The sequence below is a fragment of the Haliotis rubra genome, unplaced genomic scaffold (assembly GCF_003918875.1).
Source record: "Haliotis rubra isolate DU_JTF1 unplaced genomic scaffold, ASM391887v1 Scf353, whole genome shotgun sequence".
Lineage (NCBI taxonomy): Eukaryota > Metazoa > Mollusca > Gastropoda > Lepetellida > Haliotidae > Haliotis > Haliotis rubra.
The window spans coordinates 591499-735677 of record NW_025767028.1 but is presented as its reverse complement, the minus strand read 5'-3'; the positions used below and the strand labels follow the sequence as shown (position 1 = coordinate 735677).

The 144179-nt window shown below is 42.7% G+C and overlaps 2 protein-coding genes across 2 annotated transcripts; one reads left to right on the top strand and one right to left on the bottom strand.

The window, feature by feature from the left end:
• The first annotated feature begins 39106 nt into the window (after nt 1-39106).
• LOC124285139 (interleukin enhancer-binding factor 2-like) lies at nt 39107-61896 on the top strand. Its single transcript, XM_046721302.1, has 15 exons — nt 39107-39203; nt 43847-43924; nt 45221-45263; nt 46627-46683; nt 47693-47821; nt 49018-49120; nt 50605-50670; nt 51036-51152; nt 51395-51462; nt 51777-51881; nt 54931-54992; nt 57955-58084; nt 58680-58767; nt 59007-59154; nt 60691-61896. Exons 1-14 carry the CDS (start codon nt 39199-39201, stop codon nt 59150-59152), a joined length of 1197 nt encoding a protein of 398 aa, XP_046577258.1. The 5' UTR covers nt 39107-39198; the 3' UTR covers nt 59153-59154; nt 60691-61896.
• Nucleotides 61897-70845: 8949 nt separating this feature from the next.
• On the bottom strand, nt 70846-143976 carry LOC124285133 (aminopeptidase N-like). The gene is given in 23 exon segments (XM_046721290.1): nt 70846-72092; nt 72095-72197; nt 73906-73987; nt 75215-75355; nt 80449-80616; nt 81206-81316; nt 82210-82286; nt 83335-83482; nt 84358-84413; nt 85466-85614; nt 93300-93400; nt 94402-94580; nt 96050-96115; nt 96410-96475; nt 97187-97321; nt 98119-98232; nt 99230-99384; nt 99649-99769; nt 102246-102363; nt 102855-103010; nt 103723-103763; nt 103765-104183; nt 143412-143976. Coding segments are annotated over 23 exon segments (3087 nt in total). The 5' UTR covers nt 143743-143976; the 3' UTR covers nt 70846-72042.
• Nucleotides 143977-144179: the final 203 nt, after the last annotated feature.

Here is a 144179-nt window from a genome sequence, read left to right as displayed (position 1 = left end):
CATCGACTCCATCAGTAGGAGTCTTTTCCACCCCTGGGGACATTGTGACTGCACAAAGAGTATCTCTGAAAGCTGCTCATGTTAACAAACTTGTCTTTTTGAAGAAAAAACTTATGATTGATGATTCTTAAATGTCATGTTGAAGTTTTGACTAAGTGAGTTCTGTTAAAGTTTTTCTGCTTTGACATAATGCTGAAAACATTGTGAACTTATTGAAAATGTTTTCCAACTTAGTTTTGATTTGTTACATTTGTCATATGAGAATTAATTAGCTTACAAAGTTAAGTTGTAATTTGATTTGGTTTATTTTTCTGAACTTTTCAGCTAAATTCCAATTGATTTTGTAATTTGACCAGTCAAACAATGTCCTCTTGCAAATATACGTTAATTCACATTCAATACCCAAAAGAAGGTTTCATTTTTTTCCTATGATCTTATTCTTATTTTATGATTTCCATTCAACTGTAATTTTTCAGACTATTTATCTGATATATTTGAAGAAAGTGCTTCATTTCTGTATCCAGTATTTGTAGGTTTGTACTGTTTAAGGGTTTATTCTTTCAAAATGTGCTCAGCTGCTATCGGTGTTACATGAACAAAGGAGTTGGTGTATAAGTCAAAGGGTGTTAACATGTTTTCAACATGGGGGCTCTGCATCAGATGCAGCTTAGAGGCTTATTTATGGGATACAATGGTTCATCACGTTGATATGCAAACCGCTTTTAAACAATGATGTTGTACTTATTTTCCGCCATTTAGCGATGCATGATATCACCGCGATATCATTGTCAAACATAAAAAGGTCCGGTTGAAGTAACGCATCAGCGCGATTGTATTCATTGATTGTTTTACGCCTCGTTTCTTCATGATAAGCGATTTCATCATCAACGAGCTAAGGCTTTCGTGGTGGCGTGCAAAATAGAAACATTGTGTTATTCGGCAATGATCAATTGCTGTAAAAAAAGTACTACGATGATCATACGCAATTGGGATCAATGCTATGGAGTTCGTGCAGCAGTATTCATGTACATGCGGCATGTTGAATGCTAATCTCGATCCCCTGTCCGAAACGTGTCAGTTATGGGGTTCGTATTTAATTGATCAATTACTCGATCATCAATTATCCCCGCTAAAAATAGGATTTCTTCCCTCGATTCAATTAATTCCACGAGCGGGTTACGAAGAACGACAAGACATTATTTCGCGGAATCAAAGAAAAATTGTTGAAAAAACACCTAAAATGTATCACTGCCCCAGTTGTCATGCTCGAGAATGTGTGTATCGCGAAGTTCAAACGCGGTCTTTAAACGAGCCCGCTACTATTTTTTGTACGTGTAAAAACTGCGGACAGGACTTTAAGGTTCAAGGAACACATTAGTCAATCAGGACATTTTGTTTTAGGTTATGTTCACATCTACAAAGCAGTTGAATCTTTTATGGTATCTTTGTTCTGAGTCAGGAAGGTCTGAATGATTTGTTGTCGGCCTTGTTCTATGAGCTTTGTTTTCTCATATATGCCAGCGGTTTTCCGAGTTTTGGTTCGAATCTCTTCTTTCATTCGGTGGTATTTCGCGATTTCTGACATCACCAACCGGTTAATTTTGCTATCGGTGATTGCGGTTGAAATATGATCGTCAATCGTGTTTAGCTTGGTTTGGGCCAGAACCCTGATCTCGTCGTGTTTTAAGGCCTTCCGTTGCAGATGACACCGAATGATTTTCAGGGTTACTCCCGCCAGCACCGGTACCACGGTGGCTGTTTCCAACCCGAGGACGACGGGTGCGGCCACGATGGTGGATAACAAGCTGACGCCTGCAATGACCAATCCCATGCCAGCTACCACGAGAGATGTGTCCACGCCGTCGATGACATTGACGGTTCAAAGGAATTTTGGGGGCAATCTGAGTCCCACGTCGCGTTCTCGCTCCAGTTGGCGTTTGATTTCGCTGATTTGCCACATCCGAAATCCCTCCATGGTTTGGAACGTTTGAGCCACTTTCATCCATGGCCAGATACAATCCCATCTGGAGTATATGACGAGTTTAGGTAATTAGCTTCAATTGGTCCGCCGTCAATATTCGATGAATTTACTTTAAGCTGATGAGGTGCATGTGCTCGGATAAATGTATGTAGTCAAGTAAAATGAGAGGCTCTAAGAAAACCATGACCCCCTCGAGGCTTGTGGTGGGGCCTCTTCCTGGTTGTATATAAATACGACAACGTTTATAGTTTATAGGATGATATTGATGATCCAGTTCAATTCAACGATGACTCCTCGACGTTCCTACACATTGTTTTGCAAGTGCAGGACGTACAAGGCGGCTTTTATCCCGGGTTCATCGAATCCTTGTGTGTCCATGAGATCGGAAAACGCGATGGTGACGCTTTGATTTGGGGTTGACATGGCGCCCATGGTTATTAGGGAATAGCCTTCAATTGATTCTCTGATAATTTCTCGAGCGAAAACTTTAAGCTGATGAGATGGATTGTTGGAGTTAGAAAATCTTCGTGAGCGTGATTTTATTATCCAAGATAATCGTGACGTCTTTCTGTATATAAATGGAGCACACATGATTTTGATGTTTTCGTGGCCAACGGAGGTTTACTCCTGTTATAATTTCAATATTTTGGGTGGGTGATGCCTCCCCGAGAAAGACTTTGATATAGAGCATTGAATTGGTTGGAATCCCTTCTAAGACATCGGACACCTCTTCAAAGTCAAGCACCAACTGTAAACTAATATTTCGACTATCCGGTCAACTCACTAGCAAATGACCCGTTTTATTCAGGATGAGGTTCACGAGCACACTCCTTCGTTGCAAGGGGACGTAAGCTGCAATGAGAATCCCCTTATTGAGGACTTTCATTAAATAATGATCCTTCGACTCCACAAATACGTAGGGCAAAACGAGGGTAATGCCGAGTAGCCAGTCGATTTGTGAGGAGATCAACGTCCATTGGTTATCATCGGTAATGACAAACTGGTACAATGTGTTTTTTAAGAGACCTCGGGTCTCGACATTGTCTTAATCGCCTAGATTGCCATCGAATCCCAAGACCATCACAAATTTGTTATTGTTGTTGAGAACGAGATTGTACTGGATGTTTTTCCTGAGTCCTCCGGTGATGACATTGTCTTAATCTGCTAGGTTTCCACCATCGCGGACTTCCTCTCGCCTGTAAGTGTTGTTTCTTAATTCTAAGGCCTATACCTTGCCTTCGACTCCGGGGTTGTCAAAGCCGCGTGTGTCCCCGAGGTCAGAGATCGCTAGGTTGGCGCATTGTCTTATTCACATGATCGTTCCTGGACCCAAAGCATGAGTCATCGTTGTTTGATGTGCAACGTGGCGCTAAGATAACCAATATGCATTGGTTTATGTTTTATGTCTAAAACAGATAGTTTGAGCTCCACGATGTTGCCCCGGGTTGCCTTTTTGTACTGCAAGGTCGAAAATGATTCCATTCTACCATCGATGCACTTTTCCATTTTGACGGGCACGGCTCTCAGCAGCGTGGAAGGGCGTTCACCTTAAATGTTGTCTGCCATGGGAATAGCCTTCAATAGGAATAGCCTTAGCGTGCCATTCGATTCGTTGAGTTTGAGGCTAGCTCCCATGGGTTTGAAAATTTCATCATTCAACATACAAGCGCTGTAATAACTGTAGGACAAATCGTGGCGTTTGCGATCGATGAATGGCCTGGTGTTCAGTTGACGTTGACTGATGTTCGTCCATCGCAGGTAATAGGTGAGATCGCAGAGCGCGAGTTCAAGGTGTCCAGACGTGTAACCGATCGCGTGCTGCAGTAAAACGGGCTCGCCGTTCGTGATTCCCGGGAGCATGACGTACATTTTACACATATACGAGGCACTGCGGTATACTTTCAATGTGGCTACACCCAAGTACAAGCTGGGAGTGATTTATTCTAAAAGCGATAATATAAGCGCTCATGATTTCACGCAGATGAAGATCATGGTGAATGAGGAGAATGGTTCCCACTTTCGAACTCGGTTTTTGATGTATTTAAACAATATAGGCTTTCGGTTATGAATGTCGATGCAGTACATGCTTGGTTTTAGTCATCGTCCGTACCATCTGCTTGTTCTAGTTTGGTTGTCTCATGTCATAATCATGTCTAACCCCGACGAAAAAATGTTCGTCAACGACGCGTATCACCCCGCCGTGGTCAGCAGACTGGCCATAGGCTACGCTCAATTGAGCAAAATGATCACCAAACAACTGGCACCGAAACTCAACCTGCAAGACATGGGCATGCTCGTGCTAGACGTGAGACTGGCAATGGCCACCAAAGAGAGGCTCGTCAAGCAAGGCATCATTCCGGAAAACATATTAAAGTAAGGAGTCATGATATGATATATAAAAAGTGGCCACGATCGCGATGATGGTTGGCGGGGCATTTATCAACGCCCTGGCCTTTCTGGGGAGCAATTATCTCTTTTCCCAATTACGTAAATCCAAGCAAATCGAAGCAGACGGAAACGTCAAAATTTGGCCGTGGAGCAGTATATTCCGTGAGAGCTGGCTTATTTCCAGTAGCTATTAATAAGAATAGACCTTTGAACTCCCCGTGAAAACGGCCGGGCTTAAGTTCATGGCTTCGACAATACACACACCCATTTCCTACTGGACCCGATTTATAAACTAAACCATTTAAGCCATCAACGTATTCGGCCACGAAGGCAATACGACCATCATAAGTATCTGAATCAGCTCCATGCCCGATGATGTCGACGCAGAATCAATTTATCTATGACCGAAAAAGACGGTAAAGTATCACCATGATTTTATTTTGAAAGTCTGAGCAGACTGTTGTCGCTGCGATCAATCGTAGACGGACAGAGAAAGTAACATTTCTGTAAGCGATGTCTGCATAGCTTCACACGAGCCAACCTGCTGGAAGCGCACCGGGAGGATTGCCGAGGCGTGGGAGAGACGGTGATCCGAATCGACATGACTCGAGAACATGAAAACATCTTAAAATTCATCAACCACAAACATCAAATGCCGGTGCCTTACTTCATCTACACCGATTTCGAAGCGCTCATCAAACGGGTCGACCACATCGTGCCATCCCCGGAAAAACGTTTTACGTACAAAACGCAAGAACACCGAGCCTGCGGGTTTGGGTACATGGTCGTTCGATGCGACGGTGAAACGGAGACTCCCGTGATTTACCAAGGTCCTGATGCGGCCAAAACGTTTCTCACCTTCTTACAACGCGAAGAGAAAAACATCAGGGAAGCTTTGTCGGACCCTACCGCCCGTGGATATGACGCCGGAGGATAAACTCGCTTACAAAAAGCGTTGCTATGTGTGCGACCAACCACTGAATGGGGGATGTCATGAGAGATCATTGTCACATCACCGGCCGGTACCGAGGTGCTGCACACAACGCGTGCAACTTAAAACTTAGAATCGATCCCCCAAAAATCAACATCCCCGTGGTCTTCCACAATTTGAGAGGGTACCAGTTCACTCTATCATGCAGGCCATCTTGAATATAGATGGCGATATCAAGTGCATCCCCTAACAACATGGAGAAATACATTTCCTTCTCGCTCAGCGGTCTGAGGTTCATCGCCAGTGCTTGGTTCCTCCTGTCGTTGCTCGATAGTTTGGTCAAGGCCAATGATACCTTCGCCATCACCCATCGATTCACCGATGAGGCGACTCGACCTCTACTGCTCAAAAAGGGCGGGTACCCTTACGAGTACATTGACGATTGGCCCAAGTTTGACGAGACCCAACTACCTCCCATCGACCGATTTTACAGCAACTTGACCGAATCCCATATCTCCCAGGACGATTATGACCACGCTCAGAACGTGTGGAACAAACTGGGTTGCGAGAATGTGGGCGACTACCACGACCTGTACTTGAAAACGGACGTGTTGCTGCTGGTCGACGTGTTCAAGACCTTCAGAACGACGTGTTTGAAACAGTATCCACTCGACACTGCCTGGTACTACACCAGCCCTGGTCTCTCGTGGGATGCACTCTTCAAGAAAATCAAAGTCAAACTGGGATTGCTCACGGATTGCGACATGCACCTGTTCATCGAGAAAGGCATGCGGGGTGGGATTTCCATGGTCTCCAAACGCCATGCGAAAGCCAACAACCGATACGTGGAAGGCTACTCGAACAAGCCCGACAATCACCTCCTGTATCTCGACGCCAACAACCTGTATGTCTGGGCAATGAGCCAGTCTCTACCTACGGGCGGTTTCTAGTGGTTAGACGATGAGATCTATATCATGAGCATCGCGCTGGATTCGAACAAAGGCTACATCCTCGAAGTGGATCTGGAGTATCTCACGGCATTGCACGCTGCTCACAACAGCTATCCGCTGGCTCCCGAATGACTGATGATGAACCGAGACTGGATGTCGGACTATCAACTAACGTTGCTCGGGAAAAATAAACTGACCAACGTGGAAAAACTCGTCCTGAACTTGATGCTCAAGACCAAGTACGTGGTGCACTATCTGAATCTGCAACTGTACTTGTCGCTGGGCATGAAAAATAAAAATACATCGGGTGCTGCAATTCGATCAAAGTCCATGGATGGAACCTTACATTCGATTGAACTGCAAAACATGCCACCAGCGACTTCGAGAAAAACCTCTACAAACTGATGAACAATTCCGTGTTCGGTAAAACCATGGAAAACTTGAGAAAACGGATGACGGTCAAACTCGTGCGATATCAGGAGGAAGAAAAGCTCAGGAAACTCATAGCCAGCCGGGCCTTCAACCGGAGCAAGCTATTCGATAATGACTTGGCGGCACTGCACATGAACAAAAGCCACATCAAGCACAACCGACCCGTCTACGGGGGATGAGCATTCTCGACCTCTCCTAACACTTGATGTACGATTTCTACTACAACCGACTCAAACCACAGTATGGTGATCAATGCGAGCTGCTGTATGTACACAGACACTGATTCCTTGTTGCTGAATATACGCACCGAGGACGTGTACGAGGACATGGCGAAACACAGCCACTTGTACAATACCAGCGATTACACCCCCCATCCCACCCCACCCCGACCACACCCTACACAGCACGAACAATAAAAAGGTCCTCGGTAAGATGAAGGACGAATGCACGGGAACACCCATCGCGGAATACATCGGATTGAGGCCCAAGATGTAATCCATCCTGAAAGCCAACACCGGTGAGATCCGAAAGGCGAAAGGGGTCAAGAAATACGTGGTGAAACAACACATCAAACACACCCTCTTCAAACAGGCTCTCTTTGATAAACGCACGTTCAAACACCCCATGAACGCATTGAGAAGCGACAAACACACCATCTGCGGCATCACTCTCAACAAGACATCGCTGTCACCCATGGATACCAAATGATGGATTGCTAACGATCTGTCTGTCTACTCCTCGACGCGTTGGGAGTTTCCGAGACCGCCAATAAAGGAAACTCCACTTAATGTGTCGACGTCTAGACAGACTATTGAATGGATGATAGCGTGTATACATCATGGAGAAGGTTTACTACAGCCCCCGGGGTTACTGGAAAGGTGTGGGCGCCATCCCGAAGCTAGCCAAAGCCGAGGATACCGCCAAAGCTTGGCTTAAAAAACAAACCACCTGGCAAGTGTACCTGCCGGCTCCCCGATACATCTCGAGAAGAAAGTTTGACATTTCCATACCCAATCATACCCATCAAGCCGACCTCCTGTTTCTCCCGCACGACAGGGTGAGAAACAAAACGTACAAGCACGCCCTGACCATCGTGGACGTTGCTATTCACTACAAGGAAGCCGAGCAGTTAATGACCAAAGATTCAAGTCAAGTCGCTAAGGCCTTAGAACGTATCTACAAACGCAGTCACTTGACCTGGCCGACCGAATTACAAGTTCGATCCAGGACGCGAGTTCATGGGAGCTGTGTCGCAGCTGTTATCGAAGCATAAAGTATAGGTGAGACGAAGCTGGCCGGAGCTCACCGAAGCCAAGCCATCGTCCAAAGATTCAACAGAACTTTAACCGAGGGTTTGTTCGGACATCATTATGCCCGAGAGATGGTCAACCCAGAAAAACGATCAACATTATGGGTCGTGCACTTACCGCGAGTGGTGTCGCCGATCAACAACAAAGTCACTCGACTCCCCGATAAAAGACCCGTCGAAGCCAATCGAATGAAATCCGTGACGACCGAATCGGTTGCGCCATCGCATCACGGCCAAGAAAAAAAAATACCAGACTGGGTCATTGTGAGGTATCTGTACCAGCCCGGTGAACTCGAGGGAGGGGACAAACATCGCGCCACAGACCCCGTATGGTCCATGAAAACGTACCACATCGACATAGTGGACATCAAAGATGACGAACCGAATTTGTATTACTTGCAAGATGGACCGTGTAGGGGATTCGTCTGAGAGGAATTACAAAACGTCCCTCATGACACAGTATTGCCCCCTTATTAAGGATTCATCTTATGTTTCTCATACATGTGGAGATTGGTCGAGAAACGGTTGTTCAGACGCGTCGGGGTGGACGTCCATGGCCTCGATATTTACGCTGCCCTGCATCAAGTCATAAGTCGAGGGAAATTCACCAGCCTGTACGATAGTTTAGGTCTTGTGGGCACCGAACCGTTACAATGCCTCATGGAATTCATGGCAGACCCACTGCATAAAGTCGTCGCCGAATATTTACATTTAAATCCAATCCAAACTCCGTTGCTAAGCTCGGTCGCTGGAGGCACATCGGAGGATGCCTCTCGCTACACCTGCGCTACTTTTTAAGGGGGCTGGGGGGCTTAGATCCCATAAATAAGCCTCTAAGCCGCATCTGATGCAGAACCCCCATTGTACTACTACTCTGTGAACTGTAGAATACTTATATTACTATAAGAATACTTACTTAGAATAGAATGTCTTCAAGAAATTGAAATATGTTTTAGTTGTTTGACAAATAATACCATTTATTAACAACGATGAACGATGCCTTAGCTTTGTTAAGAGAGAGAACAAAGATAAGATAAAATTTAGAAAGCAGATTTTTGGAGTGTTTGTCAGTGATTCTGAATTCTGATATAAATTTCATTGACCTGTATGTGAAACCAGTGGAGTAGAAACACAACTTCCCAAGAGTTTCAAATTAATTTTAACAGCGTTTTACCTGTCTGTAAATGTGACACGGGTTCTGCTTTAAAATCAATAAAGTTTCAGTCATTTTATCTATCCTATCTGTTCTGTTTTTAGAATCGCCACCATTACATCCTGATGATGATCGTCTCGCAGGTTCCTTGCCAATATTTTCATGATATATCATCTCGCCTCATTTAACTTACATTGGAATATATCGTCTCGCCTCTTAGGCCACGACACATAGCTCTAACCACATCTGCAAGAGCATATTGTCATAGGTCTTACTAAAGTAGTTCATTTGATCGTGTAGTCTCTATATGGGTTTGTTTCACATTGAGAGTTGTAATGTTAATAGCAAAATGACTGTACTCAGAAATTTCTGATTCCTGTGATTATATTCTCATGTCTACATTCACATCTCTAAATCAAATGATGTGTATCTTTAATGCGGTAGATGTAGCTGAAGACTCTCAGTTGCATGTGCTGTAATACATGACGTTTCTAAACATACATAGATGGATATTGTACATGTATTTTGCTCAAGAACGTATTTCGGTGTATTGGCCATACTGATGGGTGAGAAATATCTCCTGCTATGAAACGTGTGCTGTATAATATGGAACTGTATTACCTACGAGGGCGAACATATCGGGGTTCATTATTTTCAAACAATGCCCTAGGACAAAATATCACTTTGTCATGGTGACGTGACGTCATGAACAATGCTATGATGTCACGTTTCATCTGTGACGTTGCGTTCTACTTACTGCGACGACGGGTAGACAGCCTATGTTTGAAGGTAGATTTGGGTTATTTTCCACCTTTGACGACTTCGGTAATAAACATAATATTATATTCGTGCCCACATCATACTATGTTTACGATACTCGTGCCTAAATATCGGCATATCCCTCGCACTCGCTCGGGAAATACCAACATTTAGGCACTCGTGTCGTAAACATAGTATGACATGGGCACTATCCTCTATATCTTTCAGACAAGGATGCTATTGTTATAATAGAGAAGGAGAAGCGGGAGGTCCTTAAGGAACTGCTGGAAGTGGACAAGAAGAGATTACTCATTGAGCAGCAGAAGTTGGTCAACATCACCTCTTTGTAGACTGGCCACTCTGAACTCAATCTGCCCACACACCACCCACCCACATCCCCACACCCCACACCCCACACCCTACACCCTACCACCACCACCCACCCACCAATTATTCGGTTTATTTAAGAGATGATGCATTTGCATAACAATAAAACATCAGGCTGTTTTGTAGCTGTTGTTATCATGTATCATTAGTTTGTTCAATGGCACAATGATCAAGAAAAACAGCTTGCCAGCTTGTTGAACTGAGAGACCATCTGTCTGTCTGTCTGTCTGTCTGTCTTGTCATATCTATCATACCTATCCATCTATCTACCTATCTTTATTTTATATTTTATCTTACTGTATGTGTAATAGCAACCCTCTTTGGGACCTCATGACAAAACCCATATTGGGCCTTGCGTTATGATTGGTCACTGTCAAGGTCATTAATGGAGTAAACACTGTGTGTATCCTTTGAAGTGTCACCAAGTAATTTCCCATCACGTTTGTATACGGCTAATATATGTATGTTATGAGTACAACGAAAAGAGGGACGTTTTGGGGCTATTGTAGTTTATTTCTAAGTAGCGTTACGTACCTTAGCTCTCCGTCACAGACCGCTTGAATGTTTACGGCAGGGAAACCCTTCCTGGTTTACGGCATGGAAACCCTTCCTACATACGTAAACCGCTGCCTCGTCTTCGCTGGGTCGCGTAATAGGTATAAGAGTTCCATCAATACAACCAAGCACCTTTGGAAATCTACCAATGTTATAAAATGATCCCTTGGTGCCTCGTTGGTCAGATGCTGCCATTGGGAATGATATTAGTTCCAGGTGTGTCACGATAGCGTCGTGTGTGCGGGTAGACAGTAGACGGGAATACCCCATGCAAGTCCGCTAGTTAATGAAAAACGATCCGTTACCATAACATCTGAGGGCAATTGAAGCCTGTTTCCGGCTACAATGCATGAGAACACTCCGTTTGGGAAATAAGATATGGTGATACTGAGTTCATAAGCTCAAACATGGCATGATGTGGTAGACGGTATCGCCGTACGATGCTGTCATCACCCAGCGTATGGAGAACTCGAGTTTGGTCTTGAAACGCCTTCGTCGTGGCCGTGGTGAATCTTCTTTAAATAAGCCAAGCAAGAAATATGCCACCATCTTCATGCTCAAGTTACGACTGACTGACTGAGTTTGGTTTTACGCCGCTTTTAGCAATATTCCAGCAACATGACGGCGGGGGACACCAGAAATGGGCTCAAGTTACGACAGAAATGTTTGATTTACGACAGACGCTGGCCGTCCTTAAGATTGTTCTTTGTGGAGTCGCTTAAGATTTCTGTCATAAAAGTTACGGCAGGTTTTACGATGTTCGGGTCGCTACGAACGCTTCGTGGATCAGAACCCTGGACAAACAGAGTTAGTTTCTTCATCGAACACAAGGTGAGTTGACCACGGTCGCTGACGGTGTAATCTTTGCTGAAACAGTTGTTGACGCCATTTAACGGACTGGTACATGCTTGGAAGATAGGTCTGGTTGGGACTTGTGATCTTGGATGTCTCTTGCCTTTCCGGACTTCCTAAATCACAAGTCAGTTGGTTTGAATCCCGTACACTCATCAACCGACTATTGGGATCAACAATAGTTGAACCTCGTCTTCTGTATTTACTCGGTCTCAATATATATATCCTTAATGTTCACGCAATCAATCGCATGACAGACACAATATTTCTATGAATGCTAAACGAACATTCCAAAGTCCCAGCATGGTTTGAAAAAAAACCCACACACACATACACACACACACGCGCACACACACACACACACACACATACAAATATTTTATAAAGAGTTTTTTATCAATGTAATTGCTCCAAATTGCTAACCTTTATCCATGTGCAGAGGTGAATAGGTGCGTCTTGAGAGTTCGATTTCGGAACGAAGTATGGCTGGTAGATTGTTCCAGAGGAAGGTTCCTGACCTAGAGAATGACTTGTGCCCATATGACATTTTGTTCTGTAAACTGTCATGGCCTCATTTCTCAGTTAGCATGTACCATCGAGCGTCAGTAAGAGAACGTACTTCTGGAGCAGATACACTGTAACTACGGGTATGTCGAACTGTGATTGTTATGTCGAACTGTGACTCATGCAGTATCTTGTAGACGCTCATCACAGTGCAGTGTCTCGGGGAAGCTCATCACAGTGCAGTGTCTCGGGAAAGCTCATCACAGTGCAGTGTCTCGGGGAAGCTCATCACAGTGCAGTGTCTCGGGGAAGCTCATCACAGTGCAGTGTCTCGGGAAAGCTCATCACAGTGCAGTGTCTCGGGGAAGCTCATCACAGTGCAGTGTCTCGGGGAAGCTCATCACAGTGCAATGAAATCAAGCGTAAGTCAGTCGTTCGTTGTGCTATAGTATCCAAGTGATCAAAACATGGTCGTATTTCCTACTAAGAAAATTGACGAAATTGCCAAATCCAAACAAAAATAAGGCACAAAATGAATATGATTCTCTGAATTTTGTGTCAATCCCATATACGTAGTCTAAAACATTTTCAATCCAGACAATTTCAAACAAAATTAGAGTTCAAAACGCGTTTGAATTATCGGACAAAGATTTAAACTTTGTATAGAGTAGTTAGTTGTTTCCATTCGGTTGTTTCTGAACCCGAAGGCCTACAGGTGACCTCTCAGTCACCGACAGTAATCATCGTAATGGGGAATAACAGAAAATCATAAGCTGACTTCTTGACGTTTGAAATGGTGTTGCCATAGATGTAAAAATGCACTCATTTCCATGTACATTCCACGGGATCGGGTGGTCAAACAAGCTGACTTGGTTAACACATGTCATGGTATCCCAATTGCGTAGATCGATGCTCATGTTGTTGATCGTTGGATTGTCTGGTCCAGACTCGATTACTACAGACCGCCGCCGCAGTTGGAAACAAACTTTGAGTGAATGAGTTGGGTTTCACGCCGCTTTCAGCAATATCAAGACTTGGGACACCAGAAATGTGCTTCACACAATGTAACCATGTGGGGAATCGAACCCCGGTCTGAAGGGACGAGCGAACGCTTCAACCACTAGACTAACCCACCTCCCCTGGAGGCCAAACTCTTTCAATCATTTTCACAGACTGCCTGTAGGTAACGTTGTATCCCTTCAGGTATTCGTCATCGTCTAATGTTTGGGTTACGCTGTTCGCGGCGGTCACGGCAGCCCCGTTTCGCCGAAACGTAGTGAAGCGGAGACAAAACCGGATGGAATGAACAAACGTGACAGGCCGTTACTGCCGTGGATGTTCAAATATTTGCCATTGCAGTCACGGTACTAATGAGTACCTGTATGCCGAATAAAACGGGGAGAACGCAACAAAACGCGACAGCACGTAATAGGCCGTAACATAACTTGTAGACGGAACGTAGTAGGATGGGAGATATGTGTGTTCCCCGGCATTTGCACGGTCGTTTCACGTTTTGTCACGTTCGGCCACGTTTGTTGGCGTTTTGTTATGGTTGTTTTTCATCCTTGCTGCCCGTTTTGTCCCTGTTCTCACGGCAAGCATGGTTGTATGGTAGTCCATTCGTCCCGTTCTATTACGACGCACCCAGGCGTGTGACGGTTTACAGGGCCAGCGAGGTAAGGCACGTTGCGTTCTACTACGGTCTGATTCGGCGCATAACCGAGCATAACCGTGTGTTTAATCGCATACATGCGTTAGTTTAGTGTCTCTGCATAAAGTGCGCAAGGTGACGACCCTGTAGTCGCTATCAGCATCAGGGGGGTCACTGTTTCCGGCTGGCTGTAAACAGACACCACGCAGCAAGGAACACCCACTAGTACAACAAATACAGTCAGCATATACCCATCCTGCATCCGTGGTTTGTATCCGAATGCAACACGTGATGCAAAATATCAGGTTACCAAACGGAGGCTATTTACAGTCAGTGTTTTACAGTGCTATACATTTACACCTGTGGTATATTTTGGTGTGCATTTAAGCGAGAGTTGGTGAATTTCGCTTACCATACCAAGGATCACATTTGCAAATCATGTAATGTTGTCAAGTGATATCCCTCACTCACTCACTCACCTGAATCTTTCAGTCATGACTTGTATGTGTGTTAAAAATTCAGATTATTCACCATCCCGTCGATGCTGAAGCATTAAATCAACGACGTTTTGTAAACATGCTGCACAATTACTACCTTATGACACCCTTCTGACTGCCTTGTGTGAACTCGTGAAGGTCGGGGTTAGCATTAGCCTTCAGCAACCCATGTTAAGTGTAAGAGGCAACTAACGGAATCGGGTGGTCATCGTAACCCAATTGTGTAGATTTATTTCAATACTGTTATGCACATGTATGGATCCACCAAACAGTTGGAGATCCTAATATGTTCTTAAAGCTATTCAGAAAACGCTGTAGAGATATATATTACCAAGAATGGTCATCCGATATTGCAAGCTCCAAATATTTGAATGCATATTCACTATTTAACATGACATTGTCCATGACACATATTTAAAAGTATTATCCTCCATGCAACTCCGCAGATCTCTTACAAAATTTAGATGCGGCATCAGTAAACTGAATGTACAAACATATAGAAGATCCAAAGATGATATCAGTTCTGCCATGTGCGCCCATTGCGCCAATATTGTCCAGGACGAGTACCATGTTCTATTACAATGCCCTGTTTATTCTGATTTACGCATCATGTATATACCCCAATATTATAATAATAATAATAATAGGCCATTTATATAGCGCCTTTCCACGTCACAGCGATATGCTCAAAGCGCTTCCTGAGCTCAAGTTAAAACTATATACAGTTGGCAGGTACGGATGATTGGAAGTCACTTGTAGCGAAGAAACAGATGAGTCTTTAGTCGTGTTTTGAATGTACTTAGGGAAGGAGATGATTTTAACTCGATAGGGAGAGAGTTCCACAGAGAAGCTGCTGCATATGAAAAGGTCCTTGAGCCAAATGATTTTAGATTGTAGCTCGGGACAGCAAGTAACAGTTGTTGTGATGAGCGCAGAGTTCTTTCTGGAGAGTAATGTGTCAGAAGGTCTTGAAGGTAGGAAGGTCCTGAGTTGTAGAAAGACTGGTAGGTGAGGCAGAGAATCTTGAAATCAATCCTTTCACGAATACGGAGCCAGTGTAGAGAGTTTAGGATGGGAGAGATGTGACAGCGAGGACTGGTGAGAGTGATGATGCGTGCAGCTTTGTTCTGGATTTTCTGAATATTATTGTGTAAATCCCAACCTACAAAAGTTTGTAAATTTACTTAACACCCAAAATGCAATTGTTATTTTACGCCTAGCCATATTTGTAAACAAAATCCATAACGTTTTATGATGTTTATAAATGCCAGTGTACTACTCATGCCAGCGCTCCAAAGAACATGATGTAATAATGTCACTGTACTTTTGGCCTCATGGCCACTCTAAGAAGTAAATCTGTCTCTCTGTGTCTGTCTGTAACCCAATTGTGTAGATCGATGCTCATGCTGTTGATCACTGGATTTCCTGGACCAGACTAGGTTATTTACTGCACCGTGTATATATGCAGCGTGTGGAACATAATTGCGATCCCACTGACTTGGTTGTCTGGATGCAGTCGTCTTAAAAGTGAACAGAGTGTTTCCTGTTTCCTGCCCGCCCCCGTCACTCCACTAAGTTCTGGAGGATTGGGGAGCCTGCATATCCTCAGCAACGTTCGTGGTGGGCCTGACGTGGTGGAGAAGTCCTATTGGCTGTCTGGTCTTCGTGTAGAGGGGACAAGGGTATCTGAACAAACCAAACTGACTGTGCCAGGACAACCATACCTCTCTCTGCTGGGTACTATTTTATTCTATAAACCGGAAATACCTGCCCGGGTAGATTGCACGCTTTCAGTCTCTCACGATTGAGTCACCAACACAGTGACGAATCAGAATGATCGACAAAAGGCAAGACGGCAAGCTTTCCTGCCCCATTGGTGGGACATGCAGCAAGCTCATTCAATGGCAGGTCATTGGTAAAAACATATATTCATTTGGACACTTGGTATAAGGGGGACTAGGGAAATCAGGCTTGTAATTGTATGTGGCCACACCCGGAACTTTTGTCAACACGCCCAAGACGGAACCCCTGCAATCCCCAATCCCAGATTTTCGAATCTCTCTTAGCGCAAAGATAGTCGTAAGTTAATGTTAATGTATGGCACTTACGAATATCTTAGCGCTAAGAGAGCTTCAAAAATCTAGACCTAGGTCCCGAATACTCACGAACCAACCAACCAAGCAGCCCCCGACCAAGGGTTCCAACACGCTTGCCAAGTCATGATAGTACCAGATATTTTACCTTAGCCAAAGGTCAAGTTGTTGTATCCCTGACAAGGTGGGAGTGAATCATATTATACCATTATGAATCGCGTTGTGCCATATATTGAAAGCTTCCGATAAAGAGAACGGACGAGTAAAGTGTTATATGAAATCCAATCCCCTTGTTTAGCTACTTGCTCCGTTATGAAACAGATGTAATAGCATTAACTAACTTGACGATTTGATCATTTCTGATTATAATACTGATCTGATGCGTCGTTAAACAACAAACAAACAAACAAACAATCAGACAGACAGACAAACAGACAGACAGACAGACAAACACACAGACAAACGAACTAACAAACAGACAGACAGACAGACTACTACTTCTACTACTACTACTACTACTACTACTACTACTACTACTACTGCTGCTACTGCTGCTACTACTACTACTGCTACTACTGTCCCTAGTATGATGATCTACCTCCAGTTGCTGGAGATCTATAGCTCATTTTTACAACGTGTTGTTGTTTACTAATCTATTCTTTTAAATGCTATCAACTAGTTACTCTAAGTAAATCTTCTGGCCATCGCTGACAGTTTTCTTAATCCTAATATATTAACTATTTATATTCAAATTCTCGTCACGATATGGCTGAAACATTGCCGATGTGACGTTAAATTTTAACTCACTCACTCACTACTACTGTGGCGGTGGTATATGTCTGAATTGTACACATTTTTATATTTATAATGTAATGAAATACTGCATTAACTTTTATTGTGATGTTCATAATATAATCTTGTATAGCTTATCTACTTAGTTCTTGGTTAACTTGTCTTTCATTCAGCCTGAATATTATTGGACTGCCTTTGGATAGCTGTGGGGTAAGATTGTACAGCTTGGGTCACTCCTTTCTTAAATACAGCTTACACCTGATTGGCCTTGTATAACGTACTAATGCTCAGCACTTCACCAGTGAGTGAGTTTAGTTTTACGCCGCACTCAGCAATATTCCAGCTATATGGTGGCTACAGGTATGTACTTGTATATAGTACTTAATCAGTAATAGTGAAATGGTGTTTTAATATGATCTATATAATCAATACAGACATAACCAAAATGTGATTTAACTATAACAGTAAGTCTAAAGACCTCAATTCACACAAACGTCATGTTTTCTCTTTCCTATTCATGTCTTTGGGACTGAGCGAGCAAGCATAGTCTTTTTATCATATATGTGTTTGTTTTTATTTATGTTGGTTAGATATCTTTTGAAGGTTTCATATGTATGTTGTGGGTCATGTATAGTATGTTACCCAGTATGTCTGCCATAGCTTGTTTCAGGCAGTGAGTTTCAGGCGTCATTCGCAGTTATACATAGAGTTTCAGGCAGTGTCACGCCGTCATTCCAGTTATACATAGTGTTTCAGGCAGTGTCACGCCGTCATTCCAGTTATACATAGTGTTTCAGGCAGTGTCACGCCGTCATTCCAGTTATACATATAGTTTCAGGCAGTGTCACGCCGTCATTCCAGTTATACATATAGTTTCAGGCAGTGTCACGCCGTCATTCCAGTTATACATAGTGTTTCAGGCAGTGTCACGCCGTCATTCCAGTTATACATAGTGTTTCAGGCAGTGTCACGCCGTCATTCCAGTTATACATAGTGTTTCAGGCAGTGTCACGCCGTCATTCCAGTTATACATATAGTGTTTCAGGCAGTGTCACGCCGTCATTCCAGTTATACATAGTGTTTCAGGCAGTGTCACGCCGTCATTCCAGTTATACATAGTGTTTCAGGCAGTGTCACGCCGTCATTCCAGTTATACATAGTGTTTCAGGCAGTGTCACGCCGTCATTCCAGTTATACATAGTGTTTCAGGCAGTGTCACGCCGTCATTCCAGTTATACATAGTAGTTTCAGGCAGTGTCACGCCGTCATTCCAGTTATACATAGTGTTTCAGGCAGTGTCACGCCGTCATTCCAGTTATACATAGTGTTTCAGGCGGTGTCACGCCGTCATTTCCAGTTATACATAGTGTTTTCAGGCAGTGTCACGCCGTCATTCCAGTTATACATAGTAGTTTCAGGCAGTGTCACGCCGTTATATTCCAGTTCCAGGCAGTGTCACGCCGCTATTCCAGTTATACATATAGTTTCAGGCAGTGTCACGCCGTCATTCCAGTTATACATAGTGTTTCAGGCAGTGTCACGCCGTCATTTCAGTTATACATATAGTGTTTCAGGCAGTGTCACGCCGTCATTCCAGTTATACATACGCCGTGTTTCAGGCAGTGTCACGCCGTCATTCCAGTTATACATAGTGTTTCAGGCAGTGTCACGCCGTCATTCCAGTTATACATATATAGTTTCAGGCAGTGTCACGCCGTCATTCCAGTTATACATATAGTTTCTTACAGGCAGTGTCACGCCGTCATTCCAGTTATACATAGTGTTTCAGGCAGTGTCACGCCGTCATTCCAGTTATACATAGTGTTTCAGGCAGTGTCACGCCGTCATTCAGTTTACATAGAGTTAGGCAGTGTCACGCCGTATGTTATGTGTTCTGACAGGCAGTGTCACGCCGTCATTCCAGTTATACATAGTGTTTCAGGCAGTGTCACGCCGTCATTCCAGTTATACATAGAGTTTCACATAGTGTCACGCCGTCATTTCAGTTATACATATAGTTTCAGGCAGTGTCACGCCGTCATTTCAGTTATACATAGTGTTTCAGGCAGTGTCACGCCGTCATTTCAGTTATACATAGTGTTTCAGGCAGTGTCACGCCGTCATGTTTCAGTTATACATATAGTTTCAGAGAGTGTCACTCCGTCATTTTAGTTACATATATAGTTTCAGGCAGTGTCACGCCATCATTCCAGTTATACATAGTGTTTCAGGCAGTGTCACGCCGTCATTTCCAGTTATACATAGTGTTTCAGGCAGTGTCACGCCGTCATTCCAGTTATTATAATCACATACAGTTTCATATAGGTTCAGGAACGATCTCACGCCGTCATTTCAATTGCATTTTCAGACGGTTTGATATCTGCATTGCAAAGAAAACATATATTTTATCTGGCGGCGAATACATTTATATCAAAGGGAATTCACACTGATCACAGCAACAAACAATATGACGTCACTGGGAAGAACTCAATGCAGCCGTGTCACCAGCACATACAATTTGGATTATGTTGGGGTCAGTCAGTATCGATACAACGATGATGCTGAAATAGGCTATTCTTGGAGAAACTATCTACAAAATTGCCTCGTTGATCATTTTATTAACACAGTCTTTTCGATTCTGCGAAGGCGTAACCTGTTAGTGTTTTAGTCGTAACAAATCGTAACACAATTATTAACGATCCCATCCATGTTCCATCATCCTAGCCACTGCCAATTGTGCCTCCACCGACCGTAACAACAGCCTCATATCCTGAACAGCAATATTTCCCTTTACGCCAAGCCTTTTCTGCATTGCTGAAAGACCTAAATGAAGCTAGTCTAGAGTTCCTATAGTTCTGAATCTACCTTCCCGTTGGGACCGCTTTTTTTTTTTTTTTTTTCTATAAAAATTATATATATTCAGAGACTATAATATAGAGAGATCAGTTCGAAAGGCATTCCACCCTGTTCACCGTGACAAAGAGATGATGAAATGTGACACGCTCTCATTCGTGTCTCACAATATGCGGTAATGCATTACTGGTTCTACCTGTCTGCCCGGTGTTGCTACACCGCTCCAAACACATGTGAATATTTCCCAGAATGATCTACGTTAAGGAATGCATGTGAAACTAAAACTGGCAAAGGCTACACATGACCAACTGTGCACATCAATGAGCATTTTTGGAAGAAATAATCGACTGAAAGAGTCATTACAGTGACGGACGACCGTGTCTGGTATTTTGTAAATATTACAATGATTTCAAGTCACGTGACGACATGTGCACTAGACAACACGTTCTGTTGAATGTGTGTCTATTATCATTCAGTGACATCTAAAGTTTTTAAAAAACGTCTTTCCTAAGGAATACTGTTGTCACCGTTGCGGGTCGTAGTCACCTTTTGTTACAAAGCACCAAGCATGTCTGCTGACGAACGTTGATGCATTTTCAGGGTTGATGTCGTGGGGCTTTCTAAAGTAGATCGAGGTCGATGTCCTGGCTGATTTGCTGAATCAGCCAGGACATCGACCTGTGGAGGATCTTTGAATTGCCAAGTTGCTAAATAGCGGTTCTGTTACATCAGAGAGGCATGGGTTCAATTCCTGACATGAGAGTCTGCGAGCCCAAGTGTCTTTAACCCCCCACCACCCACCCCCTCACTTTTGAGTGAGTGAGTAAGTTAAAATCGTATGTTTCATGGGTAATATTTCAGCCTTATCGTGTCTGAAACAAGTTCTAAATGCAGGATAAACACATTTAAATTGTTTTTAAAATGTCGACACATGACAGTATAAACAACTCGATTATCACTGTAGCAGAAACTAAAACTATCAGTGTATCAGCATGTCACTTTGGAATAGTTTCGAAAGCAGTGAAAAACGACCTCATTACTACTACTACTACTACTACTACTACTACTACTACTACTATTACTACTACTACTACTACTACTACTACTACTGCTGGACCGTCTCCGTGGTGTAGTGGTTAGAGCGTCCGCCCGGACTGCGGAAGGTCGCGGGTTCGATCCCCGACCGCGTCATACCAAAAGACGTTAAAATATGGTACTTGTTGGTCCCTGCCTCGCGCTCGGCATTAATGGGTACAACAAGGACTGGTCGGCTCGGAGTCAGTATAATGTGTCTGAGTGGGGTATTCATGCTTCACTGAGGCATGGTATCTCAGTGGGCTAGCACTATAAGTCTGGGCTAGTACAAGCAGCCACACATACACATACACACGCATGCACGTCATCATATGAGCGAAATATTCTCAAGCACGACGTAAAACCCAATTCCACCATCACCACCACCACCACTACTACTACTACTACTACTACTACTACTATTACTACTACTACTACTACTACTACTACTACTACTATTACTACTACTACTATTACTACTACTACCACTACCACTACTACTACTACTACTACTACCACTACCACTACTACTACTACTACTATTATTACTGCTACCACTACTACTACTACTACTACTACTACTGTAACTACTACTACCACTACTACCACTACTACTACTACTACTTCTTACTACCAATACCACTGCACTACTACTACTACCATTACTACCACTACTTCACTCACTAACTAATACTATTACTTATTACTACTACCACTACCACTACTACTACTAATACTACTACTACCACTACCACTACCACTACCACTACTACCACTACTACTACTACTACCACTATTACTACTACTACTACCAAAACTACTACTACCACTACTACCACTACCACTACTACTACTACTACTACTACCAGTACTACCACTACCAGTACTACTACCACTACCACCACTACCACTACTACTACCCCTACTACCACAACTACTACTACTACTACCACTACTACTACTACTACTGCCACTACCAGTACTACCACTACCACTACTACTACTACCACCACTACTACTCCTACTACTACTACTACTACTACCACCACTACTACTACTACTACCACTATTACTACTACCGAAGTACTACTACCTACCTCCACCACTACTACCACACCACCACTGGCTACTAACCCTACGCACCAATAAACCTACTACTACTACTACCACTACTACTACTACTATTACTATTACTACTACTACTACCACTACTACTACCACTACTACTACTACTACCACAACTACTACCACTACTACTACTACTATTACTACTACCACCACTACGACTACCACTACTTCTACTACAACCACTACTACCACTACCACTACTACTACTACTATTACTACTACTATTACTAGGGTTATTGATAAAGCGCCTGTTTCCACGCACTTGTGCATGCTCAAGGCACTAACACATTATTATCCCGGATAACCCAGGCTGGCTGTGAGGCGCTAGAAGGATAACAGTCATATGACTTATGTCACCGGGTACCCATTCACTGCTGGGTGACCATAGATAGTAAATGTTGTGCATGTCAGTCGCATTTAACAATTGAAATGAATCGATGTTCTCATTGTAGATAAGTTTTCAGATGTTTGTGACTTGTGCCCATAAACAGTATTTTCGTAGCACCCATTATACATGCCTTTTCTTTTCCTTTGTTCGTTACTTCATTTACCACAACGGCATGTATGTAACTACAATTTTCTTTAGGTTATTTGTTACAGGGGCGGTGGGGTAGCCTAGTGGTTAAAGCGTTCGCTCGTCTCGCCGAAGACCCGGGTTCGATTCCCCACGTGGGTACAATGTGTTAAGCCCATTTCTGGTGTCCCCCGCCGTGATATTGCTTGAATATTGCTAAAAGCGGCGTAAAACTAAACTCACTCACTCACTCACTCATTATTTGCTACAGAAACACTTCAGGCTAACGAGTTACACTAGTAGTGTTGGGGGATGTGTCAAAAGTAATCCTCAAACAACAAATACTGAAACCACTGAGTGTTCTGTCATTATTAGAAGGTTTCAAGTATAGTGCGGCATATTCAGTAGAAATGTGTCACGACTGTAGATATTATAGATATTATTGAGGTAAGTATTTTAACAGTGTAACACTACAAGTGCGACAATGCGACATTTCAGCAAACAAACTATACAATATGATCAACATTTCAGCAAACAAACTACATAACATAATGAACATTTCAACAAAGCGCGTCAACGCAACATTTCAGCAAATTGTCCCACTGTCGCATTGTCCCATTGTTGCATTGTCGCATTGTTGCATTGTCCCATTGTTGCGTTTGTAGCAAATACGCCATGATATATAAAAAAACTAAAATATCAACAAACGCCTTCTCGCGTTATACATATTTAGACTCATATATTCTGGTTCAAATCCACAAATTCATGCACAAGATTACCAATAATCAATAATGATATTCCTTGTCACAGTAAATGTTGCCTCTAAATAATGACATGATAGTATACTTGAAAACATGGACATGGGTCGGTGTGGTTGAAGGGAACACCCAATGTAATGAGGATACGATAAATAAGGTATAAAAGACTTGACATTGCCGCATTTTATCGATTCGATTCGATTAATTCTGATACTCTTTGCTTGTTTTTACGGGCATTGTATAAGTAATACAAATTGAGTATTAATAAGGCTTTTTTAGACAAAGCGCGAACATAACAATCTAAGTGAATGAGGCGCATGTTTTGATAGGGCGTAGAATGACATGCTACTACCTCTGAGGAAGAGCACGTACACACGCAGACAAACGCGAGCGCGCACGCACGCACGCACGCACGCACGCACACGCACGCACACACACACACCAAATTACACTCGCATATTTTGTACACATGTATCAAATGACGACAGTGAGAGACGCACGACAGATCATATTCATACTGCTCAGTGCGGGTAAACCTAAGGCACAAATGTCAGACCATAATAAAACACAAACATGCAATGACAGGTCAGTTGATACATGTCTGTAATACATATATACAATGTCAGGTCAGTTGATACATGTCTATACTACATATATACAATATCAGGTCAGTTGATACATGTCTGTACTACATATATACAATGTCAGGTCAGTTGATACATGTCTGTACTACATATATACAATGTCAGGTCAGTTGATACATGTCTATACTACATATATACAATGTCAGGTCAGTTGATACATGTCTATACTACATATATACATTGTCAGGTCAGTTGATACATGTCTGTACTACATATATACAATATCAGTTGATACATGTCTATACTACATATATACAATGTCCAGTCAGTTGCCTCTACATAGTCTGTACTACATATATACAATGTCAAGTCACAGTAATGATACATTGTTCTGTACTACATATTTAAAATGTGAAGTCAGTTGATACATGTCTATACTCATATAAAATGTCAAGTCAGTTGATACACGTCTATACTACATATATACAATGTCGTCAGTTTTCGACGGATACATGTCTGTACTGACAATATATACAATGTCAAGTCGTTGATACACGTCTATACCACATATATAAATGTCAAGTCAGTTGATACATGTCTATATACTACATATATAAAATGTCAAGTCAGTTGATACACGTGACTATACTACATATATACAATGTCAAGTCAGTTGATAGAATGTCTGTACTACATATATACAATGTCAAGTCAGTTGATACACGTCTATACCACATATATAAAATGTCAAGTCAGTTGATACATGTCTATACTACATATATACAATGTCAAGTCAGTTGATACATGTCTGTACTACATATATACAATGTCAGGTCAGTTGAAACATGTCTGTACTACATATATACAATGTCAGTTGATACATGTCTATACTACATATATACAATGTCAAGTCAGTTGATATATGTCTGTACTACATATATACAATGTCAAGTCAGTTGAAACATGTCTGTACTACATATATACAACGTCAGTTGATACATGTCTATACTACATATATAAAATGTCAAGTCAGTTGATACATGTCTGTACTACATATATACAATGTCAGTTGATACATGTCTGTACTACATATATAAAATGTCAAGTCAGTTGATACATGTCTATACTACATATATAAAATGTCAAGTCAGTTGATACACGTCTATACTACATATATACAATGTCAAGTCAGTTGATACATGTCTGTACTACATATATACAATGTCAAGTCAGTTGATACACGTCTATACCACATATATAAAATGTCAAGTCAGTTGATACATGTCTATACTACATATATACAATATCAGGTCAGTTGATACATGTCTGTACTACATATATACAATATCAGGTCAGTTGATACACGTCTATACTACATATATACAATGTCAAGTCAGTTGATACATGTCTGTACTACATATATACAATGTCAAGTCAGTTGATACACGTCTATACCACATATATAAAATGTCAAGTCAGTTGATACATGTCTATACTACATATATAAAATGTCAAGTCAGTTGATACACGTCTATACTACATATATACAATGTCAAGTCAGTTGATACATGTCTGTACTACATATATACAATGTCAAGTCAGTTGATACACGTCTATACTACATATATACAATGTCAAGTCAGTTGATACATGTCTATACTACATATATACAATGTCAAGTCAGTTGATACATGTCTGTACTACATATATACAATGTCAGGTCAGTTGAAACATGTCTGTACTACATATATACAATGTCAGTTGATACATGTCTATACTACATATATACAATGTCAAGTCAGTTGATATATGACTGTACTACATATATACAATGTCAAGTCAGTTGAAACATGTCTGTACTACATATATACAACGTCAGTTGATACATGTCTATACTACATATATAAAATGTCAAGTCAGTTGATACATGTCTGTACTACATATATACAATGTCAGTCGATACATGTCTATACTACATATATACAATGTGAAGTCAGTTGAAACATGTCTGTACTACATATATACAACGTCAGTTGATACATGTCTATACTACATATATAAAATGTCAAGTCAGTTGATACATGTCTGTACTACATATATACAATCAGGTCAGTTGATACATGTCTATACTACATATATACAATGTCAAGTCAGTTGATACATGTCTGTACTACATATATACAATGTCAAGTCAGTTGAAACATGTCTGTACTACATATATACAATGTCAGTTGATACATGTCTATACTACATATATACAATGTCCAGTCAGTTGATGCACGTCTATACTACATATATAAAATGTCAGTTAACCTCCCTATTATATGTAGTAAATGGCAACAAATGTTCTTAACTGACTTAAACTGGAAGGACATATTTAGTCTTCCTAAACAATGTTGTAGAGATATCAAGCTACAAGATTTCCAATATAGATTTTTGCATCGCATTATATACACCAAAAAGGAATTATTTAAGATGAAGCTGATCGACAATAGTACTTGTCAAAGATGTAACAATGAAAACGAATCGATTGTGCACGTATATTTTGAATGTTCACAGGTTAGTCATTTCTGGTACAATCTGGAACAATTTTTGAGACAACACCTGTGTTATGAGATTCAGCTTAATCTTAAATCCATCCTCTTTGGTATCCAGGGACCGCAAACTTCAAACTGGTGAACCACATTCTTTGGCCGGAAAAGATATATATACATAAGTTGTATTAGAAATGAATCTCTATCTTTCAAATCTTTTACTGCTATCTTGAAAGATATTTTTCAAGTTGAGAGATATGTTGCTAGAATAAAAAACCAACTAAAAGAATGTATGAGTAAATGGCTACCACTACTCACAATATGGACCGATGTGTCATGACTCTTCAACAAGCTTAAAGTAGAATTTTGAGATCGTGAATTACAATATGTGTCAATCCACGGATGGGAAAAGATATACATATTTAATGCATAAGCTGTATTAAAAATTTAATATTGACCCTAAAATCCTCCATCGCTTCTTTGAAAGATATGTTGCCAAAATGAAAAACCAGCCAGACGAATGTGGAGTAAACGGGCGCCCTTTACACAACATGGTCTGATGTGTTATGACTCTTCAATGTATAAAACTTATGATCTTTGTGCAGTAATACTGGAATGTAGCTACTCATGCTTGAAGAATGATGTGTTATGAACTGTCAACATGTATAAGCTTGTATTAGACATGACATCTGTAAAATGACGTACCTACTGATGTGAATAAAAAATGTGGAAGAAAAATGTCAGTTAATACATGTCTATACTACATAAATACAATGTCAAGTCGGGTGATACATGTCTGTACTACATATATACAATGTCCAGTCAGATGGTACATGTCTGTACTGCATATATACAATGTCAGTTGATACATGTCTATACTACATATATACAATGTCCAGTCAGTTGATATATGTCTGTACTACATGTATACAATGTCCAGTCAGATGGTACATGCCAATACTACGTTGTATATGTATACAACGTCAAGTCAATTGATACATGTTTATACCACATATGTATAATGTCAAGTCAGTTGATACAAGTCTGTACTACATATATACAATGTCCAATCAGTTGATACATGTCTATACTACATATATACAATGTAAAGTCAGTTGATACACGTCTATACTACATATATACAATGTCAGTTGATACATGTCTACACTACATGTATACAACGTCAAGTCAGATGGTACATGCCAATACTGTATGTATACAACGTCAAGTCAATTGATACATGTTTATACCACATATGTATAATGTCAAGTCAGTTGATACATGCCAGTATCACATATATACAAGGTGCAATCTTTGTCAACTTACAATTTCAGCCTGTTACGTTAGTTGATTGACGCCGTCAGCTCAAATGACGTAAGTGATGAACATGGGTCTGTGTTTTATATCAAGGTGTAACCATTCAGGCGCATAGTAACTACTTCCAAGGGAAATTTCCATCATTAATGCTGATTCGGCAGCATATACATTATTCCCTAACTCCAGGAGGAGATGTAAGGGGGGCCGGGGAGAAGGGCTGCATTAGAGCGTCGGGTTTTCTTCGCTTGAGCACGTTAGCTCAAACAGTTACACTTTTTATTCAAGCTCAACTCAGATGTCGGATTGCTATAAATGGACTTGGGGGCTATTTTTTCGGGTTCTGAATACAACCACACACTATAATTTTATACGGTTTGTATTTTTGCTATTCGTTAAAGGAAACCCCAGGGTCGACCACAGAATACAGACTACAGAATTACACGTCTACTAAGGCACTTGACAGAGGCAATGATCGTGACTGCTTTTGTGCAGATACGCGGTCTCGAACTAACTGTTACCACTGGTTACAATATTTGGTGCAACGACCTCCAAGATGGGTGCACCTGGCTGCAGTGACCTCCAAGATAGGAAACCTCTTGATGCAACGACCTCCAAAATGTGCCCGTCTTGATTCAGTTACTACCAGGATGGGCGCATCTTGATTCAGTTACCACCAGGATGGGCGCATCTTGATTCAGTTACCACCAGGATGGGTGCATCTTGATTCAGTTACCACCAGGATGGGCGCATCTTGATTCAGTTACCACCAGGATGGGTGCATCTTGATTCAGTTACCACCAGGATGGGCGCATCTTGATTCAGTTACCACCAGGATGGGCGCATCTTGGCGCATCTTACCACCAGGATGCCGTGTCACATGGGGCTTGATTCAACCAGGATATGTCCAGTTACCACAAAGACTGGCGCATCTTGATGCTTCACTGGTTGTATTGTGGACAACGCTGGTTGTATTGGGACAACGGTTAGATCCTGGTTAGATCCGGCACAGGTGACAGGTACAGTGGGGATACTGGACATCTCTCCATGCCGCGATCCTCTGTTTCTTCACTTACAATATCTTGTATCCAGGTCATCAGTGGCACAATCGGACCCTGATTCTTGCAACACAACGATCACATTACAGGTGACAAGTACTAACGACACGTCAGGGCCATTTCACAACCAATGAAATGACAAGACGTCGATACTAGCCACTAAGAAAGCTGCTATCTAGCACAACAAAGAAGAGGCTCTTTTATGACAAAGCAGTTGTTTGACAACGCTATACAACTGTGTACCGAAACGTTGTTATGATAGAAAACGCAGGCACAACACAAAAACGCAGGTATTCGCCCGAGACGACCATAGGGCCCGTGCTACTTCCGCTACCAGATTTCCTGTGACAAGCGAATGCTCATCAACCAGTTCTGGTTCCAAATTGCGCGACCACCAAATATTACTTCACTAGACCGGACCAAGTGTACTACCACGTTTGGCTATCACAGCTGTTGACAGTCGTAATAGTTGGTAAATTTCGGGACGATAAGATCGGAAAATTATTTTTCTATCAGGACTATCGGTTCCTTGCTGACAACCGACAACTATGAGACAATTCGAAAAGGTATGACGATTTCTCCTTACCTATAACATATTTTTGACAACCAGTGCAGTTCTATCGCCAAACATATTTCAGTATACCGGACAGTGTTTGTCAGAGAATATATTTGGGGAAAATCAATGATATGGTAAACGTGAAATGCATCTGAGTAAACTGTATTTATTGAATTCTTAAAACAATTGATTAATATGCTGTTATTAATATAACAGTCATGTGTTACCAGCTTTATCAAGTTGATCTTTTCATTTTGGCCACCGTGACTCTGTCATCTCCATTTTCAATTAAAACATGTAAGTTCCAAATTAGAATATGTTTGTTTAATTTGTTATTATTTTCTAAATGTATTATTATGCTGCAACATATTTTCAGTAGCTGTATTTCTATGTGACTAAATATAATAAATGGAGACAATTGGCTTTATGCAATGTAGAATGCATGTGCATAAATACTTGTGTTATTAACATAAATAGTTTGTAAATATACACCTTTGATAGGCTTCGTACATAATTATATTCTCTTCTAAAACTAAAGGATGACTGTATGCAAGTTCAAGTGACAGAATGACTCAAAGATACAAGACATAAATTGTTTGTTACATTGAAAATTTCAAAGAAAATGTATAGTAAACTTTAGTTTGGATAGATGACAGGGATGACAGAGAATGTCAAATTGTTTTTCTTTGTCGAGCTGTCAATATATAGACCCCGAAACTAATTTAACATAATAGAAACATAAAAATATGTGAAACTTTCCCATTTATTTATTCTCACAAACCAATGAACACTGTCAGATATTCAGAACAAAAATGTCAAAACCCTCACCCATATGAATATTTATCATGAAACAATTATTTATCAAATTATGTAAACAGTATTATAGTCCAGTGATAACTAAAAACTGGTTGTTTCACAAAATTACTTTGACACTTTGTACTTCTTGTCTTGTATACAGTTGTTCAGTGAACCATGTACTGTGATATTCAGTACATGAATGTTATTCGCTTCTTGGTTATGCAGGGGTGAGGTTCTGTGCAGTAAGCAAAAGAAAGCACACAACACCTTCAAGTCACAAGTTGCCAAAATGTAAAACTAAATACGCTAAAATTTGGAGTAATCACTCAAAGATATTTCCTTTATTATAAAAGCTACTGACCAATACATGAGAAAAAACTAAATGTGTATAAATACTATGCCATGACTGTATATTCTACATATTCTGGCTGATAGCAACGTGAGTAGGATTACTTGTTATGAAATGTATGTATAGTGTTTTTCACTTATATATTCCAAATATTCTGCCAATAAGGCCAAGTTTGGTAACTGACATTTCATATTTTCAACTATAGAGCTGGACCAATATGCTTTAAGACAATGGAAAGGAATAACGTGTACTGGTTATTGTGCTATGAACAAGTGTTATTGCAACAAAAGCCTAATTTCACGTAGAAATACATGTCTATGCCAGTCACTAATGTAAATGTTCATTGGTAAGCATGTTTTTTCAAAACTGGGGCAGTGGGGTAGCCTAGTGGTTAAATCATTGACTTGTCACACTGAAGGCGCGGGTTCAAATCCCAACATGGGTACAAAGTGTGAAGCCCATTTCTGCTGTCCCCGCCATGATGTTGCTGGAATATTGCTAAAAGCGGCGTAAAACCCAACTCACTCATTCATTCACTTGAAAACCTCTGATATATACATGTACACTGAAAATCAATTCTCATGCATTCATTGTTATATATTTAATGTCAAATCAATATCACAGCTACAATCAGAAATCTACCAAACCATTTAATTTGTGTTTGCTTTATCCACACTTAAAAGCAATAAACAAATATCAACTATTCAGTAATTGAATACAATCTGAAAAGAAATACTGAAACAGTATGAACTGGAATATTTTCATGGTCACTCATCTAAATTCTCACTGAATTATCTGAGAGTCACAAGATGTCACAAGAAGTTCCACAACACCTTGCAGATGATAAGCATTTACTGTTACTCTTAAATATGGTTTATAACTGTACATACCACAGTTGCTGTTCCTTCATTGGCAATGTATTGCTTGACCGCCAGATCTGTTTCAGTTTGTGTTGCTCTTGATGCCAATGGTAATTGTGGTAAAACATCCATTTTTCCCTCTTGCTCCTGTTAAACATGTGAATCTGTTCCAACTGCAAAAAATACATAACAAATGTGAGACCAAGTATGATATACTTCTAAAATGTAAACAACAACAATATATCATTGATAAATTAAGCATGTGGATGTTATGTTTAACTGAACATGCTACACAAAAAACAAATGCAAAATAGGGTTGTAATAATCAAGCTCATATTACAGAATACTTTTGTGAGAGACACTTATTAAGAGCTATGAACATAAATCAATGTGTGAAAATTGTCATCATAATTTACACGCAAATAACTTACATTTGATTCATTACATTTATTATTTTTTCAGAATTGAACTTGGAATTTCATTGCATATAAAGTTATCTTCGGGATAATTCCAAAAGGCAAGATACTTTATACGATATTTATTAACACACTCCCCTATAACATGTTGTTTTGTTGTTGTTTTTTGCACATCATGAATAGTTTATTATATATATTGACAAAAAAATTCACAAATCAAAATAACTCATGTTTTGGGGGGTTTCTTTCGTCCCCATCTCCTTTGGTCCAAACAAATATGTTTGTGAGGTTCCAAATAACTTTACGTTGCTTAATACTGGAGAGTGGTCAGGATAAACTTAACCGTTATTTGCCATGATGAATAACCTAAGTGATAATAAACGTTACAACTGCAACATCCTATGATCCTACTATTAAAAAAACAAATGCAATCAAACGATTCACCGATCTGCCACATGTCCACTCCTGGCTTACTGTCCGTGTCATGATTAAACCATTAATGAAAACAAAGAAATAGATGTAAAACTTACCTCGACTAATGAATAGGTCAGTCTGAAGACGACACTTTGACACATATGCAGCTGATTTGATGGATTTACACGTGCTATTCATGCAACCCAGTCTATTACATGTCACAGTTTAATGTTCAGTGACGAGTCACGTGTTGTGCTTGTCCGGGTAGGCAGGAGATACTCGTCGTAACACAGTAGAACATCTATACTCTCTTTTCGGTTTATCAATAACAGGAAATCGGTCAAGTCCTCTACATATATCTGTTATAAAGATGCAATCAAAGCATTCGATCGCGTCAATAGATACTGCTTATGGTATAAACTACTGACACTCGGAATTCGTGCTGAATATTTCTTAGCTGTGAAGGCGTTATATACTCAGCAGCAAAAAATAACGTCAGTACGAATTCAAAATTAGATAGGCACTGTTATCAAATCATTACAGAAATGGACATAATAAGCGGATCAAAACCATTTTTTGTATACAATATCTTGACACATCAATGAATAACTCACTACAAGACATTAGGTGAACGTTTGCAGTCCATTCAGACTCTTGACTTCAGTATCTAGTGTGACCACCACGAGCGGCAATAACTGCAGCACAGCTTCAATGCATGGAGTGCACCAATCGATTGATGAAGGCCTTTGGCACCCGGAACCACACTCTGAAAAAGGCCTGGCGCAAAATAAATCGGCCGTGTTCGGCATTGGTATGACATTATTCAGTCTTCTCTGAATTTCATCCCAAAGATTTTCAATTGGGTTTAAATCAGGACTAAGGGCTGACCACTGCATAATGTTGACACCATTCTGCTGTAGGAAGTCCCTGTAGCTCTGGCTGTATGGGCCCGGGCGTTATCATGCTGGGAAATGTTGTTCCGGTGACGTGCGAAATGTGGTATGACGTGGGATCTGTCGTATTGTGTCGGTTTTGTCTTCTTATGGTAACCCTTGGTCTGCCAGTACGGGGGTGATCATTTGTGGTGTTGGTGGCCCGGAAACGTTGCTGCAGCCGGTAGGTGGTCCGAACGTTGACCTGGAAGTGACTGGCAACGGCTTGTGCAGTGTGGCCAGCTTCAAGTCTTCCTAGCGCCTGGTTCCTCTGAGCAGTCGTGAGTCGCGGCATCCTGCTGACATTGTAATGTGAATGTTTCAACCAGGTTTGGGGGTGCATCTTATAGGGCTGGTCCTTGTGAACCGGTCGCATTAATGGAAATAAGCTCATCAGATATCCACGTCCTAAGACTCCGCTCCACCTGCGTGTAAGTTTTGCCAGAGCCATTGTGTTGAAGACCAGATTCACTTTTTGACTGAATGTGAATTTTGTTCCGATTGCTCCAGTTGGCCTCTTCAGCTGATTCCAATATCTGTAAAACAATACCTAAAGAACAGAATTAGTGTAGCTACCTAAATCATACATATACTTCACTGGTGTATGCATGTGTTTTATCTACTTAATGCTCGATTTAAAAACCTCACGCTATCGCGTTCGGTTTTAAATTACATTTAGCGGTCTTAAATCAACGACAAGGGACCGCAAAATTGAAAACACAGTAGCTTTATCTTAATTCTAGCACAACTGAGAAGCGTTTTAAAACTGGACTCTTTGGCGCGCAAGAACACGTGGCGTGATGTGGCCTTTCCTGTCCAATAGTTCAATCTTTACGCCGCCACACTTCTAATCTTATGCCCTTTACGCACATCAGTTTAAGGTGCAGGGCCAATCTGTGGTGTCCCTAATAGTAGTCGAGTAATACTGACTGCAGCCGCCTGCAATACTGCCAAGATTAGCGATCAATGGGTGAGTGAATGAATTTTAGTTTTAGCAATATTTCAGCAATATTGGGGAGGGGGACACCAGAAATGGGCTTCACACATTGTGTCCATGTGGGGAGTCGAACCCGGATCAGCGGCGTGACGAGCTAACGCTTTAACCACAGGACTACCCCACCGTCCCCCATATATATAGAAAGCGGGGGCTATGACTGTCCACTGGACGGTGTCATCTAAACAAACACCATATTCCAGATTATCAGCATTCATAATAATAGTAATAATAATAATTATTTTCTGTCCCTTTTTTGACAGCAACGTGATTGGCAAGATTCAGGAAAAACATGATAAATATGCGGACCTCGCCTTTGAAATGTCTCGCTTGCATCCCAAGTACACTGTCGTCAGGCTCCCCATTGTTCTCGGTGCCCTTGGTTTGGTACCTCCTGATCTCTTGGTGCAGATCAGAAGAGTGCCCGGGTTCTCCACCGGGAGTACAGCCCTTCTGACACTCTAGGTAATGCAGAAGGCTGAAGTGTTGGGGAGCCTTCATATTCTCCGGAAGGTCCTTGGGAGGTTCGACTAGGCAGCGTTTCTTGGGAAAAGTCCCATTCGCTGTCTTGGCTGCGTGTAGAGGGGGCAAGGGTCCTGAGCTGATGATGAGCCTTACCAGTGAGACTGTGCCAGGATCACTCGAGCCCTCTCTGCTGCATTTTCATCTTGAATCTGTAAAACATAATAAGAGTACTTACGCCTCATCCACACCACTCAGGGACATGCTCTAAGCGCATAACATACAGGTTCCATGTACAGGAAAGTTGGCGTTCACAGATATTTCTTGAAGAGATGAGTTTTGAGCTTGGACTTAAAGACTGGCAGTGATGGAGAGGTATTAAGATCTGATGGTAGAGAGTTCCAGAGAGTGACAGCAGCATTAGAAAATGAATTTGCACCAAAGGTTTTGAGTGTACACACGGGTACAACTAGCAAGAGTTGATCACTGGAGCGGAGAGATCTGTCCCGTTTGTCCAGTGTTATCAAGTCCTGGAGGTATGCTGGGCCAATGTTAGTAATAGACTGATAAACAAGGGAGAGCAGTTTAAATTGAATCCTCTCGCGGATCCGGAGCCAATGAAGAGAATTGAGAGCTGGCGTAATATGTGAGCGTAGCTTTGTCCTTGTGACGATGCGAGCAGCCTGATTCTGTATTTTCTGGAGGCGCTGTAATTGTTCATCAGAGATACCAATTAGTAAACTGTTACAGTAGTCCAAGCGTGATAGAACTAGAGATCGAACGAGGGTGGTCGTTGCTTCCATAGTTAAAATGTTGCGTATGGAACCAATATTTCCGAGATGGAAGGGACATATTTTGCATAAGTGGTTGATATGACTTTTCATAGTTAGACTTGAGTCCCAATAAACACCAAGATTTCTTACAGAGGGAGAGAAAGGGATTGAGGCTTGTCCAATGGAAATGGAAGGAAGCTGACACTGTCTTTGACGTGGAGCAATAGTGATGGTTTCTGTTTTACTATCGTTTAAGACCAGTTTGTTGTTAGTCATCCAGGACTTGACATCATTGAGACACGACTCCATGTTATCCTTGGCCTTCTGCTGACTGTCTGGACTTGGTTTAAAGCTGTCCATCAATTGGGAGTCATCAGCATAAAAGTCACGCCCAATGTCTGTTTATTCTTGGTATATGTTTCCAGCGGCCAGTCTCTATCGGTAAATTATGGTTCGATGTCCGAAATGACATAATGGGCCGAGAGACGTATACAGGTAATAGAAGGTATTTTTCAAACGACGGCAGATCTTTGCAGTATATATAATTACCCTTTGAACTTACATGAATATCTTCCCTCCATTTCAACCATCTTTAAGAGACTGGCCATTGTTTACAAACACAACTAGGGTTTTCAAATACATAAGTTAAACCACAACTGTTTAAAATACTTTTAATGTGAGATATCCATACGTTATTATTACGGAGATTAAGATAGTTGTCTATTTGAAGAGTTGAAGGACACGCGGTGATAACCTATACGGGGAAGATGCAGTTTCTGAATTATGCCAAAACGTGATCATCCTTTTAGCGATTATAATGTTCACAGGGAAACGACCCAGTTCGCCATAAACCATAAAGTTTGGGGTTGATAATCGTAGGCCTGTAGCAAACTTAAGGAATTTAAGATGAAACTCTTCAATATTTACAGTATTTTCATACCCCCACATTTTGCTCCCATATAAGGCAATAGGTAGTATTAAAATATCGAACAGATGAATCACAGTATCGAGTGCCAAACAGAAGTTATTTTATTTCTTCAGTAATGCAAACATGGCTTTCATAGAGCTAGACAGTAAATCATTGATTGCGAAATTAAATCTCCTTTTGCGGTGAAAGTTGATGCCAAGGTACGTATAATTATTTACAATTTCAATTGGTTTAGAGTCAAACTGAAAAGATAGTTTAGATTTATTACCAACACCCCCTCAAAATATAATAATCTTAGTTTTTGCTATGCTTACACGGAGTTTCCATGTATCACAATATGTTTTGAATACATCAAGGGAATTCTGACGTTGTTTCTGGGTTTCGCCAAGAAGTATCACATTATGGATGAACAACTTCTTTATTCAGATGATGCGACGTTTCGATACAGATTCTTGTTTCATTGTCAAGCTAGTATGAGTAAGGTAAAAAACAGAATAATATATAAACAGTACATACTTAACTAAAACAACAAGGACATTGATTGGGATGTACAATGACGATGTGATGACAAGGCGTTACATGTAGAAGCCAGTATCAAGGCAGTAACGAGGATTACAAGTAGAAGCCAGTATCAAGGCAGTAACAAGGATTACAAGTAGAAGCCAGTATCAAGGCAGTAACAAGGATTACAAGTAGAAGCCGGTATCAAGTCAGTAACAAGGGGTTACAATAGAAGCTAGTATCAAGGCAGTAACAAGGGGTTACATGTAGAAGCCAATATCAAGGCAGTAACAAGGATTACAAGTAGAAGCCAGTATCAAGGCAGTAACAAGGGGTTACAAGTAGAAGACAGTATCAAGGCAGTAACAAGGGGTTACAAGTAGAAGCCAGTATCAAGGCAGTAACAAGGATTACAAGTAGAAGACAGTATCAAGGCAGTAACAAGGGATTACAAGTAGAAGCCGGTATCAAGGCAGTAGAAGCCAGTATCAAGGCAGTAGAAGCCAGTATCAAGGCAGTAGAAACCAGTATCAAGGCAGTAACAAGGGATTACAAGTAGAAGCCAGTAGGGGGGTACAGACATGTTTGTACAAGTAAATAAAACCAGTTAGGGTTGGTTGATGAGTTCATCGTACTTCCCTACTTCTAAATAATGCCATTCAAAGAAGAAGTATCGCACCATCCGCATACAACATAATAATGAATTTGATACACATGTACACAAACTCATCACACCCACCACTGACGTCGACGCCCTTACAACCTTTGCTCTCAATAAAAACATCCAAGTCATTGAGAAAATTCGAAAATAATCATGGTGAGAGATTTCCCCCTTGTCGGATACCAGAATAACTAAAGAAGAAATTGGATATTTGGTTGTCAACCATAACACAAGATTTTATATTACTATGCATACTTTGAATTAATTTGAAGAATCTACCCTCTATGTTGTATGATAATACTTTGATAACAACTAATAATTGTAACTGGCCGGTAAGAGGTCGGATCAGCAGTCACCTTTTTTTCTTATATATTGGTCGAATCACTCCGGTCAACCATGAATCAGGGATAACACCATGCATCTGATAAAATCAGATCAAAAACGAAACATAAAACTCGCCAAGGATATAAAATGAATCAAGCAAATAGTCATTTTCAATCAAATCAAGGCCTGAAGATTTGTTACGCTTCAGATGCGAAATAGCTGAACGTATTTCTTCTAATGTAATATCTCTATTAGGCATAGAGTTATTATATGAACCTCACGAGATCTTCCTCGACATCATCATTGCCGCCAACATATGAATCGTTTAAAGATTTTAAAAGATCATGAAATATTTCTAGTTTCTGGGTTTGAGAATTATCATCATTTAACTTGAGACTTTTCCAAAACTATTTAGGCGAATGCTTGAATTTATTACGTAGCATAGTGCTTGTTTCATGTTTATGTTTTCGAATATGTTTTTTTAGTGTTTGAGTGAAATATTTTTTGTAATTGTTTTTTAAATGAACGATTATTGCTTGGTTTGTATTAAGTGACAGAAATATTATGACCCTCCCTTTTCCATATGTTGCCCCGTATCATCCCGAGACCCATATCTGATCTCGGCCTATAACGGCCTCAGTCGTATATATATATATATATATATATATATATATATATATATGATACGGGGCAAGATATGGAAGGGTGATAATCTCTACATAATATATTCTTATGTGGGTTTTACAAAAAAGTAGAAGTTTTCAGTTATTTTGCATGCTTTATGACAATACACTCTGTCAAAAATATAAGGTCCTAATTTCGAAGAAAGGGGACATATTACTTCTTCAAACTCTACAGTTCGTTGGAAATAAAACATTTCTATTCAAGTTTGAGATTCAGAAATTACTAGGAAAAAGTAAAATTTCAAATGTTTTGCGCACGTTTGGCGTATGTGAGGTAGGATTCGCAACGCTGCGTTTGGAACAGAGATGCTAAACCACACTATGGCGTGTCCCGGAATAACACGAATGCCACAAAACTCTGTACACCGTGTGCCCATAGTTTCGTTGCACAACCGACACCGCTCTCCACAGCATTGAGTATATTTGTACGCATGCGCACTCGTCATCCAGTAAACGATATCCGGACGCTCTACACGTGAATCAAAACATCCCAAATATGAGGTAAGTTTATCTTATATCTTCATTGTGGCTATTGTCACGCACGGGGAGAGCCCATGTGTTGTATTTGAAGGGGAAAATATACGAAAAAGAAGGCAGAACAAAACGATCTGCAGAATACACTCGAAAAACTGGAAACGCTAAAAATGGTATTGTGTTTCGAGTCAAGAATCAGTTCGACTCGAATCGAGTGTGTCTAGTTGCAGTGTGTTGCATTCAGAAATTTGTAAACAAACATTGGTGCGCTTATAGAATATGTTCGCCATCTTATTTCGTAACTGTTTTACCATGTTTACGAATAAACCTTTCCTCTACGGATACAGCTTTTTGAGAAAGGGGGGTGTACGCTCTTGAGAAAGGGGGGTGCACTCTTCATCTTCACCTGTTTTCACGGGTCATATAATAAACTTTACAGGACAAAAGGACACCCCCATACGCAGAAAATACGTTTAGTGGTACCGGTATAAGTAAATCTATCAGTGGATGGTTGCAGGATCAATCATGGAAAGATGGTATTTACCATTGTAGTTTTCCCTGTCTGACACCAGAGACCATATAATATTATATGGTCTCTGTTGACACCCATCATCAAAGAGATATTAAACAAAGAGAGCTCAGGACAGGGGTTGGAATAACCCATTGCCCGACGTCCGACTCCAGTGTTTTTTTCTGTCGGGCAAGCAAATTTGTATATCACATTGTACCGTGTCAAGTTGACTTTCCAATGTTAATTATGTTGTTTATTTTAAAAATCAACAAGAAAACAGCTGGTATAGTGAAAAAGTTATCAGAGCAAGTGTTTTTGCATGTGCCACTGTACCGGAGTACACTAGCAATTTTAAAGTTATTTCAACCCCTGTCAGGATATTGTCAGTATTCTGCGTCTGAGTAAAGCAGGGTTTTACCTTGACTCACAAACATGGGGGTTCCAGGTACGCCCAACTAGTAGTTCTAAGGGTCAGTGGAGCGGTGGGGTAGCCTAGTGGTTAAAGCGTTTGCTCGCCACACCGAAGACCCGGGTTTGATTCCCCACATAGGTACAATGTGTGAAGTCCATTTCTGGTGTCCCCCGCTGTGATATTGCTGGAATATTGCTATAAGCGGTGAAAAACCATACTCACTCACTCTAATGGTCAGTATGGACACTATGAGGGTTCTGTGAAGTAACAGTGTAGACAACTGTACGTTTTCATAATTTTGTTAGTAGGGCGGCAACCATTTAGTTCAATTCATCGAAACCTGACACATTAGCTTTGATTTTCGATAACCATTATCACTATTTCGATTAGATATTTGAACACCTATTTAAATTATTTCTACACACCCAGAATGTAATTTTGACTCTAACTTAAGCAGTTTTGATCGCTGAAATTAGGCAAAACGTGATTGGTTGACGCCGGGTTGATTATAAAATGACAATTGTTGTTAGGAGACATCGCCAAGTTGACGATGGGTTTCATAATAACAAAGCCGACTCTGAGATTTAATTGAAATCTGATGTTTTTACTTGAATGAAGAATCGAATTGAAAATGATTGAATCGAGGGTCCAATATCGAGAATCGAATCGAGGTCTGGGTGAATCGTTGCAGCCCTATTCGTTAGACCCTGGAATATTTCATTGATCATCATGATCAAGAGGACTGGCAGGGGTTAAAAAATCCCATTGTCCGACGCCCGTGACAAGTCGTTTTCATTTCGGGCAATCAAATAATGGTATTTTACTTGTCTGTGGGCTATTAGATAATTTCCACTTATGGTTTCAAACTGCAAATAAACTTGGATTAAATTCCATATCTGCTCAAAATTAAATTTCACAGTGATAATAAAGTAGAGTTACCTTTCTTTGCTATTTATCACTTAGGAGATAAACCTAGTGTGTTTGAAAATCAAAGACATGCTTTACTGAATTGATGGCGACTAAATTTCAATTGGAACCCGGCGTAGCGTGAGGTTTCAATTGATATATTTAGTCGCCATCAATTCAGTAAAGCATGTCTCTGATTTTCAAACACACTAGGGTTATCTCCATTCTACCATGAACCATTTAAAATCGAACTTCCTCACTCTGCGGAAGACACTGCGTAATCCGGCATGGGTCGAGAGGCGAATTGAACTCGTCTGTGAAGGGAGCGGTAGGTGCCGTTCGTATTTTTTTAACATTACAACATAACAATATTCTGTCCAAAGAAATCAAACTACTGTTTATTCAATGCAATTATGTAATACCCGAGACCTTGGGATTTTTTTCATCCCAACTCCACATGACTAAAACCAGCCTATTGTTTTGTGTGCCGTGAAACTGTACCCCCCTGGCCACACTATAATGGAATTGTCTGACCTACTTATTTTCTTCGAAGTAGACAGTTACGCAACAGTTTGAAATGGCGGACGAGCCAGTGTTTACATTTTGCGAAAGGTTGAAATTTGAAGTGACAGTGGGCAATACTTGACTGGCTGTCGAATCTGAACCCTGCAGAATCGAAGAATAGATCCTTTCCTGATCAACCTACACGACCTGTAACTCATCAAAGACTGTTGAATTTTATGACCGAATCGATCATGATTTCACGAACTGCCTCCACCCCGCATGCACAAAAAGGTGACAGTGCTGCTGCTGAGTGTACATGCGACTAACTTGTGATTCCTTGGAACTTTGTTTTCATCGCTTGGGACTGGACTGTGTCCAAGCGTTTTCAAAGTAGATGAACATAACAGTGACAACCTTGGCGCAGAAGCTGGCAGAGCAGCAGAATTATTTTGTGAACGATGCAACGGGATATGATGGAGTATGACTATGAGTGGCATAAATGTGGTGTTTCGCCAGACCGTTAGATCTATCTTGCAAATTTCCCATTCTAAAAGGAATTAAATATACCATTTACCAGGTAGGTAAATGTTTACTAATGTTTTGCTGCATATTTTGTATAGATAGGGATGTATTTTCACAAGGCTTTCTGATTTATATGTTAGATATTGTTTTGTTTATGTTTGGGGCTGTGTATTGTAACTGAGTTTGAATATCTTTATAATAGAAGGTAATATGATAGTGAGGTTCCCACGTAATTGTAGGGGGGGGGGGGATCATATAATTGTATTTTTCGAGTTTAAATAACTGTTTTATCAGCATTTCCATCACGTCTGTTGTGTTGATATTAGTCATGTTGGTGGTCAAGCTGAAATAGTGCGGCAGTGAAGCGCAATGAAATCAAACGCATTTTTAATCCAAAAATTTCCAATTGCCTATGTGGAATATTCGAAAGTCAGCGTCAAAATCCATGGAGTTGTTGTTATGATCCGCCATCATTGTGGTCAAACGGATTGACAATAAGATTTGTCAATGCGCGGTGAATCGGCCTTACAATCAGATGAGCGTCAATCCACAATTGATGCCGTCTGATTTTTCTGAACAACCAATCAGAATCTAGTATTTTCTTGATTCATGGTAGAATTTTCAATAACTAGGCCAGTAAACATTAACATCAAATAGGATGTTGATTTATTCTTTCATAATTACATCATCATGATTATTTCATAAAAATCAGGGCAAGTGGAAAATTAGTCAGAGCAAGTTACTTTCTTAAAGTCCAGTGGCAAGTGACTTTTTAAGAAGGTTTTGAACGGTCCCTGACTGCTCTGAAAGAAATAGCCCAACGCTTACCAAGGTCATAGGTGTGTTGCGGGTACAGTAAGTAATATTGCGCATCCCTCTGGACGCAGTGATTTTTTTCTGTGTCCATTTTCTATATTTGAGCGTACTTCGCTAATGGTGTAAAACCCTGCATGTATGTTATGGATCCATTTGTGTGAGATGCCAGGATCCATGTATGAGATGCCAGGATCCATGTATGTGATGTATCCATTTGCGTGATGGTCCATTCGTGTGTGATGCCTGGATCTATGTGTGAGATGCCAGGATCCATGTATGTGATGTACCCATTTGCGTGATGGTCCATTCGTGTGTGGTGCCTGGATCCATGTGTGAGATGCCAGGATCCATGTATGTGATGTATCCATTTGCGTGATGGTCCATTCGTGTGTGGTGCCTGGATCCATGTGTGTGGTGCCTGGATCCATGTGTGTGATGTATTCATTTGCGTGATGGTCCATGTGTGTGTAATGCCTGGATCCATGTGTGTGATGCCTGGATCCATGTGTGTGATGTATCCATATGCATGATGGTCCATGTGTGTGTGATGCCTGGATCCATGTTTGTTATGCCTGGATCCATGTGTGTGATGCCTGGATCCATGTTTGTTATGCCTGGATCCATGTGTGTGATGCCTGGATCCATGTTTGTTATGCCTGGATCCATGTGTGTGATGCCTGGATCCATGTTTGTTATGCCTGGATCCATGTGTGTGATGCCTGGATCCATGTGTGTGATGTATCCATATGCGTGATGAGTCCATGTGTGTGTGATGCCTGGGTCTAGTCTGAACAGAAAATCATGGTAGTTACCCAAAGTATTTTCAAACTGATGTGTTTTTCCCAGGCATAATTGTATGCAAATGCCAGAACCTTATATAACTGTGATTAATTTGTATATATAATGTGAACACAGAGCTCATCTGGGGCAAGGCTCATGATGCACGATATTTAGCAAATCCTGCATAGTGTACTGAATGACGACAACGCTCTTTTACAGGAATCTCCGAGGACGAGGGGGCCCACCAATGAGAGGAGGGATGAGACCGTCACATCCCCCATTCAAACCTGGACCTCCGTATGTACACAATTCCATTGTGTCTAGGTGTCACAATATAATGCTTCATTTAGTTTACTCTGTCAATGTAGATGATATATTGATAATTATTATTTACGTTTATGTACATGAAATAGCATTAGCCGACTCATTTGATAGTAAGAGTATTCTCGGGATGGGGTAGAACTTCTGGCCTTAAACATGTTCAAGAATGTGCCACATCAACACTCGGGACACCAGGATTATTTGACACATGCTCAGTCTTATGTATAAATATATGTGTTTTTATAGTAACAGATAATTCCTTGTCATTGTATCGCATGGTGACGCTCCCTGGATTGTCTGACCCAGACTCAGATTGTTGAAAAACAACTAGCGATGCCATGATATATATGCATCGATACTTTTTCCAAGATGTATCGATATTTAGTTTTGAAAGTATCAGTTTAAATGTTTATGTATCAATTTATATTTTGCAAATGTATCTTGTTTTTTGATGTTATGAGAGTTATAAATGATTATTTTTCATGCACAAAGATGGGAAATTAGAACTTTTTAATCTCTGAGAATAGAAAATGTTGATCTTTTCATGGACAATTATAGTGGGTAAAGCGTTTACTTGTCACACTGAAGACCTGGGTTCGATTCCCCACATAGGAACAATGTGTGAAGCCCGTTTCTGGTATAACCAGTCGTGATATTGCTGGAATATTGCTGAAAGTGGCGTATAAAAACATACCCATACTTATCACAGCAATGAAATATATTACCATTTTCTTGTATTGTGGAGTTATTTAATTATGAAATTTGATAATGTTCTTTGATTTCATTAACATATAAAGACTTTGCCAACGTTCGGGACTGCAAATGTGATACAGTTTACTTTTTATTGTAGTGGTGTTCCGATGATCGAAAAGAAATGAAAATCGTATACTAACCATTTAATTTGTTAAATATACACGAACAAACACGCTCTCAACAGCGTAAAGCTATGCACATTGTAAAATTTTAACCACTTTTATTGTTTAATTATATTTCCAGTGTCATACTTGCATGCATGCATTTCATTGCATGACAGTATTAGTTATAAAAAAACATCAATTAAAAAAAACCTGGGGAATTGGTGATTAAATTAAAAATGCATATATTTTGATTATAGTCAATAATCGTTCACCACAAGACCTCCGATAATTGATAATGGATTTGGTTTCAGATTCCCAACACTATTTTCCCATGACATTTGTAATTCCCTATGGCTTAATTCAGTAAATATGTCACAGTTTCTGTTGAAGTATATTTTGTGTTTTCCCATTTCAGATTCAGGGCGTTCATCCCCCATATACCGTTTGACTTAGTACAGGTGAGACTTGCAAGTTTTGTAACGTTGTTTGATACCGATTGACTTAGTACAGGTGAGACTGGCGAGTTTAGTAACATTGTTTGACTTAGTACAGGTGAGACTGGCGAGTTTAGTAACATTGTTTGATACCGTTTGACTTAGTACAGGTGAGACTGGTGAGTTTAGTAACATTTTTTTAACCCAGTTGACTTAGTACAGGCGAGACTGGCAAGTTTAGTAACATTGTTTGATACCGATTGACTTAGTACAGGCGAGGGGCGGTGGGGTAGCCTAGTGGTTAAAGCGTTGGCTCGCCATGCCGAACACCCGGGTTCGAATCCCCACATGGGTACAATATGTGAAGCCCATTTCTGGTGTCCCCCGCCGTGATGTTGCTGGAAAATTGCTAAAAGCGGCATAAAACCAAACTCAGTCAGTTAGTACAGGCGAGACTGGCGAGTTCAGTAACATTGTTTGATAATAAATTGTGAGTGAGTTCAGGCAAGGGTATTGTAAGTCCCCATGGTCCTTAGTATGGTGATCAACCTTCAGTTGTTGGCGATGTATAGCTTGTTTTTATCATCTATAGTTAAGCTGTTTATGATTTAATTACTAGTTTAAAAAATTGTATCTGTGATATACTAGTTATTTCACTGTCGTTCGTTGACCTGTGTTTATAATTCACTTTTAAATATTTTTTATAAATCTATAACTTGATTTTGTCACGATATGCTTGAAATATTGCTGATGTGACTCTCTCACTCACACTCACTCACTCATAGATAAGCTGAGGTCCTAGCTTGACCCTCAAAATCAAAATAATATGTTCCGTACATAAGCTGAACTACCCACATTTGTTCATCTTTTCCTAATCAGTCTTTGGAAGTACCAACAAACTCATTGAATTATACAAGTAAACCCTGTTGTTACACTATCTAGTAATAGAACAAGCTATTTGTATATCTGGAGTTACTTTTGCAATCTAAATTTATTAGTGTCACTCAATATGTCATTAAAGAAAGTTTATATTAACTGCGGTGAAATCGTGTCTCCTTACGATCCTTATAACTTAAAACAGTACTCATTCACTGAGTATATCATTGTCGTGACAAACTGACCATGAAATGGGTGCGAGTACGACCAGAGGGGAAGGACATTCCTTACTGGAATCTGTAAATGCCACATATTGATTATAAATCAGGGGCCGTGGGGTAGCCTAGTGGTTAACTTGTTCACTCGTCACGCCGCGGACCCGGGTTCGGTTCTCCATCAGTACATTGTGTGAAGCCTATTTCTGGTGTACCTCAGCATGATATGGCTGCAATATTGGTGAAAGCAGCGTAAATCTAAACTCACTCGCTCATTAGGATGTTTGAACTTTCAGTGTGAGTCAACGTTTCCCCGTGCCAAAACAGCCCCTGAGGAAAAGGCCCTGACCGAAGTAAGTTTGTGTGTTTCCAGATGTGATATTGTAACAGGGGCTTGAGGAGGTCTGAAAGTTTACCCTAAAAAGGCCCTACATTCGTTTTAGCCTTGAAAAGGGCCTGATTCATAGTGATATGCCCTAAAAGGCCCTACATTCGTTTTAGCCTTGAAAAGGGCCCGATTCATAGTGATATGCCCTAAAAGGCCCTACATTCGTTTTAGCCTTGAAAAGGGCCCGATTCATGGTGATATGCCCTAAAAAAGCCCTACATTCGTTATAGCCTTGAAAAGGGCCCGATTCATAGTGATATGCCCTAAAAGGCCCTATATCTAGCAAAACTTGTCAAGCTATGATTTTACACGATTCTAAAACATAAAAACATACCATGTAATGACAGTGGGTGTTAATTAATCTCCAGCACGAAGCAAAACTTTCCTAGTGCAGAGATATAGCTAAGCATTATGTCCCTCTGGTCGGTCCAGACTTGTATGTATTCAGCTACCTATGTGTTGTAAGTGTTTCTGTAGTTCCTTACAATTGTTGATGGGCCATGGAAAGGCCTTAAGTCTAATGGCTGATGATCTGTATGAGCCCTGTGAAAGTATGAAATGCCCCAGGAGTTGTATGAGCCACTAGTTTCAGGGCAGATGGAGTCCAGTGTAACTGGTGTCCATGAAATCACACGCCCTACTGTTCTTTCTCCTATCCACATTAGGATTGTTCTGCAGTTTTTCTTGCCAAAACCATGGTAAGAAGGTTACATTCATGACATCAATCATTGGATTATCTGGTCCAGACTCAATTGTATACAGAATGTTGTATTGCTATAACATTGCTGAGTGCAGTGTAATACAACACACGAACCAACAACATTGTCCTTTGTCTGTCTGTTTATGTTAATCGGCTGAATATTTTTTCCCTCTTCTTCAACCAATTACTCATTTTGATGATCTCCTGAACAAATGTCTCCTGAATATTGAGCTCATAAAGAGGACTCTCTGGGATGTTGATGTTTATGTTGTAGTCACTGTTGAAGAGGAACACAGACCTGACTCCCACAGCCCAGGAACAGGCCTCCATTCTGGCCCTCGTCACCAAGATACAGGGTATCCTTGACAACCTGGTCATTGCCCCCGGTACATTCGATGCCGCTGTGAGTACTCACCACGATATAAGTCCATGATTGGTCAATGTCTTGGGTATATACGATGCTGCGGTGAGACAACTATATAACTCTATGATTGGTCAGTGTCTTGGGTATATACGATGCTGCGATGAGACAACTATATAACTCTATGATTGGTCAGTGTCTTGGGTATATACGATGCTGCGATGAGACAACTATATAGCTCTATGATTGGTCAATGTCTTGGGTATATACGATGCTGCGGTGAAACAACTATATAACTCTATGATTGGTCAGTGTCTTGGGTATATACGATGCTGCGATGAGACAACTATATAGCTCTATGATTGGTCAATGTCTTGGGCACATACGATGCCGCTGTGAGACAACTATATAACTCTATGATTGGTCAATGTCTTGGGCACATACGATGCCGCTGTGAGACAACTATATAACTCTATGATTGGTCAATGTCTTGGGCACATACGATGCCGCTGTGACACAACTATATAACTCTATGATTGGTCAATGTCTTGGGCACATACGATGCCGCTGTGACACAACTATATAACTCTATGATTGGTCAATGTCTTGGGCACATACGATGCCGCTGTGAGACAACGTCACAATATAAATCTATGACAGGTCAATATCCTGGGCACATACTACGCTGCTGTGAGACGAACACTGTATACGATGCCATTGTGAGACGTCACAATATGAATTTCTGATCAATCCATTTCCTGGGCACATACTATGATGACGCTGTAAGACAACGTGACAATATATATGTCTCATTTAAGCCACTGGTTTTGAGCCTCATTACGTTTTGTTCAGTTATTAATAGTCAGCAACACTAACATTACTTGAACATGTTACCTATCGGGCATGTTTTAAACAAGGAATAGAAATATTTCCCTCTCAAGGGCACCCAGACTTTAACTTTAAGGCAGTCAACATTATCCCATGTCTGAGATCTGTGTTGCCATCGCTTCAGTTTCTGGTGATTCTGGACAGATCTGGTGCCCAGCATCCAAATATGGATGGGTGATTGAGTTGGATCATGTTGTCGACACAATCAACAGCAATCACGAGACTGTCTGGTCCAGTACCAGATTGTGTACTGGTCAGTGTTGTATAGGTAGAATGCCACTGACTAGAGCGTTGATTTACATGCATGCACATGCACACACATGAGCAATGCTGTCTTGTTTGTGTTGCAGCAAGTGGAGGAGGTGCGACAAGTTGGGTCGTTCAAGAAAGGCACAATGATGGGTGGACACAATGTGGCAGATATTGTTGTCATGTTGAAGACTCTACCTACAAGTAAGTCAGTCAGTCAGGTTAACACGCACGCTACACGTTTTACAGTTAGAGATTCCAGGTTACAATCATCCCCGGAAAGACTCTACCTACAAGTAAGTCAGTCAGTCAGGTTAACACGCACGCTACACATGATTTACAGTTAGAGATTCCAGGTTACATCCCCGGAAAGACTCTACCTACAAGTAAGTCAGTCAGTCAGGTTAACACGCATGCTACACATGATTTACAGTTAGAGATTCCAGGTTACATCCCCGGAAAGACTCTACCTACAAGTAAGTCAGTCAGTCAGGTTAACACGCACGCTACACATGATTTACAGTTAGAGATTCCAGGTTACATCCCCGGAAAGACTCTACCTACAAGTAAGTCAGTCAGTCAGTCAGGTTAACACGCACGCTACACATGATTTACAGTTAGAGATTCCAGGTTACATCCCCGGAAAGACTCTACCTACAAGTAAGTCAGTCAGTCAGGTTAACACGCACGCTACACATGATTTACAGTTAGAGATTCCAGGTTACATCCCCGGAAAGACTCTACCTACAAGTAAGTCAGTCAGTCAGGTTAACACGCATGCTACACATGATTTACAGTTAGAGATTCCAGGTTACATCCCCGGAAAGACTCTACCAACAAGTAAGTCAGTCAGTCAGGTTAACACGCATGCTACACATGATTTACAGTTAGAGATTCCAGGTTACATCCCCGGAAAGACTCCATCTGCAAGTAAGTCAGTCAGTCAGGTTAACACGCACGCTACACATGATTTACGGTTAGAGATTCCAGGTTACAATCATCCCCGGAAAGACTCTACCTACAAGTAAGTCAGTCAGTCAGGTTAACATGCACGCTACACATGATTTACAGTTAGAGATTCCAAGTTACATCCCCGGAAAGACTCTACCTACAAGTAAGTCAGTCAGTCAGGTTAACACGCACGCTACACATGATTTACAGTTAGAGATTCCAGGTTACATCCCCGGAAAGACTGGTGCCTTTTGGTGGTTTTGGAATTCTGAATAAAATATATTTGGCGTTTCCATGGCAACAAGTTCGACTTAGACTGAAATTGGTGGTAGTGCTTTTTTCCAGAGCAGAACTCTAAAATCGTTCAATATTTCTTCACCAAACTTGGCACATAGATAGATCTGGTGGTGTACTGGTGCCTTTTGGTAGTTTTGGAATTCTGAATAAAATATTTTTGGCGTTTCCATGGCAACACGTTTGACTTAGCCTGAAATTGGTGATAGTGCTGCTTTCTGGAGCAGAACTTTCAAAACCTTTCAATACTCTCCTTCCACTTTTCTATATACACACCTAAATATTTGACATAATCATAACTCGTAGACATAATCATGAAGAGTATTTTGCCTTTGAGGGGGATATTGATGACTTTGTCTTCTTGTTTGCATCTCAAGCTGTTTACAAATTACATGCTTCAAGATAGCAGCTGTGTATTATATGTGTTGGTTGTAATTCTTCAGAGGAAGCAGTGGCATCGCTAGGCAACAAGGTATTGGAAGAACTCAAGGTGCAGGAACCCAATGAAGGTGAGAGTCATCATGAGAGAAGTCCCCAGTCAACAGATCACCTCACAATGCTCTCCAAAGGAATATGCTGCCTTTTCATTGATCGAATGTAGAACCTGATTTCAGAAGACCCGGCCCTCACAATTTCTGCCTACATTTGTTAATGTTACACGTAAATTATAGAAGTTCATGTTAATGTTATTGTTACATTTAAATGTTACACATAAATGTTACCTGTTGATGTTACATGATATTGGCGGATGTTAATCTTACAGAGTAATTTTCCATGTTGATGTTACATGTTATTGCTGCAAATACTACATGTTTTTGCTTATGTTCCATGATGTTAATGTTTATTTGCTATTGTTACATGTCATGTGTTTCAGTGCTAAGTATGCTGACGAACGACTCTGGGTTTGAGATCAGCTCCGCAGATGCAAGTGTGAAGGGACTTATCACCACCATCCCACCAAACTTGAAGAAGCTGGACCCAGAACTTCATCGTAAGTACATAGCTGCTGTATGCCTTTTCCCTTTTTCCCTCCCTCCCCCTCTCTCTCTCTTTCTCTCTCTCTCTCACTCTCTCTCTCTCTCTCTCTCTCCCCTCTCTCTCTCTCTCTCTCTCTCTCTCTCCCTCTCTCTCCCTCCCTCTCTCTTTCTCTCTCTCTCTCTCTCTCTCTCTCTCTCTCTCTCTCTCGCTCTCTCACTCTCACTCTCTCAGGTTGTTGCTTTCCCCTTGTTTCAGTGGATGGGAAGGTCATGCAGGGCCATCTGGCGGCTGTCAGACACGCACGCTGGTTTGAGGAGAATGCCGTTACACTCAAGGTACAATACTAGTTTTCATCGTTTCAATTGAGATCAAATTTTCTCTGAAACACCAGCCACTGTCCAAAGTTGTACCTCACTTCATGCTGACTTTTATAATGTATTCAAGGGAGATAACACCCTAACAAACATAAATCAAATTGTCTCCCGGTACAAATATCACTAAATTGAAAGATATATATGATATATGTGAAGTATGATATTAATATAACTATTTGTCTATTTTAGTATAAGTGTTGTTAAGAACAAATCAGATAAGCTGTCAAGGCCCTGACTACCATTGCAATTGTGTTTTAGACCAGTATTTCTCTCCTTCCAGCATCAAGGTGTTGATTCGACTACTGCGAGATCTGAAGAACAGGTTCGAAGGCCTACAGCCCCTCACACCCTGGATAATCGACCTGATGGTGAGGACAGTTATTTGATACAATGCCCCTTCAGAGGACGCTTGCTCTTGTCCAGTTACCTAGCACGTGCCACATCTTGAACCCAGTTGTCCCCCAGTTGTGCCAGAATCATTCACTTCAATGTTTGGTAGAAACCTCAACCGTTGGCGCTCTGAAGTGACCTGTTGTTGGATCAGTTTTCCAAGATAGGGGATCTCAAGGAAACTTGTTTGCTTTCATTCCCAAACTGTATGCGTATAGCACACGCTGCTGTGTGTGGAAGACTTCTAGACTGACTGATTGACTTGAGTTTGGTTTTACGTCGCTTTTAGCAATATTCCAGCAATATCACGGCGGGGGACACCAGAAATGGGCTTCACTCATTGTACTGACTGACTGACTGAGTTTGGTTTTACGCCGCTTTTAGCAATATTCCAGCAACATCACGGCCGGGGACACCAGAAATGGGCTTCACACATTGTACCCATTTGGGGATTCGAACCCGGATCTTGGGCGTCGCGAGCCAACGCTTTAACCACTAGACTACCCCACCGCCCGGAAGACTTCTAGAACCTATATCGGTGAGGTAGATGAGTTGTTGAAGCATTTGCTCATCATTGAAGACCCAGCTTCAATTCCCACATGGGTACAATGTGTGATAATACAGGTCTGGTGTCCCCCTCCGTGATATTGCTGGAATATTGCTAAAAGCGGCGTGAAACTAAGCTAGCTCACTCACTCACTCACTCACTCACTCACTCACTCACTCACTCACTCACTCACTCACTCACTCACTCACTCACTCACTCACTCACTCACTCACTCACTCACTCACTCACTCACTCACTCACTCAACCACTCAACCACTCACTCAACCACTCAACCACTCACTCAACCACTCACTCACTCAACCACTCACCCAATCACTCGCTCACCCAATCACTTAACCAATCACTTAACCACTCACTATGCAGTATGCTGAGAGGTGATGTCTTGGGTATTGGTGTCTCAGATGGTTTATTGTCTTGGAGCTTGCTGTTAATTGGGCTGGTTATTGGGATAATGTCACAGAGATTGATAATTGGTCACTAGATATCAGTTGATTATCAATACAACTTTGAGGAAGAATGCTAAAAATAACCAAAAGAAATCAACATACTTCATTACTCTGGTGAGATCCAACACATTTATACTGGGATGACAAACATACTTCATTACTCTGGTGAGAGCCAACACATTTATACTGGGATGACAAACATACTTCATTACTCTGGTGAGAGCCAACACATTTATACTGGGATGACAAACATACTTCATTACTCTGGTGAGAGCCAACACATTTATACTGGGATGACAAACATACTTCATTACTCTGGTGAGAGCCAACACATTTATACTGGGATGACAAACATACTTCATTACTCTGGTGAGAGCCAACACATTTATACTGGGATGACAAACATACTTCATTACTCTGGTGAGAGCCAACACATTTATACTGGGATGACAAACATACTTCATTACTCTGGTGAGAGCCAACACATTTATACTGGGATGACAAACATACTTCATTACTCTGGTGAGAGCCAACACATTTATACTGGGATGACAAACATACTTCATTACTCTGGTGAGAGCCAACACATTTATACTGGGATGACAAACATACTTCATTACTCTGGTGAGAGCCAACACATTTATACTGGGATGACAAACATACTTCATTACTCTGGTGAGAGCCAACACATTTATACTGGGATGACAAACATACTTCATTACTCTGGTGAGAGCCAAACACATTTATACTGGGATGACAAACATACTTCATTACTCTGGTGAGAGCCAACACATTTATACTGGGATGACAAACATACTTCATTACTCTGGTGAGAGTCAACACATTTATACTGGGATGACAAACATACTTCATTACTCTGGTGAGAGTCAACACATTTATACTGGGATGACAAACATACTTTATTACTCTGGTGAGAGCCAACACATTTATACTGGGATGACAAACATACTTCATTACTCTGGTGAGAGCCAACACATTTATACTGGGATGACAAACATACTTCATTACTCTGGTGAGAGCCAACACATTTATACTGGGATGACAAACATACTTCATTACTCTGGTGAGAGCCAACACATTTATACTGGGATGACAAACATACTTCATTACTCTGGTGAGAGCCAACACATTTATACTGGGATGACAAACATACTTCATTACTCTGGTGAGAGCCAACACATTTATACTGGGATGACAAACATACTTCATTACTCTGGTGAGAGCCAACACATTTATACTGGGATGACAAACATACTTCATTACTCTGGTGAGAGCCAACACATTTATACTGGGATGACAAACATACTTCATTACTCTGGTGAGAGTCAACACATTTATACTGGGATGACAAACATACTTCATTACTCTGGTGAGAGCCAACACATTTTATACTGGGATGACAAACATACTTCATTACTCTGGTGAGAGCCAACACATTTATACTGGGATGACAAACATACTTCATTACTCTGGTGAGAGCCAACACATTTATACTGGGATGACAAACATACTTCATTACTCTGGTGAGAGCCAACACATTTATACTGGGATGACAAACATACTTCATTACTCTGGTGAGAGCCAACACATTTATACTGGGATGACAAACATACTTCATTACTCTGGTGAGAGTCAACACATTTATACTGGGATGACAAACATACTTCATTACTCTGGTGAGAGCCAACACATTTATACTGGGATGACAAACATACTTCATTACTCTGGTGAGAGCCAACACATTTATACTGGGATGACATACAAAGGCAGCATTCTGAACATAGTTTTGAACTTGAGTATGAATAAATACACTTTGTGTATTGTGTGTGTAAATTAAATGTTATTTCACAAGAGTTTCTTACCATTAATGGTATTTCTGATTACCAATCTTTTAGCTAGCCCTGGGTGTTAATACATCTCATCGTGGAATTAAACATGCAGAGCTTCTTCAGATTGGGGAAGTATGTCATGCTGATGTTGTTGCTGTTGCAGGGACACTACGCCGTCATGAACAACCCTTCACGCCAGCCTCTACCCATCAATGTTGCATTTAAGTAAGTTGAAACAGTCGTCAGAGACAAAATGAGACACACGAATCTGTCAGTCGGTTCTCTTGTTGGTAGTCGACATAAGCTTAGTGCTTGTAGCCAACAGGTTTTCAACCCAATAAGTGCTACAAATCTGAACCAGATCTCGCTATATGTGCACATATATGTCCTTATGTTGTCGGTTCTCTTGTTGCTAGGCAACGTAAGCTTAGCGTTTGCAGTAATCAGGCTTTGACCCCAAGAAGTGCCACAAGTCCGAACCATATCTCGGTATATGTGCACATGTGTATCCTTGAGTAGATCATAGAATATGATCCGTGAAGGTCCAGGTTAGAATATTGATCTTCAGTAACCCATGCTTGTTGTTAGCATGACTGACGAGATCGGGTGGTCAGGCTCGCTGACTTGGTTGACACAAGCCATCGGTTCCCCAGGGCTCTAGATAACTTTTGGGGGTGTGAGTGTACTTACACATCATATTGCAAGTGGAGGTGTAGTGAGAATTTTGAAGGAGTACTGACATGTTTTTGTGTGAGCGAGTTGATGTGGTTTGTCTGGACGATTCATCGATCACTATTTCCAACCATGTATTTGTATTTGAAGACCCGTGAGAAATAACTGAGCGACTGTGTGATGCGCGAAATGTCAGGTCCGACTGGATATAAATAGGAACAGTGTAGTTTTTAGCCAATCGAAAAATAGTGACGCATATCGTTGCATGGCAACGCAAGGGATTCCTAATGTCGGGGTTTCCTACTGTGTCAAATCGTGTTTCGCAAAAGAAACTTAACAACAAGTATTTATCCGAAATAGATTGCCATTTGCATGATACGCACGGAAATGAAATGCTAGACGTACGAAGGTATTTATGTGCGTACACGATACGCTTGAAATCTTATATTATGTCGTACTTAATTGATTTTGAGGCGTACATTACGCCTGTACGCCCCTTATTTGTAGCCCTGGTTCCCAATTGCGCAGATCGATGCTCATGCTGCTCATCACTGGATTGTCTGGTCCAGACTCGATTATTTACAGACCATTGCCATATAGCGGGCGGGCGTGGTGGGCGAGCTGGCTAAGGCACCAGGCTAGTGATCCAGCGAGGTTGAGGTGTCGGGATTGAGCCCACCTGTGACCGGGTGTAAAACCCTTGGAGTCAACTTTGTGTGCAGACTCTTTCAGTGTTGTCACAACCCCTAGTGTACAGTACACAACCCTGTGCACTTAAGAACCCACGAATCCATTGGTATTTGACCAGATGGTGGCCACATGAATACGTGCAAACACCTAGTTGCAGGTACAGCAACGTGCAGGGAACATGGACAAAGTACTGTGACTATGTGTCCCAGTCCACCCAACTGAATGGGTACCTTGTTAGGATGAGAAAGCCGAAATAACTTGGTGCGCCTAGTGGCTGCAAGAGTTGTATACACCCCAGGGAGTTGAGATTGATAATGCAATGTGCCGTTGAGATTGACATCCAATGATCGAGGGAAAAAATACCAGCGCCTTGAGCATGCACTAGTGCATGGATATGTGCGCTATATAAATATCCTATAATAAATAAATAGCTGGAATATTGCTGAGTGCGGCGTAAAACTAAACTCACTCACTCGTAGAATATGAATGCAAGTAAACAATTACTTAGATGCTCACTTTAAAGTTTGTTTTGATCCCAGATAGTTGCATAAAACAACTCTGCCTCTAATAATTTTAGACAGGAGCAGTTTGCTTCACAAACCAACTTCACATTGTATGCTATTTGTTTTCATTCAGTCCTGGACCTGTGAAGATCCAGATCAGAATTAGTCTTCAGCATCTTATGCTTGTTGTAAGAGGCAACTAATGTGACTTGGAGAAGTCCACAAGTACTATGTGTGAAGCCTATTGCTGGTCTCCCTACCGTGATATTGCAGCAATATTGCTAAATGTGGTGTAAAACCAAACTCATGCACCCACTGGATCAATGCTCATGGTGTCAATCACTGAATTATCAGGTCCACTTTTGTTTGTGTCTTATGTCTTTTAGATGAAAAATTGCTGCATGCTGGGCACAAGATGTCATGTACAACCATGTTTAGTGCTTGTTCAGCCGACACACCATGATATAACTGTTCTGAGGTTCACTCTATATCTGACATAGTTCCAATGCAACATAATCTTGTAACTCACATTAAACAGTGTTAGACCTGACACACTATAAAGTCCTTCTGTCTGTTTCAGGCCCTAAGCAGTGTTATACCTGACATACTATCAAGTCCTTCTGTCTGTTTCAGGCACTAAGCAGTGTTATACCTGACATACTATAAAGTCCTTCTGTCTGTTTCAGACACTAACCAGTGTAAGACCTGACAAACTATAAAGTCCTTCTGTCTGTTTCAGGCACTAATCAGTGTTAGACCTGACACACTATAAAGTCCTTCTGTCTGTTTCAGACACTAAGCAGTGTTAGACCTGACACACTATAAAGTCCTTCTGTCTGTTTCAGACACTAAGCAGTGTTAGACCTGACACACTAAAAAGTCCTTCTGTCTGTTTCAGACACTAATCAGTGTTAGACCTGACACACTATAAAGTCCTTCTGTCTGTTTCAGACACTAACCAGTGTAAGACCTGACACACTATAAAGTCCTTCTGTCTGTTTCAGACACTAAGCAGTGTTAGACCTGACACACTATAAAGTCCTTCTGTCTGTTTCAGACACTAAGCAGTGTTAGACCTGACACACTAAAAAGTCCTTCTGTCTGTTTCAGACACTAAGCAGTGTTATACCTGACATACTATAAAGTCCTTCTGTCTGTTTCAGACACTAACCAGTGTAAGACCTGACACACTATAAAGTCCTTCTGTCTGTTTCAGACACTAAGCAGTGTTAGACCTGACACACTATAAAGTCCTTCTGTCTGTTTCAGACACTAACCAGTGTAAGACCTGACACACTATAAAGTCCTTCTGTCTGTTTCAGACGATGTCTCCAGCTGCTGGCCGCTGGCTTCTCCACCGCTGGCTTCTTCCTGCCGGGGTCGGTGGGCATCACAGACCCGTGTGAGCAAGGGACAGTCCGAGTCCACACAGTCATGACCCTTGAGCAACAGGTAACGTGAGAAAGTGAATGATAGCATGTAAGAGACCAAGCAGAAGGTGAACTTACCCTGCCTTACCCATAAAGCATTTACTGCAAAGTAATTAAGATGTACAAAAATCAAAACGGGTAACATAAAGCCATGGTTAAAGAGCGCTATATTATAAAGCCTGTTCAACAGGAGGACCATCAGTTGTGGGGAGACGTGTATAAAGAGCACTGTATTATAAAGCCTGTTCAACAGGAGGACCATCAGTTGTGGGGAGACGTGTGACACCATCCCTCCTTGTTATGCAGGCTGTGTGGAAGCCAACTGATCTACAGGCTAAAACAGCCTTTCAAAATACAAGCAGTAAATGCATTAAGGGGTGATGTTGATCCTTTTTTTGTGGATCTTTTGCAGCCCTAGTCATTGTTCAATCATGAATGATTCACTCCTTCATTAAGTTGTTCAGTCATGTTTTGTTCGGTCAGTCTATTGTTCAATCTCACCTTCAATCCGTCAGTCAATTATTAATGAGGAATTCATTAAGTCATTCAATCCATTTATTAGTCAGTTGTTCAGTCCATGTCAGTCCATCAGTCAATGTTCCTATGTGTTTTTGTAGGACCAGGTGTGTTTCACAGCTCAGACATTGCTCCGAGTCCTCAGTCATGGTGGTTTCAAGCAGATCTTGGGAATGGAGGGTAACTCAAGTAAGTCTCAATCAATAACAATTTGGACTTGGATCTTTTGCTTGCCTGACGAAAATGTTTTATGTTTGTGCATCTTAGAATCATGGGTAGCCAAATGGCTTTAAGGATCCACATTTTGTTGTATGGAGTTGTGCCCCCTGCTTTCTTCAGTAATTCCTTCCACAATAGCCAGACATTAGATATAACATGAAGAGTATTCAATACAGCATTTTAATCTCTGCCTTATGTATTTATGTCAGGTATTGCCACCGAGATGAGCGTGTGGGAGGGTGTGGTTGTTACGCCATCCGACAAGGCGTACGAGAAGATCGAGAGGAAGGAGGGAGAAGAGGAAGAGGAGGAAGGAGGAGATGATGAAGGCATGGACACCCAGGAGGGTCAGTAGTGGTGAGTAGCCTTGTGGTCAGTGTGTTCCCTTGTCATGGACACCCAGGAGGGTCAGTAGTGGTGAGTAGCCTTGTGGTCAATGTGTTCACTTGTCATGGACACCCAGGAGGGTCAGTAGTGGTGAGTAGCCTTGTGGTCAGTGTGTTCACTTGTCATGGACACCCAGGAGGGCCAGTAGTGGTGAGTAGCCTTGTGGTCAGTGTGTTCACTTGTCATGGACACCCAGGAGGGTCAGTAGTGGTGAGTAGCCTTGTGGTCAGTGTGTTCACTTGTCATGGACACCCAGGAGGGCCAGTAGTGGTGAGTAGCCTTGTGGTCAGTGTGTTCACTTGTCATGGACACCCAGGAGGGCCAGTAGTGGTGAGTAGCCTTGTGGTCAGTGTGTTCACTTGTCATGGACACCCAGGAGGGCCAGTAGTGGTGAGTAGCTTGTGGTCAGTGTGTTCACTTGTCATGGACACCCAGGAGGGTCAGTAGTGGTGAGTAGCCTTGTGGTCAGTGTGTTCACTTGTCACGATGGCCAGGGTTTGATTCCCCACATGTATATACAATGTGTTAAGTCAGGATCAGGTTCACTCTGTATTTGACCTGGTTACATGTGTCCTTGTTGCTCATGCTATCCACCACTGGTTTGAATATTTACCAGCTGCCCTACAGGATTACTGATGACTCGGAGATGCCAACTATCATGTTTTTGGTGTAGCAGTTACTGTTTATCCTAAAGTTTCAGTATTTTGCTTGTGTTCCCCAAATTGTGTGATAAATTACTTTCACGTCAAAAACATCACAAAGATCTAGCTGCCAGTCCTGCAGTCACAGATTCCACTTAAAACTGATTCCATGTTCCTGATATTTCTTCGGAACAGGAAATGCTGCACTGTTCTTTTTAGCATTGACCTCGCATGATGAATGTGTGGAAACCTCGTTCAAACGCTCGACGTTCTTGTTTGTCTCACACAAGGTTGTGGAATGCTTGACCCCACACAACAGATTGACTTGAATACTTTACTGAGTAAATGTTAATACTAAATTTATACAAAATGCGTTAACATCTCCTCCATAGAATATGTGGAACATGAAGAATGGTTGCATCTGTCTGATGTAAAGTAAGAATGCATAGGTTTTTTAACCAATTAGATATCAGCTTTCTAAAGGGATTCAGCTTCCTTTTCCTTACTTCATGGTATGGCTGAAATATTGCTGATGTGATGTTAAATATTAGCTCACTCACTCACTCATTTCTGTACTGTCTCCATTCAGAGATTTGAACAATGAATGACACAAAAAACAAGGAACATTTCTATGCGGTGTGCCCAATCTTGTTGAAGATGTCATAGACACAGCCTTTGTTATTTACATTCAGAAACTGCCAATTCAGTTCATTTTCATGAAAACATGATGAGACCAATATCAGGTATTTCAGGTGTTCTTTAATGCTGGTTTTGGAAAGAAAGGTCTGATATTGGTGAGACTGAAAACAACAATCACTCACACTGACATCTGATCCTGAATGAAAGGCTGTTGTATTTATTTCAGAATCCAGCTCCTTAAACAAGACCAAGCCACTACCACAGCAACCATTTGCAGAAAACAAACATGGAGCTCACTATTTTTCCATGTACAGGAAGATAGACTATCATACTGATGATATCTGTTTGGGGCAGGAGATCTGTTAAGAGTAAGAAGGGCGGTTTATTTTTCCCTCCTAGACCATTATGTAATGATAAACAGACAAACTGTTGTACCGATTGCCAGATTCTATCGCATATGTGCATTTAGTATCATGGGCCTACTGGTGCATTATTGCAGGCACATCTTGTGTTGAGCCATCGGTGCCACCCTGTGGACATTGGTTGGCCATTTCAGTTGTGTGTGAGTGGCTGATGTGGACTCACCAACTGTTGCCATAGCAACGTATTAAAAACTGATGGTAATTATGGAGAGGACCTGGTGACTTTACAGCCTCGTTAATCCTTAGCGTACACACCAACGACTGATCAGAGTGATGGGTTCTGTTGTCATGAGCAGTACAGTGAGAATAACATCTTTAGTGTGGTCTGGAAAGAACCAGACATTTTACCACTATTTGTTTACAGGCCTCATGTGGCAAATGAACTTTAGATATTAAAAATTGTGAATTTATACATATTTTATATTGCTTTAAAAATATCAAAAACCTCCAACCAATTTACCACCAGTGTACTGTTAATACACAATGCTTTTCGATTGGAACAAATATGTGTAATCCAAAAGAAATGTCTACCCCTAATCTTCAGACATAAGGAGATACACAATGCTTTTCAAGTGGATGTGCAGTGCAGGAGAAATAGGTGTACTACTAATCTTCAGACATGATCAGATGCATGTCGGTCAGATGGTTCTGAACATCCTTGTGATTATAAAGAAGAAGATCCCCATCTGTCCATCTACTGGTGTATGTCACAGAAATGCCACATCTCTAGTTGTTACCTTGTGTAGTGACTCCCAACAAAATCACTGGGTGGCTGAATTATTGATCACTGGATTGTCTGTTCCAGATCTGACATTTAATGTCCGCTGTTATGTAGCTGGAATACTGCTGAGTGCGGTTTCTAACAGTCACATTCTCACATGCACATTACTTGTGGAGTGGAGATATCTGCTTGTCGATGACTTGGATCTCCAAACATTGATGTTGTATAGTACTTCCATGTCTGCTGTTTTACCATTTCATGTCGTCATTAAAATCATTTTGTATCATTAGTGCTGACTTTTTTTATATATATATATACTGGACAAAAATAGTTAGGGATATATGTAAATTTGATATTATGAATAATAATCTATTTACTCATTGACACACTGATAAAATATCAATCATAAAAATACCAATATCCCAGACTTATCATGTCCAGTATAAACAGTGGTGGTGGGCTAGCCTACTGTTTAAAGCGTCCGACGTCATAGGAAGGCTCGGGTATGATTCCCAACATGGGTTCAATGTGTATAACTCATTTCTGGTGTCCACTGTGATGTTGCAGTAATATTGCTACAGAGCAGCGTAAAACTAAATTCATTCACTCATATTTTTATATAATTAAAAGCAACAAGAATCATTTCCATAATCATTAACAATCTCTACTGAGAGCAAATTAAAATTCCACCGAAATGGGGTTTGGTATCAGACATCATTTTTGTCACTGATGCATGAAATTTGGAATTTCCTCTAAATTTTGAACGACGTTAAACCCAATTTCACCCCACCTCACCTCTAAATTTTGAAACTTTAGAAAGCTTCACTAAAGCCTTGACCGCCTCCGTGGTGTAGTGGTTAGAGCGGGTTCCATCCCCGACCGCATCATACCAAAAAGACGTTAAAATATGGTACTTGTTGGTCCCTGCCTGGCGCTCGGCACAAATGGGTACAACAAGGACTGGTCGGCTCGGAGTCTGTATAATGTGTCTGAGTGGGTTATTCATGCTTCACTGCGGCATGGTATCTCAGTGGGCTAGCACTATAAAACCAGCTTAAGTCTGGGCTAGTACAAGCAGCCGCACTCACACATAACACACGCATGCATGCACGTCGTCATATGAGTGAAATATTCTCAAGCACGACGTAAGACCCAATTTCACCTCACCTCACTAAAGCCTTGAAGGCTGTAACCTTCGTCAAATATTTCTTTTGTATGCTCGATTGTACTTCAGCAGTGAAATGTACATACAGAAGGTAGGAGCCACTATAAGATTGCTTAACAAAAGTCAAAGTTGACTTGAAAAGTTGGGAGTCTCATTTGTCAAAACAGTGCTAAAAGTTTTTTTGTCTGCGGGAATCTTCCTGCATAGATCTAAGTGTGAAGCAGATGAGTGAAACTTTCGTCTCGGTGGAAACTGCGATATCAGCTACGACACATGCTGAGGTCCTCTCTTCACATGAAGTTGGGAACCGTGAAGATCCGGGTTAGAATTGGTCTTCAGTAACCCATGCTTGTCTATACCCATGAAGATCCAGGTTAGAATTGGTCTTCAGTAACCCATGCTTGTCTATACCCATGGAGATCCAGGTTAGAATTGGTCTTCAGTAACCCATGCTTGTCTATACCCGTGGAGATCCAGGTTAGAATTGGTCTTCAGTAACCCATGCTTGTCTATACCCATGGAGATCCAGGTTAGAATTGGTCTTCAGTAACCCATGCTTGTCTATACCCGTGGAGATCCAGGTTAGAATTGGTCTTCAGTAACCCATGCTTGTCTATACCCATGGAGATCCGGGTTAGAATTGGTCTTCAGTAACCCATGCTTGTCTATACCCGTGAAGATCCAGGTTAGAATTGGTCTTCAGTAACCCATGCTTGTCTATACCCGTGGAGATCCAGGTTAGAATTGGTCTTCAGTAACCCATGCTTGTCTATACCCATGGAGATCCAGGTTAGAATTGGTCTTCAGTAACCCATGCTTGTCTATACCCGTGGAGATCCAGGTTAGAATTGGTCTTCAGTAACCCATGCTTGTCTATACCCGTGGTCTTCAGATCCGGGTTAGAATTGGTCTTCAGTAACCCATGCTTGTCTATACCCGTGGAGATCCAGGTTAGAATTGGTCTTCAGTAACCCATGCTTGTCTATACCCATGAAGATCCAGGTTAGAATTGGTCTTCAGTAACCCATGCTTGTCTATACTAGTGGAGATCCAGGTTAGAATTGGTCTTCAGTAACCCATGCTTGTCTATACCCGTGAAGATCCGGGTTAGAATTGGTCTTCAGTAACCCATGCTTGTCTATACCCATGAAGATCCAGGTTAGAATTGGTCTTCAGTAACCCATGCTTGTCTTTACCCGTGGAGATCCGGGTTAGAATTGGTCTTCAGTAACCCATGCTTGTCTATACCCATGAAGATCCGGGATAGAAATGGTCTTCAGTAACCCATGCTTGTCGTAAGACGCGACTGACGGGATCGGGCGGTCAGGCTCGCTGGCTTGGTTGACTCATCTCACCGTATCCCAATTACCTAGATCAATCGTCATGCTGTTGAACCCCAGTATATAAGATTGTCTGGTCCAGATTCAATTATTTCCAGACTGCCGCCATATACGAGTGCAGCGTTAAACAAGAAAAACGGTTTACTGGTAACCCGTACAGCACATGGAATCCTGAATCACACTTTTCATTACAAGGACACTCTTTCTTCCGGTTTTATCCTTTTATTTCAAAATATTCATCGACTTGTGCATAGATATTCTTAAACTTACAAAATATCTCTCCTTCGATTCACGAGTTTCCAAGCATATCAAGAGATGGTGTGTATAACATAATCAACAGCTTACATGTGAGGGACAGAAGCTGTTTGTCAACCTCCTTGAATATTTGAGGCAGAAATACACAAGACTCAAAGTGAAGTGTAATCTATTCTTGTCTTTTTCATGGTCAAAACTTGATCTACAGGACACTTGGAATGAGCTGCCATCAGTAGTACACTGTTCAGTTCTACAGGGAATAACAGGTATATAGACCTTACTCATACAAGAATTGTTCAGTTATACAGGGAATAACTGGTATAGAGACCTTTCTCATACAAGAATGGTTCGGCTATACAGGGAATAACTGGTATATAGACCCTACTCATACAAGAATCGTTCAGCTATACAGGGAATAACTGGTATATAGACCCTACTCATACAAGAATCGTTCAGCTATACAGGGAATAACTGGTATATAGACCCTACTCATACAAGAATCGTTCAGCTATACAGGGAATAACTGGTATATAGACCCTACTCATACAAGAATCGTTCAGCTATACAGGGGGAATAACTGGTATATAGACCCTACTCATACAAGAATCGTTCAGCTATACAGGGAATAACTGGTATATAGACCCTACTCATACAAGAATGGTATTCAGCTATACAGGGAATAACTGGTATATAGTATATAGACCCTACTCATACAAGAATCGTTCAGCTATACAGGGAATAACTGGTATATAGACCCTACTCATACAAGAATCGTTCAGCTGTACAGGGAATAACTGGTATATAGACCCTACTCATACAAGAATCGTTCAGCTATACAGGGAATAACTGGTATATAGACCCTACTCATACAAGAATCGTTCAGCTATACAGGGAATAACTGGTATATAGACCCTACTCATACAAGAATCGTTCAGCTATACAGGGAATAACTGGTATATAGACCCTACTCATACAAGAATCGTTCAGCTATACAGGGAATAACTGGTATATAGACCCTACTCATACAAGAATCGTTCAGCTATACAGGGAATAACTGGTATATAGACCCTACTCATACAAGAATCGTTCAGCTATACAGGGAATAACTGGTATATAGACCCTACTCATACAAGAATCGTTCAGCTATACAGGGAATAACTGGTATATAGACCCTACTCATACAAGAATCGTTCAGCTATACAGGGAATAACTGGAATAACTGGTATATAGACCCTACTCATACAAGAATCGTTCAGCTATACAGGGAATAACTGGTATATAGACCCCTACTCATACAAGAATCGTTCACTCATACAGGGAATAACTGGTATATAGACCCTACTCATACAAGAATCGTTCAGCTATACAGGGAATAACTGGTATATAGACCCTACTCATACAAGAATCGTTCAGCTGTACAGGGAATAACTGGTATATAGACCCTACTCATACAAGAATCGTTCAGCTATACAGGGAATAACTGGTATATAGACCCTACTCATACAAGAATCGTTCAGCTATACAGGGAATAACTGGTATCAGTCTCAGTCGAAATGCTAGTGCTTTGAGTTTGTTTCTTAGTACGAAAGCTAGTGACAATCAGAGGTCTCGCACCACTCTCTCGTCTCTGAGCTTTGCCCCAGCTTAAACCTGGGTTCCTACGTCACAGCCAGCACCCTTTTCAGTTTTCTATTGGTCAATAACCCATAACCTGACTATCTATTATCTCCCCACCTATATAACTGGTACCCCCACTACCATACAAGAATCGTGAGGTGTATTCCAGGAATAACTGATATATAGACCCTAACCATACAAGAATCGTTATAGTACCAAGATCTGGTATATAGGTCCCCGGACACGCCGCTCAATCTTGATAGTGTAACTGGTATATTTTCCCCTACCTAAAGAATGAGTCACCTTGCTCCCCCATCAGCTCTAACGACCTACTTTCATGTTTATTACCTCAGGGCTACTGACTTCCTGACCCTTACTCGTTATTAATCGTTCAGCTATACTTAAATATATTATTAAATCCTACTCATAATTTGTATCTTATCAGGAATAACTGGTATATCGACCTGTTATTAATAATGTCAATTGTATATCTATTATTGCAGCTACAACCATAATCTTCAGCTATAATAATACTGGTACATATACAAGAATAGTTCAGCTATACAGGGAATAACTGGTATATAGACTACTCATACAAGAATCGTTCAGCTATACTGTCGGAATTTTTACTGGTATCATGAGAGGTGATGAGTAAGACTGGCAGGGATTTCTTGAATTCTTAAGTTTTACTCAAATTTCAAACGTTTGACAATCTGCTGCTACAACTCAACTGCATTTATATCAAAAAGCCCAAACAACTTAAGTTATCCATACCAATTCAAATTGTCTAGTTGTTCATGAGTTTAATGTGATTTCAGTTCATTCTGCTAAATGTATATTCTCTGGGCTCGAACCTGATCTCTAAGTTTGTTTCGAGTAATGTGGGCTACCTGATCTCTAACGAAGACTTCAATTATACTATAGTTGGAACGACTTCTCATAAAATCGCATCTGGCGTCATAAACAACGCATGACGTCAACTGCAATTATTTGCAACAATGATGTGACGTCATTTTGCTTTTGGGTTCTTCAGATAATAAAAACAATGGAACAGTTGCATTGATGCACAATGAGAAGAAGTGAAATGTTTCCACCTATACCAGCATGTCTGTGTGATGTATAGCATGAAGACTGGTGGGGAAGTGCATTTGTATTTACAACTTTGCCTTGTTTCACATACTACATTGTTAATGTGTGTACGGATTGAATTTATTTATAAACAGGAAATAAACCCATCTAAGAGAACATACAATAAAACTATACTATGTAAAGACAAATTTTTCACCCCTACACACAGATACACACAGATATACATAGGTGTGTGATACTCCCAGTGTCTCGCAATGTTATTAATGTAAATGATTTCTTACAATCCTGGACGCGTGTAATAACGAAGCCGTGTGTGTTTGTTCCGTCTTCTGCCCTTTCCACTCTTGGGAAGAAAGAATGAAGGACAACTTTATACATATATATGAAAGGAACTGTATGAGTTTGTTGTCCAGCATTGGCAGAGCCGAGGGTACCCCCTGAACACCCCCACCCCCCAACTTTTTGAAAATTCCTGGACCCGCCTCTGGTACATAATGTTCTCGGTTCGAACTGTCTCTATCACTTATTTCAATATAACAGACCGACGAGAGTTGAGGGGAAGCTGTGGCTTGGACAGCCGTAACGTTCCTCTGTTACTAAACCCTGTAGTACCTGCTTCATTGCCCGTGAGTACATCCAGCCCCACAGCTGTCACGATCTCATCTAACAAATCAAGCCACGGCCTCGAGGAAAGCCACTGTTCTCTGACCAATCAGCGCTCAGATTTCATCGGACAAACGACAGCTCTCGCAAAGGTCGTTATTCGGTGAGAGATAGAAGCCAAGCTGCTCTCTGACCAATCAGCGCTAAGATTTCACCGGGCAACTCTCGTAACGGCCCTTATTCAGCGAGAGAGAAGCCAAGCAGCTCACTCACCTATCAAGGCTAAGATTCCATCCGGCAAACCACAGACAGTTTTCGCAACAGCCTTAATTCAGTGACAGAGAAACCAGTCAGCTCTCTGACCAATCAATGCTCAGATTCCATCCGGCAGCTGTCTCCTCAACACATTGCTGCGCTGTCAGGCTTCGCACAAACTTCATATGCGGAAACTTAGGTAATTTGACTTCCAGGAGTTACATTATGTTTCCACAGACGTGAAGGACATGCCACAATAAGATGACACGGCGCCATGTAACTAGAATATTGTACTACCCGACATAAACCATGTATTCACGGTTGAAGCTCGTTAAGTACTTTCACGTCCGTGAAGTTCTGACAATGGCTTTCACTCTTCATTTTTCATTTCGTTACAGGAAAAGGTTTTCGCAGTGTTCAGTGTCTGCGCAATCTGTCTCCCCAACCCCGTCCTCTTCTCAAAACAAAAACTCTAAAACAGTCCAACTCAAGTCTATAATGATAATGCAAGACTATAATGTCTCAGCTCAAGGCTAAGATAGTTTTCAGTAGTTTTCGCTAAACTTGGGCTGCTGGCTCCCTGTGTTTTAACGGAAGACACAATGGTCCGTGCATCTCTTTGCTTCACGAATATACACAGGTACAGATAGTGAGTGGGTGAGTTTAGCTATACGCCGCACTCAGCAATATTCCAGCTATATGACACAGGTACAGATAGTGAGTGGGTGAGTTTAGCTATACGCCGCACTCAGCAATATTTCAGCTATATGACACAGGTACAGATAGTGAGTGGGTGAGTTTAGCTTTACGCAACACTCAGCCATATTCCACTATATGGCACAGGTACAGATAGTGAGTGGGTGAGTTTAGCTTTACGTCGCACTCAGCCATATTCCAGCTATATGGCACAGGTACAGATAGTGAGTCGGTCCAGCTATATGGCACAGGTACAGCTATATAGTGAGTGAGGGTGAGTTTAGCTTTACGCCGCACTCAGCAATATTCCAGCTATATGACACAGGTACAGATAGTGAGTGGGTGAGTTTAGCTTTACGCCGCACTCAGCAATATTCCAGCTATATGACACAGGTACAGATAGTGAGTGGGTGAGTTTAGCTTTACGCCGCACTCAGCCATATTCCAGCTATATGACACAGGTACAGATAGTGAGTGGGTGAGTTTAGCTTTACGCCGCACTCAGCCATATTCCAGCTATATGACACAGGTACAGATAGTGAGTGGGTGAGTTTAGCTTTACGCCGCACTCAGCCATATTCCAGCTATATGACACAGGTACAGATAGTGAGTGGGTGAGTTTAGCTTTACGCCGCACTCAGCCATATTTCAGCAGCTATATGACACAGGTACAGATAGTGAGTGGGTGAGTTTAGCTTTACGCCGCACTCAGCCATATTCCAGCTATAAGGACACAGGTACAGATAGTGAGTGGGTGAGTTTAGCTTTACGCCGCACTCAGCCATATTCCAGCTATATGACACAGGTACAGATAGTGAGTGGGTGAGTTTAGCTTTACGCCGCACTCAGCCATATTCCAGCTATATGACACAGGTACAGATAGTGAGTTGGTGAGTTTAGCTTTACGCCGCACTCAGCCATATTCCAGCTATATGACACAGGTACAGATAGTGAGTGGGTGAGTTTAGCTTTACGCCGCACTCAGCCATATTCCAGCTATATGACACAGGTACAGATAGTGAGTGGGTGAGTTTAGCTTTACGCCGCACTCAGCCATATTCCAGCTATATGACACAGGTACAGATAGTGAGTGGGTGAGTTTAGCTTTACGCCGCACTCAGCCATATTCCAGCTATATGACACAGGTATATGACACAGGTACAGATAGTGAGTGGGTGAGTGAGTTTAGCTTTACGCCACACTCAGCAACATTCCAGCTATATGACGGTGGTACAGATAGTGAGTTGGTGAGTTTAGCTTTACGCCGCACTCAGCAATATTTCAGCTATATGACACAGGTACAGAGAGTGAGTGGGTGAGTTTAGCTTTACGCCGCACTCAGCAATATTCCAGCTATATGACACAGGTACAGATAGTGAGTGGGTGAGTTTAGCTTTACGCCGCACTCAGCAATATTCCAGCTATGTGACACAGGTACAGATGAATGTATGGTAGCCTACTCCAGATATCTCGCAATGTTATTAATGTAAATGGTTTTGTCAAAAATCTTGAAATTATGAACTGTTCTGGCTGGTGTTGTATCGTGTTATTGTATTGTGTTATTGTATTATGTATATTTTGCGTGAGAAGATACATTAACTACTGGGACTATGTTTAACGTCAGGTGACCGCGGTACACATGCACCCTGGTCCCTGTCAGCAACGCGCGCTTGTGTGTGACACACAGCTGTTCAGACGGTAACTGACTGTTGTGGCTTTGCAAACATTCTGAGCAAAACCTGCCACACGGAAACTACAGCTCCGCACAAAACCTTCCACACGGAAACTACAGCTCCGCACAACACCTTCCGCACGGAAACTACAGCTCCGCACAACACCTTCCACACGGAAACTATAGCTCCGCACAAAACCTTCCACACGGAAACTACAGCTCCGCACAACACCTTCCACACGGAAACTATAGCTCCGCACAAAACCTTCCACACGGAAACTACAGCTCCGCACAAAACCTCCCACACGGAAACTACAGCTCCGCACAACACCTTCCACACGGAAACTATAGCTCCGCACAAAACCTTCCACACGGAAACTACAGCTCCGCACAAAACTTTCCACTCAGAAACTACAGCTCCGCACAAAACATAACGAAATGAAAATATACCGTATACAAACATGTTACAGGTGAGACGTCTGAAACCCATTCTGTTTTGGCTTATATTTCATTATCCGTATTGTAAACACCACTCTTGAATACCCATTGTATTTTATAAACTCGTATTTAATATGAACAATGTTTATAACAACAGTTTGTAAAAATACTGAATAATCAATGTTATAAAAAACGTTTTTCTATCTTTTACAAAATAGTTTGATATATAGAGAATATCTTTAAGCCTTGAATATATAAAACTGTACATCACACGGTCCACCTAATTATACTCAGAACTTGAACTCAGGTACCACACGTGTCTGCGTGAAGCGCTGGGGACATTCGTCTGGTTCTCCAGGTATGCTGCGCTGGCGACTCAGTGAAGCGGTCGCGCAACGTATCCAGGAAAACAGTCTGTGCTGACACTCCATGAGTCCGACATTACTTTAACTTCAGGGTTTTACGCAGAAACGTGCGTCCAATACACAACTGTATAGAATGGACTCAAAACAAAATAGTTGTATTGTGTCCCGAGGGATGCACAGTAATTGTCGTTGTGTAAAAGTCTTGACAAGAAATATAAGGTCCCTGGTTATATCTTCCATTAAATCACACCATTTCATTAGGAACCATAAAATGATCTATTGCGTGTGGGGAGGGGAGAAGTCCTCTGGACCCATAGAGGAGAAGGTAAACCCCTGAAAATGCATCTCAATCAGTGTGCGAAATACTTTCCAAATTTTACAAGCCAGTCGGGCTAGCTATGCCTGAAAATTACTAGCCCACAAAATAATTCACTAGCCCGAAATTTGAATGTAGAAGCTAAGCAAAAGATTACAAAAGGGTAAAATACCATTATTCATCAGGCCATAATCCTGCATGATTTAAAAGTGTATTATAACTTAACAAGTCTGTGAAAGTAATATATTTAAAAAATGATCGCTTGGAAATTTACTAGCCAATCGGACCAGTGGCTATTTCGCACACTGATCTCAATGCGTACTGGACAATAATGCATAACTTATAAGAGCATCGGTAACTTCTTCAATTATGTGACTTTTACGACATTACATGTGGCACATTCGGAGGGCTAATCAGGCTACTGGTGAAGATGTTAGCCCAATATTTCCGGGACTAATTATGAATATACGTGCGATAGAGTGTAAAAAATATATCATCGTATTTTCCCAACATTTCAAGATTTGTTCCCAGTCGAAATTATCGTAATTTCATATTTGAATTTACACCGGGGCCAGCAAAACCCCCTCCAAAGTCTCGAAATCCATGTTAGATAGGCATTACTCTCTATTCGTTGTAGAGCCCCTGGTCTCTAAGCCACGTCTGACACTCATCAGATTGGCGTCCATCCACTTGATGTTAGCGTTTGTCTTCTCGATGGCCTGGTCAAAGGCCCGCTTGCCGGAACCCTGGTCGGGATGCGTGTCCACAAACGTCTGAAGCTGAAACAAAAATTTAAATTTTCAAGAGTTTCACGTGCGTGACCGTCGGAATATTGCGTTATGCAGCAATCAGCAACCTTTCATGATTTACTGCGGAGCTGTATCCTCGACAAAACCACAGGACTTTATAACTTTTGTCGGTTTAAATTTTGATATTTGTATTTTCTTGTTATTAATTTGTTGTATGCCGGGAAGTTCTTCGATGCGAGAGTGACAATATCCACTAGGTCGTACTTAGGACCTGTGTATGTGAAATACGATTCATTTAGGACATATATAAACCTGAAGGGTGCTTCTCACTATATATTAAACATGGCTTCTTTTCCCGGAATAACCGCACTTGAGGTTTTTGTTTGCTCTCAGGTTTTACCTTTTGTGAGTAAAACCTATTTCCCGGTTTTACTTTTGTAAGTAAGACCTCTTCCCAGGTTTTACTTTTTCCTAATTCTATATTAACATCAACATTCAAATTATATGTGAGTGTTTTGAAATCAATTGAAAAATATCGTCAAAGATCAACTTAAATGTGCAAATGTTTTCCCTAGCAGGATTGGAATTGTATATTTCAGATTCATAAGCGGACGCTGTACCTCACAGCCACCAGGCCGTCAAAGAACAAGGGTTGAATTATCTATTTATAGTTAGGCCTACTGTCATTCAATTGATTTTACTAGCGCTTCAGTTACTGTTATGTAGCTTCATTACATGATCATCTAATTATCCATCATTGACGGTTTATATGTATAATAAAGCACTCCTCCTAGGTTATGGTTGGGAAAGTAAGCCCTCGACCATCGGGTGGAGAGAAGTAAGACCTCGCTACGCGCTCTCGGTCTTACTTCTCCCCACCCTCCGGTCTCGGGTCTTACTTTCCCAACCATAACCTCGGAGTCGTGCTTTATCCTACACATATAAAATATGTAGATATGACAGTTATCTTATGAATTCACTATTCGTTTATGGAGCTCCAAAGTGCAGAAAAATATAATAATGAATGAATTATGCTAGAGTTATAAGGCCTGAATATAAAGACGTACAATGACTTTGCTTTGTTTCAATTCTAACAGGTTTTACCACTGTAAGATGAAGTTCAACTTCAACATGTTTTGATTTGTTATCGTGATTAGGTGTGGATTGAGTAGTTAGCCTGGAATATACCCGCCTGTTGACGGGTGGGACGGGTAACCCGGATACACAGGACGGGTGGGTAATGGGTTGGACCCGGGTACCCGTCTCAATACCCGGACCCGTTATGCTCATGTGACTAACAGATTAAACAATGTAATATGTTTATATTCTTTCTTGATTAAAAGGTTGTATTGCATTTGAAGATTTAGACATAATTTACTTTTTTAATATAATACATGGTTAAGATATTGATATTGGAATTTTAGCCTCCGAGCTGAAGAATATATTGCCATTTCTTGCAAATTTGATGTCAGGAATTTAAATAACGGGTATCCGGGTAGGGTTTTTAGGGTGGGGTACACCGGTAGAACATTTGGACCCGCCCCGGCCCTACTGTTTACCTTGTCCAAATGTTACGACTGAAGCGATTTCTCTGTAGAACACCTGGGTAGTTTCAGGTGGCCGTTCACCCGGTCGAGAATCATATGTACTATACGTGAATTTACTCCCGGGCTCAAACTCGTGGAATATTAACATTTAATCATTTTAAATCAAGCGGAATTATGTTAAGTTTTCCAACCTGTTTCAACTGGAAGGGTGTGTTAAATGATTCTGTGATTCCTCCAATCAGACGAGTGAAGGCGAAGAATGCTGTGCCATACCTGCAGAAGAAGAAACACAGACATTAGCGAGTGCTATGTGATGCCGCTTGTAGCCATATTCCAGCATTGTCACGACGGTCAGACCAGAGTTGGTCTTCACACATTGCATCCAGGTGCATTCGGGGGACCGTATTTTCTCTAATAAGCACAAGGGCGCTTATTTTTTAATCGCTTCCAGACCCGGCGCTTTTAAGAGACCAGACGCTTATTGCAGACCCGTCGCTTATTGCGCTTCGTTGACAGAGATACGAGGCACCTGTAGGAATCCTGGAGATATGAGGCACCTGTAGGAATCCGAACTTTAAATACGCCTCCCAAATGCAACGATTACATAATATCCATCAATCGTGGTATGTCGAGGCCAGGAAGTTATGACTTAAGGGACCATTCCTTAACAAATCTATTTTTGGATGAAGGGAGAATACATTTATAAGAAACCTACCCGACTCATTACTCCCGGCGCTTAGAGGAAATACGGTATTTGTTTAAAAGAGATGTTTGTGTTTTTCCAATGCAAAACTGTTTGGGATCAAGCCCACTCAGGGATCTAGCCTAGCACGGCCTCCACAAAGCAACAAGTCTGACAACTGGTGTCCAGACCGGAAGCAATGAAATGCCTGTTAGAAAGTGGTCAAATGTAACATATGTTATATTGGGAATGACCCTGTGCCAGTGAAGTACAGATAGTTAGTATTTTGGGATTCCGTCCCATCCAGGTTGCACCCTAATACAAACGGCTATTTACTTACGTTTTGACTGTGAATTTACTTTCGCTTTTGACAATTACGAGTCTGCTCCTCTGTCTGTGTTACATGTCTCTGACGTATGCCGTGTATGCGTGAGGTACATGTGAACACCTTGACGGCAGGATTAACTGATGTGGCATAGACACTACAGTCCCCGATGTCGTACTCACTCGTTCCTGATGGTGTCCCATCTGTTCCTGAAGAAATCCCATGCAATACCCTGCCCTATAGAGTTCCGGGACACATACACTACAGTCCCCGATGTCGTACTCACTCGTTCCTGATGGTGTCCCATCTGTTCCTGAAGAAGTCCCATGCAATACCCTGCCCTATAGAGTTCCGGGACACATACACTACAGTCCCCCATGTCGTACTCACTCGTTCCTGATGGTGTCCCATCTGTTCCTGAAGAAGTCCCATGCAATGCCCTGCCCTATAGAGTTCCGGGACACATACACTACAGTCCCCATGTCGTACTCACTCGTTCCTGATGGTGTCCCATCTGTTCCTGAAGAAGTCCCATGCAATACCCTGCCCTATAGAGTTCCGGGACACATACACCAGTACATTCAGGGCGTCCTGCTTCCGGATTTCCTCTGGCATCAAAGCTCTGTTCAGGAATCTGTAAACAGGAGCAGACAGATCGTCCGTAATAGTGTACCATTAGTATATGGTGGAAGTGGCGCTATGGTGGGTGTGGCACTATGGTGGGCGTGGCGCTATGATGGGTGTGGTTATATTGGAGGGTTGGCACTATGGTGGGTGTGGCACATGGTGTGTGTGGCACAAATGGTGGGCCAGAAGTGATTGTTATATTGGAGGGTTTGGCACTATGGTGGGTGTGGCACAATGGTGGGCCAGAAGTGATTGTGGCAGTATGGTGGGGTGTGGCACCATGGTGGGCCATTGGAGGGTTTGGAATGGTGGGTGTGGCACAATGGTGGGCCAGTGAATGTGTCAGTATGGTGGGTGTGGCACTATGGTGGGCTAGAAGTGAATGTGTCTGTCAGTATGGTCGGGATAGCAGTGTAGTCAACCTGACAATGGTGTGGCAGTATCTCGGGTGGCAGTATCTCGTGTGGCAGTATCTCGGGTGGGGGTATATTTCTAATGAGCCTGGCTGTATATAGCTGTGATGTATAGGGTGTGTGTCTATTGTAAGTATTGACGGAGTTTCAGTGTTTGTGCTTGTATTGACGGTGTTGCAGTGTTTGTGCTTGTATTGACGGTGTTGCAGTGTTTGTGCTTTGTATTGACGGTGTTGCAGTGTTTGTGCTTGTATTGACGGTGTTGCAGTGTTTGTGCTTGTATTGACGGTGTTGCAGTGTTTGTGCTTGTATTGACGGTGTTGCAGTGTTTGTGCTTGTATTGACGATGTTGCAGTGTTTGTGCTTGTATTGACGGTGTTGCAGTGTTTGTGCTTGTATTGACGGTGTTGCAGTGTTTGTGCTTGTATTGACGGTGTTGCAGTGTTTGTGCTTGTATTGACGGTGTTGCAGTGTTTGTGCTTGTATTGACGTGTTGCAGTGTTTGTGTTTGTATTGACGGTGTTGCAGTGATTGTGCTTGTATTGACGGTGTTGCAGTGTTTGTGCTTGTATTGAAGGTGTTGCAGTGTTTGTGTTTGTATTGACGGTGTTGCAGTGTTTGTGCTTGTATTGACGGTGTTGCAGTGTTTGTGTTTGTATTGACGGTGTTGCAGTGTTTGTGTTTGTATTGACGGTGTTGCAGTGTTTGTGCTTTGTATTGACGGTGTTGCAGTGTTTGTGCTTGTATTGACGGTGTTGCAGTGTTTGCTTGTATTGACGATGTTTGTATTGACGGTGTTGCAGTGATTGTGTTTGTATTGACGGTGTTGCAGTGTTTGTGTTTGTATTGACGGTGTTGCAGTGGTTTGTGCTTGTATTGACGGTGTTGCAGTGTTTGTGCTTGTATTGACGGTGTTGCAGTGGTTGTGCTTGTATTGACGGTGTTGCAGTGTTTGTGCTTGTATTGACGGTGTTGCAGTGTTTGTGCTTGTATTGACGGTGTTGCAGTGTTTGTGCTTGTATTGACGGTGTTGCAGTGTTTGTGCTTGTATTGACGGTGTTGCGCTTGATTGTGCTTGTATTGACGGTGTTGCAGTGTTTGTGCTTGTATTGACGGTGTTGCAGTGTTTGTGCAGTTTGTATTGACGGTGTTGCAGTGGTTGTGCTTGTATTGACGGTGTTGCAGTGTTTGTGCTTGTATTGACGGTGTTGCAGTGGTTGTGTTTGTATTGACGGTGTTGCACCGTTTGTGTTTGCATTGACGGTGTTGCAGTGGTTGTGTTTGTATTGACGGTGTTGCAGTGTTTGTGTTTTGTATTGACGGTGTTGCAGTGGTTTGTGTTTGTATTGACGGTGTTGCAGTGTTTGTGCTTGTATTGACGGTGTTGCAGTGTTTGTGCGGCTTGTATTGACGGTGTTGCAGTGTTTGTGCTTGTATTGACGGTGCTGCAGGGTTTGTGAAAGTTTGTGTTTGTATTGACGGTGTTGCGGTGTTTGTGCTTATTGTTTGTGCTTGTATTATTGACGGTGTTGCAGTGTTTGTGCTTGTATTGACGGTGTTGCAGTGTTTGTGTTTGTATTGACGGTGTTGCAGTGGTTGTGCTTGTATTGACGGTGTTGCAGTGTTTTGTGTTTGTATTGACGGTGTTGCAGTGTTTGTGTTTGTATTGACGGTGTTGCAGTGTTTGTGTTTGTATTGACGGTGTTGCAGTGTTTGTGTTTGTATTGACGGTGTTGCAGTGTTTGTGTGTTTGTATTGACGGTGTTGCAGTGTTTGTGCTTGTATTGACGGTGTTGCAGTGGTTGTATTTGTATTGACGGGTGTTGCAGTGTTTGTGTTTGTATTGACGGTGTTGCAGTGGTTGTGTTGTATTGACGGTGTTGCAGTGTTTGTATTTGTATTGTTGCAGTGTTTGTGCTCTTGTATTGACGGTGTTGCAGTGTTTGTGTTTGTATTGACGGTGTTGCAGTGTTTGTGCTTGTATTGACGGTGTTGCAGTGTTTGTGTTTGCATTGATTTGCAGTGGTTGGTTGTTGCAGTGTTTGTGCTTGTATTGACGTGTTGTTGCAGTGTTTGTGCTTGTATTGAGTTGCAGTGGTTGTGCTTGTATTGACGGTGTTACAGTGACGGTTTGTGCTTGTATTGACGGTGTTGCAGTGTTTGTGCTTGTATTGACGGTGTTGCAGTGTTTGTGCTTGTATTGACGGTGTTGCAGTGGTTGTGCTTGTATTGACGGTGTTGCAGTGTTTGTGTGTTTGTATTGATGGTGTTGCAGTGTGTTTGTGTTTGTATTGACGGTGTTGCAGTGTTTGTGTTTGTATTGACGGTGTTGCAGTGTTTGTGTTTGTATTGACGGTGTTGCAGTGTTTGTGTTTGTATTGACGGTGTTGCAGTGTTTGTGTTTGTATTGACGGTGTTGCAGTGATTGTGCTTGTATTGACGGTGTTGCAGTGTTTGTGTTTGTATTGACGGTGTTGCACTGTTTGTGTTTGTATTGACGGTGTATTGACGGTGTTACAGTGTTTGTGTTTGTATTGACGGTGTTACAGTGATTGTGCTTGTATTGACGGTGTTGCACTGTTTGTGTTTGTATTGACGGTGTTGCACTGTTTGTGCTTGTATTGACGGTGTTGCAGTGGTTGTGTTTGTATTGACGGTGTTGCAGTGTTTGTGTTTGTATTGACGGTGTTGCAGTGGTTGTGCTTGTATTGACGGTGTTGCAGTGTTTGTGCTTGTATTGACGGTGTTGCAGTTTGTTTGTGCGGTGTTGTATTGACGTGTGTTGCACTGTTTGTGTTTGTATTGACGGTGTTGCAGTGTTTGTGCTTGTATTGACGGTGTTGCAGTGTTTGTGCTTGTATTGACGGTGTTGCAGTGTTTGTGTTTGTATTGACGATGTTGCACTGTTTGTGTTTGTATTGACGATGTTGCACTGTTTGTGTTTGTATTGACGGTGTTGCACTGTTTGTGTTTTTGTATTGACGGAGTTGCAGTGTTTGTGCTTGTATTGACGATGTGTTGCAGTGTTTGTGCTTGTATTGACGATGTTGCACTGTTTGTGCTTGTATTGACGGTGTTGCAGTGGTTGTGCTTGTATTGACGGTGTTGCAGTGTTTGTGTTTGTATTGACGGTGTTGCAGTGTTTGTGCTTGTATTGACGGAGTTGCAGTGTTTGTGCTTGTATTGACGGTGTTGCAGTGTTTGTGCTTGTATTGACGGAGTTGCAGTGTTTGTGTTTGTATTGACGGTGTTGCAGTGTTTGTGTTTGTATTGACGGTGTTGCAGTGTTTGTGCTTTGTATTGACGTTGTGTTGCAGTGTTTGTGCTTGTATTGACGGAGTTGCAGCGGTTTGTGCTTGTATTGACGGTGTTGCAGTGTTTGTGTTTGTATTTGACGGTGTTGCAGTGTTTGTGTTTGTATTGACGGTGTTGCAGTGTTTGTGCTTGTATTGACGGAGTTGCAGTGTTTGTGCTTGTATTGACGGTGTTGCAGTGTTTGTGTTTGTATTGACGGTGTTGCACTGTTTGTGCTTGTATTGACGGTGTTGCAGTGGTTTGTGTTTGTATTGACGGTGTTGCAGGGTTTGTGTTTGTATTGACGGTGTTGCAGTGGTTGACGCTTGTATTGACGGTGTTGCAGTGTTTGTGCTTGTATTGACGGTGTTGCAGTGTTTGTGCTTGTATTGACGTGTTGCAGTGTTTGTGTTTGTATTGACGGTGTTGCAGTGTTTGTGCTTGTATTGACGGTGTTGCAGTGTTTGTGCTTGTATTGACGTGTTGCAGTGTTTGTGTTTGTATTAACGGTGTTGCACTGTTTGTGTTTGTATTGACGGTGTTGCACTGTTTGTGTTTGTATTGACGGTGTTGCACTGTTTGTGTTTGTATTGACGGTGTTGCAGTGTTTGTGCTTGTATTGACGATGTTGCAGTGTTTGTGCTTGTATTGACGATGTTGCACTGTTTGTGCTTGTATTGACGGTGTTGCAGTGGTTGTGCTTGTATTGACGGTGTTGCAGTGTTTGTGTTTGTATTGACGGTGTTGCAGTGTTTGTGCTTGTATTGACGGTGTTGCAGTGTTTGTGCTTGTATTGACGGTGTTGCAGTGTTTGTGCTTGTATTGACGGTGTTGCAGTGTTTGTGTTTGTATTGACGGTGTTGCAGTGTTTGTGTTTTGTATTGACGGTGTTGCAGTGTTTGTGCTTGTATTGACGGTGTTGCAGTGTTTGTGCTTGTATTGACGGTGTTGCAGTGTTTGTGCTTGTATTGACGGTGTTGCAGTGTTTGTGTTTGTATTGACGGTGTTGCAGTGTTTGTGTTTGTATTGACGGTGTTGCAGTGTTTGTGCTTGTATTGACGGTGTTGCAGTGTTTGTGCTTGTATTGACGGTGTTGCAGTGTTTGTGTTTGTATTGACGGTGTTGCAGTGTTTGTTTGTATTGTGTTGTATTGACGGTGTTGCAGTGTTTGTGCTTGTATTGACGGTGTTGCAGTGTTTGTGTTTGTATTGACGGTGTTGCAGTGTTTGTGCTTGTATTGACGGTGTTGCAGTGTTTGTGCTTGTATTGACGGTGTTGCAGTGTTTGTGCTTGTATTGACGTGTTGCAGTGGTTGTGCTTGTTCGGATGGCGTTACAGTGGATGTGCTGATGGTAGTAAAGGTGTAACAGTTTTACAGTACAGTCAGTCCTACCGACTAAGAATCCAGGGTTCCCGTGAACATCCCATGGAGGACAACAGCCGTGCCGATTCCGCCGCCACTGTCGCCGTCTTGTATTGTTTGAAGGCAAAGTCCCACTCTGCCACTCCACCATACTTGATGGCGGTACAGTAGACGGTGCTCTTCAGTCCAGGGTCGATGCTGGGGAGGAGAATGATCAGTAGTTGACATACAGGGGAAGTCTGCACTGGGATAGGAACATGTCACACCATTGTCAGGGCAGCGTCTCATGCCTGAATATTCCCGATAATCTTCTACTGCATCATATCAGACTTTCTTGCCACATCAATCTGACAGGATGACACTTACTCATCCACTCACTCACTCTACATTACTCACTCATATACTCATCTGCTTTACCCCGTTCACTCACTCACTCACTAATCCATCCACCCAACCACTAACTCACTCACTCTCTCATCTACCATCCAACCAACCGCCAACTCACTCATTCACTTTACATTACTCAGTCATCTACCCATCCGCTTTATTTCACTCACTCATCTGCCCACCCACCCACCCAACCATCAACTCACTCACTCTACATTCCTCTCATCTACCCACCCGCTCTACTCCACTCACTCACTCATCATTCCACCCACTCACTCACTTTACATTACTCACTGATCTACCTATCCCTCTTCTCCACTCACTCACTCACCAACTCAGCGTCATCCACCGTGTAGACTCGTGGATAATTAAAGTACTTTCACAGGGCAGCTGTACTTACGGGTTGTTTGCTGGGGTGTTTATCCATTGTCGGAACAGCCTCAGCGCCTCGTCAGTGCAGGCTTGGATTCCGTAGTCACACGCTAACTTGGATATAAGGGACCGGATGTATCTGCAGCAGCAGCGACAGTCACGATGACAACGACTACTTACTTCTGCTACACATGTCATGAATATCCACACAAATGGGTTTTTTCTGTTCTTTGTATGTTGTTTTACGCCGCACTCATCAACATTCCTGCTATATGGCGGCGGCGGTCTGTAAATAATTGAGTCTGGACCAGACAATCCAGCGGTCAACAGCATGAGCATCGATCTTGGGATACGATGACATGTGTCAACCAAGTCTGCGAGCCTGACCACCTGATCCCCTTAGTCGCCTCTTACGACAAGCCTGGGTTGCTAGAGACCGATTATATCCCGGATCTTCACGGGTGTAGACAAGCGTGGGTTGCTAGAGACCGATTATATCCCGGATCTTCACGGGTGTAGACAAGCGTGGGTTGCTAGAGACCGATTATATCCCGGATCTTCACGGGTAACACATATAAACAACGGACCAACAGCGTACACGTGCCCTCAACGAAACAATCAGAATTGATGAATTTCTGTAGATTCCTAATCTCCAATGACTGCCAGGACCCCGATCACAAGGCAATCACTTTGGAGAAGGAGCCCAGTCTGTGACAGGTACAACACAGTGTTCAGTAAAACCCCTTCCTGGCGGCTACAGCACAGGACAGTGTTCAGTAAACCCACACCCTGGTGGTGTACCTGTGGTGTACCTGCCAGGAAGACAGTGTTCAGTAAACCCATACCCTGGTGGTGTACCTGTGGTGTACCTGCCAGGAAGACAGTGTTCAGTAAACCCACACCCTGGTGGTGTACCTGTGGTGTACCTGTGGTGTACCTGCCAGGAAGACAGTGTTCAGTATACCCACACCCTGGTGGTGTTCCTGTGGTGTACCTGTGGTGTACCTGCCAGGAAGACAGTGTTCAACTTACGATTCCAGATGCGAGGCTCCTGTGTTGTTCATTCCGAGGATGTTAAATGACGTCTGAACCTTCGCCTTCATGAAAGCCTGGCAACACACATAAGTATTGTGAATGAATGAATGAATGAATGAATGAATAGCTGTCATGGTATTTGACTCGACAAGAAATCCTTTCTGCATTCATGTACCAACGATTAAAATATATTACTCTCCACATTACAACCCGCCCTGGTGTAAATAGCACAGCTGTCAAGTACTGTATATGACAGGAAGATGAGATGGGGCTGAGGCACGCACACGCACACGCACACGCACACGCACACGCTCACGCTCACGGTCACGTACACGCGAGAGTTATATTACAAAATGAGATCCCTATCGCCTGTGACACATCCATGTCTTCCGCAACTTCCGGTTGAACACTTAAATGTAATACTTGTGTTGTTTGAAGTGTGGCTACAATTTGTCAGCAAACTAATTTCAGGTGTTTATGTCACGACAATGTTGGCGCGATACAGCATATTTCCAGTGGTTGGATATTGTGTTGCAAAGTTGGATGCCGCTCAAAAGAAGTGTTTCGCGCACTTGAAAAGAATTTACGTGCGCTTCACTCTACCGAATCCTATATGCCGTGACGGTTCCAGACATGTCAGCCTAATAACCGGTCACTTGGCTTCATTTCACTCACTCACTCAACTCCTCGCTCTCTCAAAACAATAATCCACCCTCTATCACAGTCATTAGCCATCCTAACCGATAGTTTCTTTCCTCACTTACTCACGCAGTCTCTCATTGGCTCATCAAAACCACCCACTCACTCACTCACGCAGGCTCTTACTCACTCGCTTACCCGCCCACCGACCCACTCACTCACCCAACCATTCATCCACCCACTCACTTACTCTCACTCACACACGCAGGTCCCAACCACTTACCCGCCCACTCCGCCCACTCACTCAGGTCTCATTACCCACACCCACCCACTCTCACTCACCCACTCGCTCACCTCAACCATTCATCCACCCACTCACTTACCCACCCACCGACCCACTCACTCACCCAACCAATCATCCACCCACTCACTCTCTCACTCACACACGCAGTCTCTCACTTACTCGCCCACCCAATCACTCACCGCAAATGCCCCGTACAGCCCTGTCTTGGTCAGCATGGTGTCTACGTATCCCAGCTGTCGATTAGCCGCCGCCCAAGGGATGTACTCCAGCTCGCCGTCCAGATACTCCACCGTCCGCAGAGCGACATCTTGAGACACCAGCCCAGCTCTGAGACAGACATAGGCAGCTACAAGTACCCCTCACCCCGCTAACGTCTCACATCGACAATCAAATCCCGTATGAATCAGATAATCCAGTGATTGATGTTATGATCAGCGTCCCACGTCGTCCACTTACAGTGAGTGAGTGAGTTAATATTTAACGTCACATCGGCAATATTTCAGCCATATCGTGACGAGAACATTTGATATTGAAATGAAATATATGTATATTATAAAAAACCTGCCGACGAAGGACAGCAAAACAACTAGAATATCACAGATATGTATGTAAAACTAGTAATTAAATCTAAAACGTTTTAACTATAGGGGAAAAACAATACAGTATAAAAATGGGCTATAAATCGCCAATAACTGAAGGCAGATCACCATACCAGGGACCATGGGGACTGACATTACTTTTGCTACCTGCATGGACCCTAGTTGTATTTACAACATCCCTTCAGCCATTGGCGACAGAAGAGAAATCTAGCCATAAATTAAAAGCAAACATATTCTACGATTAAAAACGTGGCAAGCCTAAATTTGCTCTAAATGTGTTGGGACTTACGTACCCTCTCAGGAGGTCGTCCACTTACAGTATCAATGACATGCTGTCTATCAACGCACTGATGCATAACGTGAGTGAGTTTAGTTTTATGCCGCTTTTAGCATTATCCAGCAATACCACGGCGGGGACACCAAGATGAAAATCCGGGTTCAATTCCCCACCTAAGTACAATGTGTAAAGCCCATTTCTGGTGTCCCCTGCCGTGATATTGCTGGAATATTGCTAAAAGAGGCGTAAAACTGAACTCACACACGCACTGGACTGTGACCATCGTATCCCCGCTAGCACATAGTAAATACGTGGTGTGAACTCACTTGGCCAAACTCCAGGCGTCGTTAATAATCTGCGCTCTGTTGATTGCGTGGATTTGCTGCAAGAAGAGAGAAAACCATAAAGATCTGTCTCCATGTAGTTTATCAGAACCTCACAACAATATCTCACAATGCCGGTCGTGTCCGCTCGTCACTCGAAGGATAGAATGTTCAAAAGCTCAAACACGCTCTCTCCCACGGAGCGGTTGGGTAGCCTAGTTGTTAAAGCTTTCGCTCTTCACGCCGAAGACCCTGGTTCGATTCCCTTCATGGGTACAGTATCCGCAGCACATATCTGGTGTCCCCCGCTGTGATATAGCTCTAATATTGGCTAATGCGACGAAAACGTCACACACTCACTCACTCTCTCCCAGGCCCCATAAGATACCCCAGGTCGTACTATATAACACAGCTTGCTGGCAATTCACCGAAATATAAGTCGGGGTAAGTAAAGTCCCCAACGTTGATCACCCGTGTGTGATACTAAAACAGAAATCTGAAGGTAACATTGAAGTGTCAGGCTTTTCAATTTGAAATACCAGCGTCGGAAAGGCTAATCACAAGAGAGGGTTAGGGTGGTTTTCAGGCCTTTAATTTTTTGAAACCACTGACCAAACTTGACAACGCCCCCTCATGTTTGGTTCTGTATCTTCTCCATTCAGACAAACAAGAGCGTCATGGGAATCATTCCTTAATTATAACCGACCAAATCTGATATTTCCTTAATTATCACATTCTTGTGGATATGTCTCTGTAGCTGTCGGTAAACTGTCAACAAACACAACCACTATACTTCATGTTTTAAAGATGGAAGCCTCAAATCTATATATATCTATTTCCCGCTCTGATTTCTGAAAACGAAAATGTCAAAATAATTTCCTGAAATTGTTCTTGACGCATCTCCCGTTGACACGTGCTAACGTATATTGTTGTTGTACCAATCTTAGCAAAACAACTTCTGTTGTGTGTCATCGTACCTGATTGTGTCGTCATAATATCAACCACTAGTTTGTCTGACACAGTTGTTCCACAGGACGCCGTGGTATAACTGGGTTATTGTTGGTTGTGGTCTCAAACAAACAAACAAACAAACAGTCCAGCTGGTTCTCACCGAGTGATCCATCTTCAGCTGGTTAATCAGAGCCACCCAGTTGGCCGCGTCGTAGTTGACGCGGTAGTAGCCGTACTGCATGGGGTTGCCAAGCACCCAGCTCGTGTTGTCCGACCTTGGGGGGATCACGGTAGGGTTGTCAAATACCACTGCAAGAAAATGTCAGGTGAATGAGTGAGTCAATGAATGAGTGAGTGAATGAGGAAGGGGAGTGGAATGAGTGAGTGACTGAGTGAGTGAATGAATGAGTGAGTGAAGGAAGAAGGGAGGATGGGATGATTGAGTGACTGAAGGAGAAAGGGAGTTGGGATGAGTGAGTGAATGAATGAGTGAATGAAGGAGGAGGAAGGGAGGTGGGATGAGCGAGTGAGTGAATGAATGAGTGGGTGAAGGAGGAGGAAGGGAGGGTGGGATGAGTGAGTGCATGAATGAATGAGTGCGTGAGTGAGTGAATGCATGAGTGAAGAAGCGAGGGTGGGATGATTGAGTGACTGAGTGAGTGAATGAATGAGTGAATGATGGAGAAAGGAAGGCTGGGATAAGTGAGTGAGTCAATGAATGAGTGGGTGAAGGAGTAAGGGAGGTGGGCTGAGTGAGTGAATGAATGAATGAGTGAAGGAGGAAGGGAGGGTGGGATGATTGAGTGAGTGAATGAATGAGTGAATGAAGGAGGAAGGGAGGATGGGATGAGTGAGTGAGTGAATGAATGAGTGAATGAAGGAGGAACGAAGGCTGGGATGAGTGAGTGAATGAATGAGTGGGTGAAGGAGTAAGGGAGGGTGGGATGAGTGAGTGAGTGAATGAATGAGTGAATGAAGGAGGAAGGAAGGCTGGGATGAGTGAGTGAGTCAATGAATGAGTGGGTGAAGGAGTAAGGGAGGGTGGGATGAGTGAGTGAGTCAATGAATGAGTGAGTGAAGGAAGAAGGGAGGGTTGGACAAGTGAGTGAATGAGTGAGTGAAGGAGGAAGGGTGGGTAGGGTGAGTGAGTTAGTGACTGACTGAATCAACTCGATATTTTGCTGTTCTGAATAATCTGAATTATACTGGTCTCCCTTGAAACTGACTGTAAACGTTTGATCAAAACCCCACCAGTTTCAACACAAGCACGTTGAACCAAAGCTGTAGTGTGTACGAGGAGGCGTGGCAAGGTGAAATGTATCCGTGTTATTGCACTTATCAGAGCCGCGTGCGTATGTGTGAGCGTGTTTGTGCGCGTGTATGTGCCTGGTGTCTGTGGTGTGTGTATGTGCGTGCGCTTGTTCTCAGCCCTATAGCTAACTTAACGATGTACATTGATGGGCATGGGTACCCCATCCAGACACGCTATAGTCCGATCAGTACATCAGTACATCAGTACATCTTCCACCCATCAGTGCCGAGCGCCGAGAGGGTGACAACAAGCACCTGTCTAAGCCCGACACGCCTGGACTACAAGCACTGACCTTCATCTTCAGAGGCGACAGCAGATTGAAACAACGACCTCCCATAGACGCTCTATACACTACTCCACGGAGATTCAATTCAATTCAATTCATTTATTAGGTATTTTGGCCATGTGGCCCAAAGTACAATTGATTGCGACGACATAGTCGTAACACGTGACAGGAAGAACATATGTACAGTCTGTTTGACTAGACACTGTCCCTATGAATTACTAAATATATCAGTTTTGAAAGGCATGTTAATAAATATTACGAGGCAAGATGTTCATGTATAACCTATACCCAAACACCTTTTCAGCTATTAGAAATTGTTATGCATCACAGAATAAGTTGTGTAACAAACAATCATCAATATAATCATGATTGCTGACAATTGACGCGGAGGGGCGCACGGGAGAAACGGGAATGGACGGGTGCATCTGATGCACGGGCATTTCGTGATAACAACTGAAGTCCCGACTTCTGACAGAAAGCATAGGCCACATCAAGCTGTTTTTGCAAACCAACCACAGTGTAGGCAAACGTTGAAACATGATCATCAGCGAACAGTAATAAGACAATGTCTTCAATGTGCTGAGAAAACAAAAATACCACTTTCACAATTTGCATACATTTGCGAGACAAGTTCATTAATAAAGAAGATGAATAACACTGGACTCAGGACACAGCCATGTCTGACGCCACAAGTTGATTTGAAAGAAGACGTTAGACCACCCTCAAGCTTTAACAGATTCATACATGTTTTTTAAGGAAACTGAATATTTTATATCGACATCCCTTGTTAAACAGCACATACACGAGTTTTTGTCTATCAACAAAGTGAAAGGCTTTCCTGAAATAAGTGAACGCGCAATAGAAACGACGTTTAAGTTTTGAAAGGTACTTTGCAGCTAAAGTGCTGTCGGAAATATGAACAAACCCTGTTTTTTCTCATTTATATCTACAATTTATGTAGTTAATATGTGAAAGTGTGAAATATCTGTTAGACAAAGTTCGGCCTAACTACAGTCTCAGTGGTAGGGAAATAGGAAACGTAGAAAAAGGATTTCACTGAGGAGAGATAAGTGCAGAAATGAGCAATGTGGATTTTATATGGAACAGACCATGGCCTTATGCAAATTAGTGTGTGATGATATTGTATTATAAAGGACACTTTCTAAATGCCCATTTTGACATTAAACTTAGCTGCATTAGAAAAGCTGACGTAAAAAATATAATAACTTTAATACTGAAACTATGAAGGATTAGCTGCCATGGAGTCTCACTATCACTATAAATACAAACAGGTAGGAGGGGTCGTCTCAAAAGCAAAACCAGGACGGGTGTCGCAGACAATGGTTGGGGTCGGGCTGGGGGATAGAGATATCAGCTGAGATGAGGTAATCCTTTAGGGGAATTAAACTGGGGAAGCAAGCGGCATGTCATATCAACTTACAAATAATATCCAGTCCTGTCGATCTTCGGGTGGTTGTTTCAAGTACATATTTTGAGACATTTAATACGATGGCTGATTTAAGCTTTTCTATGGGTATCATTCTCTTTTACATATATCAACATAAACATTACGAAAGACACGCAAGATGTTAATAAATAAATGAGACACATGAAACAGTATAAATTATATTTGAGATGACCCCTTGTGCCAGTAGGCAGCATATGCATTTCATGCCAGGTGAGTCTACGGTCCGTCGTCATACCTGGCTGAGCGACATAATTGCCATCTTTGGTCTGATATATTGTTTTCAGCAGCTATTCGTATTTTTTCTGAGTTTTGCCCGATTTTACGAGTAAACATGCTTTTGTCTTGATATCCTACTACGCATTCCACTGAACGCCCAGTTAGGCCGATGTGGTTTATTTCGACATATGTTGTTTGCAATTGTGTAAATTTAGGGATACAGAGTAACAGCCTAAAAACAGGGGTTTTTTTTCTATTTCCGACAGTACTTCAGGGCTTAGAGAGTAAGGATATTGTTTATTGTCTAGTAATAGGTAGGAATCCTGCTTGAGATTCTGATAACAGATTATTGACATCCATCCACATTCGGAGACGATTCTCCAGACTGCAGGTGACAATCCTGCCTTGCGCATTGAGTAGGGTAAGGCCTCGGAAGTTATTTGGATCGTAGACAGAACCAGACTATCTTGCCTCACACATAAATGTCGTTTTCTGATTGGCTGAGCGCTCTTATATTTTTTTCAATGTACAAGCGGGGTACCACTGTCCAACTAGAGCTGTGACGATATATCGTAGTTTCGATAAGCGTGATACTTTATGATAAATATATCGATTTTTTTCGTATCGTGATATGTATCGTTAACCTTAAAATTGTAAATGTTCACTAGAAATTGACGGTTATACCAAAATTTACACTATTACTTGCTATCAAAATAGATATTTTTTAAAGAAAATATCTAAAGATAGCACATCGTGATATGCATCGAATCGAATCGTATCGTTCCAAGATATCACGATATATATTGTATCGTGAAATGTCTGTATCGTCACACCTCTACGTTCAACACTGTATTAAACAGTCTGTTTAGATAAGCAATGAATAAATCCTTCAGGGCAGGTATTCCATCTGTCCCTGGGGATTTACCGGATTTTAGTTTATCGATAGCATGTTGGATTTCCTCATTTGTTCTTTTACCACATAGCATATCTTCCGTCAGTACATTTTCTTCCCACCTAGCACACACGTGGTTTTCCATAAAATCCAGTACACGCTCATCAAAGTCCGTAGGTTGAGAGGAGTCAACAGGATTTAACAATTGCCCAAAGTATCGGTGTCATTTTTCCGGCGAAATTGTTGAACTTTTGTTGGTGCTTGAGAGATACCGCTTAACCCTATTCCAGAATTCCGTATGGTTTGTATCGTTGCTGCTTCATTCAGCTCATCCACCATATTTATATCATGGAGTCTCTTCTTTGTTTCACAGCACAACTTAAACTGTCTTCTGGCAGCAATATATCGAGCTAAAGTTGCATCACATTTATATTTTCTGAATACATTTAACAATCTATATTTCTCTGCTTTCAACAGCGAACACTCAAGATCAAACCAACAGCGAACACTCATGATCAAACCAACAGCGAACACTCATGATCAAACCAACAGCGAACACTCATGATCAAACCAACAGCGAACACTCATGATCAAACCAACAGCGAACACTCATGATCAAACCAACAGCGAACACTCATGATCAGACCAACAGCGAACACTCATGATCAAACCAACAGCGAACACTCATGATCAGACCAACAGCGAACACTCATGATCAAACCAACAGCGAACACTCATGATCAAACCAACAGTGAACACTCGTGATCAAACCAACAGCGAACACTCGTGATCAGACCAACAGCAAACACTCATGATCAAACCAACAGCGAACACTCGTGATCAGACCAACAGCAAACACTCATGATCAAACCTACAGCGAACACTCGTGATCAAACCAACAGCAAACACTCATGATCAAACCAACAGCGAACACTCATGATCAAACCAACAGCGAACACTGATGATCAGACCCACAGCGAACACTCGTGATCAAACCAAGGCTGTTGTTGGGGTTTACGTTGGACAACAGTATGTAACGAACCAACTGACGCACATATAGAATAAAGAAGTTGTATATCCATAAAAATAGTACTCATTCTTCACATAGTAAATAGTTCAGATAGGCATTGTACGGCTTCATGGACGGTTAGTTCAATCAGCGTTATAAAACTTACAATTTGGCTTGCTTCCCTCGAAAACTGTTCACGAAATTCAGATACTCGTTTACCATCAAGTTGATAAGTAACAGACGGTCATAAGGAGCCTAACTTCTTGTTGCTTTCAGACCGTTTGCAATCAAAGATATTTTCAAGTGTACATGTTATAGGCATAAGGTCAGATTCCCATCTGACGACAACTTCGAAATCCTGGACATTGTTACATAATGAAGATGATACCAGACAGTAGTCTACTACACTTGTACCGGAGTGGGTAGTCTGTCCCTGAACCACATTATTGTCCCTAATGCCAAGCTCTCTCTGCAGTGCTAAAGCCCTAAATGAAGCAAGTCTAGATTTTCTATGGTCTCATTGGGGCTCCTTTTCAATTTAAATGGGCTTGTTTGTTACTAAGCAGTAGTGTACGGAGTGGAACACAAACGTAAAGTTGCTGGGAATGTCACAGCTTTCTTCCTGTTTATAACATGAGTATTAAGAATCTTGCAAACGTTAATTAGTGACCAGCAAGATATATTTATTTCTGTGTTACAAATGTGTCTTGGTAAGTCGAAATCATCACCTAGGTATAGATCATTGTCTAGAGACAGATATTTGACGTTATCATCAACCACATAATCGTGTTGAGTAGACAAACGGGCATTGAAGTCCCGACACAATACCAACCTGCATGAATGACCAAAATGATACACTATTTGTAGTAGCTTTTGTTCAAGGATGTCAATACCGTTATTTTCAGCTGTTTTATACTCCGGTGAATTTTCGGGATGGATATAAATAAAGCCAAGAAATAGAGTAACAGGATTAACAGAAGTCACGTTAAAGAAAATGCAGTTAGTACATGTTATAGGCATAAGGTCAGATTCCCATCGGACGACAACTTCGAAATCCTGGACATTGTTACATAATGAAGATGATACCAGACAGTAGTCAGCTACACGTGTACCGGAGTGGGTAGTCTGTCTCACAGTCCCTGAACCACATTATTGTCCCTACTGTCAATCCCTCTCTGCAGTGCGAAAGCCCTAAATACAGCAAGTCTAGATTTCCTCTGGTCTGATTGGGGCTCCTTTTCAATTTAAATGGGCTTGTTTGTTACTATCAAACTTATATATATTCAGAGACTAAGCATTAGTCTACGGAGTGGGACACAAACGTAAAGTTGCTGGGAATATCACAGCTTTCTTCCTGTTTATAACATGAGTATTATGAATCTTGCAAACGTTAATTAGTGACCAGCAAGATATATTTATTTCTGTGTTACAAATGTGTCTTGGTAAGTCGAAATCATCACCTAGGTATAGATCATTGTCTAGAGACAGATATTTGACGTTATCATCAACCACATAATCGTGTTCAGTAGACAAACGGGCATTGAAGTCCCGACACAATACGAACCTCCATGAATGACCAAAATGATACACTATTTGTAGTAACTTTTGTTCAAGGATGTTATGATACCGTTATGTTCAGCTGTTTTATACTCCGGTGAATTTTCGGGATTGATATAAGTAAAGCCAAGAAATAGAGTAACAGGATTAACAGAAGTCACGTTAAAGAAAATGCAGTTATCCCAGTGTTCATACACACGTGTGAGCTGTGACGTCAGCAGTGATCTCACTCATGCAATAATGCCCCCTGAAAATCTCCCTTTCTGTGAAAATCATTTGGCATTAACTTCATAGCAGGTATAATCACTCAATATGTTACATACTATATCCTTACCGTTTTCCACCATAGTTTCTATAAGAGAAAACATATAATAGTTTGAGGAAATTAAGAAGTCATACATTTGCAATTTGGATCTAAGTGCACAAATGTTTCCCGCACATATGTGTACTGTATTTGTTCCTTCACTATCCTTGTCTTTAACACCAGTAGTTTCATTGAGACGACGACCGGACTGCTAAACTCCATGGCTATATATCTGGTAGGGTATCTCAGAGCTGACTGCACGGTCGAGCTTCCCATTTACGACGCCTCCCTATCTCTCTAGTGTTTTCTTCTACAAAGTCATAGCTATTCACATTGCCTTCGATAACAAGTACATCGCAGTATAGAGACGCAGTTTTACCTTCCTCTCTGGCGCTTTTCATAAAAGGGAACAGCTTGGATCGACACTTCTGTGAAGTCTTCAGATAAGATAACAGCACCCAGTGTCATCACGACTGAGGGATTTTCGGGCCGCATCAAGCACTTGTAATTTGTCTTTGCAGAAAGCATATTTTACGGCCGGGTCCCTGATTTGGAGAAAAGGCAATGCGCCCTTTCAATTACAATACTGTTAGTTGTTCACTTTCTGGCCAACTTTCACCATGGTTGCCACTTAACTCATGAATTATTAAAATATTCCGGCACGACTGGGCTACCTGGTTGTCAGATTTCTTGATAACTGCAGCCGTTCGATAGTTGTTCGTTTTCATGAGCAAGTGATGGGAACTTACTATCAAAATCGGTTCTGAATGAATCCAGTTTACAAAACTAGGTGCAATATGTGCATCCCATTTCTGGTGTCCCTCGCTTGATATTACTGGAGTATTGCTAAAGGCGGCGTTAAGCCCAACACCCTCACTCACTCACTCACTCACTCACACACTCCGATGATGTTGAAGTGGTTCAGGTTGTTAGACCAATAGGGTACTTACATTGGTTGCTGTTGGGTTTGATCCAGCTGATGTCGGCGTCAGTCTTGTTGAAGTTGTTCTCGATGCTGCTGGTGTAGGCGAAAGGTATCTCCCACTTGTACCTGTACAACACACGCAGTCACAGCTGGCGTGAGTGAGTCTGGACGCTCCCTCACTCCCTCCCTACCAAACCCCGCAGTCTCTGCCTCCCACCCTCTCACTCAACTCACACACTCAGTGCTGTCCGACATCTATTGTTAACACAGAGTTGTCTTTCCTTTGAATCTCCTTACACGTTCATAACTTTTAAAAACTGCATTTCGATCAAAATGTTTGGTGTTATGAACGGGCAATGGTTTGTGAATATAGGGGTATACTATTTCAGCGATGGTTTGAAATGAGTCATTCGAGAGAGCACGTAAAGCCACCACAAACTAACCCCCACCCAAAGTTGAATGTTGCCCCCCGTCGTGATATTGCTGGAACAATGCAGTGTAAACCTAGACTCACACACACCAAAGTTGAATGGTGCCCCCCGTCGTGATATTGCTGGAATAAAGCGGTGTAAACCTAGACTCACACACACACCAAAGGTGAAAGTTATACTTTCGACCAGGGCCCATATGCACAACGCGATTTTAGCTCTATCTCTCACATGGACTTAAAGGGAAATAATACTCCAAGGTTTTCCTTCATATGAAATATGATAATTCAAGGTAATTCCTCATGAGAACTGTCAAAGAGCCTTTCTGCCTGGCTGGTCCGAAACCCAGTTTGTTGAGTCGCTGACATTAACTGTCATCGGTGGTTACGAGGAATAATTAAAATGGCGCCGGTTAGAAGACTGGGTGTTGGCGTTTTGTTTCTCATTAAGATAGTCGTAGCGCTAAAATGGCTTCGTGCATGTGGGCCCTATAGCAGGCGAACAAAATACATGTATAGCTCACGAGGCCCTAGACTGAAATGAAGTCTCTATTATTAACCTATTTTACAGACAAAAGATGGTTCTTACATAATATTAATAAAATATAAAAAGGAGTCGCATGGGGTTATATTGGGGTATATTTGTGTCAGGGTCGGTATATCCCACCAGCAGCCCCCCTCAGTGACACGTGACACGTACCCGAAACTGGACGTGTATTTTCCGGGATCGGTAGCGTTAGCGTCTGTCAGAAAGCGTTGCTGGGATACCCTAATGCGTGTGCCTTCACGAATCACCATGACAACCGGGTAGTTCATCTGCAGCGTCCAGGTGTCCATCACTTCCTTCACGTTGATGTTTTTCCCCTCAAGGTTTGATTGCTGTAAAAAGGGGACACCTCGTATATCCGGACTCCACTGTGGCCATAACGCCCAGCCCCATATCAAAATATCCTATTCAATATTTTCAACATCAAAAGTATCCTGTTTAATAGTTTTGATATCATAAATGTATTGTCAAATAGTTTCGCTATCGAACGTATAATCTATTTAACAGTCAAATATATTTTGAAATTTGTATCACGTTAAATATATGGAAATCACCGAACGTGCAGGTCAGTGAATAACTGTAAATATCAAAATTTAAATGCAAACACATTACACAAATTAACCGGGGGCGGTGGGTAGCCTAGTGGTTAAAGCGTTCGCTCGTCACGCCGAAGACCCGGGTTCGATTCCCCACATGTGTACAATGTGTGAAGCCCATTTCTGGTGTCCCCCGCCGTGATATTGCTGGAATATTGCTAAAAGCGGCGTAAAGCAATACTCACTCACTCACAAATGAACCACCATACAGAATTGCGCAAGACATTGAATTTAGACATACAGCCAGAAACCCATGTGGGAAATCGAACCCGGGTTTTCGGCGTAAGGAGCGAACGCTTGAACCACTAGGCTCCTCCACCGCCGTCACGTGAACAGAAGAAGTTGTTTTTGGTACTGTTATAGGGACTAATTCAGGACAGCCATCGTCCAAATATTTAAAAAGTAAAAAACTATGTAGTCAAGACATGTGAGACTTTATTGTAATAATTTATATGACGCTAATCTGTATTCTATGTAATCCTTATCACTTCCGCATTGTACATTGACTTGTCAGGCAATTAATTACTGTATTTGACATTTATAACCTTCATTGGTAATCCCCCTTGGCCGTGTTTGCCATCACATCAACTGGTCAAGGAAGTGCTATATAACTGTTTTTCTGTCTGTCAATTGTTGAGTCATCGCTTGTCCATTGTTGTCAAAAAGTGAACATATATACTTAGTATGCTCACATCTAGACGGTGAAGGAGTACGAGTCAGGTATTCCGACTGTCTGTAGGGACGACCACGAGCAGGATAATGCCGCTCGTAGGAAACGCCCTGGGGTTGAGCAGGTACTCGCTCACCACATTTATGTCTTGTGTATTTGTTTGTCATGTAACTAAAGAAGTTTGAGCTCAACGAATTCCTTCGTCTTGTCAACGTATTGTACGTACACTTCGTCTTAATTCCGAGTTAATTCCCCAGTCGACGTATAACGCGTTGACAGTACTATGTCCCTGCTTGTATCGATGGCTGATGATCTCGTTGATTATTTCCAATGCCATAGTGTGCAGAGCTGTCCCTAAGACCTCTCACCCATGTGATACATATGTGAAGGTTGTTTGTGAAATCTTTCGTCGTTGTTTCTTGCTGAGTCGTGAAAAACAGGCCACAGACAAATATGTTCAACTGTATTATTATCATGTATGACATATGACACTTAGAGCTTGTGAACACTGTAGACAATCATACTTGGGACTCACCTCGGTGAGGGAGGCCCACAGATCGTCGTGAAACGCAGCAGCGTAAGCCTTGCTCTTGAGGTATTTCTGAAACACACGCGGAATTGATTGAGAGAATGATTTAGTGAGAGAGAAAGTTAGAGAGGAAGAAAGAAAAGACATGGTGATATACTTAATTAGAGGCTGATGTGAGCGATAGACGAGAGAGGGAGAGAGAGAGAGAGAGAGAGAGAGAGAGAGAGAGAGAGAGGGAGAGAGGAGGAGGAGAGAGAGGACGAAAGAGAGAGAGAGAGAGAGAGAGAGAGAGAGAGAGAAGGAGAGAGGGGCGAGAGAGAGAGAAGAGGGGAGGAGGGGGAGTCGAAATAACCCCAGAATACTTACGGAGAGGCCGAGACGGAACGTCTCCTCCCCCAGGAAAAACCGCATCATCCGGATAATGGAGGCCCCCTGCAACACAGGCATTGTATAAAACAATACATGCAGAACGCAAATGCATGCACATGATATACATGATTACTTACCTGCGAACAAAATGCGTGACATTCTCAAAATTAATAAGCACTGCTGTACTGGTGGCTGAGCCGGTATTAAACTGCTAGTAACACTGATACGGCTTGTATTCAAACAAACTGCATGTAATTCTGTAACGACTGATTGGTTAAAGAACGCTTTGATAAAACAATGATAATTACATAGGCCACGCCCACTAACGTACTACTGACTGACTGCTAAGACGACGGGCGGGGCGTGTTTTGCATTATTGCGCTGGACAATTTCATCGATTTCGTATTCTTGTGTTAGGCTGTTATCTGTTAATGCTGAAGCTAGCAGTGAAGTTGTTATTGTTGGGGTGTATTCACAAGATTGCACTTGAATATATCTTTCTTTGCGTGATGGAGTTACAGCGTTTTATCCCCATGGCCCACCATGCACGCTTTGTGTGAAAAACAAAAACACTGAAGTCAGTCCGTGGAGGGATGGCATAGTGATCGATATATATACATACATACATATATATATATATATATATAAAGAAGGTGATGAGAATACCGAGCGTACTGAAGATACAAGTGAAACATGTTGGAGAAGATCCGTGTCCATATATATTTGTAGAGGCATTCATGATATTTTGCCCCTGTGAGCAGAGGATGATCCTACCTTAGCGTATGAGATCCTGTCAAATATCTCATTGATCTCGTCAGGGTGGGCAACAGGAACGTACACGGGGTGAGAGGAGATGAGGCTGTCGAAGTCGAAGACGTCTTGGAGATCCTCCACTACGAACTGCTCAAACTGTCCAAGACATGACATATACACGACTTGGAGATATTGTACCCCTCGTACGGTAAAACACAAGACAACACAAGACATATATATACGGAAAAACACAAGACTTGGAGATATTGTACCCCTCGTACTTACACGACTTGGAAGATATTGTACACATATATATACACGACCTACGGTGCCGAAACACACAAGACATATATACGACTTGGAGATATTGTACACCTCGTACGGTAAAACACAAGACATATATACACGACTTGGAGATATTGTACCCCTCGTACGGTAAAACACAAGACATATATACACGACTTGGAGATATTGTACACCTCGTACGGTAAAACACAAGACATATATACACGACTTGGAGATATTGTAAAGCACAAGACATATATACGACCCTCGTACGGTAAAAGCACAAGACATATATACACGACTTGACAAGAGATATACACGACTTGGAGATATTGTACGGTAAAGACAAGACCTTGGAGATATTGTACCCCTCGTACGGTAAAACACAAGACATATATACACGACTTGGAGATATTGTACCCCTCGTACGGTAAAACACAAGACATGACATATACACGACTTGGAGATATTGTACCCCTCGTACGGTAAAACACAAGGCATGACATATACACGACTTGGAGATATTGTACCCCTCGGACGGTAAAACACACGGAGACATATACACGACTTGGAGATATTGTACCCCTCGTACGGTAAAGCTCAAGGCATGACATATTATACAGGTCTTGTAAATTAAGATAAGTATATTTCGTGATGCCATAACTTACCATCTTCCAGTCTGGATGAACGAAATCCACTCCCATGTATTCCACAAAGCTGGCGAAGCCCTCGTTTAACCAGAGGTCATCCCACCAAGATGGCGTCACAAGATCTCCAAACCACTGCAGATAAAGAGCACCTGTTTACCTACATCGCCTTAATTGTACTCTCTAAATTAGATGTATGTGTGTGTTTTGTTGAATGTCGGACTTAGCAATATTCCAGCGGTTTGAAGGTGACGTGTAAATAACCGATTCTCGACCACACAATCCAGTGACTGACAATCCGAACAACGATCCACGACGTAAGCAACCCAATCAATGAGTCTGACCACACAATCCTTTTGGCCGCCTTTGACAAATGGGGTAGGTTGTTGACATCAAACTCCATGGGGGATTCAAGGAATTTGATCTCTTTGAACCACACCACGTGTTCCTATCCCTTCCAATGCCCAGCTGCCATGATATGATGTTTGAACATACTGGACATTTGCAAACAATGAAACAAAACGCTGCTCCAACTTCTAAATGCTCTTAAAGCTGTTCACATAACACACATGTACAGACAACTGTTCACACAACGCACCTGTACAGACAACTGTTCACACAACGCACCTGTACAGACAACTGTTCAAACAACACACATGTACAGAAAACTGTTCACACAGCACACCTGTACAGACGAATGTTCACAAAGCACACCTGTACAGGCAACTGTTCACACAACGCACCTGTACAGACCACTGGTCACACAGCACACCTGTACAGGCAACTGTTCACACAACGCACCTGTACAGACAACTGTTCACACAACACACCTGTACAGACAACTGTTCACACAACACACCTGTACAGACAACTGTTCACACAACACACCTGTACAGACAACTGTTCACACAACACACCTGTACAGACAACTGTTCACACAACACACCTGTACAGACCACTGGTCACACAACACACCTGTACAGACAACTGTTCACACAACACACCTGTACAGACCACTGGTCACACAACGCACCTGTACAGGCAACTGTTGACACAACACACCTGTACAGACAACTGTTGACACAACACACCTGTACAGACACCTGTACAGACACCTGTTAACATAACACACCTGATGTGCCAGTTCGTGAGACACAACAACGGCGACTCGCTGTTTGTTGCCCTCTGACGACACGCCCGGTTCATACAACATGGCCGTCTCTCTGTACGTGATGAGACCCCAGTTCTCCATGGCACCAGCAGCGAAGTCAGGTATGGCGATCATGTCTGGAACGATCATCAGGCAGGTCACAGAGAAAAAATGAAACATGTTATACTTGAGGGAATAACAAAACTTCTAAAATGGTAGACATCCATCACGAACCTTCCTGCAAATAGCTGAGATGTAAAATAACTGAAATATTTGTCAAAACGTACTCACTCGTTCCACTCCACTTCCTCGTGACAAGACACTCACTCACTCACACATCTGCACAGACAACTATTCACACTCACTCACTCAACCAACTAACCTCCCACTCACTCACTCACCTTGTTTTGGGAGAGGAAAACGAACATCGAAGTACTCCTCATAGTAAGTCAAGATCTTCACCCCCACATCCAGGGCGTAGGGGGTCTGGTCCACTGACTCCGGCCTGGACCACGCCCTGTACTGCATACACAACAAAGAATACCACTGAACGTGTCTGTTAATGCGTGGCCATGTTCTGGGCACACCCAGACGGGGACACGTGAGTGGGCTTCATACATAGCGCCTGGGTCGGACACGAACCCGAACAGGCGACTGCACAGACAAGGAAGCGCCACGAAAATGTATGTATTGTTTCCACTCGTAATACAGGGAGTAGAGCAAGGACAAGTGGGTGCGGAGGAAGTATACTGTATCTGTGAATTCATGTTGTGGCATAATGTCCAGCGTTAGCCCGACCTAGTACAGGTACGCACCACACCCGCACAATACACAGTGTCTGTCTCATCATCTTCACAGCGTCCGTCGTATAACCTTCACAGTGTATGTCTTATAACCTATACAGTGACTGTCTTATAACTTACACAGTGTGTGTCTTATAAACTACACAGTGTCTGTCTTATAACCTACACAGTGTCTGACTTATAACCAACACAGTGTATGTCTAATAACTTACACAGTGTCTGTCTTATACCTTACACAGTGTCTGTCTTATAGCTCACACAGTGTCTGTCTTATACCTTACACAGTGTCTGTCTTATAGCTTACACAGTGTCTGTCTTATAACCTTACACAGTGTCTGTCTTATAACTTACACAGTGTCTGTCTTATAGCTAACAGTGTCTGTCTTATAACTTACACAGTGTTTGTCTTATAACTTACACAGTGTCTGTCTTATACCTTACACAGTGTGTCTTATACACAGTGTCTGTCTTATACCTTACAGTGTCTGTCTTATAACTTACACAGTGTCTGTCTTATAGCTTACACAGTGTCTGTCTTATACCTTACACAGTGTCTGTCTTATAGCTTACACAGTGTCTGTCTTATAACTTACACAGTGTCTGTCTTATAACTTACACAGTGTCTGTCTTATAACTTACACAGTGTCTGTCTTATAACTTACACAGTGTTTGTTTTATAACCTACACAGTGTGTGTCTTATAACTTACACAGTGTCTGTCTTATAGCTTACACAGTGTCTGTCTTATAACCTACACAGTGACTGACTTATAGCTTACACAGTGTCTGTCTTACAACCTTCACAGTGTGTGTCTTATAACGTACACGGTGTCTGTCTTATAACTTACACAGTGACTGACTTATAGCTTACACAGTGTCTGTCTTACAACCTTCACAGTGTCTGTCTTATAACTTACACAGTGTCTGTCTTATAACTTACACAGTGTCTGTCTTATACCTTACACGGTGTCTGTCTTATACCTTACACGGTGTCTGTCTTATAACTTACAAGGTGTTTGTCTTATAACCTACACAGTGTCCGTCTTATAACTTACACAGTATCTGTCTTATACCTTACACAGTGTCTGTCTTATAACTTACACAGTGTCTGTCTTATAGCTTACACAGAGTCTTTCTTATAACCTTCACAGTGTCTGTCTTATAACTTACACAGTGTCTGTCTTATAGCTAACAGTGTCTGTCGTATAACTTACACAGTGTTTGTCTTATAACCTACACAGTGTCTGGCTTATAACTTACACAGTGTCTGTCTTATAACTTACACAGTGTCTGTCTTATAACCTATACAGTGTGTCAATTTCACATAATTTTATACACACAGTGTCTGTCTTATAACCTACACAGTGTCTGTCTTATAGCTTACACAGTGTGTGTCTTATAGCTAACAGTGTCTGTCTTATAACTTACACAGTGTCTGTCTTATAACCTACACAGTGTCTGGCTTATAACTTACACAGTGTGTGTCTTATAACCTTCACAGTGTCTGTCTTATAACTTACACAGTGTTTGTCTTATAGCTAACAGTGTCTGTCGTATAACTTACACAGTGTTTGTCTTATAACCTACACAGTGTCTGGCTTATAACTTACACAGTGTGTGTCTTATAACCTATACAGTGTATGTCTTATAACCTTAACCGTATCAATTTTATAACTTACACAGTGTCTGTCTTATAACCTACACAGTGTCTGTCTTATAGCTTACACAGTGTGTGTCTTATAACTTACACAGTGTCTATCTTATAGCTTACACAGTGTCTGTCTTATAACCTTCACAGTGTCTGTTTTATAACTTACACAGTGTCTGTTTTATAGCTTACACAGTGTGTGTCTTATAACTTACACAGTGTCTGACTTATAGCTTACACAGTGTGTGTCTTACAACCTTCACAGTGTCTGTCTTATAACTTACACAGTGTCTGTCTTATAGCTTACACAGTGTCTGTCTTATAGCTTACACGGTGTCTGTCATAACTTACACGGTGTCTGTCATAACTTACACAGTGTGTGTCTTATAAGCTACACAGTGTCTGTCTTGTTACTTACACAGTGTCTGTCTTATAGCTTACACAGTGTCTGTCTTGTTACTTACACAGTGTCTGTCTTATAACCTACACAGGGTCAACCTTATTACTTATATAGGAGCCGTCTCTTAATCTTTACTTTCATAAACTCACCAGTATGTTGTTGGTCGTGGTTTGATTGGTATATTCAAAGTTGCACACAACAAAAGCAACCAGGTATGTTGGCATCTTCGGGGTTGTCTGGTAAACATCAGCCACCCAGTTGTTCCCCCTGAAAAAATGCAAAAGTGGTTTATAACAGTAGATAGCGGGGTCGTCTCAAAGGCTGACACCTGATAAAATTCTACTTTTGATTGCAACAACATGCAGCAACATAAGTAACATACAGCAACATAAGTAATAAACAGCAACATATAGTAACATACGGCAACATGCAGCAACATACAACAACATACAGCAACATGCAGCAACATACAACATACAGCAACATACAGCAACATATTGTAACATGCAGCAACATACAACATACAGCAACATACAGCAACATATTGTAACATGCAGCAACATATAGCAACATTCAGCAACATGCAGCTGCATGCAGGAACATGCCTGATATTTCCTGATGATATTGATATACAAGGCTTAGTACTGACACATCTTTGATAATAGTGACATGTTAGGCTTGGTCTTTATATCTGTTTCGATACAAACATGTGGCGCTTGTTTATAATTGACAGTAGACGTGGAGGCACTACAGGTTACCTGTCTTGAGAGTCGGTGATCGGCATATTGGACAGTGACCTGAGATGGCTCTTCCTCACCAGGGTGATATTGAAGTTAGACTTGATGGCGGGCTCGTCAAAACAGGGGAATGCCTTTCGGGCGTCGGTAGGCTGGAACTGGGTCGCGGCAACGTAGCTGATTGAATAAACGATTGCTGTATTAGGTGAAATTGAATAAATGACTGCAGTATTAGGTGAGACGAACTGGGCTTAAACGCATTTATAATTACTGCCCTTATAGTGTGACGTGCATAAGCGTACTGCAGAGCAGGCCCATAGAAAATATGATGCATTTTAAAATGGATACCCCACTCTGGCTGAACCCTCTACGTCTCGCCCCTTAATGCCAAGCGACATACACGGAAACAACCAGTACCACTGTCTAATGTTTTCTGGTATGAGTGGCCGAGCAGGGTATCATCAATCTCTTGCATGTTCATTTAGATACTATGCTCCCAGGTGGATTCACAGGTACTGTATACTGACTCGGCACCCACTAGTTCTTGCTTTATTTCTGTAATTCCCAGTGTCACACAGGGGCACAGCAAGTACCAATTTTGTAACGTCTTATGGCTTAACGCTGGCGGGGTTCGAACCACCAATGCAAGGAAACAACACACAGTGGTTATATTTCTTAGTAGCCATTAATAGCTAGGTGTAAGGTAAATATCACTTATTAGGAATAACATTACACACTAATGATAGGAACAACTCTCTGGGACACTCTTCTAATCAAAAATAGATTCTGGTAAGCGGTCTCATATTGTAGAACTGGATCGTGGTACCCAGTTTGTTGGACTGGTTACACACATCGACAACGCTATCCGTTTTATAAAACATACACTTACATCGTGTCGTTATTCTGTTCATATTTGGACAGATAGAGGCCCGTGCAGGTCATCTTTCAGGGGCCCAATGTAACTCATCTTCACATAGTACAGCCCATCTTTTACAAGGACCCCGTTCAGATGGATCACCATGAATTGTCGGTCCTTGTCCCACACCCAGTTGTCGATAGAGGGCGCTGCGGCCGTTCCAGGTTCCGCGCCAAATTCCAAACTTCCGGGAGTGATCTGAAGTTTGTTGGTATGCAGAGTGACGTTCCGGGTGGGTGTGTCGCAGCGAAGCTGGATTCTTGTTTTCCCATTGAAGGTAAAGTTCTCGGCCGGTCCTTCGTACATGTTTGGCTGTATTTCTATGTCGTAATACACGGGGTACAGCGCCAGGGGTATCCTCACATCCGTCACCAGTGGTTTAGTCGTCGGGGACGGTGTCGTCATTCCCGTCGTGCCTGATGGACACTCCGTGCCTGGAAATCAGTGAGTGAGTGAGTGAACAATACAGCATAAATGTGGAAAACATGTCTAAAACAGGAGATCAGTTCCTGGTTTTCTATTGTTTGTTTGTTTGTTTGTCTTCTGATGTTTATTTTGGTTTGTGAGGCCCTTTTAGGGTGGGTGGTGGTTTATGTTTAATTTTGGGATTTTTAACGCCGAACATAGCAAAAGTCCGCCTGACAGCGGTCCTTACATAATCTATTTTTGACGAACCAAGCAGTGAAATGAATAGCGATCAACGTCGTCCGCGTCCGATGACATCATCTGAACGAAGCTAGACCATCTCTTACAAGCAGATCAGGTCGCTACTGTCAAACGAGTGAGTGAGTTTAGTTTTGTTTTTACACCGCTTCTAGCAATAGTCCAGCAATATTGTGGGGACACCAGAAATGGGCTTCAGAAATGCACCCATGTGGGGAATTGAACCCAGTCTTCGTCGTGACAACCGAACGGTTTAACCACAAGGCTACCCGACCACCCCCTACGGAACGAGAAACTGGTCACGTGCGCATGACCTTTCCGAACTTCCGGCCAAATATACTGACAGGAAGTGGACATCAGCCAATCAGAAATTATCTTTATCGAGCTAGTTTTAAGCTGGCGAGCTGCATTCCAGTCTACGTTTGAAACTTCCGGTATAAGTCACTCTGATCTATCGCATAAAAATGTTTGATCTGACGTGGCCTTAACGGGATGTTCTCACAGCTTTGTTTAGCAGGAACGAGAACAAAGATCGGATTGGGTTACTGGGTCTAGAAACATTCGAACCCCAGAGTCTGGTCCTTATGTCCTCAAGGGACGCAACTCTAGGGACCACATGTACTTCCTTCCAGATGACCTGATTTGAATATATATCGAATCGAGAAACCACGTTTATCTGAGAGGTTCAGTACCAGCAGCAGATCGGTGGTTCCGGGCGAAGCAGAGTGAAGTTGAAGTCTGATATCTCCTGCGCAGAATACACACAGTTGCCTCCCTTGCAACAAAAGCAGACGAAGCAAAACAGTGAGTGAGTGAGTGAGTTTAGTTCTACGCCACTTGTACCATATTCCAGCAATATCACGACGGGGACACCAGAAATGGCTTCACACATTGAAACAAAACAGAAACAGGGACAGGTGGAATGCAACATCCTGACGGGTGGCTGATTCCCGGAGACTATCGCTAAAACCACCCGTACCCGATATCGACGCCGATACCCACCCCATCCCCCACCTATCCGTACCTCTAACCCTACTCTCATTCCAAACAATCCCTCCATCACCATACAGTAACGCTTAGTCTCTGAATATATTATTTTGATGGTAACTAAAAACACAAACACTTAAATTGGAAAGGAGCCCCACTGAGATGTGAGATTCAGGGAGCCTGACCCTGAGGAAATCTAGACTTTCATTGTTTAGAAGTTAAGCATTTCGGGAAGGGGGCAGTTGGGCCAATATTGTGTTTTCGGGACTGTGAAGCTAACTATACAGTATACAATCATTCCTACCCTAGCTACCCGAGCTCCTGGAGGCTCTGGCAGAGCTCTTCACGGGGAGATTGACCTCCATCGCCTGTCTGAATTTATAACTGATTTCAGTGTGTGACAGGTCAGCCAGAAAGAATTGACGGAGAACGCCCCCACGGACCCACCGTAATAACAATCACGTGAATAATCATCCGTATGTTCACCTGCACACCTAACAGCTTCGCTTTCGAGGGATCGTTTCAAGGAAAGAATATGTTGTTTATTCGATATTATCTGTTAAAGAAACTAAATAGATTGTATGTTGAAATTCTACCATTCCCGCAATGAACTACTGTATAGATAAACTCAAACTAGCTTCAAATAATTTATTCAAATAATGATTATTATGCTAATAAATTGTTATAGCGTCTAATTCAGGACAGCCATCGTCCAAATATTTCTAGAGACCAAAGACTATGTAGCCAAGCCATGTGAAACTTAATTGTAATTATTTAATCTGCATTCTTAATCCTTATCACTACTACATTGTACATTGTCTTGGCAGCCACCCTGTACTATGCTAGTACTGTCACTGCCATTATATATTGTATTTGGCATTTATGGCCTTAATTGGTCATCCCCCTTGGCTGTGTCTGTGATCACATCAACTGGTTCTAGAAAGTGCTATTGCTTCTCTGTCTGTCCATTATTGAGTCTTTGCCTGTCCATTGTTGTAAAAAACTGTATATATATATGCTCGCATCTACATCAAAGTGGAGTCCGGTATTCCGACTGTCTGTGTAGGGACGACCGCGAGCAGGATAATGCCGCTCGTAGGAAACGCCCTGGGGTTGAGCTGGAACTCCGCTCACCCTCATTCATGTATATATACTTGTTTGTCATGTCTTGTGTAGCCAACTAAAGAAGTTTGAACTCAACTATGCCTTCGTTTTCGTCAACGTACACTTCATCTTAATTAAGAGCTAGTTCCCCTGTGGACACATATACCACGCGTTCATTAATTATCAAGAAATGGGTCAGAACTGGCGCTGACAGAGTCCCCAAGAGGGGACGTGGTTTTCCATGCACGTATCAAATTAAATGTGACTGGACAAAACCGAGGATTAATTATCGGATTTTTCGTTTCCTATCTGAGATTTAAATCAATTAACACTCCTTTGATCTTTTAAAAGTTTCAGAAATAGGCTATTGTGTGTCAATTATACCGTACAGGAAGAAGAAAAAGAAAATTATTTTATTTTCGTGTCACGCACTGTAACACAACGACAATAAAAATGCGTCACTATAATATACAGTGCCCGGCCAATATGGCCTATGAGACACGCAGGACGACACATACGTTTAGATAAAAATGAGAGGAAGCACAGATCATGCATATATATAAAATGAAAGTTATCGAGTGCAAGATCTAAAGTTATGGTGAGAACATCCTGATACTGAGCAGAAATTAAATATTAATTAGGTTGGTAGAGACGAAAGACGCAGTTGTCTTTGCTGATACATGTGACATAATAGCGCGACTAGGGGTCTAACAAACTTATCATTCCGCATAAAGAACAGTCTGGTCGGCAGCGGTCATCTGTATGAAGTTCGGAGTTGATTGGGAAGCTAGGTTCCATAAATCATAGTGTAAATCTGTATAGAGAGAACACTCATGAAAAAAGTGTATTTCATCCTCAACAGCGTTGCAATTACAAAATTTACAAATTCGTTCAATAAGCGGTGTTTTGGGGCGGGTAAATCTCCCTAGTTCTATTTCTAATGGCAATGAGCCGCAACGAAACTTACTTAATATACTGCGCTGACCTCTGTTTATCAATAAACTGACATATGGTTCCACTGATAAAGAATCTTTAAACAGTCTGTATGTACGTAACTTATTACCATTTATCTGAGCCGTATCGTTCCAAAGCCCGTACAACCAATCAGAATGGTCTAAGGATAACAGACATATTTTAGACAAGTTAAACTCTTCAGTAGTAATATCATTCAGATCATAAACTGGTAAATGTAAACTGAGCAAGTGGTTGAAAACAGTATTATTCCACGATCTACGGAATTTTACTGACCATCTGCAAATAGTACTCGCCCATTTCACCGCGGACAGCCAAATTTGAAGTCTTTCTTCCGACTGCCAAGAAAAGTCTACACCCTCTGTTTTGGACAGCATTTATACAGCTACATTCCTTCGTTCCCAAAATTGCCGATCTATATGATAAGATAGGCTGGACCAAGTTATTGTACAAAGTTGTGAAAATGTTGCAAGCTAAACCACCAGCTGCTTTGAATTTACAAATTATAACACCGAGTGCCCAAATTTAGCTACTTCTTTAACTGTAAAATTCAAATCAAGATATTCCTGTAACACAACACCTAGGTACTTATAAGCGTGAGTACTTTCAAGCTGATCAGACCCAATTGTAAAAACAAAATCGGACATTTTAATGGACCGGGGTCGATAATGCACAACCTTAGTTTTCTTAATGTCGACATTTAAGCGCCATCGCGCACACCAATTTGTTACACAATCTAACATTCGCTGTAAAGAGCGCTAGTCAGGTGCAATGAGGGCAACATCGTCAGCATACTAAAATTACAGTTACTGCCCCTCCGAACACCGCCCACATACTCTGGGAATAATGGACTGGTTAATAATCATGACTCAAGATAACATCGACGGAAATTCAATAAACAAGACTCTTGATTCTGGTCGTCATATTTAAGGAGTTATTTACAGGGACGTTCTAGCATTTATAGGATGAACTCCACACCATATCAGTATCGTATGTGCCGTATACACAAGATCAACTTCAATATACATATTCAGTATTAACCTGCATGTCAGCACAAGTACCTCTCTGACTTACACGCACCGCTAACAATGTTGTACACCGTGTTTAAAGAGCTATCTAAACCAAGCACCTGTGTTCCCACACCTGGTAATGTATACAGCGAGGTGACAGTAACTAGGTCCTGTGTGTACATGTATATATGTATGTTTATAATATCAACTCACCCTACAAACATACTCTGAGGTAAAATCAACATAATGGCGTGTACGGTCGAACGAAAGTAGACTTGAAGATGTTTGTCTTTGGTGGGCTATTCCGATGGCGGAATATTATATTAAAAGCTAACACTGAGGCAGCATTTTTGTCAGTAAACGACTGATGTATGTCCCATTTGGTTCAACGAAAGGCCTCCCCACACCAAACCAGAGCGTTGCTAGCATAAGAATTCCTTTAATTAAACTAAAAGATGTTTAATTAAATCTGATTTTAAGTAACGCATCTACGGCATGAGTATGTGTGATGCTAATTGTAGACTAACTCTTAGTCTCTGAATTATATATACTTACGCCAATAATGGTTGTCACCCCCTTCAATTTTTTTGATTGGAGAGGGGGTGCGGGTTGTGGGTGTGAGGTGTGTGTGCGGTTGGGGTGGGGTGGGGGTGACAACCATTATTGGCATGAGTTTATTTTGACTGCACAAATTAACCCATTTAAATTGAAAGGAGCCCCAGGGAAATCAGATATTCGGAACCTCAGGAAATCTAGACTTGCTCCATTTAGGGACTTAACGTTGCAGGAAGGGCTAGGTGGTAGGGAAAATAATGTGGTTCAGGGACTGTGTGACAGACTATAGCGCAGGGAGGACTAGCCAGTAGGGAAAATACTATTTTTCAGGGACTGTGAGACAGATTGTGTTAACTGTAAAACGCGATTATTACAACCAAATGGCCCACTGTTATGACGCCATTTTTGTTGGAATAAAAACACGTGGTTTTACATGTACAGTCGTAGTTGGAGAAAAACGAGGGAAACATCATACAGAAAAAATATTGATTCTTGAATAACAGAAACATATACATGGAGTCCAAGAAACTGACAACGATATGTCGAAAAATAAGTAAAGGCAGCTCGTTAAAAAAGGATTTTTTGTCTATATAATCAATTGCTTTATGATCTGCAGGATTACATATATTCAAGTGATCTCATATTGTCTATATTCCTTCAACGAATGAGGAAGGAAAGCAATATATGGATGAACAACTTCTTTATTACAGCGAGAGCGACGTTTCGTGTTTGGGTTCTAACACCTACACCACACTCTCACTGTGATAAAGACGTTGTTCATCCATATATTGTTACCATTCCTTGCTGCGCCACCATCTATATGCCCCTCAAAGAAGTTATCCTTCAACAGGGGCTGTGGGGTAGCCTAATGGTTAAAGCGTTGGCTCGTCACGCCAAAGACCCGGGTTGGAATCCCCACATGGGTACATTGTGTGAAGCCCATTTCTGGTGTCCCCCGCCGTGATGTTGCTGGAATATTGCTAAAAGCGGCGTAAAACCAAAATCAGTCAGTCAGTCAGTTATCCTTCAACAGATGGCCTCTTGTTGACAGTTGACATGTTTACTGCATTGAAGCTCTGCTCAGATATGGGATGAAATAAACCGCTCACAACTGAACTCTGCGCAGCGAATCAAATTTCACGGTGAAAGAAGAAATATCTCATAGGCCAAAGAAAGAATAGAACTGGAAAAAATATTTTTTCACTGTCATTGACATGGTTATGAGAATTAGACATGCTGGCAATGTTGGCCCCACTACTGGGAAGGGAAATACACCGCCAAAACGCAACACGTTCGAACGGTGAGAGTGATGACGTCACAAATGTGGAACGCGTGTTCCATGCCCCTAGCACATAATGCACGTGCAAAGTTTCGGTATAAATGCGATACATCGGTCCCGTCATATCACAGATGCTGAAAACACATGAAAAGTATGCCACGACTGACGCCAGAACAGAGAGAGATGGCCATAGGGATGTCCGATATGGGAGCGACGAACGTCAGAATTGCAAGAAGATTTGGTTGTACGCCACTGATGATAGCAAGACTCCTCCAACGGTTCAGACAGGTCAGGAACACAGGACAGGCCGAGGAGTGGACGTCCACGTGTAACCAGCGCACGTGAAGATCACCATATACGCCTGATACACCTCCGAAATCGATTTGTTACGGCAACGTCAACGGCCGAAACAGCGTTTAGACATCGCATCAGTCGAAGGACTGTCCTCAGACGTTTGAGAGCAGGTGGAATACGTTGCTACCGACCATTCCGTGGAATGAGACTAACGCAACAACGCAGACACACACGCTACTGACGTTGTGATCGTTCTGGAACAAACTTTTCTGTCTTTTGTGTGCGCAATTCGTCAAAGGAATATCATTGTAACTTTGGTATTTACCCCCTGACTGTTTGACTATCAGTGTCACCTTTCAGTTCTTTCAACCAGGTAATGAGCCTAAAGGTTGGATGATTTGTACGATTCCCCAGCAAATTTCTGGTGTCCCCGCCGTGATATTGCTGGAAGTTGCTAAAAGCGGCAAACTTACAGTCAGTCAGTACACACAGCAAATTGCATAATCCAAATCTTGTGTTTCTGTTTTACTGATCTTAAAAATGATCTATACTTTCATTTGCCCATGAGGTTAGCTTCGAATATCAGCTAAATGTATTAATATTTGAGATATTTTACAGTCAACTGCCGATGTTCTTTCTACGACCATCCCAAAAGGTGCCTGACTTATCACGTGACCCCGAGGATGTCACGTCTTGGGTGAACCCACACTCCGGCACAGCGATGACTTAACATAACATCACTGCCACAGGCTAATTTGCATATCACGTGACCGAACTTTTCTCTTGTTTGTAATCAAACGCGCATATTCATAATAAGAAGACACTGGACTCACGAAAGCTTTTCGGCGCTCTCTTCATAATGTATTAGATTGTTACATATATATTCTTCCACAACTGCGACAGTTAGGTCTATGACAGTACATATTTAGACATCAAACTGGCTGCATCGTGTGCTCTCCGTCGGCTTCGATGACAGCAACGTGGAGCCGTACAACCTATGTAAACAAAGGATCGCTACGCAAATCGAAATAGTGTCACATGGTTTTGGATATGTTCTCAGTGAAACTAAACCATTCTATTAAAGATGTTTAGTTAGTTGTGTTGACTCGTCAAAATAAAAGTGAAAGAAATCTGTACATTTATATAGAATGGACGGTGCAAGATGTGACGAATCGTCACATTTATCTGGCCTGTGGCAGAGATACTATGTTGGTTTGCCGCATGGAACTCTGGGTAGGAGAGTAGGGGGTGAACCCTTTTGTGGCTGACGCACTGAATGCTGGGAAGGGGAAGAGCACAGGCCACCTCTGACCTCTGCACGGAATGATACAGCTCTTCTGGTGGGCCGACATATGTCGTACATTACTGAAACTTCCCGAGGGCAGAGAGGGAATGCATGGCACATGTGACTTGTCACACCAGGGACGTCGTCGGCGGGGAGGAGAATATTTGGTATTTTAAATGTGTCACACCGTCTCTATGGAAAAACATCGGCATATCGAACACAGTAGACGCGTACGAGGGTGATATTCTATCTATCATACAAGATCACTCTTCATTAGTTTTCAGTGACAATTGTACATCTCTGAACACGGTTCTACCATCAGACTTGCAATGCAGCGATGTCATACCATTATGACGTCATGTTCATGACGTCATAGCATTGTCAGGGCATTGTACAAAATCTACTGTCAATATATCTCTTAAGAGATATCGTTTGATCTCACAAAAGCAACATCACAGAACATTTTTAGATGATAAATCTCCGCTACTTCAGTACCATCAGTAACATTAACAGACACAAATAAACCAACGCCTATTAAAACAGGAATAATTCAAACAGTCCCAATACAGAACGATGCTCCCGTTCTCAACCAGGGTTCCGATAACTACCATCCACGGCAGCTCTCCACTAGCGGCTGTCCCAATCTGGGACAAGTCTATCTTGTATTTATAGTAGGATACAGAATTAGGGTAATGTTTAAACCAACACCACCAGCGTCAACACTGTCTGACAATGCCGGCCGGTAATGCGTGCATCTGTTTTAGTGCCAAGTGTTCCTTCACTGCGCAATACGACAGTCGGGGAGTTTCTCCAGCTTACCATCAGGCTGGTGCCTGGTTCGCATAGATAGGTGTTAGCCCCGCCACGTTAACAGCTTACTTGATGAATAAGTGTGTTTATAAGCCATAAAAACAAAGAATAACTTCTTTAAGTGGCATTTTAGAAGTTCGGACGTGCAACATCGAACAAACTTTATGAATGGCAACCGTGGTTGACAAGGTCCAAGAATCTGTATCGAAACGTCGCACTCACGATATAAAAGTAGTTGTCATCCATAACGTTTGTTCAATATAAGACAAAGAATCATACGATGGAGTGGGGATATGGGAGTTACAGTTACGTTCAAGACCCGTACGTGTGTAGGGCGACGTGCGTGTGCGTGTGCGTGTGCGTGTGTGTAGTTAGTTGCCTTAGACTAACGCTTAGGCTCTGAAAATTTGTTTTTAACCTGACGAAATCTAGACTTGCTTCGTTTACGGCTCAGCATTGCAGAAATGGCAATATTCCAGTTATATAGTGGTGCTCTGTACATACTGGAGTCTGGACAGACAATCCAGAGATCAACAGCATGAGCATCGATCAACGTAATTGGGTTACCGCCCGATCCCGTTAGTCGCCACTTACAAGCATGGGTTGCTGAAGACAAATTCTAACCCGGATCTTCACGAGTGATTCACTGACGAAGCCTGCTGAAAGCCCGTGTGTAAACGGGTTTTTCAGTATAATTGAGTAACTGTTCTGACACGCCCAGAGCACACATGCTCATCTAGACAGTGCGCTTGTGTTGTCTGAGCAGGATGTTATGTAACGTATAGCGCATTGAGGATCAACTATATATCCTTGACCTTGGCTTCACGTCGAGCAAACAAAGGTGCGTGCTTTAGACAACATCTGCCGTGTCACAAGACCTGTCGTCCGACTACATCGCTGAGACGTCACATCCACTTCACGTTTAATAGCTAGTTATGTGAACCTTACGTACCTACTTACGTTTACATTAACAATTAACAGCTCGTCATGGGTTCGAGATCAGTTCCCCTAATGATCTTAATGCGTGAACGCCGGCCATTTCTGGTGTCCGTGATAGTTGTTGAAATAGTGCAAAAAAACGGCATCACTCACTCACTCACACTGGATAAAACCACACCACACACAAACGTACAGGGAGACGAAACTCCGTTCTAATACTTGCACGAGGGATTATAAATTAACTCGAGTGTATTTTATCAGAAAGGTTATTCGTACGTCAAATATTACTTCCTAATGGCCAAACAAGTTCAATCAACCAGTCAGTGATCTTTTACATGTGTCGAAACATTCGGCATACACGCATAAAAACATCAAAAAGCACTTACTCCAAACACACACGCGATGTGTGGAGTTCATTTACTAATTGACATTGCACAGTGAGGTGATGAGGTCACCTGACTAAACACACCAATAAAAGCTCAACACTCACAGCTATTCCGTGACCTTTAACATATGACCTGCCCCGCCCACCCGTGGCTTGGAAATGTCGGCAAACGTCTTTGTTTTGCGAGGCGACATTTTGGACGCTGTGTTGACCTTTCGTCAGTGAATATTTTCGAGTGTTTCGTGTACCATACACTTCTGAGACGTCTGAAATGCCCGTACAGGTAAACAGAACAATGTGTCTTCTAGTCTTGAGCGCTGATGATGACAACTATCCTATTGATGGTCGTACTTCTCACGACACTGTTGTTAATAATTTTGGTAATCTGTTATTAGATTTATGCTATCCCTTCAACCTGTTCATAGCGAACGGTAGAGTGTATGGAGACTCGCAAGGCGAATATACGTTTCATGGGCAACAGGGATCAAGTGTCAATGATTTATTCCAATTTATTAACTTGTTGAATATTGGAGACAGAGTAGACTCTGATCATTTACCATTAGAACTGACTTGTCAATTTCCAAATATGAACAACTCAAGTGATAAAAACCATATTGATGATTATAAAGAAAAGATTGTTTGGAACGACGCCTGTTGCGGAATATTTTTAGATAATTTGAAAAGTAAGACTTCATTTTATAATGACCGTCTCTTATCGAAACTTGAGTTCGATCTAAACGGAGCTTTAGATGAGTTTGTCCATGTCATATTATATTCAGCAGATTGTATGAAGAAAAAAGACTAAGCCGTTTCAGCAAAACTATGAAACACCGTTAAGTGACGAGTGTAAAACTGCGCGACGAGACGCGCGCAAAGCACTTAGAAGTTTTCGGTGTAGACGCTCGGAGAGCAACAGAAATTATTTTTGTAAAATGAGAAACAAATACAAAGCTTCATGTAGAAAATTCAAATCTAACCTGCGTAATCAAAGATTGAACAGATTGAATGATTCTATCCACAATCCTGCTATGTTCTGGAAACAAATTCGTTCATTTAGAAAGAGATCAAATCCTAAAAGTAATATTTCAAAATGTGAATGGATGACACATTTCAAGACAGTTTCTTCTAATGATGCTGTTTTTCCAAGCGATGGTTATTCCTTCGATGATGATATTATCTCTTCGAATTAGTATGACACTGTTGAACAAATGATTTTGAAAACACAAATTTCAGTAGATGAGATAAAGAATGCTATAAATAACTTAAAGAGCGGAAAAGCAGCTGGTCCCGACAATATTATAATCGAAATGATTAAATGTTCTCAAATCGAGTTAATGCCCTTCCTCCATAAGTGTTTTAATACTGTATTTGAAAGTGGTTCGTTTCCAGAAAGCTGGTCTCGTTCAATTATCGTCCCTATACATAAAAAGGGGGCTCAAGACAATCCAGATAATTATAGAGGCATATCTTTAATGAGTGTTATTGGGAAAATATTTACAACTGTTTTAAAGAACAGAATCTCAAACTGGTCAAATCTAAAGAACTTAATTCCTGAATGTCAGGCGGCTTTCAGAAAAGATTATTCAACTACTGATCATATAAACTGACGGGCAAAGTTAGTATATGACGTTTTGAACGTCCTGTAACAAAGACATACACCGAAATTTCCCAAAAATATTTAATGCATCATAATAAAAAACACTTGAGCTGTAAATCACAAAAATCAACAATTTCATTCAAGGAGTTTGTGAGCCGCTGTCAAGTAAACACGCAAGGGTGGAATTTTGCATAAATCGATTATCACAATCTGAGTTTATGAGTCAGTAGCAGGGCATTCCTTGAATACAGGATCTTGTGCACATCAGTATCGTGTGTGACCCCCTGCTGCGTCAATGCATGCCCTCACACGTCTCCCCTCATTGACGTCGTCAAACGTCGAATGACGTCATTGGGAATGCGGTTCCATTCCTCTCTGAGTGCTTGCTCTAGCTGTTGCCTGTTCTGTGGAACTTGTTGCCGACCTCTGATCTTCCTGTCCAGATGATCCCAGAGGTGCTCGATCGGGTTCATATCCGGTGAGCACGCTGGCCAGGGCAGGACGTCAACATTGTTCTGTTGCAGAAAGTAGCGAGTCTCTGGCAGTGTGAGGTCTCGCGTTGTCATGTTGTAGGAGTACACCCCGGGTTGATTCTGTAGGAAGGGTACCACAACTGGCTGTAGGATCTGTCCGATGTACCCCCGTGCATTGAGATTGCCCTGCACTACAACCAGACGGGTCTTCTGGTCTCCACAGATACCGCCCCAAACCATGACTCCACCCCCGCCGAATGGATGAACTTCTCTGATGCATGGCCTTGCTAAACGTTCCCCTCGTCGACGATATACCCGTTCTTTGCCATCACACTTGTAAAGGGTGAAACGGCTTTCATCGGAAAAGAGAACACGTCGCCAATCTCGGACTTGCCACCTGTATACTTGCCTTGCCCACCGCTGTCTGTTTTGGCGATGTCTGAGGGTCAGGACCATTCCGCGGAAAGGCCGGTAAGCCCTTATACCAGCTAATCTCAATCTTCGGGTCACTGTGCGACGACTGATACGATGCCCGAGTGCCGTAGCCGCCGTCGACGTTGCCGTCACGAACCTGTTCCGGAGATGGATAGTCCGGATGTAGCGGTCTTCTATGGGTGTAGTGACCCGTGGCCGTCCACTTCTCGGCCTGTCTTGAGTGCTACCAGTATTCCGGTAACGTGTGAACAGCCTGGAGATTGTTGCTGGGGTACAGCCGAACGTTCTGGCAAGATGAGCTTGGGTAGCTCCCATATCGCGCATTCCAATGGCTCGCTCTCGCTGAATTTGTGTCAGCTTCGGCATTTTTGCATGTGCTTTCAGTTACTGTGATATGCCAGCGTGTATCCATCCCATTTCTACCCGACTGGTGCACGTGCATGTTCGTGATTTTCAAAGATTACATGTTATACCTTTTTCTCGTGCTAGGGGTCACGTGACTACATCTACTGACATCACTACCATTCTGCAATATTCTCGTGACTTTGACAATGTTTGCTTTGATGTTTCATTGAATTTAGACATGCTCAATTTCCCCAAACCAAATTGAAAACGTTATACTAACTTTGCCCGTCAGTTTAGGGCTACCCACGTTATGACGGTGTCGTATGCAGCGTGAGTTGACGGGCTACCCCACGTTATGACGGTGTCGTGTACAATAACCTGCAGCGTGAGTTGACGGGCTACGTTATGACGGTGTCCCAGCGTTAGTTGACGGGCTACCCACGTTATGACGGTGTCGTGTACAATAACCTGCAGCGTGAGTTGACGGGCTACCCCACGTTATGACGGTGTCGTCTACAATAACCTGCAGCGTGAGTTGACGGGCTACCCCACGTTATGACGGTGTCGTGTACAATAATCTGCAGCGTGAGTTCAGTTCCGGTCGGGCACTGACAAACCTCTTACCCTTGTCGGGGCGAATCCGGGATTTGAACCCTCGAGCATCGTATCCTGACCAGGGGAGCAAACTCTAGTTTGCTCTCGGACGATATGGCCAACAGAGTGCGCTAAAACGGATAGCTGTAAAATGTGTTAAATGTGTTATTCGTCATGCTGTTATCAACCTCTCTATAACAATAACCTAGTTGAGGTGTTTGTGGGTTTGTTTTTTGTGCTGGTTTTGCACTAAATTTTCCAAGACAAACCTCGGCTTCTCCTGCCCTGGTTGCACATCAAGCAGTAGCCGGGATGGACCATTCATGCGTGTGACATTACTGCAAGAAACGTCTTTCTCAACAACAATTTACGTCTTTGAGCCGGATTTCAATTTTTTGCACACGTCATTCCACTCAAATTTATTGTACATGGGAACGAAGCTGTGGTCACGTGACCGCGGGCCCGTCGCCCCTCACGTTGGGTCCAGAGAAGGTCATGTGGTACATCATTTTCATAGGTTTTAAAGCTAGTAAGTATAATAAACGAATACAATCCTTCGTCCCTGCCTAGGAGGTTTTATACAAAATGTTGAGGAAAACAGGAAATAGTTTTTAACTTATAAAAAGGCGCGTTTAACCTTGAATGTGGTCTTGAAAAAAACAGGCTTTTCTCTTTTCAATTCATTCATTTGTCGTGACTGTAGCATTGGGCAGGTTGAAATGTCGTGATTGTATCTGCATATATGCCTGCCTAACATTCAATGGTTGATATCTGTCAGGAAGCTTCAGGTGTTTGGTGTATTCAGACAGGACAAAGTTTGTCGTATGTTTGTTTTCTGCACGAGACCAGTTACACAAAGAAGCCTAGCTATATATATATAGCTTGTGAGAGGCCGGGGTAGGGCGTGTGTCTATAGCAGCTTAGTGAACAACGGGGACCGTTATATGGACATACAATTTCTGGGTTATTAATGTGAGCGACGTATTATTTGTATGAAACAAGTTGTATATCCATAGAACTCTCCCGTTGTACATTACACCAACCTTTCTAAATGCCACTCAAAGAAGTAACACCTTTATGTTATATAATATCAAATATAGAGTTTTTGCTATGGTACTTTGCTTTCTCATACACATGCGATATATGTCATTTGCTTTTGTTAGCCTTGATCGACTGATTGCCTAATTGATTGATTGTCTGACTGTTTGATTGATCGATTGACTGATTGGTTTGTCTGATTGTTTTATTGATTGTCTGATTGATTGATTGATTGATTGATTGTCTGATTGTTTTATTGATTATCTGTTTTATTGATTGCCTGATTGATCGATCGAGTTGACTGTTTGATTGATCGATTGACTGATTGTTTGTCTGATTGTTTGATTGATTGTATGAGTGTCTGATTGATTGATTGTTTGATTGATCGATTGATTGATTCATTGGTTGACGAACTGTTTGATCGATTATCTGATTGATTGATAGTCTGATTGATTGACAGTCTGATTGATTGATTGACTGCGGTCTGTAAATACTTGAGAGTTCAGCAGAAAATCCAGTGGTCGTCATCATGAGTGTCAGTTCGGGGATTTGGTTGAAAGACCGTGGAGGTACTGGTTCCATTCTCGACATAACACATAAATGTTGGAAACTTATCTCTGGTGTCCCCTGATAAGAATATTCTGAAGTCAGCGAGCATGACACCCGGTCCCGCTAGTCGCCTCTTACCACAAGCATGGGTTGACATCACCTCTATTGTAACATGGAATGTCACGTGTTATAATTATTTACAAGTAAAATACTTGTGTTAATTTCTGACATGATCTCTAGTGACATAAAGACACTTTGATTTAGATAATGCAATAATTCCTGGACATTTTATTAATTTTAGCGATGTAAAATTATGAAATGGAAATACCAGCGTGTTTGTGTGTTCGTCTAATACTCATGGAATTCCTCGTAGTATATCTGACATGGTATCTGTATACCTCTGCTTCTATAAACGCTGTACTCTATGATAGGGTGACTCCAGGTGGACACACAGACTTATACGTCACATACAGACAGCTTTGACAGATAATGCTTAATTGTCATCTAAGTGGTCGGTTCATAGTCAATATAGTATGTCTTTACACCGTCAGTATAGTATGTCTTTACACAGTCAGTATAGTATGTCTTTACACAGTCAGTATAGTATGTCTTTACACAGTCAATATAGTATATCTTTACACAGTCAGTATAGTATGTCTTTACACCGTCAATATAGTATGTCTTTACACCGTCAATATAGTAGTATGTCTTTACACCGTCAATATAGTCAGTCAATATAGTATGTCTTACACAGTCATAGTATGTCTTTACACTAGTAGTATAGTACTAGTACGTCTTTACACCGTCAATATAGTACTAGTATGTCTTTACACCGTCAATATAGTATGTCTTTACACCGTCAATATAGTACGTCTTTACACCGTCAATATAGTACGTCTTTACACCGTCAATATAGTACGTCTTTACACCGTCAATATAGTACGTCTTTACACCGTCAATATAGTACTAGTATGTCTTTACACAGTCAATATAGTAGTGTCTTTACACCGTCAATATAGTACTAGTATGTCTTTACACAGTCAATATATAGTATGTCTTTACACCGTCAATATAGTACTAGTACGTCTTTACACAGTCAATATAGTACGTCTTTACACAGTCAATATAGTATGTCTTTACACAGTCAATATAGTACGTCTTTACACCGTCAATATAGTACTAGTCTTTACACAGTCAATATAGTACGTCTTTACACCGTCAATATAGTACGTCTTTACACCGTCAATATAGTACTAGTATGTCTTTACACCGTCAATATAGTACTAGTATGTCTTTACACCGTCAATATAGTATGTCTTTACACAGTCAATATAGTATGTCTTTACACAGTCAATATAGTACACCGTCAATATCTTTACACAGTCAATATAGTACGTCTTTACACAGTCAATATAGTCAATATAGTACGTCTTTACACAGTCAATATAGTATGTCTTTACACAGTCAATATAGTACGTCTTTACACCGTCAATATAGTACGTCTTTACACCGTCAATATAGTACGTCTTACGTCTTTACACCGTCAATATAGTATGTCTTTACACAGTCAATATAGTATGTCTTTACACAGTCAATATAGTATGTCTTTACACCGTCAATATAGTACGTCTTTACACCGTCAATATAGTACGTCTTTACACAGTCAATATAGTACGTCTTTACACAGTCAATATAGTACGTCTTTACACCGTCAATATAGTACGTCTTTACACCGTCAATATAGTACGTCTTTACACAGTCAATATAGTATGTCTTTACACCGTCAATATAGTACGTCTTTACACCGTCAATATAGTACTAGTACGTCTTTACACCAGTCAATATAGTATGTCTTTACACAGTCAATATAGTATGTCTTTACACAGTCAATATAGTATGTATGTCTTTACACAGTCAATATAGTACGTCTTTACACAGTCAATATAGTATGTCTTTACACCGTCAATATAGTACTAGTATGTCTTTACACCGTCAATATAGTATGTCTTTACACAGTGTATATAGTACGTCTTTACACAGTCAATATAGTACGTCTTTACACCGTCAATATAGTACGTCTAATATAGTACGTCTTTACACCGTCAATATAGTACGTGTCTTTACACCGTCAATATAGTACGTCTTTACACCGTCAATATAGTACACCGTCAATATAGTACTAGTATGTCTTTACACCGTCAATATAGTACTGTCTTTACACCGTCAATATATAGTACGTCTTTACACCGTCAATATAGTACGTCTTTACACCGTCAATAATATAGTACGTCTTTACACCGTCAATATAGTACGTCTTTACACCGTCAATATAGTACTAGTACGTCTTTACACCGTCAATATAGTATGTCTTTACACCGTCAATATAGTACGTCTTTACACCGTCAATATAGTACGTCATTACACCGTCAATATAGTACGTCTTTACACCGTCAATATAGTACGTCTTTACACCGTCAATATAGTACGTCTTTACACCGTCAATATAGTACGTCTTTACACCGTCAATATAGTACTAGTATGTCTTTACACCGTCAATATAGTACTAGTATGTCTTTACACCGTCAATATAGTACGTCTTTACACCGTCAATATAGTACGTCTTTACACCGTCAATATATATAGTACGTCTTTACACCGTCAATATAGTACGTCTTTACACCGTCAATATAGTACGTCTTTACACCGTCAATATAGTACGTCTTTACACCGTCAATAGTATATAGTACGTCTTTACACCGTCAATATATGTCTTTACCGTCAATATAGTATGTCTTTACACCGTCAATATAGTAGTACTAGTCAATATAGTACGTCTTTACACAGTCAATATAGTATGTCTTTACACCGTCAATATAGTACGTCTTTACACCGTCAATATAGTAGTACGTCTTTACACCGTCAATATAGTACGTCTCTTATGTCTTTACACACGTCAATATAGTACGTCTTTAGTACGTCTTTACACACGTCAATATAGTATGTCTTTACACCGTCAATATAGTATAGTACGTCTTTACACCGTCAGTCATATAGTATGTCTTTACACCGTCAATATAGTACGTCTTTACACAATCAGTATATAGTATGTCTTTACACAGTCAGTATAGTATATCTTGACACATCAGTATGGTATACGTACGTCTTTACACGTCAAGTATATATAGTGCGTCTTTACACCGTCAGTATAGTATAGTACGTCTTTACACCGTCAATATAGTACGTCTTTACACCGTCAATATAGTATCGTCTTTACACCGTCAATATAGTACGTCTTTACACATCTGTCAATAATATAGTGTCTTTACACCGTCTTTACACCGTCAATATAGTACGTCTTTACACAGTCGTATATAGTACGTCTTTACACCGTCAATATAGTCAATATAGTATGTCTTTACACCGTCAATAGTAGTGTCTTTACACCGTCAATATAGTATGTCTTTACACAGTCATATAGTACGTCAGTCAATATCTTTACACAGTCAATATAGTACGTCTTTACACCGTCAATATACGTCTTTACAGTCAGTATATTAGTATGTCTTTACACCGTCAATATAGTATGTCTTTACACCGTCATATAGGTAGTACGTCTTTACACCGTCAATATAGTACGTCTTTACACCGTCAATATAGTACGTTATATAGTACGTCTTTACACCGTCAATATAGTACGTCTTTACACCGTCAATATAGTACTAGTATGTCTTTACACAGTCAATATAGTACGTCTTTACACCGTCAATATAGTACGTCTTTACACCGTCAATATAGTACGTCTTTACACCGTCAATATAGTACTAGTACGTCTTTACACAGTCAATATAGTACGTCTTTACACCGTCAATATAGTATGTCTTTACACCGTCAATATAGTATGTCTTTACACCGTCAATATAGTATGTCTTTACACAGTCAATATAGTATGTCTTTACACCGTCAATATAGTACGTCTTTACACAGTCAGTATAGTATGTCTTTACACAGTCAATATAGTATGTCTTTACACAGTCAATATAGTACGTCTTTACACAGTCAATATAGTATATCTTTACACAGTCAGTATAGTATATCTACACAGTCAATATAGTATGTCTTTACACCGTCAATATAGTACGTCTTTACACCGTCAATATAGTACGTCTTTACACCGTCAATATAGTATGTCTTTACACAATATAGTCTTTAAATATAGTATGTCTTTACACAGTCAATATAGTATGTCTTTACACAGTCAATATAGTATGTCTTTACACAGTCAATATAGTACGTCTTTACACAGTCAATATAGTACGTCTTTACACAGTCAATATAGTATAGTCTTTACACAGTCAATATAGTATGTCTTTACACAGTCAATATAGTACGTCTTTACACAGTCAATATAGTACGTCTTTACACAGTCAATATAGTATGTCTTTACACCGTCAATATAGTACGTCTTTACACCGTCAATATAGTACTAGTATGTCTTTACACAGTCAATATAGTATGTCTTTACACAGTCAATATAGTATATCTTGACACAGTCAATATAGTATGTCTTTACACAGTCAGTATAGTATGTCTTTACACAGTCAATATAGTATATCTTTACACAGTCAGTCTAGTCAGTATAGTATGTCTTTACACAGTCAATATAGTAACTAGTATGTCTTTACACCGTCAATATATAGTACGTCTTTACACCGTCAATATGGTCAGTATAGTATGTCTTTACACAGTCAATATAGTATGTCTTTACACAGTCAATATAGTATGTCTTTACACCGTCAATATAGTATGTCTTTACACCGTCAATATAGTACTAGTATGTCTTTACACAGTCAATATAGTATGTCTTTACACAGTCAGTATAGTATGTCTTTACACAGTCAGTATAGTATGTCTTTACACAGTCAGTATAGTATATCTTGACACAGTCAGTATAGTATGTCTTTACACAGTCAGTATAGTATAACTTGACACAGTCAGTATAGTATGTCTTTATACAGTCTGTATAGTATATCTTGACACAGTCAGTATAGTATATCTTGACACAGTCAGTATAGTATGTCTTTACACAGTCAGTATAGTATATCTTGACACAGTCAGTATAGTATGTCTTTACACAGTCAGTATAGTATGTCTTTACACAGTAAGTATAGTATGTCTTTAAACAGTCAGTACAGGGAGACTCTCTCTCTCTCTCTCTCTCTCTCTCTCTCTCTCTCTCTCTCTCTCACACACACACACACACACACACACACAAACACACACACAAACCAACAACAACATGCACACAAGCACAATCTTGACCTCTATTTTCCGTCGCCCCACCAGAGTCAAATTTACCCGCTCCATGTTAGAAAGCTAAATCAAATCTTCATACAATATATTTCACACTTATACTCACAGTCCCTGGACCATTTTATTTTCCCTTTAGCCTAGCACTGCCTGTCATGCAAACAGTCTATAAGAAGCAAGTCTAGATATCCTCTAGGCTGAATCTCCACTTCACTGAGGCTCCTTTTCAATTAAATGAATCTGCATATTTCTATCAGTTATATATTTTCAAAGAAAGGTTTTGTCATGTGATCTCCATTCCCTGGAGCGAGTGGCGTGCAGTGATAAGGACAGGTGTCTGTCTATTTATATCGCTAGTCTACATCTGTACTTTCGGTGACCGGATGTTATCGTAGTGAATGAGTGAGTTTAGTTTTACGCCGCACGCAGCAATATTCTAGCTACATGTATATGGCGGTCTGTAAGTAATCGAGTCTGGACCAGACAATCTAGTGATCAACAGCATGAGCATCGATCTACGTAGTTGGGCGTGGCATCGTAAACCGCCGCTATGGGACCATGGAGCCAGAGCGTTCGTATCATTACGCCATTCGTAAGCCCATGATAAACTGTCCCGTTACGAAGGTCGTTAAGCTACAAACTCTTTGTGGATCCGGACCCGTGTTTATAATATCAATCGGTAATTCATCTACATCATATCTGAGTAATATGTTTCAATATCTATGCGCACACACATACATGCACGCACTTACGCACTTACACACGCACACTTTCTTGGCACTTTCGCGTGAATATGTTTTCGATTTAATCAGAAAAATGAAGACGCAAAAGGCGGCAAGTAGATTCCAAAATGTAAAATCAGCTCTATGTGAGTGAGTGAGTATGGTTTTACGCCGCTCTTAGCAATATTCCTGCAATATCACAACGGGCACCTCTATGTGAATACGGATAGTCTGTCTAGGGAATCGTTGGGAGGGTTGGTTCTACTTTCGTTTCATTATTGCAATTCGGGTTTTGTAAATACCAAACACTGATTGGTTCCGCTGCATGGTCAATGGTCAGGGCGAGATTTTCGAGAGAGTTTAGCTTGACTAGGATAAAAAGGTTTTATTTACGCTGAGCGGTTTTTATAGTCATAAAATCTAATCCTACAATAAAAATGCCCCATCCTACGTTTATAATGGCTTATTGTCGTTAAACAGGACCATCAGTGTCCATCAGGGCCACTTCGAGGTGGAGTGGAAGGCAGAGCTAAATCATCATCCTCAAAACGTGGTTGTGACAGTGTTGACATACCCAACGAGCTCGTTTGTCAAGCGGAACCTACCTCACTGCGGTGTCTGAGACGGGTTGTGCGGTGTCTGAGACAGCGGAACCTACCACACTGCGGTGTCTGAGACGGGTTGTGCGGTGTCTGAGACATCGGAACCTACCACACTGTGGTGTCTGAGACAGGGTTGTGCGGTGTCTGAGACGGGTTGTCTGGTGTCTGAGACGGGGTTCTGCGGTGTCTGAGAGGGGTTGTGCGGTGCCTGAGACGGGGTTGTGTGGTGTCTGAGACGGGGTTGTGCAGTGTCTGAGACGGGATTGTACGGTGTGTCTGAGACGGGTTGTGCAGTGTCTGAGACAGGTTGTGCGGTGTCTGAGACGGGTTGTGCGGAGTCTGAGACAGGTTGTGCAGTGTCTGACAGCGGAACCTACCACATTGCGGTGTCTGAGACAGGTTGTGCGGCGTCTGAGACAGGGTTGACCTACCACACTGCGGTGTCTGAGACAGGTTGTGCAGTGTCTGAGACAGGTTGTGCGGTGTCTGAGACAGGGTTGTGCGGTGTCTGGAGACAGGCCAGCGGTGCCACAGAGACGGGTTGTGGTGTCTGAGACGGGTTGTGCGGTGTCTGAGACGGGTTGTGCGGTGTCTGAGACGGGTTGTGCGGTGCCTGAGACGGGGTTGTGCGGTGTCTGAGACACGGGTTGTGCAGTGTCTGAGAGACAGGTTGTGCGGTGTCTGAGACGGGTTGTGCGGTGTCTGAGACGGGTTGTGCAGGTGTCTGAGACAGGGGTTGTGCAGTGTCTGAGATGGCTGTGCGGTGTCTGAGACGGTTGTGCAGTGTCTGAGACAGGGTGTACGATGTCTGAGACAGGTTGTGCAGTGTCTGAGACGGGTTGTGCGGAGTCTGAGACGGTTGTGCGGTGTCTGAGACAGGTTGAACCTACCACATTGGGGTGTCTGAGACGGGTTGTGCGGGCGCCTGAGACAGGTGAACCTACCACACTGCGTGTCACAGTCTGAGACGGGTTGTGCGGTGTCTGAGACAGCGGAACCTACCACACTGTGGTGTCTGAGACAGGGTTGTGCGGTGTCTGAGACGGGTTGTCTGGTGTCTGAGACGGGGTTGTGCGGTGTCTGAGACGGCTTGTGCGGTGCCTGAGACGGGTTGTGTGGTGTCTGAGACGGGTTGTGCGGTGTCTGAGACGGGTTGTGCGGTGTCTGAGACAGGCTGTGCAGTGTCTGAGACGGGCTGTGCGGTGTCTGAGACGGGTTGTGCGGTGTCTGAGACGGGTTGTGCGGTGTCTAGAGACAGGTTGTGCGGTGTCTGAGACGGGTTGTGCGGTGTCTGAGAGACGGGTTGTGCGGTTGTGCAGTGTCTGAGACGGGCTGTGCGGTGTCTGAGACAGGTTGTGCGGTGTCTGAGACAGGGTTGTGCAGTGTCTGAGACAGGTTGTGCGGTGCCTGAGACGGGTTGTGTGTGGTGCCTGGAGACGGGTTGTGGGGTGTCTGAGACGGGTTGTGCGGTGTCTGAGACGGGTTGTGCGGTTGTCTGTCCAGAGACAGGTTGTGCGGTGTCTGAGACAGGGTTGTGCGGTGTCTGAGACGGGTTGTGCAGTGTCTGAGACGGTTTGTGCAGTGTCTGAGACAGGGTTGTGCGGTGTCTGCGGTGACTGAGACGGGTTGTGCAGTGTCTGAGACAGGGGTTGTGCAGTGTCTGAGACGGGTTGTGCGGTGTCTGAGACGGGTTGTGCAGTGTCTGAGACAGGTTGTGCTGTGTCTAGAGACAGGTTGTGCAGTGCCTGAGACGGGGGTTGTGCGGTGTCTAGAGACGGATTGTGCGGTGTCTAAGAGACAGGTTGTGCTGTGTCTGAGACAGGTTGTGCGGTGTCTAGAGACGGGGTTGTGCAGTTGTGTGTAGAGACAGGTTGTGCGGTGTCTGAGACTTGGGGTGTCTGAGACAGGCTGTCTGAGACGGGTTGTGCTGTGTCTGAGACGGGTTGTGCGGTGTCTAGAGTCCGGGTTGTGCAGTGTCTGAGACAGGTTGTGCAGTGTCTGAGACAGGGCTGTGCGGTGTCACAGAGACGGGTTGTGCAGTGTCTGAGACGGGTTGTGCAGTGTCTGAGACAGGTTGTGCGGTGCCTGAGACGGGGTTGTACAGTGTCTGAGACGGGTTGTGCGGTGTCTGAGACGGGTTGTGCGGTGTCTGAGACAGGTTGTGCGGTGCCCTGAGACGGGGTTGTGTCGTGTCTGAGACGGGTTGTGCGGTGTCTGAGACGGGGTTGTGCAGTGTCTGAGACAGGTTGTGCAGTGCCTGAGACGGGGTTGTGCGGTTGTGCAGTGTCTGAGACAGGTTGTGCAGTGTCTGAGACAGGGTTGTGCGGTGTCTGAGACGGGTTGTGCGGTGTCTGAGACAGCCGGAACCTACTGAGACACAGTGTCTGAGACAGGTTGTGCTGTGCCTGAGAGACAGGTTGTGCGGTCCGGGTTGTGCGGTGTCTGAGACAGGTTGTGCTGTGCCTGAGACAGGTTGTGTGCAGTGCCTGAGACAGGTTGTGCGGTGTCTGAGACAGGTTGTGCTGTGCCTGAGACAGGTTGTGCTGTGCCTGAGACAGGTTGTGCAGTGTCTGAGACAGGTTGTGCAGTGCGGTGCCTGAGACGGGTTGTGCGGTGCCTGAGACAAGGGTTGTGCAGTGTCTGAGACAGGTTGTGCGGTGTCTGAGACGAGTTGTGCTGTGCCTGAGACAGGGTTGTGCAGTGTCTGAGACAGGTTGTGCAGTGTCTGAGACAGGTTGTGCGGTGTCTGAGACAGGGTTGTGCGGTGTCTGAGACAGGTTGTGCGGTGTCTGAGACGGGTGTCTGAGACAGGTTGTGTGCTGTGCCTGAGACAGGTTGTGCGGTCCGGGTTGTGAGACAGGGTTGTGCGGTGTCTGAGACGGGGTTGTGCGATGTCTGAGACGGGTTGTGCGGTGTCTGAGACGGGTTGTGCGGTGTCTGAGACGGGTTGTGCGGTGTCTGAGACGGGTTGTGAGGTGTCTGAAACGGGTTGTCTGGTGTCTGAGACGGGTTGTGCGGTGTCTGAGACGGGTTGTGCGGAGTCTGAGACGGGTTGTGCGGTGTCTGAGACAGCGGAACCTACCACATTGCGGTGTCTGAGACGGGTTGTGCGGCGTCTGAGACAGCGGAACCTACCACACTGCGGTGTCTGAAACAGGACAGAAGTGTGTCTGAGACAGCGGAACCTACCACACTGTGGTGTCTGAGACAGGGTTGTGCAGTGTCTGAGACGGTTGTCTGAGTGTCTGGAGACGGGTTGTGCGGTGTCTGAGACAGGTTGTGTGGTGTCTGAGACGGGTTGTGCAGGTGTCTGAGACAGGTTGTGCTGTGTCTAAGAGACAGGTTGTGCGGTGTCTGAGACGGGTTGTGCGGTGTCTGAGACGGGTTGTGCGGTGCCTGAGACGGGTTGTGCTGTACCTGAGACAGGTTACCAGCGGTGTCTGAGACAGGTTGTGCGGTGCTGTGCCCGAGACAGGTTGCAGCGGCGCCTGAGACAGGTTGTGCGGTGTCTGAGACAGGTTGTGCGGTGTCTGAGACGAGTTGTGCTGTGCCTGAGACGGGTTGTGCGGTGTCTAGAGACGGGTTCGTGCGGTGGTGTCGGAGACGGGTTGTGCGGTGCCTGAGACGGGTTGTGCGGTGCCTGAGACAGGTTGTGCGGTGTCTAGAGACAGGGTTGTGCGGTGCCCAGACAGGTTGTGCGGTGTCTAGAGACAGGTTGTGCTGTGCCTGAGACAGGTTGCCAGCGGTCCAGGTTGTGCAGTGTCTGAGACGGGCCAGCGATGTCTGAGACAGGTTGTGCAGTGTCTGAGACAGGTTGTGAGGTGTCTGAAACGGGTTGTCTGGTGTCTGAGATGGGGTGTACGGTGTCTGAGACGGGGTGTACGGTGTCTGAGACGGGGTGTACGATGTCTGAGACGGGTTGTGCGGTGTCTGAGACGGGGTTGTTAGGTTGTGCGGAGTCTGAGACGGGTTGTGCGGTGTCTGAGACAGCGGAACCTACCACATTGCGGTGTCTGAGACGGGTTGTGCGGCGTCTGAGACAGCGGAACCTACCACACTGCGGTGTCTGAGACGGGTTTTGCGGTGTCTGAGACAGCGGAACCTACCACACTGTGGTGTCTGAGACAGGGTTGTGCGGTGTCTGAGACGGGTTGTCTGGTGTCTGAGACGGGTTGTGCGGTGTCCACGAGACAGGGCTGTGCGGTTGTGCGGTGTCTGAGACGGGTTGTGCGGTGTCTGAGACGGGGTTGTGCGGTGTCTGAGACGGGTTGTGCGGTGTCTGAGACGGGTTGTGCGGTGTCTGAGACGGGTTGTGTGGTGTTGGAGACGGGTTGTGCGGTGTCTGAGACGGGTTGTGCAGTGTCTGAGACGGGTTGTGCGGTTGTGCGGGTGTCTGAGACGGGTTGTGCGGTGTCTGAGACAGCCGAACCTACCACGATCGGACGTGTCTGAGACGCTGGCGGGTGCGGCGTCTGGAGACAGCGGAACCTACACACCGCGTGTCTGAGACGGTTGTGCGGTGTCTGAGACAGCGGAACCTACCACACTGTGGTGTCTGAGACAGGGGGCGTTGTGCGGTGTCTCTGAGACGGGCTGTCTGGTGTCTGAGACAGGGGTTGTGCGGTGTCTGAGACGGCTGTGCGGTGTCTGAGACGGGCTGTGCGGTGTCTGAGACGGGGTTGTGCTGTGTCTGAGACGGGTTGTGCGGTGTCTGAGACAGGGTTGTGCGGCTGTGCGGTGTCTGAGACGGGTTGTGCGGTGTCTGAGACGAGGGCCAGCTGTGTCTGAGACGGGTTGTGCGGTGTCTGAGACGGGGTGTCTGAGACGGGTTGTCTGAGACGGGTTGTGCGTGCCTGAGACGGGTTGTGCGGTCCGGGTTGTGCGGTGTCTGAGACGGGTTGTGCGGTGCCTGAGACGGGTTGTGCGGTGCCTGAGACGGGTTGTGCGGTGTCTGAGACGGCCAGCGGTGCCTGAGACGGGTTGTGCGGTGTCCGAGACGGGCTGTGCGGTGTGCGGTGCCTGAGACGGGCTGTGCGGTGTCTGAGACGGGTTGTGCGGTGTCTGAGACGGGTTGTGCGGTGTCTGAGACGAGCTGTGCCAGCCTGAGACGGGCTGTGCAGTGTCTGAGACGGGTTTTGTGGTGGTGTCTGAGACGGGTTGTGCGGTGCCTGAGACGGGGTTGTGCAGTGTCTGAGACGGGTTGTGCGGTGTCTGAGACGGGGTGTGGGTGTCTGAGACAGGGGTTGTGCGGTGTCTGAGACGGGGGTTGTGCGGGTGTCTGAGACGGGTTGTGCGGTGTCTGAGACGGGTTGTGCGGTGTCTGAGACGGTTGTGCGGTGTCTGAGACGGCTGTGCGGTGTCTGAGACGGGTTGTGCTGAGACGGGTTGTGCGGTGTCTGAGACGGGGGTTGTGCGGTGTCTGAGACGGGCTGTGCGGTGCCTGAGACGGGGTTGTGCGGTGTCTGAGACGGGTTGTGCGGTGCCTGAGACGGGGTTGTGCGGTGTCTGAGACGGGTTGTGCGGTGTCTGAGGACGGGTGGTGCGGTGTCTGAGACGGGGTTGTGCGGTTGTGCGGTGTCTGAGACGGGTTGTGCGGTGTCTGAGACGGGGTTGTGCGGTGTCTGAGACAGGGGTCTGAGACGGGTTGTCTGAGACGGGTTGTGCTGTGCCTGAGACGGAGTTGTGTGGTGCGGAGACGGCTGTGCAGTGTCTGAGACGGGGCTGTGCGGTGTCTGAGACGGGCCAGCGGTGTCTGAGACGGGTTGTCTGGTGTCTGAGACGGGTTGTGCGGTGTCTGAGACGGGTTGTGCGGTGTCTGAGACGGGTTGTGCGGTGTCTGAGACGGGGTTGTGTGGTGTCTGAGACGGGTTGTGCGGTGTCTAAGGCGGGTTGTGCGGTGTCTGAGACGGGTTGTGCGGTGTCTGAGACGGGTTGTGCGGTGTCTGAGACGGGTTGTGCGGTGTCTGAGACGGGTTGTGCGGTGTCTGAGACGGGTTGTGCGGTGTCTGAGACGGGTTGTGCGGTGTCTGAGACGGGGTTGTGCGGTTGTGCGGTGTCTGAGACGGGTTGTGCGGTGTCTGAGACGGGGTTGTGCGGTGTCTGAGACGGGTTGTGCGGTGTCTGAGACGGGTTGACGGTGCCTGAGACAGGGCGGTGTCTGAGACGGGTTGTGCGGTGTCTGAGACGGGTTGTGCGGTGTCTGAGACGGGTTGTGCGGTGTCTGAGACGGGGTTGTGCGGTTGTGCGGTGTCTGAGACGGGTTGTGCGGTGTCTGAGACGGGGTTGTGCGGTGTCTGAGACGGGTTGTGCGGTGTCTGAGACAGGGTGTCTGGAGACGGGTGTGTCCTGAGACGGGTTGTGCTGTGCCTGAGACGGGTTGTGCAGTCCGGGGCTGTGTTGTGCGGTGTCTGAGACGGGTTGTGTTGTGCGTGAGACGGGTTGTGCGGTGCCTGAGACGGGTTGTGCGGTGTCTGAGACGGGTTGTGCGGTGCCTGAGACGGGTTGTGCTGTGCCTGAGACGGGTTGTGCGGTGTCTGAGACGGGTTTTGCGGTGCGGTGCCTGAGACGGGTTGTGCGGTGCCTGAGACGGGTTGTGCGGTGTCTGAGACGGGTTGTGCGGTGTCTGAGACGAGTTGTGCTGTGCCTGAGACGGGTTGTGCGGTGTCTGAGACGGGTTTTGCGGTGGTGTCGGAGACGGGTTGTGCGGTGCCTGAGACGGGTTGTGCGGTGTCTGAGACGGGTTGTGCGGTGCCTGTGACGGGTTGTGCTGTGCCTGAGACGGGTTGTGCGGTGTCTGAGACGGGTTGTGCGGTGCCTGAGACGGGTTGTGCGGTGTCTGAGACAGGTTGTGCGGTGTCTGAGACGGGTTGTGGGGTGTCTGAGACGGGTTGTACGGTGCCTGAGACGGGTTGTGCGGTGCCTGAGACGGGTTGTGCGGTGCCTGAGACGGGTTGTGCGGTGCCTGAGAGTGGTTGTGCGGTGCCTGAGACGGGTTGTGCGGTGTCTCGTTGGCTGAAGGTCATATTGTCTCGTTTTAAAACCAACAGTGGTAATGCCATAATAATAATGAGGGTGCTTATACCGCGCAATACTCCACCCCACAATGGGGCATGCTCAAAGCGCGAACAAACAGCACAATATTATTGCCCCGGATAACTCAAACTGCCTGCTAGGCGCTAGAAGGTTATAGTCATATGACTTATCCCACCGGGTACCCATTTTCTGCTGTGTGAACAGAGGCTATTTTGTACAAACTCACTTGCCTAAGGTGAGACCACGTGTATCACATGTACTTCGTTGTGGGGCAGGACTGAAGTCCTAGAAACTCTCAGCAGTCAAGCTGCCAAACACGTCCACCCATCCAAGAACTCTCCGCGCTCAACGTTGTTTAACTTCAACTGATTTGTCACCTGAGTTCTATGCAGGACCACGTAACACACCCTGACAGATGAGGTTTATTTACCTGAACAGTATCCACAGGATTGTGTCGGTGGAAGCAGAACCCCCATACTAGCGGAATTAAGATGTTTATTTTATTACATATATTTTGTTTCTTCAAATTCCTTACTGACAGAAAGGAAGGTTGACCCGAGGGAACAGCAGGATGTAGACAGAAACGTGGTGTCCGAAATATAGCTATGAATAAGGTGTAATAAAATTGGTCAACAAAGTAGGTGTCAAAAAAATCACGAAATACCAAATTTCTAGAATTAAGCCCAAAGCTACAATGGGATTACATGGGGAAGGGAGTGAGTGAGTAAGTTTAGTTTTACGCCGCTTTAAGCAATATCCCAGCAATATCATGACGGTGGGCACCAGAAATAGGCTTCACACATTTTACCCATGTGGGGAATTGAACCCGGTTCTTTAGTGTGACGGGGCTTTCACCATTGGACTACCCACCACCACTTCACGCGGAGGAAATAGTGAGTCGACCACCGAATGATTCACAAACAGCTCAGCTTGCTTTACTTTGTTGTGTTGGCGATGAATTTCATTACAATTTTTCTGCCCTTTCTTCAAACATCATTGGAAAACGTACATCCAATACCATATTGTTCAAAATCCCAATGTGTTAAAATTTAACGAATTGTTTGACTGTAAACAATTAAGTGTTTTAAAAACCTAATATGTACATTCTGTGATACCATCATGCGCAATCTCTCATGTAAACCATCCCGCCATCCTATGTATTCTTAACTATTTGTATCTCATATGCCGAGTATCCCGGCCTGAGCGTTATAAAACTTCAGGGTCCCTACCCACAAAGCGTTCGTAACGTTACGACCTTTCGTAATTCTATAGTTTACCATAGTCTTACGAATGTCGTAGCGCTACGAACGTTTTGTGAATCGGGTCCCAGTTGTGTTGTGTCAATTTATGGTGTATTGAGCTTCACGAAGTCCTTTCACAAAAGGAACAGATTGGCCGTTCGTTCCTGGTACTCCATGTTGGGCTGACCTACAATATTCACAGAATGTGTAATGTCACACACGTACTATACTATAACTTGAACAATATGCTAAAGAAATGCAGGAACGTCCTGAAGAGAGTTCTATCTGTCACACAAGCGCTGCTATGCACACCGCATTGTTCCGACAGTTACACGCTCGTCATGACCAGACGGTCACGGTGACATTGGAGCTCAGCCATTATATTTCCACTGCGTTACTTTGTGTCCGACGGTCATATTCACTATTGACTGTGTTTTGTAAGGCCCCGGTCTGAATTTTTGTATCCACCTGGTACCAATGAAAAGACGGGAATTTAAGCTGTATTTTGAGACACAGGGACGAGCCACGCTTAGAAACAGCGTTAGAAAGACATATAGGTATATAGACCCTACCCTAGTACTATATATAGGGAAAGGGATGTAACGACGGAACCACCCCCTCCTCAATCTAAGTTAGATTTCACCACGTAAACTATTTTTAAGGCCCCGTCGAGGCCTACGGCTCAAAAGCGAGATGATTTCCCTACAAAATGAGCTATAAATGGTCACAATCAGATCATTATTTCAAAAGTTACTATCCGCCACGACTCACCGAAAACAGCTACCTCCGCAATTCCAAGCCAAAATCATGGATCACCCAAGACAGCGAAAACTCACCTATTAAATTCGACCAATGTGTGAAGCCCTTTTCTGGTGTCCCCCGCCGTCATATAGCTGGAATATTACGTAAAGCAGTGTAAAACTAAACTCACTCACTTACTCCCTTCCGCACGTAATCCCATTGTAGCTTTGGGCTTAAATCTATAAAATTGGTAGCTCGTGATTGCTAAAGTCTTGACACCTACTTTGTTGACCAATTTTATCACACCTTCTTATTGTGTGTGGCTTTTTACCTTATTCACAACTTTATTGCTGACACCACGTTTTTGTCTACATCTTTCTGTTCCCCCGTGTCAACCTTCCCTTCTGTCTGTAATGAGTCACTACCTCATACCCCCTTACCCTTGCGTGGAAATATAATCTTCCACCCACTTTCCAGAACGCCGTGTTCAGAAGGTAGACATAAACCTTAATGACGCCATCTACATCATCACGACAAGGGTTATTCCCACTTGTCCGGCAGGCTGAGGGGATTAAGAGTTATGGTTGAATGGTTGTGCAAAGTTTGTTGATCCCTATGAAAAAAAGATCCCCTGGTCCAGCCGGCTAGGGGATCAGTGAAAGCCGCCCACCGTATCAAGATCAAGATCAAGATCAAGATGGTTTATTGTACATAAGGCCTCTGGCCCGTATACATAGTATTGTAATGACAGGGAAGGTATGGACATTGTAAACAGTTGACAGCATCATAACATTGTTAGATTAGTTGACAGGAGAAATTAGACTCTTCCTTAAAGACAGCGAATGTGTTAAAAACAGGGCTAATTTTACACGGACAGATTCGTCTTTTGATGATAACATTCTTATAAGTGTTTCCCTTGTAGGGTGACCCAGATATTTTTGTGGAATGTACTCCTTTCTTAAATCGGCATAAGCGTCACATATAAATAACAGATGATATTCGTCTTCGATATCCGCCATACAGACAGGGCAAAATCTGAGATGTTTGGCGAGTGACTGTTTCCGGCCAGTATTGATCATTATATCACCGTATCCGGCAGGCGGGTATGGCTGCAGTGTTTATCTTACTAGCTTGATGAGGTGAATATCGTTCACATGTGATGATTTTGACACCTAGTGAACATACTGATTGTGTTCAATTTACAGAAGCATGTACGATGTATACACTAAATTAATCAATTTGAATAGAATAAACTAAATTGGTGAGTATCATCAGGATACATATGTAAGGGACACACCAACCCACTCACTCACTCATGTCAAGTGTCATTGCAAAATGGCAAACGCTCAGGTCAATGTTCGGTTCCAAACGGCCGAGGTGGACAATGCATATACATGTCTCCTCCAGTGGGACACTGGGATAGATCTACTCGTGTGTCACGCCAAAGTTCCTACTTGGAGCCCACATGGGTGCTCTGTGTGGAGTTATTGTGCCCCTGCTGGAATATTGCTAAAGTCAACCTAATACCATATTCACTCTCTGAGTGATCATTGAAATGGCTTCTGTGGCACCCAGTCTATCCTCCAGACCTAATTAAATATAGTACAAATAGATTAAGTTCAAAAATCAAATTCAGAAGGTCTTGCTAGTCTAGACTGCCTCAGGCTGAGAGTCCTGGAATTAAGCATTGCTCTGGGCTCCATTTGCAACTATTGTTAACTTTTTAGGTATCTTTTTTCAGGTATCTATTTTTAGATGTCTGTTATTTTAGATATCTATGTATTAGATTTCTGTTTTTCAGATATCTATTGTTAGATATCCATTTTTCAGATATCTCTTTTCAGATGTCTATTTTTTTAGATATATATTTTAGAGATGTCTGTTTTTAGATATCTATATTTCAGATCTGTTTTTTTAGATATCTATCTTTAAATGTCTGCTATTCCAGATATCTATTTTACAGAAATCTATTGTTAGATATCCATTTTTCGGATATCTATATTTCAGATTTCAGGTTTTAAGATGTCTGGTTTTTAGATATCTATTTTTAGATATCTGTTATTTTAGATAACTATGTTTTAAATCTCTGTTATTTTGTAAATATTTGTTATTTTAGAGATCTAAGTTTAGATGTCTGTTATCTTAGATATCTATGTTATAGATGTCTTTTTAGAAATCTATTTTTATATGTCTATTAGTTGAGATATCTATTTTTATATGTCTGTTATTATGCATCTAACTTTTCATTAAAACTCCGCGAGTGGATCTAACTGTTAGTCTACTCCGCATCTTGAACTCTAGCTTAGAACATCGTAAACTAAACGGCTACATAGTTTCCATGACAACCAAGAAGTACCCAGTACACACTGAAACGTAGACGCCGTGAACACGTTTCCCCCAGAAGTGAGGTTAGAAGTTGCATAACCTGTAATTACCTCTTAACCGTTGGAACATCAGGCACTGATTATTATATCCATACGGACAAACTGGCAAGTTTACCTCTGGAGCACGACTAACGGTCTCGCTGCTAATTAAAGGTATTTACTTAAGGTCAGTTTCTTTCAACCAAGTGCATACATACATTTGACTCTTTCCAAATTGCTGCACTTACAAATACCTCCCCATGACGTCAAGGGGTTACACCTGGATGGTGTAAACAAACCCCACACATTAGCAGCATTTGATGTTAACAGCGTGCAGATCGCTGATGTGGGTTATTAACAAGAGTAAACTCGAGGTCTGAGCAGACCATCAAAGCTGGTTATCTTCATTGTTTGGGAGATTCTGGCTACTGCATATTGGATGCATCGAGCCGTGAATCTAAACAGCTCGTTAGAGTTGCTGTGTTTGGAGTTCAATATCCGTTTCGGTAATGTTTGAACGCGATTCGGAACCATATGTGTGCGATCTTGTTGCCGTGGTTCCTCTTTACGACATGCCGAAAAACTGACTGGGTTTTCATTTTCGGCATTTTAGAAATTTCCATTTCTTGATGACTTATGAAACTGGGTTTATAGTTGAGAAAACAATATAATGAAATGTTACGACATGCCGTAAATCAAAACTATGTACTGGTTTTGTAAACGAAGGTCTAACCCGTCTTTGATTGTTATTTCAAGATAATCGCCGTAGGACAGTTGCGCCTGTTGCTTCTGCAAGTCACATGAAAGAACGGCAGGGACCTCACTCTCGAACTATTGTGTATGGTACCACATAAGGCTTCTGTACTCGCCTCTACAGCTGACAGTAACTTAGTGGAGGTAAGGTGAAAGGGGGTACCGTGTCGTCGTCGTCGTCGTCTACATGGTTGTCATGACGCAGTGATGTACATGCACGTGTGTCTGGCTGCTTGCACGTGTGTGTGGCTGCTTGCACGTGTGTGTCTAGCTATAGCTATTTTTTCTTGGGTTCAAAAAGATCGATAATCGGAAATATTGCAAAAATTATTAATGATTATTGATTTGTAAATAGCTTCATCGACGTACATAAACGTTTGTGACAGAGTAAAGTTTTAATTTACCCACACAATTTACAACGTTAGGTTTAGAATCATGGGTTCTTCTAAATTATTTTCAAGACGCTGTTGGTAACACATGCATGTTGGGAAATATATCCATTTCTTTAAGCATTATTGGCATTTTGGCTCAAAATTAATTAATTACATTACAAATTATTGATAATCGATCGATATTTAGTTGACGATTATCGATCTCTGTAACAACAATATATCGAGATAGCCAGCCCCAGCTCGTATCTACTCCGTGGGCCTGAATAGATTATATCAGATACAGTACACCGATTTGACCAGTCCATGTTCTATCTCTTTACTGCTCAGCACTAGTAGGGATCACCTCTTTCAACGGTTGCAAAAACACTTTGTCCGACCAATGTTACCTTAGGTGCCCCCTGGGACAAACTGGTGTCTGTATCATGACATCATTACAGGCCTACACATATCAGCCGGTCCTCTATCTGACATTCCACATGGGACTAAAGATCGCGGGGTCAGGCTCACTGACTTGTTTGACATATGTCATCGTATCCCAATTGGGTAGATCGATGCTCATGATGTCAGTCCATGCACTGTCTGGTCCAGATTAGATTATTTACAGGCCGCCGTCATATAGCTGAACCGTTACTGAGTTTTGCGTTCAACAACAAACATAGGAAACACACAGGAAAACCCTTTAAGACTTGGCCAACCATAATTCTGACTTTCAATACCTGTTGAGATGTCAGTGTATGTACCTGTAGCCTCACCCGCAGTCAGTCTGGCAGTCTGATGGACAGGTGTGTTACCTGCACGTATAAATAGATACTTGTTTTGTTCCGTTATGTAAAGTAAGTCTGGTCGGAGGAGCGGTCTTAATGAACGTTAATACAACTGCACCTTGTGATGGGTTCAGGTGAGACACGTTCTGGATACTGAGGAAGCTGTTCAAATAAATACTTACGACGTATGATGACACATACCACAAAATGAAACCATTAAAACAAACGTTCTCCATGTCCATCTACCCCTCCCCCACACTTCCAACCAATAGATTAGGACGCCACCACCTCACTCCACCCCACCACACCAACCACCCACCCATCCCTACTCTTCCCAAGCCACCCCTGGCTCACACCAGCCACCCCTACCTAAACCATACCGCATTAGGTCCCCACCACTGCCACCACAATAATAATAATAATATTTCAAACCAACCAAACCCAATCTCGGTGCACTCCTCCTCACACCGGTCCAACCCTGCCTCACCTCCCTCCAACCAACCACCATGTCACCCCCCCACACACCCACTCAAACCAACCAAAGATCCCCCCACCTACTAACTCAGCCCAGACGACTCTCACGGAACTCCAAACCATCCCAGACCAACCCCTCTCCATCCCAGACCAACCAAACGGAACTTCCAAACCATCGACACTCCAAACCATCCCAGACCAACCAAACGGTACAGAAATCCAAGACCACAATGGTTCAGACCAACCAAACGGCACTCCAAACCATCCCAGACCAACCAAACGGAACTCCAAACCACTCCAAACCACCCCAGACCAACCAAACGGAACTCCAAACCATCCAAACGGACGGAACTCCAAACCATCCCCAAAGACCAACCAAACGGAACTCCAAACCATCCCAGACCAACCAAACGGAACTCCAAACCATCCCAGACCAACCAAACGGAACTTCAAACCAATTCACACCCACCAAATGCCGGGTCACCCGAGTTTTCGGTTCATCTTCAATGCTCATTATATGTGGTAAAGGTGAGCTACATCGCGTTGCCCAACTGCACCGGCTGAACACATTGAGGTGCGAGTTCACACACTGTGCGTGCTGCCGAACATACACTGAACTCTCCCGATTTTCTGAGAGATAATTGAATTAGATATTCAGAAAATGGCAACCACTAGCCCTAGGACGAATGTATAAAGTGTACCTATAAGCAAGTGAGCTACATACATGTCTGCATGCATGTGAACTGTTGTGAGCTGTACGTGAGAAAACAAGTGCACCCCTTCAGCAATTCTCTGTAAAGGATTACGGATTAGGGGCAGCAAGTTCAAGCTGCTGTTGCCTTCGAAGCGAAATCAAGTTCGTGTAAAATACCGAGAGAATACTTCAATATTTATCATGTGCGCACGCTGTCGATACGTCCAGCCTCGTTTGTGCATAACCACTTGTCTGTATATGCCGTGCATCATTCTGAGTGAGTGAGTGCGTGGGTGAGTGGAGTGAGTGAGTGAGTGAGAGTGGGTTGGTGGGTGAGTGAGTGGGTTGGTGGGTGAGTGAGTGGGTGAGTGAGGAGGAAGTAAGGAGTGAGTGAGTGAGCACGTGGGTGAGTGAGTGGGTGGGTGAGTAAGTGGGTTGGTGTGTGGGTAAGTGAGTGTGAGTGAGTGGGTTGGTGGGTGAGTGAGTGCGTGGGTGTGTGGGTGAGTGAGTGAGTGTGAGTGGGTTGGTGGATGAGTGAGTGGGTGGGTGAGTGAGTGAGTGAGTGGGTGAGTTTGGTGGGTGGGTGAGTGAGTGAGTGAGTATGTTTGCGTGTTGTGTAGAAGTAAAGCCCCAGAAACTGCCACGCCAGTCGAACTGCCGAACACTTACACCCATGCAACAACGCTCCGCCACATACACTTCTTAACTTCGCCTGACGTGTGACCTGTGCGCTGCACATGGGATAACCGGAAACCAGTGGTTGATGGTATGAAAAAGACCCTGCTAGGGTAAACCGACACGGCAAATGTAAGATAACTGGAGATGTATCGCAAGTACTCACGAAACAATTACAAGAACGGACACACGCCTAGCAATGTACGTACTGACAAAAACACGACTTCGCGGCAGTCTATTGTGGTAGTTTACTGATAACCTGCCTGTACTTCATGATATAAACAATACGGTTACATTCTTACCAAGAAAGGAAACTGCGGTATTGTGTCCCCAGAGACCAGTGCTTGTTCAATCTTCAGACACGGTGGTTTGGGTGATCGCGTTTCACCGCACCTTAATGGTTTGGTACTCACTATACCAATCACCTGATTGTCTGGTGCAGACTTATTTCTCTCTGCCGTCACGTAGCTGGGATATTGCTGAGGGCGACTTTAAACAACAAACCAACAAAAGTGAGAACATCTTAGACATCTATTTTGGGAACATACACAGAGACCTTCTGGAACAGTGGCATACATCTGGTAGCACCCTCACGATATAACGAGGAGTCTTCTTCTACCCACTGGAGCGCGTTATATCGGAAACTGACACGGACGCTGGGTAAGCACGTATACGCCACCGTTCTCACAAACACATACATTCCTTGTAAATGGTAAAAACAACGCTGTCGCAACAATGAAACCACATAATTCATTGTGCAGGACTTCAAACAACGGTATTAAATATTCGTGTCACAGAAGTCGACAATTGTTGCCTGGAGTCTTGTCATTCAACAAGTCATTCTCCACTCTGATATATATGACAATGTTATGGTAATCACAAAACCGTAATGTGATAGAATGCAGATAATTTCACTTGTTTGAGGATGTGAATTTCAATCGTTTCTTCAGCTGCTCTGTTTGACAAACTGCGCTACATATTACGGGATCTTCGGTGGTGCTCTATATAACGGAACCTTCGTTGGTGCTCTATATAACGGGATCTTCGTTGGTGCTCTATATAACGTAACCTTCGTTGGTGCATTGGTGCTCTACGGAACCTTCGCTGGTGCTCTATATAATTCTGTTGGTGCTCTATATAACGGGATCTACGTTGGTGCTCTATATAACGGGATCTTCGTTGGTGCTCTATATAACTGAACCTTCGTTGGTGCTCTATATAACGGAACCTTCGTTGGTGCTCTATATAACGGGATCTTTCGTTGATGCTCTATATAACGGAACCTTCGTTGTGCTCTATATAACGGGATCTTCGTTGGTGCTCTATATAACGGAACCTTCGTTGGTGCTCTATATAACGGAACCTTCGTTGGCGTTCTATATAACGGGATCTTCGTTGGTGCTCTATATAACGGGATCTTTGTCCGTGCTCTATATAACGGGATCTTTGTCCATGCTCTATATGACGGGATCTTTGTGCGTGCTCTATATAACGAGATCTTTGTGCGTGCCCTATATAACGAGATCTTTGTGCGTGCTCTATATAACGAGATCGTGCGTGCTCTATATAACGAGATCTTTGATCTTTGTGCGTGCTCTATATAACGAGATCTTTGTGCGTGCTCTATATAACGAGATCTTTGTGCGTGCTCTATATAACGAGATCTTTGTGCGTGCTCTATATAACGAGATCTTTGTGCGTGCTCTATATAACGAGATCTTTGAGCGTGCTCTATATAACGAGATCTTTGTGCTCTCTATATAACGAGATCTTTGTGCGTGCTCTATATAACGAGATCTTTGAGCGTGCTCTATATAACGAGATCTTTGTGCGTGCTCTATATAACGAGATATAACGAGATCTTTGTGCGTGCTCTATATAACTCTATATATAACGAGATCTTTGTGCGTGCTCTATATAACGAGATCTTTGTGCGTGCTCTATATAACGGGATCTTTGTGCGTGCTCTATATAACGGGATCTTTGTGCGTGCTCTATATATATAGAGATTATTACACGAGCAAGTGTATCATACGACTTATACGAAACGAGTGTGAAATGTTGTTGCCCAAGGGAGAGCGAGGGAAATACACAATTTTGCACGAGTTTCGTATAAGTCGTGTGGCACACTTGCAAGTGTAATAATTTCTTTATTATCCATTTTATTCATGTACATTTGTGCCGTAAGACACTTTAGGCAAGTCTGCCTGCCCTGTTCACTTACGTCACGTTCAATCGTTTAATGACGTCACAGACGTCGAAATACAGAAACAATGGTTGCTAGGCAAAAGTGATATGCGCACATGTGCATATATGATGTATATGACACTGGTTATGTTTCACCTTACGGATAATAAAACATGATCTTCGTGCGTGCTGGTAATAACGGGCTATACGTGCGTGCTGGATATAACAGTATATACCTGTATGTCACGAAATACATCACGCACCTGAATCCACACTAAAATTTGTACTTATTACAGTGGGAAATTTAATTCGGGAAACCAACCCTTCTATTGCGTAACTTAACTAAGGACACTGTTTACCGTATTAATAAAAAACACCTTTTAAAACAATCAACTACTTACATATTTCCATGTCGCCATCCATGGCCATCTTTTTGCATTGTTTCTTCATATAATCCGGACCTGGGGTGGTCCCCTTGTTGCCGGACTGTTGCCCTTGTTGGGCCCCATTGGTGGAGGGCCAGGTACACACAACGGACTTCTCACCCCCAGCAAAATGAACAATCAGCCCCACCCCCACGGCGATTGCAATCACCAACAGCACCATCAAAAAGCCAACTGCCGTGCTGACGTAACACCCTCCATTTTGCTTCTTCTTTCCATTTGTCAGGTTCGACTCACTGCTGTATCTTTGCATGTCGGTGAAGTCCATGCGTTCCACACCATTTGCCATCGTGCCGTTACAGTCCACGGTAAACCAACACGGGCGAACACACGCACAATATTACCACTTAGCTCCAAAGCGCGTCTCTTGGTCTGTACAAGTGTACAAGATGTTAGTACTTATTAACGACGGTCACAGGGGAAGCGGGAACTAGCGAGTCATCCAGGACGTGGTGTATAGGTGATAGTCCCTCTCCGCCGTCAGACAGCTAGTGAGTGCTCACCTGGCAGCCAGGTGTAGCCCGCTCAACAGTGTGTCTGTGTGTTCCTCTTCTCAGTGTGTGGGTTGTGTGTGTCTTTGTGTTTTTCTCATTCTCATTCCTTCCATTTTCTTGTGTTCCTCTCACATTTCTCTATTCCATTCCTTCCATTTATGTGTTCCATTCTCCTTCTGTGTGTGTCCACATTTCCTCTTCTCTGTGTGTGCCTCTTTTTCCTCTGTGCCGT

Bases quoted from the DNA above. Each gene is read 5' to 3' on its own strand.
- LOC124285139 (XM_046721302.1), top strand. The intron at 43,925-45,220 runs GTATGTACACAA...TTCCCATTTCAG, and splicing joins CCATTCAAACCTGGACCTCC to ATTCAGGGCGTTCATCCCCC. The intron at 46,684-47,692 runs GTAAGTTTGTGT...TTTATGTTGTAG, and splicing joins AGGAAAAGGCCCTGACCGAA to TCACTGTTGAAGAGGAACAC.